Source organism: Antechinus flavipes, chromosome 2, assembly GCF_016432865.1.
Source record: "Antechinus flavipes isolate AdamAnt ecotype Samford, QLD, Australia chromosome 2, AdamAnt_v2, whole genome shotgun sequence".
Lineage (NCBI taxonomy): Eukaryota > Metazoa > Chordata > Mammalia > Dasyuromorphia > Dasyuridae > Antechinus > Antechinus flavipes.
The window spans coordinates 184,901,210-185,045,388 of record NC_067399.1 but is presented as its reverse complement, the minus strand read 5'-3'; positions in this window follow the sequence as shown (position 1 = coordinate 185,045,388).

The window sequence follows — 144,179 nt, the reverse complement described above, 5'->3', positions numbered from 1 at the left end:
CTAGACACATCTCAGTAACATTATGAATATATTCTTTTGTAGGTGATCAATATCTGGATCTAAAAACACATATGCCAGTGTTCTTTATATGAAAGATGACAGCTTGGATAGCAATCTGTATCTGTATATGGAACTATAACTGTGAGGACTGATTACACATCATCTGTCTTTGCAAAACTGACTACATGCAAACTGATAAATCATCCCTTGGTTTATGACTGCGGCTAGTTGCAGAACAGAAAGCTGTGTACAGTTCTTTCTCTTTTGATTCATAGATAGCCTTATTGTGTCACTTCATACCAGGCTCTGCTGTATCCCAGGCACCCTGGGCTATCTGTTAATGTTTCCTATTAGGATACATCAGAAGATGTAATACATGAGGGTATATTAGTGCCAATTCAAATAGGAGATGATTGTTAAAATTATGTGAGCATTTACAATTCAAAAATCCTAAATGCTACCAATTAAGGCTTAATTTATGTGTTGACTGTTTTACCTTAAGAAGTGATGAAGAAAATATGAATAATGTAAAATTAAACTTTCATGTGTCACATGTATAACTTTTTGGAGGAAGAGAGGTAGACCGTAGACAATATTTAACACAATTCTAGAGTTATTCTTTGAAATATATAGTTAGCAGTTAAAAAGTTAGCAGGGCTTTGAGCTTCACAGAATATTTAGACATAGCATCTCATTTGAACCTCACAATAAGTCTAGGAGTTAGGTGCTTTTACTGTATCAATTTAATGATGAAGAAATGAAAACTCAGAGAAGTTAAATGACTAATAAGAATCTGATGCAAAGATTTCAACTTATCTTCCTAATTCTAAGAATTCACTAACACAATCACCTAGCTAACATGTTAAAGTTTCAGGCTGCTATTAATCTGAAGTCTCAGCAACCACTTGCTGTAAGTAGGAGTGATTAAGGCTGGTGTTGTGGTTCATCCTCTGTTTTCAAAGGATCAATGACATCACAATGTGATGTCTTGATTTGTGTGTGAATTGGATTTAAATAAGGTAGAATTGAACAATATCATCAGCCTCAGTCTATCAGACTCATTGAAGTCCAATGGCAAGATAAAAATCAAGATAAGTGACAATGGGCTGGGATGCAGTGGATGCCAGCAGTATCTGATGTCTTACCAGCTCTAACAGTTACACAACATCTGCTTTAGCCATCTTTGTAGATGTTGGAACAAATTGTTCTTAACATTCCACCTAGGGAAGTCTTCACAATGTTTGAAACGGACATTCGTCTCACCCAACTTATTAAATGATTTGAAATCTACTAGCTTGTGGAGATGTTTTCACCATTGTCTAGCCTCTATGAATTCTATATCTATTTCAAGCCCCAGATGAAAGCACAGTGAAAGGTGGACACCAAAGAAGAATAAGCAGCTTTAAAAAGGGGTGGGTAACTGGCATGAGGTGCTTCCCTGAACACTCCCACACAGCTCTAAGGCTGATCAAACAATATTAGAAATATTTCAGCTTGTGGAGCCTTTTGAAATGTAATGACATTGTATTGAAAATATTTTGCAGTCTGGCAAGTATAAATGTTTTCTGACAGTTTGTTGGCTCTTTAAGATTCCTATTTATGGAGATTCTTTCATATTAATTTGTTAAGGACCATGCCTAAGCTAAGGGGCAAATCAGTTCTCTGAGAGCCTCTGCAGCTGTGGATCATAAAACTGGAAGAAGTAGCAAAGCAGCCTTTTCTGATGCAGGTATTCCTTGTGGATTGAGAATGAAATAAATTACAGACAACAGGGAAGAGGAGAGAGGTCAGAGAACACAATTGTCTCTCATTCTTCTTGTGTCATCATCATCCTCTCACATGAAGAGATCCATTCCATAGGTCTGAGTTAGACCTTCAGCAGCCACTGGCAGGTGGCTCCCATATCAACACATTAATTTAACATTTCTGTTGAATAGTCAGGTTTTTTTCTTTATGGCCTATAATTTTATTTCCATTTTCAATTTTTCTCATTCTATTACTTATTTAAATCACATAGGTTGAAACTGTTAGAGCTTCATGCAGAATTTTGGTCCAATAATCTAAATTTTTTCCCAATTTGATATTATGATTTTTTTTCTTTAATCACTTCATGATGACTCTCTACAAGTAGTTGATTTAAAAATGACTCATGCACCAACCCAGTCATTTACTGACTGTTAAAATATGGCCAATGCCAATTTTTTAGGACACTTTTCTCTTCTAATGAAACTTTCATGATATATAGTTTCTGAGTAATTTGTGTACCTTTGATCTCTTTGATCTTTTAGACATAGATAATTTTTCCAGCATATTTAGGCCTCCCTTTTGTTCATTTACCATGACAATGAAAAGTTTTAATTCAAGTTGATTTGGTTTGGAGTGTTTTTTCTTTATTAGAAATTCAGTAGAACTCTGCTCTTTCTGTCAACAGACATTTCCACATAAGTATTATTTATTTAGCAAATATCTTCTTTAAATTCACCCTCATGGTTACAGGATATGATGAAGGAAAGAGATAACTACTTGAGTCTCCTGGGAAGTTTGCTATGATATTTTTTTCCCTTAAAAGACATGAAAATTGTCCTTGCAATTGGCTTAGGAGCTATATCTCAGGTTACTCAACTTCGGTTTCTAAATGATTAAATATAAAAAGCTAGTCCTTAAGACTTTGAATGAAAGCATAACCAAAACTTTTAACTTACCCAATGTATTGTTTTCATGGAATTTCTTCATTTATTACTATTATTACTGTGTAATAACTAAGTTCCCATTTATTAACAGCTAAAAGTACAGTGATCATCTTTTGTTCTCATCTCTAGTTTAAACTATTTAGAGTTGGGCTTTCCTAAAATTATGAACAATTATCCCATGATGTTATTTTTCATTTTTCCTTTGGGTAAAAAAAAAAATAAACCAACATACCCATATCTTTATTGGCCTCAACAAGGAAAACCTACAAGTTATTTTTCTAGGTAGAGGAAGTAGAAAAATTTGTTAAAAAATACAAATAACAAGAATTTAGTTTTTCTCCAATATTGTAAAATTTACAATTGCAAAATTTGCAATTGAAGGAATAAAGAATTCAAATATATGCAAAATGGCAGAAATATTAAACATTTCTTTTGGAAAACATCATGTAATATTTAATAAGTAATAAAAGAAAGTATGAAGATAAAGTAATATCAATGTACCAGAAAAAGTAAGATTTGATTTGAAGCATAAGAAACTAATGCATGAACATCTGTTAGGTAATTATTGCAATAGTTTGGTTAAGGGATAATGAGGACTTGAAATAAAGTATTGGTGGTGACAATAAATAAAGGAGGATCAGCAAAATATATATATATATACATATTATATATATATATTTATATTTCAGAAGAATCGACAAGGCATGACAACTGATTGAATATGAGAGGTATGTGAAAGAAAAGAACAGTGTGAAACCACTAACTTTTATATATTAGATATTCAATAAATAATTATGGTTTGAGAGAAAGAAATAAGGACAAAGGCAATACTAATAATTACCATTTATGTATTCCTTTATAGTTTACAAAGTGTTTTATATATGTGTTCTTATTTAGTTTTTAGAACTTTGAAAGATGAATGCTATTATTATTACCATTATGTAGATGAAAAACCTGAAAAGTGACATGACTCTCCAGGGATCAACCAGCTAGTAAATGTCTCTGATAATATTGAAATCAATTGCTTCATTTTAAAAGCTTTTTATATTGAAAACAGATGCATGAATAATTTTCCAACATTAACCCTTGCAAAAACTTGTTTTCTTATTTTCCCCCTTCTACCCACCCTCTCCCTTATATGGCAACTAATCCAATATATGTTAACTATGGTAAAAAAACATATGCTAAATCCAATATATCAATACATATTTATACAATTATCTTGCTGCACAAGAAAAATCAACTCAAAAAGAAAAAAAATGAAAGAGAAAATAAAAAGCAAGCAAACATCAATAAAAAGAATGAAAATACTATGTTGTGATCCATACTCAGTTTCCACAGTCCTCTCTTTGAGTGTAGATGGCTCTCTTCATCTCAAGAGCAGTACATTGGAACTGGATTGAATCATTGCATTGTTGAAAAGAGCCATGTCCATCAGAATTGATCATCATATAATTTTGTTGTTGCTATGTACAATGATCTCCTGGTTCTGCTCATTTCACTTAGCATCAGTTCATGTAAGTCTCTCCAAGCTTCTCTGAAATCATACTGCGGATTGTTGCTTATAGAACAATAGTATTCTATAACATTGATATACCATAATCGATTCAGTCATTCTCCAACTGATGGGCATCTACTCAATTTTCAGTTTCTTGCCATTACAAAAGAAAGGGCTGCCACCAACATTTTTGCACATGTGGGTCCCTTTCCTTTCTTTAAGATCTCTGTGGGATATAAGTCCAGTAGAAACACTGATGAATCAAAGGGTATGCACATTTTGATTGCTCTTTGGGCATAATTCCAAATTGAAGTAGATAATAAAGTGGATTAAAAGTCAGAACCCTAAAATTTGTTGTTTACAGGAAAAACATTTCAAGCAGTAAGATATCCACAAAATAAAGGTAATAAGCTAAAGAAGAATATATCATGCTTTAGTTGAAGGGAAAAAAAATAGAGGGAGAAATCCTGACATCAGATCAAGCAAAAGCAAAAATAGGTTTAATTAAAGGAGATAAGTAAGGAAATTGCATCATGCTAATGGCTATAGCATCTTGTATAGCATCCAAATTCCTAAAAGTTAAGGGATTTCCAGGAAGAAAATGGAAAACTATAAGAGGGGGGAATCGCAACCTCCCCCTCTCAGAGTAGGTGTATTCGACCATACACACACACACATACACACACACACGCACACACACACACATATAAAACAAGAAAGAAATTAAGGAGATAAATAGAATTTTATAATAGTTATGATAGACATAGAAAAACTTTATGGGAATAGAAAAGAATTTACATTTCTCTATACATACACAGAAAAAGACCACATATTAGGGCATAACAACTACACAATCAAATACAGAAATTCTTGCTATCAGGATCATATTGCAATAAAAAATTGTGTAATAAAGTGTCATGGAAAAATAGATAAAAAATTAATAGGAAATTAAATAACCTAGAAATAAAGGATGAGTGAATCAAATAAGTCACACAAACAAGTGACAATTTCATTCAAGAGAATGTCAATAATGAGACAATATACCAAAATTTATGGGATGTAACCAAAGCAGTACCTAGGAGAAATTTATATCTCTAGATTTTTACATGTATAAACACAGAAAAAGGAGATCTTTCAATTGAGCATGCAATTAAAACAGTTAGAATTCCTCATTTAAATACCAAATTAGAAATTCAGAAAATCAAAGAATAGATAAAAATTGAAAGTAAGAAAACTATAGAACCAATAAATAAAAGTAACTGTTGCTTTCATGGGAAAAAAAACACAATTAAATGAAAAAAACCTTTGTTTAATTACATTAAAAATTTAAAGAAACAAATTATCAGTATCAAAAAGGAAAAGAGTAAATTCACCACCAAAAAAAGAAATTAAAACAATAATTAGGAGTTTTCTTGCCCAATTATATGTCAGTAATTCTGACAATTGAATTGAAATAGATGATTATTTACGAAACTATAAAATTGGCAGATTAGGGAATAAAGTACTTAAATAATCCCACTTTAGAAAAAAAAAATGAACAAGTCATCAACGAACTCCCTAAGAAAATCATCTCTAAGACCAGATGTATTTAAAGAGAAATTTTATAAAACATTTAAGGAAAAATTAATTCCATTGCTACATAAAATATTTGGAAAGATAGGTGAAGGACTCTTACCAAATTCTTTTTGTGCCATAAATATGCATCTGACACCTAAACCAGGAAGAGCCAAAACAAAGAAAGAAAATTATAGACCAATTTATTTTATTGTATCTTTTTCTTAATAAAAGCTTTTTAGTTTCAAAATATATGTACGGTTAATTTTCAACATTCACCCTGGCAAAACCTTGTGTTCCAAATTTTGGTGACTATAAAATAAATTCCCATAAATAATCATCATTTCTATATATTATCAACAAAGAATAGCAGCAAGAGACAGAGAAAACCCATTTTAAAAGGACTATAAAGTATAAAATATGGGGAATCTACCTGCCAATAGAAGTCTAGTGACTATATATTTTCTAGAACTAGAAAAAATGACAACAAAATACACTCAGAGGCACAAAATGACAAGAATATCAAGGGAAATAATGAAAAAAAATCAAACAAGGTAGCTTAGTTGTACCAGACATGAAACTGTTATTAAAAATTAGAAATCAGAACCATTTGATCCTGGCTAAGAAATAAAGTGGTTGATCAGTACAATAGGTTAGGTACATCAGACAAAATAATTAATGACTCTAGTAATCTAATGTTTGCTAAAGGTAAATATTCCGGCTTCTGGGATAAGAATTCATTATCCAACAAAAAAACTAGGAAAACTAGGATGATTAAAACTTTACTTGCTTCAGAATTGATGAGGTAGTGCCTCAGAGTTGTTGTTGTTGTTATTGTTTTCACATTTTTCTAACAAATAGTGATTTAGAATATTTTATTTATAAATTAAATACAAATTAAATAAAGAAAACATTGTCATGTTCACAATTGAAAAAAAAAAGAAGAGAAGAGGGTGAGAGAATAGGATAAAAAGTAGAAGGGTGTGTAGATTTATGAAAATGGGATAAAGAGGACAAGAAGAAAAGATAGGGAGAGAAGATATGAGAGGGAGAATTTGGAATTTTCTGACTGAGTTATTCCATAATCTTCCCAGAATACTCTCCTAGAATATATATATATATTTAAATAATCACTGATAGCTTTGATTTTTCTTTTGAAAAGTTTATATCTTGTAACCATTTATCAATTGTGGAATCGTTATTATTTTTATAAATTTGACTTAGTCCCCTGTATTTTTGGAAATGAAGTTCTTTTTTATAGCTTTTTATTGACAACATATGCATGGGTAATTTTTCAACATTGACCCTGGCAAAAGCTTCTGTTCCAACTTTTCCCCTCCTTCCCTCCACCTCCTCCCCTAGATGGCAGGTAGTCAGTCCAATACATATTAAATATGTTAAAGTATATGTTATACACAATATATGTATACAGTTCTCTTGCTGCACAAGAAAAATTGGATTTAGAAAAAAAGTAAAAATAATCTGAGAAGAAAAACAAAAATGCAAGCAAACAATAACAGAAAGAGTGCAAATGCTACGTTGTGGTCCACACTCATTTCCCAGTGTTCTTACACTAGGTATAGCTGGTTCTGTTCGTTACTGATCAATTGGAACTGATTTGGATCCTCTCATTGTTGAAGATAACCACTTCAATCAGAATTGATCAGCATATAGTATTGCTGTTGAAGTGTATAATGATCTTCTTGTTCTGCTCATTTCAGTTATCATCAATTCTGCTCATTTCAGTTATCATCAGTTCATGCAATTCTCTCTAATACTCTCTGTATTCATCCTGTTGGTCATTTCTTACAGAACAATAATATTCCATAACATTCATATACCACAACTTATTCAGTCATTCTCCAATTGATGGGCATCCATTCAATTTCCAGTTTCTAGCCACTATGAAAAAGGCTGCCACAAACGTTTTTGTACATACAGGTCCCTTTCCCTCCTTTAGGATCTCTTTGGGATATAAACCCAGTAGTAACACTGTTGGATCAAAGTATATGCACAATTTGATAACTTTTTGAGAACAATTCCAAATTGTTCTCCAGAATGAGTGGATCCATTCACAACTCCACCAACAATGTATCAATGTCCCAGTATTCCTACATCCCTTTCAACATTCATAATTACCTTTACCTGTCAGCCAATCTGAGAGGCTTGTAATGGTATCTCAGAGCAGTCTTAATTTGCATTTCTCTAATCAATAATAATTTGGAACACTTTTTCATATGAGTAGAAATAGTTTCAATTAAAAGAAGGTTTTTATTCGAGAAAATCTCTCCCTCCTTCACCCTCTTCTCTCTCTCTCTCTCTCTTTCTCTGTATACACACACACACACACACACACACACACACATATATATATGTCTTTCTGATTATAACTTTGCATTATGACTTGTTTTTGCTTTGTCACAATTGCTAATCATGCCCTTTTTTAAACTTCAGCTGAAGCATAATATATTGTTATTAGCAGTTTATTTTAACTCACTCTGTGTGCTTCTGTTTCAAATGTGTGTCTTGTAAAAACATATTGTGAAATTATTCAAGACAATCCAATAGACTTGATCAATTCTATGTTTAAGATTTTCTTCTAATTATGTTTTTCATTATCAGTCAGCCTAGTTTATGTTTAAGATTTTAGTTTCATCAGTTTTGTATATGTATGTGTGTCCTTTCCTGAGTTTTTAATACCTTTCTCTATATTCTCTTCCCAATTTACTGCTACTTGATTTTAGAATTTCATTTAGTCTCATGGCCTGAGGCTAATTCTTATTTCTCTGCATATAGGCTTTGGATATAGAAGCTTTCATTTTGTAATCTTCTGAATGTGTGTTTTGACCTTCTTTGTCATCATAGTAACTTTCTGTAGTCAGAATTCTTTTCTATTGTTTGCTCATTTCCCCAGCATACCACTTGACTTTTAACTCTGTTATAGTAGGACTTTGCTTCCAAGTAAGAGAATTTATAGTACCAAGCTTCAGAAGTTTTATTCCCTTATTTTCAGAGATACTTTTATAGACCTTTAAGTTTTCAGCTCTTCCAAGAAGGTATACTCTATGAAGAGGTATGGTTAATTCTCTCTTGTCCTGTTTTCTGGTCTGTGAGTGACCACAAAGCAGTCTTTTCTTTTTTGGAACTATGTGTTCCACAGTGTGCTATTGCTTTTTTTCATCATAGGACTCCGATCCAGGACTGCAAACTCAATCCAAATATGGTCAAACAAATAGAATCCTATTTTAGTGTTAAGAAAGAGAGCCCTGTAATCTCTTTCTGATCAGTTTTTCAACTGCCTTTATCATATGTGGCCTGATGCTTTTGGACACAGCCATTAGTTTTGCTGATTCTGTGGTTCCTAAGGACTGCTGGTTTGCTGGGACTAGGCTTTGCTGTCACAGCATGCACTTAACTGTGTATCACTCTCAGTGCAAAGCCATTTTCTTCCAATCTTCAAATTGTTTTGAACTGGAAAAAATTTTAATCTATCTTTTTGGGGGTTCTGCCACTCTAGGTTTTTTGTTCAGAGTCGTTATTTAAAGTTATTTGGAGGAGTTTAGAGGGATAGACCAAGTGAGTCTCTGTCTTTATTCCATATTTTTGGTTCTGCCTCTAAATATTTGCTTTCTGATTAGTTAAAGTATTTTTGCATTGAACTGGGACTTTGGAATTTGTTATAATATTATTGGGATTGTGTGTTTTCATATCTCTTTTATAAGGTGCTAGGTAGAGTCTTTCAATTTTTATTTTCTCCTCTGGATCTGAGATAAAGGGGCAGTTTTCCTTTCTAATTACTTGAAATATGATCTTTTGATCATGTCTTTTAGAGTATTTAATAATTTTAAATCTGTTTTTGATCTATTTTCCAGGGTTTTTTTTCCCATCAGTGAGATATTTCAGCTATTCTTATATTTTTTTTATTCCTTTGACTTTAGTTTTGTGTTTCTTAATATAAAGTCATTAGGCATTTCCAATTCTAATTTTAAGTAGTTATTTTCTTTCACTTTATTTTTATGCCTCTTTGACATTAGGTCAAATTTAGGGTGTTATTTTCTTTAGTATTTTTGTGCCTTTTTTTTTTCGACCAAAGTGTTAATTCTCTTTTCACAATTTTCTTATATTGCTCTCATTTCTTCTCCTATTTTTTATGTACCTCTCTTTTCGCTTTTGCTGTTCCCAGAATTCTTGTTGGGATTCAATCCATTTAGTATTTTTCATTGAAGCTTTACTTGGAGCTCTTTTCTATACTCTTGTCTTCTTTTCAGTTTCTTGGCATACTCTGCCAGAGCTGTAGTTTTTTGGTCAAGTTCTTTAATGTTATTTAGTAATTTTCCAGTTTTTTTTTTTTAATTTAAGCTTTTTATTTTAAAAACATATGCACAGATAATTTTCAACATTCATCCTTCCAAAACCTTGTGTCCCAAACTTTTCCCATCCCTTTCCTCTGTCCCTTCCCCTAGACAGTAAGTAATTCAATATATGTTAAATAGGTACAATTTTTCTATACATATTTCAACAATTATCATGCTGTGCAAGAAAAATCATATCAAAATGCAAAAAAAAAATGGAGAAAGAAAACACAATGTAAGCAAACAACAACAAAAAGAGTGAAAATACTATGTTGTAATCCATACTCAGTGCCTACAGTCCTCTCTTGGTATAGATAGCTCTTTTCATCACAAGACCAGTGGAACTTGTCGGAACCATCTCATTGTTGAAAAGAGCTATAGCCATCAGAATTCTTTGTATAATCTTGCTGTCATGTACAATGATCTCTTGTTTCTGTTCATTTCACTTAGCATTAGTTCGTGTAAATCTCTCCAGGCCTTTCAGTTATTTTTTTTTTTTTTTAACTTTTTTTTGAGAGGCACTTGGGGTTAAATGACTTTCCCAGGATCACACAACTAGAAAGTGTCAAGTGTCTTAGACTAGATTTGAACTCAGGTCCTCCTTACTCCAGGATTAGTGCTCTATCTACTGGCCACCTAGCTGCCCCTCTCTAGGCCTCTCTGAAATCATGCTACTGATAACTTCTTAAAGAACAATAATATTCCATAATATTTATATACCATAACTTATTCAGCCATTCTCTAACTGATGGAATCCATTCAGTTTCCAGTTTCATGTCCTACAAAATGGGCTGCCCAAATATTTTTGTACATGTGGGTCCCTTCCCCTCCTTTATGACCTCTTTGGGATAGGGGTCCAGTAGAGATACTGCTGCATCAAAAGGTATGCACAATTTGATAGACCTTTGGATATAGTTGCAAATTGCTTTCCAGAATGGTTGAATCAGTTCACAACTCTACCAGCAATGTATTGAGTACCCCAGCTTTCGCAAATCCCTTCCAATTCATCATCTTTTCCTGTCATCTTAGTCAGAGGTGTTTAGTCATCCTATTTTTTTTTTTTAATTTTGAATTTTATGTACATTCGGCTCTGCTCACTTGGTATTAGGGAGGAACTATCTTAAGCTTTTTTTTTTTTTGTGCTGCTATTTTGTTAACAATTTTCTGGAAGTCCACATGTTTTCATGTTTCTAAGATGGTGTAATCTGGGGACAGTTTTGCTCACTGTTTTCTTGGATTGTCCTGAGGTGTTTTGCTAAGGAAAGGGTTCATATCCCTGCAGCTTCAAATGCTAGTTCTTCTCTGTGATCTGCAACTATGACCAGGTTTTCTGCTCTTCTTCAGCCATGTGTAGCACAGCTCCTCTGCCTTGAAACTGTAACCAGCTTGCCTATACTATTGTGACTGATAAGAAATATTCATTTCTGCCCTACTACTGAAACCAATAATGCTAATGAACAAATATCCCCCAATATACTGGCTGCATCCAGCCATAGAAAATGATCGCCTCTAATCTTTTCTCACAAGTTTTCTGATAACCCTTTACTGTCATTGAGCTGAGAGCTTCTATGGCTCCTACTGCTGCCATTGCTGCTGTAGCCACCTCCCAGGCCCACCACAAGTGCCATTTCTGGCTGAATCCTAGTCTGTTTTCACAGACCTCTCCTGCTGATTTTCCTCAGTTCTCTTAATCTGGAAAATTTTCTCACTTTGACCTGTTGTTGTCTCTGATGCTTCAAATTTTTATTTGAGTTGCTATTTTAAAATTGTTTGGAGGAAATAATCAGCTGTACTCCACTATACTGATTCCACCCAGTTAAGATATATTAATTGTTTACTGTATGCTAAGTACCACAATAAGTGCTAAGGATATAAAGAAATACAAAAATAGTCCTGACTTACAAGACAGTTACATTCTAATAAGGGGAGACAAAATGCAAACAACAATGCACATAAAATATCTCTACAGGATAAATAGGAGTTTATCTTTCAGGGAAAGTGATAGCATTAAGTTAGGATAAGAGAAGTAAGTGATGATGGAATTTTAGCTGAACATTAAAGGCTCAGTAGGAGGAAGTAAAAAGGGAAATTAATCCAAGCATGGAAGACATTGATGAAATACATGAAATCAACAAATGGATTGTATTGCGCAAGGAACAGTAAAGAAGCAAGGCAACTGGTTTATAGAGTACATGGAAGGAAGTAATTAAAAAGAACCCAGCAAAGGTAAGAAGGTGTTATATATAAAATTAAAAGTTTAATAGAAAACATATTTTTTTCAGGCAGCAATAGGAGACCATTGAAATTTATGAGTAGAGAATTTACATGGCTTCACAGGTATTTTATGAAGGAGAATGTCCTGGAATAAAGAAAAATTTGAAACAGGAAGATGGATTGAAAGGCTATCTTAAATAAATACTTGTATCAGAGTGGCAGCTATATTATAATAGAGAGAATATATTTCTACTGTGTATATATTCTCTACATAGTAGAAAAATATATATTCTCTATGTAATAGAGAAAAATATACAAAAGGAATGGAAAGTGGAAAGGACTTGACATTAGATTAATTAGAAACTTGGAGTGGGAATGGGGAGTTGATAAAACAAAAGATTAATATGAGTTCCTGGGAGGATTCAGTTTCCTTTACAAATAAAATAAAAATTGGAAGAAGAGTTTAGGTGAGTCGTGATTTAGGCTTTGGACATTTGTTTAATAAAATATCATACAAATATCTAAATAAAACAAAAAGAGTGCACCATAATGCAGTGGGCATACAATAAAAGATTTCTCAATAAATAAAAGAGGAAATCAAGGGTGCTCATTTTCTTAATTGTTATGTGATATAATTCTGGAAATGTGGGAAGTATTAATAATAGAATTATATAATCATATAGATGGACAAAAGAAATAAAATTATTATTATTTGATGATGAAATAGTGGTTTAATTTTAAAAATCCAAGAATTTATTTATAAAAATATAGTTACATTGCAGTGCGATCTACCTAAACATATATACACATACGCAACACATATATATATACAATGCAAACCACATTTATACATGTGTGTAACACATGGCAATGTACAATATACAATCTGTACATGCACAATGAATATATATGCAAATAAACACATAAATATACACATGGAAAAAAGAATATGACCTTTTCTGTGAGGATCCTCAATTTTTCCAGTGAAATATAAGATGAGGTTCCTTAGCCAAGAGGGTGGAGGTTGGGGGAGCCACCAGAAATTTTGGGATGATGGAAAAGTTTTGAAAGGGTACTGCCTTGAATATTATAGAAAATCAATTAGAGGGGTGTTAAAGGATTGCCTTGCCATAACGAGAGCATATTTGAGCTTATGAAATATAAATTATAGTGGCATCTCTATCTTCTAAACCTTACATCACATTTGAATGTCTACTCTCTGGTTACCTCACTGACAAAATAATTCTGACATATGAATCATTGTATTTTTTAACAAATTTAGTACTGGGGGGGAACCCTCAATCATGACCTAGTTCTCCCTTTCCATTCTTTTAACTATTAAACTTCCATATTGAGAAGAGAATTACTTGAAGCTATTTGAATAAAGTAACTAATTTGTAAATTTTCCTCAAAGGACAAAGGAGTGTAAAGAATGCTAAGTCTCTTGCAAAGTCACTGTCTTCTTGTTAGAATCTATGGCAATCCTCTGTCCATATCAGATCTTGATGTGGATTCTCTCCTTGCAGTTAGAGATTCTAGGAAAAGGTTCTTGACCCCACCATTACTTTCTTCTGCCATATTGATTTGTTTTCATCTCCAAAGTCCCACTTCATGAATTAATGAAGGAATGAAAAACATTTATTATGTATTTATTACATGCCATGCACAGTGTTAAACTCTCGAGATACAAATATAAAAAGATGACAGCCATTATTCTCAAGAAATTTTCATTCTAGTAGAGAAGGAAAAAACATGAGAAGAAAATAAAAAGGAAAGAAATTTACCTATGGGGGGACACAAGTATGGTGAATGAAGTTAGGAGGCAAATTAGTTAACATGACTTTTTCAGAAGTGAAGATAGCATTGATTTACTTAATATTCCTAGAGCAAAAAGTAAAAGGATGAACTTTTGTGTTAAACATCTGGAGAAGCAAAATGTATGCAAAGAAAAAAGTGGCAGGAAAGAAATTACCAAATGAATAGTTGGTGTATTGTGAAGGATGTTCTAAAATGTGCTAGCTATGGTAGTTTGTTTCTTTGTACTAGATGATGAAATAATAAGACCACATGGCCCCAGTAAATTATTTCCAAAGTTAAATGAATTGTCACTCAAGTTATGGACTTAGTAGATTTTGCAGTTCAGAGGGAATAGTGGCAAGATGGATAGCTAAAAGGTGACCAGAGAGTACACATTCAAATGTGATGTAAGGTTTAGAAGATAGAGATGCTATACACATAATTTCTTCTATTTTCTATTCTGAGAGTGTTTTAAAGATCCTGTTATCATCTGTGATAAGATACTCTCATAGTCTGCCTAGATGTCCTGTCCTTTATCTGAAACATCCTTGGGAAATTCAAAGGAATATGGAAATAACAAAGAAAAATCACACTCCTTAACCCCTTTCAGTATAAATAACATTTATTCTTAATAAGAAAAGATTTAATATATTTTTCCTTGCTGTTAGAATGATGCTACTTTGTCTTCCATAAAGACACCAAACTGGTCTTTTGATAGCAACAATTACATTTCTACTTATTAATATGTTAAAACATAAATTAAACCCATAACAATATTTCCATAAGTCATTGTCCTTTAAAACTATGAAGCAAAGCTATTACCATGTCATAAGATTGTTTCACCTTAATTCTCCTTGCCATAGATGGTGAACTTGGTAAGTGGGTGAAGACATTATTTGCATAGAGGTCAGGTTTTATACTCAATAAACAGTGACTTCAAACCACTTAGCAGCCATGAGACAGATGGCAGTTTTCCCAGAAGCACTTCTTTGGAATGAAGATTTCAGGAATAACCAACCACACAATATTTGAAATACAATATTTATTAAGCATCCATTTCTGTATTTAGAAATTCTGTACTTTCATATTATTAAAAGCAGTAAAACATGAAGTTGAAGGCTACAATGAGTGGGGTCTAATAATGAGAGGCTCTGTCATGTCCAGTATAGTCACTATCAGTGACTAACATTTCTGTGAGTTTACACATAGTTGGAGAAAGTAATTAAATAATTTATATTTGTATTGTTTATTTCTCTTTTCTCAAAAGTAAATCCATTATTCTTGCCTAGACAAAAACCCCACAATGTTGTATATGGTTTTTAATTAAAGAATTGAAAATATTATCTAGGAATATGGCCATAACAACAATCATAAAACATTTCTATGACAGTTTAATTTTTACAAAGTGCTTTTTACAAGCAACTTGAATAACAACCAAAATATTTTTAAGGGCCTACTGTGTGCATGATTGACATGATACAAAGTTAAAATAAAAAATTTTCTCTTGCCTACATGTAATCACAAAACTCAGAATTCAGTATTTCAAAACAAAATGACAAAAAAACCCAGAAAACTTAAAAACATGAAGTCAATTTGAAGAATCAATGTTTCCCTCAATCATTTTATTTGAAGGTACTCAACTTTTATAGCTGTTAATTGATTAGAAAAGCCCTGGATGAACTTGATTGACAAAGGAAAATATATTTTGTTGGACATTGTCAGTGTCATTTCACTTTACACACACACACACACACACACACACACACACACACACACACACAGAACATGGAACTGTTACCTTTTGGTGTTTTCAGTCACTTTATTTGATACATGTACATAAAATATGTATTTCTCTTTTCTAAGACAAGATAGTAAATTGAAGTTGAAGTTTTTATTGACCATTCCTAATTGCCACAACCTACTGTTTGGAGCTCAGTCAAGTCAGTAGAACTTCACCATGAATATTCACTCTTGAGAACTACAAACAAAACAATTCCAAACAGTGACTGAGGACAAGGCACTCAAATTAGCCCCAAGGGAAAATGAAAAAGAAGTTGCAAGACAGAACATAGCAAAGTTGAGGGAGGGCCAGACTAATTCATAACTTCCTTTAAAATGCCACACTATTCAAGAGAATTGAATCTGAAGTTAGGGGGAGGGGAAATGGCTAAGGATTGGATGCATGATTTCATGGATTTAGGAAATGTCTGGTTGAGCAAACTCCCTCTGTCAAGAAAAGTTGTTTCCTCTATAATTTAAAGTCTTAGAGGGTTCCTTAGAGCAAAAAAGTTAATGACCTGCTAAAAGTCACATATACATTGAATGACAGGGAGAATTTAAACTCAAATCTTCTAAAGCTAGTGCTCTATCCTGTGAACCATAATACTTCTCCATTGTCGTGAATAAAATTCAGTGGATTTGGGAGCTGACACTCGAGAGACAATATCCATTCTAGCTGCTTCCTTTGGTATCTGCTATCATGTAATTGGCCTTGTTACTTAACGAACTCTCCTAACAGGCTATGTGTCTGAAAATGTAATGTAAGTAGGAATAATAAATGATCTGTGGAGCTTGAGTACTTAACAGCCATTACCTAATGTTGTTACCATAAAGGCACTTTCATTTAGCTATCTGATTTTTGGATTTCCCAGAGGAATACATAACTGCCAGCATGCAGTTACATTCTGATGTGACTTGTGTTTCCAATGGAGAAACTTAATGTGGGAAGATAACCTTTCCTAAAAAATTGCCTTTACAAAACTACCAATTGGTCTCCCGTTCTTCTATTTTCAAGAATCTTAACATATGTGGCAATTTGTCATCCACATTGGGCAAATGGTAGCGAGAAATATATTTATAGATATGGGCATAATTCTTATCAATTTTTAATAGTGGAATTGAATGGGATAATCATTCACCAGACTTGGGACTGTATATGCTGTTGTTGAAAAGGGAAAAAAAATCTTTGCCTGTGCTTTGAACCCCTCCCCCTTTCTGATCTTTTAACTGTACTTTAAATTCCCAAATTAAGCAAACATCTCTTTGATATAAAACTTTGTTCCCCTCTATGTTGAATTTCTAACCTGATTCATTTGACACTTGGGATAACACATATCTCAGTTTTTCCACAAAATATTACATGTTGTCACTACCCTCAGTCAGTAATAACATTCCCCTAAAATCACATAGCATAGCACTTTGCTTTAGAATATATGCTAAAGCACTTGTCATGCAATATTGTATACTCTGACTATATAAATTGGGATTTTATTCCTGTACTGAATTATACATTCCATGTGGATAGGGACCATGCCTTATCTAATCACTTTGTGTTGCCCCTAGTACAAGTATTACAGAGTATCTAATAAATATTTAATGGATGAATATTGCAGAATGCAAGCACAAAAGTCCTCCATTCACATCATCCTATCATCTGGAAGGGTAATATTTATTAGATCAGTATTTCCTATTTATACTTTAGCTAGTCTTAATTTATTAAATTAACTAGCAGAGAGCAGATACTTGAGAGAATTCTACAAAGAACAGAAAGTTGGGAAAGGCCTGTTGGCTATACAGAATCATGAAGGAAGGGGCACTTAGAATGGGAAAAAGGACTATTAGAGTATGCAGAAAATTGCAAAAAAAAAAAAAGTTTCAAAGACAGCAAAAATACCCAAGACTTTGCAAATTTTGTCAACATAATAAGAATTTTCTTATTTACTGGGGAAAAACAATGAACAAGCAAACAAAATTAAATCACCTAAATGCTTTAAGATTTTTAGAAAGAGTTGGAGTGTCAGGAGAATGACTTTCTATAGTTTGAGAAGGATATTTTTGGATATTTGAATGAAGAGTGGGCTCATTTTGGATATTTGACATTTAACATGATAATGAGATATATAGTTCTAGATTTCTTATAGCCAGATAAGAGAGTCAAAACTGAAGGTCAGGATAAGGAATAAGGTTGAATAAAGTTCTGAAAATCATTAACATAGAGATTATAATTAAATACATGGGAGCTGATAAGATTACTTATGAAAATATTATAGAGTTGATAAAAGAGCCCAGGACAAAACCTTGAGAGACAGTCAGATTTGACTTTGACAAGAAATTGAGAAAGCATGCAGATATGTAGGAGGAGAACCCAGAAAGATTAGTGTCACAGTAACATAGAGAAAAGAGAAGATTAGCATGAGATACTGACTTCAGGAAAGTTGTACAACATAAGAAAGTCATTGGAGTTATCAACAGAAGCCTGTCTTCAGTTATAATACCACTGACTACTGTTACTGGGCTCCTTTTTGGCACAGAGGGTTCAGGCTTGACTTCTTAGAAGAGACTTGGGAAATGCACATAACCCTAATAAAAGGGATAGGACTATGGGACTTCAAAAGGAAATTTACTCTGAATTCCTTCTCAATTTATAACACATAATCACCTCCTCAGCAGGAATAGTAATCATTGATCTCAGACAAATTTAAAGGTGAAATGGATTTAATCAAAAGAGAAAAATAGGTAAACTACAATATAGGTCAACCATATTAATACTTTGTTAGACTATTTAATTTATTAAGTAGTTGGTAATGAGTTGGTAGATTTAGAAAAATCAGGAAAGATTTGGACTTAAGAAGGATGATGTTATCCACTTTCAGGGAAACTGAGGACATATGAGCATAATATCATTTTATATAGATGTATATGAATGTAGATGTACATATGTGCATATTATAGATATATATGTATATATATATGTGTGTGTATATATATATTATATATGGGTGGATGTGTGCTTAATTGTAGCCTTCTTGGAGGCACTGAGGAGGGGGGAAGGGAAAAAATAAAGTAAAAAGGGCACAGCAAAGAACAGGAAAAAACCTAAAAAGAAGCAAATTGGATAGCTCTGAACAAAATGGGTAGTATTTATTAAATAGACTGTCTTGAAATGGAAATTGTTTAATATTTTGAATCCTCTCATGTTATGCTGTATGGAATTTGTTTCCTTTTCCATGTTTTTTCTATTTAAGTTTTAAATAAACTAAGTTTTAATTTATTTATTTGTTTATTTTATTTATTTCAATTATAAATAAATAGCTAATCAAAAAAAAAAAAAGAAAAAAAAAAGAAAATTATCTCCTAAATTTGATCAACAAGATTTATTTGGGATCATTTTCCTGGAATTAGCTAAATTAGTAAGAGACACATTTTCTCATATATTTATCTACTTTCCTATTCCAAATAGATAAAAGATAATTATAAATTTAGTTATTATGGCTAATATCATCAAGGATTTCTAACCAGGAAGGTTTAAATATAAATCAATTGACAAGAATGTACTAAGGATTTTTAATAGTCTATCTAGATGGCACAGCAATTAGATCACCAGCCTGATAAGAAAGAGTTGAGTTGAAATCCAGCTGCAGACATTTATTAGTGATGTGACTTCAGGCAAGTCACTTAATCCTGTTATATCTCAGTTTCTTCATCATAAAGTAGGCTGAAGAAGGAAATAGCAAACTATACTACTATTTTTGCCTAGAAAACCCCAAAACATCTTGCAAAGAGTTGAACATGAGTATCACAACTGAACAACAATAGGAAAGTTCCCAGAACTCTACTGAAAATAAAAATAAAAAAAAATGATAGAATCTTTGTCCTAAAGAAGCTTCCATTTTATAGGCATAGACAACATGAACATAATTAAGTACAAGTTATTTATAGAATATAGGGAAGGTAACTTTAGAAGAGAGGATAGCAATTGTGAAAATAAAAAAGGGCCTCTTGAAGAAAGTAACATTTGAGCTGATTCTTGAAGGAAACCTAGGCATGTCATGAGTCAGAGTCAAACTTGGATAAGCAAAATTTGAGAAGGAAAATGAGACTCATGCTGACCAAGGAGAAAGATAAATTCCAAAAGTGAAATCCACACTATCATAGCAGAAGTAGAGAACATACTGATATCAACGGTCCAGGATAGAGTAGCAGTTGATCTCAACTGACAGCAAGAATTAATTTGCAGGATAATGTATATTTTGAATGGCTTTTGATGTTGTATTACTGCTGGTTCTTGAAAGGATGTTGATTGTTTTTTGCCAGTTTCTGAATATTTCAAAAAGTTCTACACTTTCTGTTGCTGCCCAGCAATATAAAACTAGATTGTTATTGCTACTTAAATAAACTCATTAGAAATAACCAAGAATATAAGATAATAAGATAGCAAGGCCCTGGAATGCCCCCAATACCACAGAAATTAATTATTTTTACCTGGGACAGTGTATATTTGAGAAAAGGGAGACCCCTGAAATCACAGGACTTGAGTTTGAATCTTGATTTGGTCATTAAATATTTCACCATAGGTAAATCACTAAATTCTGCAAACCTGTTATATCATCTATAAAATGGAAAGGTTAGAACAGATTATTTTCATAGTTCTTTCTGAATCCAAATAGTCCTAGGTAAAATAAATGATTTATACTAACAACTAAGAAAAATATATTAATTATGTCATGTGAGAAGAAGAATAGATTAGTAGGGAACTATCTGTTTGAATAGCAACTTAGCCTTTTATATTAACTGCATGACCTCGAGAATATTACTTCATAGTATGAAACTTAGTTTCCTCTTCTATATAGTATGTAATATGATAATATGTAAAGACTCTTCCCTTTCTAGTATTCTAAGAGCCTGTGAAGTCATTTCAAATGAAAAAGTGAAAAAAAAAGTAGTGAGTTGTTTAAGAATAAATCAAAATTGAATACTGGAAGATAAAGTAGTGACTGAGATATGGGAATAACTCTCCCCAAAGAAAACAAGATAATTCATTATACATATACAGAAATTTATCTAGGGGGTTCAGATAAAAACAGAACAAGAAGCAGTAAAAGAGAATTTCTTAACTTATATGGCTTCACAAATAAAGCTGAGAAGGAATCTCCCAGGAGTTGAGAAAAGACAAAATGCAACATTTTAAGAAACATCTTTTCCCTCTCCTCCCCTCCAGCTAAGAAAGAAGAATTCAGATCATAATATATAAAGGCTAGTGGGATTTGTGATGACTGACAAAAGACAACTTTGCACCAGAAATATATTATTTTCATATGCCAGTAATAGAGTCTGGTCTATCAGTCTAAGCAAATTCAGTATTATCTATAATAGATTCCCAATTACCCAGTACACACACACACACACACACACACACACACACACACGCACACACCAGAAACCTAACTTTGTAGAAAAATGTTTTATTATATTATTTCTTTTAAAAGAGAGCTCTAATAAAACATGCAAATATTATATGAGTTCTAAAGAATCACTTCATAGGCAACTTTTCCAGAACAAATTTATCAGGGAAAACAAAGAATTGTCAATGGAATAGCATTATACTTCTAATGATTTCAAGTATATACAACAGAATTACAATGATAAAATAAACCAAAAAAGACCTTTGAATAATAGAATAACTGTCATAAAAATACACATTTATTCCCTGTGAAAGGGTTCACTCAGAGTACTAGATTTGGCATTAGGGAAACCTGTGTACCAAATCTTGCCTTGGAAACTTTCCAGGTGTGTGACCATGGACAAATAATTTAGCTTGTCTGAAGTTAGCTTCATCAGTTTAATGAGCATTAAAATAGCCCTTATTTCACAATGTTGTGAGGAGCCAATGAGATTAAGTGCATGAAGTGCTTGTAAACCTTAAAATACTTATAAATCTTAGCTGGATGGTACAGTGGATAGAATGCTGGATTTGGACCCAGGGAAATCTGGGTTTTAATCCTTCCTTAGCCACTTCATTGAAGATAAACCAGAAGTATCCCAGAATACTGATGTTAGAGATTACACCACTATAGCATGGGAATTTTTTTTTCTTTCCCTGATTTTATAAAATAAGAATCCAGTTCCATGATCAATAAGCAAAGCCCCTTAACCCATTCCCTCTTTTTTTTATTTATTATAACTTTTTATTGACAGAACCCATGCCTGGGTAATTTTTTTTTACACCATTATCCCTTGTACTCACTTCTGTTCTGACTTTTCCTCTTCCTCCCTTCACCTCCTCCCCCAGATGGCAAGCAGTCCTATACATGTTGAATATGTCACCATATAGACTAGATACAATATATGTATGCAGAACCGAACAGTTCTCTACTTGCACAGGAAGAACTGGATTCAGAAGGTAAAAAATAACCTGGGATAAAAACAAAAATGGAAATGGTTTACAGTCATTTTGCAGTATTCTTTCTTGGGTGCAGCTGCTTCTGTCCATCCTTGATCAATTGAAACTGAGTTAGAGCTCTTTGTTGAAGAAATCCACTTCCATCAGAATATATCCTCATACAGTATCGTTGTTGAAGTAAATAATGATCTCCTGGTTCTGCTCATTTCACTTAGCATCAATTCATGTGAGTCTCTCCAAGCCTCTCTGTATTCATCCTGCTGGTCATTTCTTACAGAACAATATTCCATAACATTCATATATCACAATTAACCCAACCATTCTCCAATTGTTGGGCATCCATTCATTTTCCAGTTTCTATTCACTACAAACAGGGCTGCCACAAACATTTTGGGACACACAGGTCCCTTTCCCTTCTTTAGTATCTCTTTGGGACATAAGCCCAGTAGTAACACTGCTGGATCAAAGGGTATGTACAGTTTGCTAACTTTTTGAGCATAGGTTGGATGTATTCACAATTCCACCAACAATGTATTAGTGTCCCTGTTTTCCCACATCTCCTCCAACATTCCACATTACCTTTCCCTGTCATTCTAGCCAATCTAACAGCTGTGAAGTGGTATCTCAGAGTAGTCTTAATTTGTATTTCTCTGATTAATAATGACTTGGAGCATATTTTCATATGGCTAGAAATAGTTTCAATTTCTTTGTCTGAGAATTGTCTGTTCATATCCTTTGACCATTTATCAACTGGAGAATGGCTTGATTTCTTATAAATTAGAGTCAATTCTCTATATATTTTGGAAATTAGGCCTTTATCAGAAACTTTAACTGTAAAAATGTTTTCCCAGTTTATTGTTTCGCTTCTAATCTTGTCTGCATTAGCTTTGTTTGTACAAAAACTTTTCAATTTGATATAATCAAAATTTTCTATTTTGTAATCAATAATGATCTCTAGTTTTTCTTTGGTCATAAATTCCTTCCTCTTCCACAGGTCTGAGCGATAAACTATCCTATGCTCTTCCAATTTATTTATAATCTCATTCTTTATGCCTAGGTCATGAACCCATTTTGACCTTATCTTGGTGTATGGTGTTAAGTGTGGGTCAATGCCTAGTTTCTGCCATACTAATTTCCAATTTTCCCAGCAATTTTTGTTAAATGATGAGTTCTTATCGCAAAAACTGGGGTCTTTGGGTTTGTCAAACAATAGATTATTAAAGTTATTGGCTGTTTCATCCTTTGAACCTAACCTATTCCATTGATCAACTAGTCTATTTCTTAGGCAATACCAAATGGTTTTGGTAACTACTGCTTTATAATATAATTTTAGAACTGGTACAGCTAGGCCACCTTCATTTGATTTTTATTTCATTAATTCCCTTGAAATTCTTGACCTTTTGTTTTTCCATATGAACTTTGTTGTTATTTTTTCTAGGTCATTAAAATAGTTTTTTGGGAGTCTGATTGGTATAGCACTGAATAAATAGATTAATTTAGATAGTATTGTCATCTTTATTATATTTGCTCTCCAATCCAAGAGCATTTAATATTTTTCCAGTTGCTTAGATAAGACTTAATTTGTGTGGAAAGTGTTTTGTAGTTTTGCTCATAAAGTTTCTGATTTTTCCTTAGCAGATAGATTCCTAAATATTTTATATAATCAATAGTTACTTTAAATAAAATTTCTCTTTGTAACTTTAACTGATGGATTTTGTTAGTGATATATAAGAATGCTAATGACTTATGTGGGTTTATTTTGTATCCTGCAACTTTGCTAAAGGTGTGAATTGTTTCTAATAACTTTTTAATAGAATCTCTGGGGTTCTCTAAGTATACCATCATATCATCAGCAAAGAGTGATAATTTGGTTTCCTCATTGCCTATTCTTATTCCTTTAATCTCTTTCTCAACTCATTGCCAAAGCTAGCATTTCTAATACAATATTAAATAGCAACAATGATAGTGGGCAATCTTGTTTCATTTCTGATCTTATTGAGAATGGTTGCAGTTTGTCCCCATTATATATGATGCTTACTGATGGTTTTCAATAGATGCTACTGATTATTTTTAAGGAAAAGTCCATTTATTCCTATACTCTTAAGTGTTTTTAATAGGAATGGATGTTGGATTTTATCAAATCCTTTTTCTGCATCTATTGAGATGATCATATGGTTTTTGTTAATCTGGTTATTAATATGGCCAGTTTTACTGATAGTTTTTCTAATATTGAACCAGCCCTGCATTCCTGGTATAATCCTACTTGATCATGGTGTATTATCCTGGGGATGATTTTCTTTAGTCTTTTTGCTAATATCTAAGATTTTAAGATTTTAGCATCAATATTCATTAGGGAGATTGGTCTATAATTTTCTTTCTCTGTTTCTATCCTACCTGGTTTAGGTATCAGTACCATGTCTGTGTCATAAAAGGAAGTTGGTAGGACTCCTTCATTCCCTATTTTTTCAAATAGTTTATAAAGTATTGGGGCTAATTGTTCTTTGAAAGTTTGGTAGAATTCACATGTAAATCCATCTGGTCTCAGGGATTTTTTTTTTTAGGGAGTTGATTAATAGCTTGTTCTATTTATTTTTCTGAGATGGGATTATTTAATCAATTTACTTCCTCCTCTGTTAATCTGGGAAGTCTACATTTTTGGAGGTAGTCATCCGTTTCACTTAGGTTATCAAATTTACTGACATAAAGTTGATCAAAGTAACCCCTTATTATTTCTTTAATTTCCTCTTCATTGGTGGAAAGTTCCCTTTTCATTTTTAAGACTACTAGTTTGATTTTCCTCTCTCCTTTTTCTAATCAAATTTACCAAAGGTTTATCACTTTTATTGGTTTTTTCATAAAACCAACTCTTAGTTTTATTTATTAGTTCAATAGTTGTTTTTTTTTTACTTTCAATATTATTAATTTCTCCTTTTAATTTTAGAATTTCAAGTTTAGTAATTAATTGGGGGTTTTTAATTTGGTCTTTTTCTAGCTTTTTAAGTTGCAAGCCCAATTCATTGATCTTCTCTTTCTCTATTTTATTCAAGTAAGCCTCTAAGGATATAAAATTTCCCCTTATTACTGCTTTGGCTGCATCCCATATGTTTTGGTATGATGTCTCACCATTGTCATTATCTTGAGTGAAATTATTAATTGTGTCTATAATTTACTGTTTCACCCAATCATTCTTTAAGATGAGATTATTTAGTTTCCAATTACTTTTTGTCTATTTACACCTAACTTTTTGTTGAATGTAGTTTTTATTGCATCATGATCTGAAAAGAAAGTATTTACTATTTCTGCCTTCCTGCATTTAATTTTGAGGTCTTTATGTCCTAATGGTCATATTTTTGTGTAGGTTCCATGAACTGCTGAGAAGAAAGCATACTCCTTTCTGTCACCATTCAGTTTTCTCCAAAGATCTATCATACCTAATTTTTCTAGTATTCTATTTACATCTTTAATTTCTTTCTTATTTGTTTTGTGATTTGATTTATCTAATTCTGACAGTGCAAGATTGAGATCTTCCACTATTATAGTTTTGTTGTCTATTTCTTCTCGCAACTCTCTTAACTTCTCCTTTAGGAAATTGGATGCTATACCACTTGGTGCATACATGTTTAATATTGATATTGCTTCATTGTTTATTGAACTCTTTACCAGGATATAGTTTCCTTCCTTATCTCTTTTAATTAGATCAACTTTTGCTTTTGCTTTATCTGAGATAAGGATGGCTCCCCTGCTTTTTTTTTTACTTCACCTGAAGCATAATAGATTCTGCTCCAGCCTTTTACCTTTACTCTGTATGTTTCTCCCTGTTTTTAATGTGTTTCCTGTAAGCAACATATCGTAGAGTTCTGACTTTTGATCCAGTCTGCTATCCACCTCCTCTTTATGGGAGAGTTCATCCCATTCACATTTATGGTTAAAATGACTAATTCTGTATTTCCTGCCATTCTAATATCCCCAGATTATGCTTTTCTTTTTCTTGCTCTTCTTCCCCCCTTTCCCTAGTATTAAACGTATTGGTCCCCCTTGTGTCACACAGCTCCTCCCTTCTCCCTTTGAATCCCTTCCCCTTTCTTGTACCTTTCCTTTATTACTCTTTTTCCTTTTCCCCTCCCACTTTGTAATGAGGTGAGAGAAGATTCACTGTAATACAAATATGTTAATTATTTCCTTTTCCAGCCAACTCTGATGAGAGTAGGATTCACACAAAGTTCCTTCCCTTCTCTAAGTTCCCTCATATATGATAGGTTTCCTTTGCCTCATCGTCGCATGTAGTTTCCCTCTTTTTATCTCCTCTTTTCCCTTTTTCTGACACTATCCCCTTTCCATTTTTCCTTCCCTTTTTTATGTTATATCAGTAAAATCAAATTATACAGGTGGCTTTTATGTATATCCACAACAGAAATACAGTTCTCAAGAGTTCTCTTTATCTTTTTCTACTTCTCTTGAGTCCTGTAGTTGGAGATCAAATTTTTTGTTTGTTTGTTTTTTTTTTTTCCTTAGAAACAAATGGTATTCCTCTATTTCATTAAATGCCCATCTTCTTCCATGTAAAAAAAATGCTCAGCTTAGCTGGGTAATTTATTCTTGGCTGCATTCCAAATTCTTTTGCCTTTCAGAATATCAGATCCTTTGATCCTTTAATGTTGAGGCAGCCAGATCTTGAGTGACCTTTATTGTGGCACCTCAGTATTTGAATTTTTTTTTCCTGGCTGCTTGTAATATTTTTTCTTTAGTCTGAAAATTCTGAAATTTGGCCACAATATTCCTCGGAGTCTTTATTTTAGGGTCTTTTTCAGAAGGTGTTTGATGAATTCTTTCAATGTCTATTTTACCTTCCAGTTCTATTGCTTTGGGCAATTCTCTTTGATGATTTCCTGTAAAATAATATCTAGGCTCTTTTTTTCATCATAATTTTCGGGTAGTCCAATGATCCTCAGGTTATCTCTCCTAGATCTATTTTCTAGGTCTGTTGTTTTTCCAAGTAAATATTTGAAATTTTTTTCCAATCTTTCATTTTTTTGGTTTTGCTTGACTGATTCTTGATGTCTCAATGAATCAGTCACTTCTATTTGTTCAGTTCTGATTTTTAGTGAGTTATTTTCTTCATTAGTTTTTTTTTACTTTTTTTGTATATGTTCTATGGAGTTTTTTTTTTTTTTTTAGTGAGTTATTTTCTTATTCCATTCACAAATTCTGTGTCCCTGCACTTCTTGGAAGTTTTTTAACTTTTCCAATTCACATTTCAGAAAGTTGTTGCTCTCTTGCATAGCTTCTCCTTCCTTTCCCCATTTTTCTTCTAGTTCTCTTTTAAGGTTTTTAATAGTTTGTTCTAGGAGAGCCTTTTGTATTGTGGACCAACAATTGTCTGGAGACTGTCTGCTATTAGTCTCTTCAGGGTTGAAAAGCTGCTCTTTTTCTGTGTAGAGACTATCAATTGTCCTCTTTATTTATTTATTTATTTATTTATTTATTTATTTATTTATTTATTTATTTATTTATTTATTTATTTTTTACTCATTTTGTTAAAGCCTGTAGAGTCTGCTTTCAGAGCCAGGAGGTTACCAGCTTCCTCTGAAGAGCAGTGATAGGTGTATGGACAGGTAGCAAAAAGTAGCGAGGTACTGGAGTGCTCTGGGAAAGAGTTCCCCACCTGGAAGTAACTCAGGCCTGCAGGGTGGAGCTGGGAAAATGCCTTGCAAAGAATCCCTGCTGTGTGAGATAATGACTGCCCTGGGGCTAGACACTGACCAGTGAGAGTTTCACTACCCCAAGCCAAATCCCACCCTGGGGCTGTGGGTATTAGTAGCTGAGCAGTGAATGGCCCTGCAGGGATTGGAATTGTCTTTGCCCTGGGAAGCACAGTCCTGCTGGGGGAAGTTCTATTACCCCAGGCTGAGCCCCCCTCTGTGCAAATTAGAGGCTTCCCCAGGCTGTTTCTCCCTTGTCCTACAGATTTGTAACTGCCACCGCAAAAGCCCTGAACTGCAGGATGTGGCTGCAGAGCTGTGTTACAGCCTGCCTGAGTCACTTTCGGATTTGAGTGGTTACAAGCAGATCTTGTTAGGTTCTGCCATTTTTTAGCGTACCCTCTGTTTTAGACTTTAATTTCTCTGCCGGTGTACTGCTTTGTAGTCAAGGCAGAGCAGTTAGCCTATAGCAGAGTCGTCTCTATAACTTCTCTGGGCACAGAAATCACCCCCACCCCTGCTCTGCTCAGGACACTAGCCTCTTGCTGCCTGTGCTAGTCTGTTCCTGACCCCTCAGGACAAACCTTTCCTGGCGATCTTCCAGATTGACTTGGCTGGTAAGTTGTAGTGCTTCTAATCTTCATGAATTTTAGTAGTGATGATCTATTTTTGAGGCTGAATTAAATAGTTGGTTGAGGGGATGAGAGGAGCTTAGAAAGTCACATGTGCCTTCTTCGATACCTTGGCTCCGCCCTCTTGGGAATTCTTACATATTAAAGAGAGAGAGGACCTAGTAATAGTATTCTGGTGATCTTATTGTTGTTTAAGTTGCATAAAAGGCTGATCCAAGCTATCTCAGGCTTGGTTTTTTTGTTTGTTTGTTTGTTTTTGTTTTTTGTTTGTTTGTTTGTTTGTTTGTTTGTTTTTTAATTCTAGTCACTTATTCCCTTAGTTGAGATATCAAAAAAAAAAAAAAAAAAGAAAGAAAAGAAATAAAGAAATGCATGCTTTTCACCTAGTCCAATAATCCTTAGATTGTCTCTCCTAGATCATTTTTTTGGTTCTGCTTGACTGATTCACTTCATTTTGTTCAATTCTAATTTTTAGCGTATTATTTTCTTCAGTTACATTTTTTTTAGTTCCTTTTCCATTTGGCCTATTGAATTATTTTGTTGCATTTTTTTCAATTTCTCAAATTCTGTTTTTCAATGAATTAGTATCTTTTTCATATCTATTTTTGTAAGGAGTCATATTTTCCCCCATTTTATCAAATCTATTTTAAAGGCATTTTCTTCAGATAATTTCTGTTTTTCCTTTTCCATATCCTCTTGCAAAGATCCCATTTACTTTCTCCATTTTTCTTCTAACTCTCTTTTAAGATCCTTTTTGAGATCTTCCAAGAAAGCCTTATGTAATGAGGACCAGATCAAATCTTCCTTTGGGGCTTTATCTAGAGTTGATTTGCCTTTAGGAACCGCAGGGTTTGACATTTGTTCTCTTTCTCCATAAAAAAGTTTTCTATGATCAGAGTTCTTTTTGCTTCTTTGCTCATTTTTAAAGGGTTCAGATCTGCTCTTAAAATAAAAGGGTAACAAGCACTTTAATGTTACTCACTAACTTCCAGTGCTGGGTAATCATGGACAGGTTCTGCATTCTTCCTGACTCAGAGACTCTCAATTTGCCTTTTGTATTAGTTTTGGGTATTTTGCAGAAAATTTGCTAACCACCTGCTTGCAAACAGGACAGAGTAGCCTAAGAGTCTCATAGAAGTTTCCCTGGTGCATGGATGACACAACACTCTGGCTCCCTACCCCAGCTTCTTGCCCCAGGACTTCCTGCACTGCGGTTCCGGCTTGACCAATTGAAACAGACCTGTTCTGAAGTTCTTCCAAAGAATATTCTTCTGGAAATCTGTTATACTACAAATATTTGTGGTTTCTGTCACTCCCAAACCAGTTCAGAGGCTTAATCTACTATTGGTGTGAGAGGAGTTCACAGACATCTGTGTCTGCTTTCTGCCATCTTAGCTCTGCCCAATAACATAATTTTAAACTATTTTTTAAAACTCTTGCTTTATTTCTTCTTGGAATTTTAAAATCTTGTTTTCATACTGTGCTTTGTTTTGAGGCATTGTTTATGTTTTATATCAATTCTTCTTCTCTGGGTTTCTTTTGGAGGTGTCCTTGGAATCATAATCGTTTTTCTTTCCCCTATCTTTTCAGGTTCTATGCACCTATTGTGGTCTTGTATAACTATTTCTTTTCCTGTATGGATCTCTACTTTTGTGTTACTTGGTCATAGATATGTTCTTCAACGATCACAAGAAAGACATTAATCATGGAATTTCAAATTTCAATGGCTCCTATACAGTCAGGTCAGTATATGGTCTTATAATTTCTGTTCTGGACTTTCCAAGCTGCAGGCTCTAATTTGGATAAAAAGCACCATAGTTACAAACTTGCCTACTATTGGTGCTTCAGTGGATAGTACTGCCAGCTCCTGTCAGCTAGATGGATGACTCAGGAGGTTTAGAAAAATCATATTACTAACTTAATCCTGTTTTTAAGCTGGGGCTAATTCTTCAGAATACTCTTAGGATGCTGTTTGAATCATATTGCTCTGGGCCCAGAGAGCATTCCTTATTTTACACTGCAGATGGACAGATCTCCTGAGCCAGATTTGTTTTGGACTCATGTTTGAGTTCTGGGAAACTCTGCTTTTGTCAACAAAGATGTGACCTATAATACCTAAGTTTGAGGTTCTGATTGCCTTGGGGAGATCACTGTTCTGCTGGTCTGGACCTAATGCTGAATCCATGATGTGCTCTGGATTACTGCATACTGCAGATCTTATTAGGAACTCTATCCACTGACTCTATCTATCTATCCCCATTCCACGGTTTTTATCATGTTCAGTTTAGAGGTTTAATTACTGGTTTAATGCTAGAAAGATAAAATATTGTAGAGCACTGGTTTCAGAATTAGGGAGACTCATCTTTCTGTGTTTAAATCTGTGCTCAGACAATTACTAAGGTGTGACTCTTGGTAAATCGCTTTAACTCTATTCATCTGTTTATCATATGTAAAATGAATTAGAGATACCCAGCCAATCATATCCCAGATGGTTCATGCAGATTTGGACCTGACTAAGAAGATAAAGCAAGAAGTTCATCTTTCATTCTTAGATCTTTTTTGAAGTAGTTGTGGAGTGATCTGGGTTTGTAGAATGTAGTTAACTAGTTTATCTTTTTTTATTAACTATTTTAGCCATAATTTTGTCTGAGATCATCATTACTACTCTACCCTTTTTTTTTTTTTAACAACAGAGTGCTCTAGGACAGTATGAAGAAAGAAGTTTCTACTACAGTAAGAGATTCAGCAAAGAATTCTTAATGGAGGGGCTCAGGGGGAAAATGTCTGAATTGGTCAGCAATTTTAAAAATTTCCATATTTACTCCACAATCAGACAAAATATATCCACAAAATGAACTCAGATAGCAAAAGCAAATATATAAAGCAGTTTTCCTCTTAAGACAACTTGAAAAGACCACTAGGAAATACAGATTCTGCAGAGACTGAGGTTTGGTCTGAATGTGGAGATGAGGAGTAAATACCTCAAAGCCAATATGCTGAATCAGCAAACAACAGGGTGGGGAAGAAAAGGATGGGGGTTAGGAAAAGAGTAGAGGAGGGAAGCTGATTAGGATGTAAGCCATTTGAAGGAGGGGTTGTACAATTTTGATAATTTTATTATAAGCACTTAGTACTGTGCTGCACATATTAAGTGTTTTTGAATGAAATAATGTTATTGGATTACCTTTAATTTATTTTCACAGTATACTACAACAAAGGTTCTGTCTATATATCAATGCTGACCCTGATAGCTATAGGGAAGTAATGTTATTCTGGTTAGTTACCACTTAGTTATAGGATTAAAAAATTGGGCTGTCACTTACATATTCCAATTTTATCAATTGAACACTGCCAGTGATTAAGATCAATATATAAATGACATGTTAAAGCTAGAGAAAACAAAACTGTATAGAATAATAAATGCGCTGAATGATAGGGACAATAACTAGACAATTCTTTATCACAGAATGTTGAAATGATTAAAACTCTCTCCTACAGCAAACTATATCTGTATGGTCTTGCTTGCATGAAAAGTATAGAGAATACAATATCCAACAAGTTTATTATTTTTAAATTTATTTGGTACTGTAAAATGTCATCTTACAGTTGCTATCTCTAATAAATACCTCTCATGCTTATATAGACATTACTTGGGCATAGTTTTGTATTAATAGTAATAATTTTGTTTCATGATCTTCTGATTATTGATATCAAGGGAAGAATAAAGTAGGGAGACATATACTTACCAAATTCACATATTTCTGTCAAAGAGGATGTCTAATGAAAGGTGGATTCCATATAAATAGCTTGTTCTTCTAGATTGATGTTAATTTTGTCAAACCTTAGAACATTGTAGTGCCTTCTAATTGAGATATGTAATTCTTAAAAAAAGTCACAAGATCAGTGTGGTAATTTAAAGAGAAAAAAACCACTAGATGATGAATGCCTATTTTCCAGACTATCATATACAATTAGAAGAAGAATTTATGTTGTTGGGCAATCAGTACATCTACATTAGATAAACAATGGGTATGAACAATGAACAAGATTTAGAAATGATGGGGGTGGGAGATGAGCTGGTTGACTTTTGGGAAATTTTTAAATGCTTTTAATTATTTCAGGATATTCTCTTTTTTTATTTCTGTGATGTTATATGACTGTAAGTTAGTGAATACCACAATTTAAATAGAATGAAGATGTGGTTTACAGAAAAATCAAATGGATAAGTGAATGAGCTTTAATATTAGTTTAAAAAATAATTGCTCAGGAGAACTTGTATAAAGAGTACCCTCAGATGAATAAAACTACATGATTATCTCCAAATTATACCCAGTTGAAATCAAGCTTTTCTCTTTCCAGAGGTACTTAGAGATATTTCTCTGGGACCATCAGCTTTCAGTTGGAAGCAGGACACTGCAATTCCTAATCACCTCCTATACTATGTCCCTCCTACACCCTTAGGGAAATTAGAGTTTCTTCTCTGTGAAACTGGACTGTGGTTATTGATGCATTTCACCTTATTGTGTACAGTATTGAGTAAGTGCACAATGTCTTACTTCCTGGTTGTTTCCAGACCAACTCCAACTCATTCTTATTGTTTCCTCTTACCCCTGCTTTTTAACTTGAATTCCCCTTTGTATGTTATTTTTCCCAATTAGAATTTAAGTTCCTTAGGGCCATGAACTTTCTCCTTTGCTTATATTTGTATTCCCACCATGTAGCACAGGGCTTGGTACATAAAAATTATCCTTTCATTCATTAAATGGGTATTTAAACAAGGCATGTGCAGTGTTGGCCTTCTGGTTCTCTTATGAATGTTTGTATGACTTAACACTTGGACATTTAGGAGATGAAAAAATCCCTGAATAACATCTTATTGGCAGGCAGCAAGTAGAACCTCATCAACTTCTTCATCACTGTTGTAGGAGATAGATACTGACAATATAAGACTATCACACCCTTTCAGGATTACTCAGAAGACATAGATGAAACATCTAGCATGATAGTGTAGAGCCCAGAAGAAAAGCACAAGGTCTTATCAAAAAAATTGTAAACATCATGATAAATAAATGGTTTTAATCCTCAAATTCCTGACACATTGTAAGATTATTTAGCCCTACTACCACTTGTTAGTTTGCTTCTGGCAAATATACATTTGTGAATATTCTGTGTTTAGCATTTTTTCCTTAGCAAGGGAAACAAATACCTATATCATATCTAATTCATGTTGCACATTGAGTATTTTTTCTCTTCCATTTTTGAGATCTTGGGCATGGTTCAAAACCTCAGTTATAAGTTATCCCCAGGATATTGTAGTAAAGGTGTTGAAGAGTGTGAGAGTTGTGTGACATCTCTTCTAGATAGCCAGGCTTCCCAAGGACTAAAACTAATAGAGGGACCTTTTAGTGGAGAAGATAGAGCAATTAGTATCCCAATTCTTATGTGTAATAGCAGTACTTAATGTTAGAAATGTCCAGTAAAGTAGCTAAAGAAATCATTTAGCAAGAGGGAGGGATTGTCATTACAGGAAACTTCATGATCCAATGATATACAGTCAATTTCAACAGAGCTAGCAACAGCCATCTAACCCCTACGGAAAACCTCCTAGGAGAATTTGTGACACTATATGGACATGGCACAAGGAAGAGAAAGTGTGTAGGAGTCTGCATTTTAATAACTCTACTCTGGTGAAGTCCCCACCAAATGGTAAGATCTGAAAAATAACCCTAGATTGTGAATGTAAAGCAGTTTCATGACAGCTATCAAGAAATTCTAACAATTTTCTATTGTGTAAAAATAATAAAAAAATTTCCAGCCCAGAATGAAATACCAGATGTATAACTATTACTCTACATCTCATTCTTTTTTTTTTTTAATATATATATATATATATATATATTATATATATATATATATAAATATATATATATATATATATATATATATATATATATATATATATATATAAATTTTATTTTATTTAATAATAACTTCGCATTGACAGAATCCATGCCAGGATAATTTCTACACGACATTATCCCTTGCAATCACTTATGTTTCGTTTTTTTCCTCTCCCTCCCTCCTCCCCCTCCCCCCCCCCCCAGGATGGCAAGCAGTCCTATATATGCTAAACATGTTGCAGTATATCCTAGATACAATACATATTTGCAGAACCAAACAGTTCTCTTGTTGCACAGGGAGAATTGGATTCTACATCTCATTCATAAGACATCAAAAGGCAAAATCTGGAATAATATATATTCATCTTGGTATTTTGACTCAAACAGAGTAAAAGCCATTTATTTCTCATGGTATGGTAGTCTCCTGTAAAAACTTTCTTCATATTTGGTTAACAAGTAAAGGCTTACATTCTGGAGAGCAATTTGGAACTATGCTCAAAAAGTCATTACACTATACATACCCTTTGATCCTGTAGTGTTACTACTGGGTTTATATCCCAAAGAGATTTTTTAAAATATTTTATTTTATTTTATCATATAGTGACTTTATATTGACAGAATCCATGCCAGGGTAATGTTTTTTTACAACATTATCCCTTGCACTCACTTCTGTTCCGATTTTTCCCCTCCCTCCCTCCACTCCTCCCCTAGATGGCAAGCAGTCCTATATATGTTAGATATGTTGCAGTATATCCTAGATACAATATATGTTTGCAGAACCAAACAGTTCTCTTGTTTGCACAGGGAGAATTGGATTCAGAAGGTAAAACTAACCCAGGAAGAAAAACAAAAATGCAAATAGTTCACATTCCTTTTCCATTGTTCTTTCTTTGGATGTAGCTGCTTTTGTCTGTCATTTATCAATTGAAACTCAGTTAGGTCTCTTTGTCAAAGAAATCCACTTCCATCAGAATACATCCTCATACAATATCATTGTCGAAGTGTATAATGATCTCCTGGTTCTGCTCATTTCACTTAACATCAGTCATGTAAGTCTTTCCAAGCCTCTCTGTATTCATCCTGTTGGTCATTTCTTACAGAACAATAATATTCCATAATTCATATACCACAATTTACCCAGCCATTCTCCAATTGATGGGCATCCATTCGATTTCCAATTTCTAGCCACTACAAAGAGGTCTGCCACAAACATTTTGGCACATAGAGGTCCCTTTCCCTTCTTTAGTATTTCTTTGGGATATAAGCCAATAGAAACACTGCTGGATCAAAAGATATGCACAATTTGATAACTTTTTGAGCATAATTCCAGATTGCTCTCCAGAATGGTTGGATTCGTTCACAACTCCACCAACAATGCATTAGTGTCCCAGTTTTCCCGCATCCCCTGCAATATTCATCATTATTTTTTCTGGTCATCTTAGCCAATCTGACAGATGTGTAGTGGTATCTCAGAGTTGTCTTAATTTGCATTTCTCTCATCAATAATGATTTGGAACACTCTTTCAAATGAGTGGTAATAGTTTCAATTTCATCCTCTGAAAATTGTCTGTTCATATCCTTTGACCATTTATCAATTGGAGAATGGCTTGATTTCTTATAAATTTGAGTCAGTTCTCTATATATTTTGGAAATGAGGCCTTTATCAGAACCTTTAACTGTGAAGATGTTTTCCCAGTTTGTTGCTTCCCTTCTAATCTTGTTTGCATTAGTTTTGTTTGTACAAAGGCTTTTTAATTTGATATAATCAAATTTTTTTATTTTGTGATCAGTAATGGTCTCTAGACCTTTGTTCACAAATTTCTTTCTCCTCCACAAGTCTGAGAGATAAACTATCCTATGTTCCTCTAATTTATTTATAATCTCGTTCTTTATGCTTAGATCATGGACCCATTTTGATCTTATCATGGTATATGGTGTTAAGTGTGGGTCCATGCCTAATTTCTGCCATACTAATTTCCAGTTATCCCAGCAGTTTTTGTCAAATATTGAATTCTTATCCCAAAAATTAGGATCTTTGGGTTTGTCAAACACTAGATTGCTATAGTTGACTATTCTGTCTTGTGAACCTAACCTATTCCACTGATCAACTAATCTATTTCTTAGCCAATACCAAATGGTTTTGGTGACTGCTTCTTTATAATATAATTTTAGATCAGGTACAGCTAGGCCACCTTCATTTGATTTTTTTCATTAATTCCCTTGAGATTCTCGACTTTTTATTGTTCCATATCATTAAAATCATTAAATATCATTACTTGATATCAATACTTGAATTGGGTTTTTCTAGCTGCTTGAGTATTTTTTCCTTCGTCTGAGGGGTCTGGCATTTGGCCACTATATTTTTTGGTATTTTGATTTTAGGATCCCTTTCAGTAGATGATTGATGAATTCTTTCAATGTCTATTTAATCTTTGTTTCTATGACTTCTGGGCAGTTCTCTTTGATAATTTCCTGGAAAATAGTGTCCAGGCTCTTTTTTTCATCATACTTTTCTGGGAGTCCAATGATTCTCAGATTGTCTCTCCTGGATCTGTTTTCCAAGTCTGTTGTTTTCCCAAGAAGGTATTTCACATTCTTTTCCATTGTTTGATTTTTTTGGGTTTGCTTGACTGATTCTTCTTGTCTCCTTGAGTCATTCAATTCCATTTGTTAGAACCTGATTTTCAATGAAGTATTTTCTTCACTCACTTTTTAAAAATCTTTTTCTAATTGTCCAATTGAGTTCTTTTGTTCTATGGAATTTTTTTCCATTTTGCCAATTTTGTTTTTTAGAGAGCTGTTTTCTGTTTCCAGTTCACTAATCCTATTTTTCAAGGATTTTATTTCTTTATCCAGTCTCTCTTTAAATGAGTGGGATGACTTCTCCAGACTCTTGCCAGCCTTCCTCTCCTTTTCCCATTTTTCTTCTAGCTCCCTTGTGAGAGCCTTTTTAATTTCTTCTATGAAGTTCATCTGTGCTGAGGAAGGGATAATCTCCTCCTTTGGGGATTCACCTGGAGACAGTCTGTTTTTAGTTTCCTCAGGATTTAGAGTCTGTTCTCTATCTGTATAAAAGCTGTCAAGGGTTAAAGTCCTCTTCAATTTTTTTGCTCATTTTTTCAGAAAAGAATCAAAGACAAACTAGCAAAAAGAAAAAAAGAAAAAAACCCTACAAGGAGTCTGCTTTTTTTGGGGGGGAGGGGCTGGGTGGTGTTACTGAGCTTCCTCTACAGACTGTGGGAAGCAGCAGCGAGGCACTAGCAGGACTGTGCTGTGCCTGCGCTCTGAGACTCTGAGAATGTGCTGAGACACTGTGGGGGAGGGGTGGCCAGTTCCCGAGAGACTCCAACTGTTTGGGGTTGTAATCTTAACCCCCCTCCCCTCCTCCTCCCCCCCTCCAGTGTTTTTAGCTTTTTTGCTGGGCTGCTGACTTGCTGCCAGGGCAAAGTATCCAATCCTGTAGCAAAGCTCTCTCTGCAGAGACGGCTGCGATCACACCCCACCCTGCTCCGATCTGCTCGGCTGTGAGCTGCCTGCTGTGCTCTCAGCTGCCTCCCCGCACCCTGTGCCCGATCTAAAACCATCCCCACCCTTGCACAAAAACAGACCTTTCTTGGTGAGTTTTAAGGATGGCTTCTCTTGGTAACTATTTGTGTTTTTTTTTTTTCAATAAGCATTATTTTAGAGCCTTGTAATGAAATGGAGAGTAAGAGAAAACGCGGAGCTTACACAGCTATGTGCCTCCTCTCCGTCATCTTGGCTGGAAGTCCCCAAAGAGATCTTGAAAAAGGGAAAGGGACCTATATGTGCAAGAATGTTTGTGGCAGCCCTGTTTGTAGTGGCCAGAAACTGGAAACTGAGTGGATGCCCATCAACTGTGGTATATGAATAATATGGGATATTATTGTTCTGTAAGAAACAATCAGAAAGATGATTTCAGAAAGGCCTGGAGAAACTTACATGAACTGATGCTGAGTGAAATAAGCAGGACCAGGAGATCATTATATACTTCAACAACAATACTAGATGAGGATATAATCTGAAGAACGTGGCCCACTTCAACAATGAGATGAACCAAATCAGTTTCAATAGAGCAGTTATGAATTAAACCAGCTACACTCAGCAAAAGAACTCTAGTAATGATTATAAACCACTACATAGAATTCCCAATCCCTCTATTTTTGTCCGCTTATATTTTTGATTTCCTTCACAGGTTAATTGTACACTATTTCAAAGTCTGATTCTTTTTGTACAGCCAAATAACTATATGGACTGTATACATATATTGTATTTAAAATAAACTTTAACATATTTTACATGTATTGGTCAACCTGCTATCTGGGGGAGGGGGTGGGGAGCAGAAGGGGAAAAATTGGAACAATATGTTTTGCAATTGTCAATACTGAAAAATTACTCATGCATCTATCTTTTAAATAAAACGCTATAATAATAATAATAATAATAAAACATTCCACTACAAAAAAAACAAAAAACAAAAAACAAGGGCTTAGGCAATAGTTGGCAGAGAAGTATAGTAAATGAAGTTACAGACATCAAAGAGATTATGATGCATCAAACCTGCATCATATGGCTGCTACATATAAAACAGTGTAATATGTTTTGAGGGGGCCACTGGAAATTTTTAGAAGCCACTGAGTCCTCTTAAGTATTATGCAATCTTAGTTCACATTTGTTTTGCTCTTTTCCTTCTCTCCCTCACTTCCTTCTTCCCTTCTTTCCTCCCTCTATTATTTTCTTCCTCTCTTTCCTTCCTTGTTTCTTCTCTATCTTTCAAATCTAACACATCAGCAGTCTGGAACTCTTTCAGAAGGTGAGGAATCTCTTATGTCAATATTTAAAAAAAATGCCCATTTTGTTATTTATAATCTTAGTTGTCCAAGAATACTGAGCTGTTAAGTGTTTGTCTAATATTACACATCAAATATGCTTCAGATGCAGGGTTTAAACCCAGGTCTTCCTGCATTTGAGGCCAGAAATACCATCCCATCAATGCTTATATTGCACTTAAAAGTGTAAAAGTACTTTACACATGTAACATTGATGATTGAATTGGGCCTGTTCCTTCAGCCTCATGATAACAGAGGGATAACTAGCTTCTCTACAACATAATTCTTTACTGATTCCTGTGACTATAGGGCATATCAAAGAGAATTTGCAAACAAGTAAGGAAGATCCACCTACTGAACAAAGTATATGAAGGGAAGAGAAACAGTTTCCAATAACTTTTCAAGGTGAGCAAACAAATAGGCAAGGAACAACTCCTACTATTTCTATGTAGCGATGCCAACTCCCTGTGCATCAGAGTAAAAATATTTAATTTGTCTAGAACAATCTAAGATGGGATTTCAATTTCCTGCCTACTCTTTGTTTTGTGGTGTTGTTTTTTTTTTTTTTCCCTTAACACAAATATAGGGGCTTGAACAGTGATTCTGACATTATTTCTAATCTTAGGGGTTATTTCATGAGCATGAAAATTTGGGAGTTTTGGAGTCAGGTGCTGATTAATTGAATTGCTTTTCAGGGAACAAGAGCCATGCTATCAAAATAATTTTGCAGGCAAATGACAAAAGTCATGTCACATCTGAGGTTCAGTTCTTCCGTTGCAAAAGGAGGGGGTAAAGTGAGCTGATTTTAACTCAAAATTTCTATAATGCCATGATCCCTCCTAATTTTCTGCTCATCTGTTTCCTTTATCAAATGATCCTTTTATTGTTATTGCCTTACCCTTTCTAAAATTTATTATCATTTTCCTTTCCTGAACTATGTAGGCTAATTAATAGGCTACCTTTTAAACCTAATAACCCTCACAAAACTGGAGATACTAAGCAGCTCTAAGGAAATCCCTTAGTCATCTTCTTTAAATAGAATAAGCTCCTGCCTAGAACCATGGGTTTTCAAGACACAAAACTGAATTTGTGCCTGTTATAAGATAACCATCTCAGAAAATTGACTTTAATTCCATGATTTTTGTAGCTGAAATAATGACCTCATTACTCTTTGGTTTCTATTTTCCCCTATTTATTGCTTTCCACATAGGCCATGACAATCTACTTATTCAATATTTTAATTACTGAAGCTTTTGCTACCTCACTTGGGTATTGTGAAGTCTATTTGGTAATTTAAGTTTGCAATGTGATTTGCATTCCTGGGGGAGGACAGGTTATATAAGTTTCTCAAAATGGTAGTGTGAGAAAGGAAAAAAAAAATGACAGTGATAATATATACTTTTAAAATTGCTTCTCAGGAAATAATTTTTTATCCAAACTCTAGAACAAAGAAAATATTATATTTCTCAAATTAAAAAGATTTTTAACATGGATCTTTAAGATGCTGGATGTATTTCAAAGTGGCTGTACAAACACAAGGGGAAATCTGTTTCCTTTTATTCAGGGAGGGAAACAAAAATCTATAACTAATGAATAATACCAAATGTAGTTTGAATGTCTAGGATTCAGGGGAAGGGAAAAAGTATGTTCTAAAATGATTATACATGTGTTGGAAGAAAATAAAATTTAGAAAGAATCATGTTTTGAAAGAAAACAGCCAACTTTCACATATATAAAGCATTACCTTTCTTTGTTTGGGTAGTTTTTGCCCACTAATTTGAAAACTAGTTTGTTTTTCTTTCACAATACTTTATTTAACTTTATCTCTAAAATCTTGAATGATGATTCCTCCATAATATACTTTGAATTTGAGTCAGGGATTCCTCTAAATAGAATTTTCTGGTGAAGAGGAACAAATTATTAATTCATTCTGAATTGATTTCCACAAAGATCTACCTCCCTCAGTCATTAAAAACAAAGAACAATAACAAGAAATCAAGGAGGGAAATGACACCTTGAAAAATGCAGCTGTGTGGAAAATGTAAAGAAAGAAAGAAAAAATAATAACAGAAATCTCAGACTGTTCAGATAATGGAAACAAAAAAAAATGAATTTTATCCTAGAAATGAATGAAAGCAATGCTAAAAAAAGGAAATTGTGGGGAGAGATGTGAAAAAATATATGAAGACAATGTTATTCATGCAAGAAGGACAACACAAATACAAGTATGGATAATACTAAAAAGAAGTTAAGCTTCATTGTTTTAGAAGGAGACCTATATGACATATTTTGAAGAGGCTAATGGAGATCATACCTCTTTTAAATTCCATTGGAGCCACAGGCCTTCTTTAGAAGTAGTTCAAATGTTTCTGTGATAATCATTTTGTTCAGATAGCTGAAAATGTCAAGTCTTCTTTCCTTGCTGCCTGAAGGGACAGCTGTGCATTATGAGATATTCTAGATTCAAGTTAACTATAGTGATTAATGTTCTGTTTTTTGGTGAGATACTTTCTGCCTTTATGTCCTTTCCCAAAGTCTTCCCATCTCTGTAGCCCTCCATCACCTTTTGCTACCTTTTTAAAATAGCAGAGCTATATCTCAAAGTGGAACTTATCAATGAGTAGTTTCATGTACAACTTCCTATGTAGCTATGTTATGGTGAAATCCTGAATCAAAAAAAAAAAAAAGAAAGAAAGAAAGAAAGAAAGAAAGAAAGAAAGAAATGACCTATTCTGGGAACATAAAATTCTATTATTAAACTCAGTAATTCTTTTTCTATGGGATTTTAAAAGGCCCAGATTTATATACCTCCATGTTTAATATAAACCTCTTTTTGAGAAGATTGACTGATTTATCTACCTTGTCATGTCTCACAGAGTGAATTAAAATGTCATACATTTTTTTTAAAAGTTTAAAGAAGGGGGAAGTTTCATCAATGTGTAAGTTCTGTTACATATACAACATGGTGTCAGGCAAATTCATTGAACTTGAAATAGAAATATTAATTCTAGTCCTGGTTTTGCCAATAACTAATTATGTAACCTTGGCTAAGGGAATAACTTATCTTTTCCAGTCTTCAGTTTTTATAGTTTGTGGGAGTTTCTACCCAGCTCTAAAGTTCTATGATTCTATAAATAGGAGTATACTACTAGTAGAGGGAAAATGGAACTATGCTCCAAGGTAACCATATTTTCAGCAATAGTAGGATCATAGTTCTATAATTCCTCCTTGTATCAAGTGGCTGTCTATTCTTTAGAAACATAATATACAATTGTACCCTATGACACTCCTTGTGATAAATGTCTAGGAACCCCAATCTCATTTCAATATGAGAGAGCCTTGTGTCTTATACTTTTACCATAATCTATCAGACTACCTTCTGTACTTCTGTCCCAAACCTTCCCATTTTGTCAGTGCTTTATTGCTAATCATTGACTACTCAATGAAAATTCTTCCAGGCAAAATTCTGACTAGCTGTAACTCTGAAAAATAACAAAATTTAGAAAGTAAGAAGTTTGTTTTTTATTTCATTTAAAAAATTTAAGGTCATATCATCAATTAAGTTACCAACATTTATTATAAATTTTCCATGTGCAAGAGGAATAGAGAATTACCATAAATGAATGTGCTATATACTTGAAGAATTTCTAATTGATTTTTATTTATTTATTTTTTTAAAGAAATATTTTATTATTTCCATGCAGATCTGTCAACTTCATTCAACTATTCTTCAAAAGGCATCTCTTTCCATTACTTCCCTTTCTTATTTTATTTTTTATTAAATAACTTTTTATTGACAGAACCCATGGCAGGGTAATTTTTTACATTATACCTTGCACTCACTTCTGTTCTGATTTTTCCTCTCCCTCCCTCCACCCTCTCCCCCAGATGGCAAGCAGTTCTATAGATGTTAAATAGGTTACAGTATATCCTAGATACAGAAGGTAGAAATAACCCTGGAAGAAAAACAAAAATGCAAATGGTTTACATTCATTTAGAAGTGTTCTTTCTTTGGGTGTAGCTGCTTCTGTCCATCCTTGATCAATTGAAACTAAGTTAAATCTCTTTGTTAAAGAAATTCACTTCCATCAGAATACATCCTCATACAGTATCGTTGTTGAAGCATATATAATGGGTTTACAAAATAAACCCGCATAAATCATCATCATTCTTATATATCACTAACAAAATCCAACAGTCAGACTTACAAAGAGAAATTCCATTTAAAGTAACTACTGATTGTATAAAATATTTAGGAATCTATCTGCCAAGGGAAAATCAGAAATTTTATGAGCAAAAGTACAAAACACTTTCCACACAAATTAAGTCTGATCTAACCAACTGGAAAAATATTAAATTCTCTTGGATTGGTGAGCAAATATAATGAAGATGACAATATTATCTAAACTAATCTATTTATTCAGTGCTATACCAATCAGACTCCCAAAAAAAACTATTTTGATGACCTAGAAAAAATAACAACAAAGTTCATATGGAAAAACAAAAGGTCCAGAATTTCAAGGGAATTAATGAAAAAAAAAATCAAACGAAGGTGGCCTAGCTGTACCAGATCTAAAATTATATTATAAAGCAGCAGTTACTAAAACCATCTGGTATTGGCTAAGAAATAGACTAGTTGAGCAATGGAATAGGTTAGGTTCAAAGGACAAACCAGTGGAAAACTTTAATAATCTAGTGTTTGACAAACCCAAAGACCCTAGTTTTGGGGATAAGAATGCATTATTTGACAAAAATTGCTGGGAAAATTGCAAAGTAGTATGGCAGAAACTAGGCATTGACTCACACTTAACACCGTACACCAAAATAAGGTCAAAATGGGTTCATGACCTAGGCATAAAGAATGAGATTATAAATAAATTGGAAGAGCATAGGATAGTTTACCTCTCAGACCTGTGGAAGAGGAAGGAATTTATGACCAAAGAAGAATTAGAGATCACTATTGACCACAAAATAGAAAATTTTGATTATATCAAATTGAAAAAATTTTGTACAAACAAAACTAATGCAGACAAGATTAGAAGGGAAACAATAAGCTGGGAAAACGTTTTTACAGTCAAAGATTCTGATAAAAGCCTCATTTCCAAAATATATAGAGAATTGACTCTAATTTATAAGAAATCAAGCCATTCTCCAATTGATAAATGGTAAGGATATGACCAGACAATTCTCAATGAAGAAATTAAAACTGTTTCTAGCCATATGAAAATATGCTCCAAGTCATTGTTAATCAGAGAAATGCAAATTAAGACAACTCTGAGATACCACTACACACCTGTCAGATTGGCTAGAATGACAGGGAAAGATAATGCAGAATGTTGGAAGGGATGTGGGAAAACAGGGACACTGATACATTGTTGGTGGAATTGTGAACACATCCAGCCATTCTGGAGAGCAAAAAGTTATCAAACTATGCTTACCCTTTGATCCAGCAGTGTTTCTACTGGGCTTATACCCCAAAGAGATACTAAAGAAGGGAAAGGGACCTGTATGTGCCAAAATGTTTGTGGCAGACCTCTTTGTAGTGGCTAGAAGCTGGAAAATGAATGGATGCCCATCAATTAGAGAATGATTGAGTAAATTGTGGTATATGAGTGTTATGGAATATTACTGTTCTGTACGAAATGACCATCAGGATGAATACAGAGAGGACTGGCAAGACTTACATGAACTGATGCTAAGTGAAATGAGCAGAACCAGGAGATCATTATATACCTCAACAACGATACTGTATGAAGATATATTCTGATGGAAGTGAATTTCTTTAACAAAGAGAGCTAATTCAGGTTCAATTGATCAAGGATGGACAGAAGCAGCTACACCCAAAGAAAGAACACTGGGAAATGAATATAGCTTGCATTTTTGTTTTTCTTCCTGGGTTATTTATACCTTCTGAATCCAATTCTCCCTGTACAATAAGAGAACTGTTCAGTTCCATATACATATATTGTATCTAGGATATACTGTAACCTATTTAACATGTATAGGACTGCTTGCCATCTGGGGGAGGGGGTGGAGGAAGGGAGGGGAAAAATCGGAACAGAAGAGAGTGCAAGGGATAATGCTGTAAAAAATTACCCTGGCATGGGTTCTGTCAATAAAAAGTTATTTAATTAAAAAAAAATAAAAAAAAACACAAATTTCTTCCTCCTCAAGTCTGAGAGATAAACTATTCTATGTTCCTCTAATTTATTTATAATCTCATTCTTTATGCTTAAACCATGGACCCATTTTTATCTTATCTTGGTATATGATGTTAAGTGTGGGTCCATGGTGTTAAGTGTGGGTCCATGCCTAATTTCTGCCATACTAATTTCCAGTTATCCCAGCATTTTTTGTCAAATAATGAATTCTTATCCCAAAAGTTAGGATCTTTGGGTTTGTCATACACTAGATTGCTATAGTTGATTATTTTGTCTTGTTAACCTAATCTATTCCACTGATCAACTAATCTATTTCTTAGCCAATACCAAATGGTTTTAGTGACTGCTGCTTTATAATATAGTTTTAGATCAGGTACAGCTAGGCCACCTTCATTTGATTTTTTTTCATTAATTCCCTTGAGATTCTCGATTTTTTGTTTTTCCATATGAATTTTGTTGTTATTTTTTCTAGATCATTAAAGTATTTTTTTGGAAGTCTGATTGGTATAACACTAAATAAATAGATTAGTTTAGGGAGTATTGTCATCTTTATTATATTCTCTCAACCTATCCAAGAGCACTTAATATTTTTCCAATTATTTAAGTCTGACTTTATTAGTATGGAAAGATTTTTGTAATTTTGCTCATATAATTCCTGACTTTCCTTTGGTTCCAAATATTTTATGCTGTTGAGAGTTATTTTGAATAGAATTTCTCTTTGTATCTCTTACTGTTGGATTTTGTTGGTGATGTATAAAAATGCTGAGGATTTATTAGGATTTATTTTGTATCCTGCAACTTTGCTAAAGTTATGAATTATTTCTAATAGCTTTTTAGTAGAATATCTGGGGTTCTCTAAGTATACCATCATATCATCTGCAAGAGTGATAGTTTGGTTTCTTCATTGCCTACTCTAATTCCTTTAATCTCTTTCTCGACTCTTATTGTTGATGCTAGCATTTCTAATACAATATTGAATAATAATGGTGAGAGTGGGCAACCTTGCTTCAGTACAGATCTTACTGGGAAATGTTCCAGTTTTTCCCCATTACATATGATTCTTACTGATGGTTTTAAATATATGCTCCTCACTATTTTAAGGAAAAGTCCATTGATTCCTATACTCTCAAGTGTTTTTATGAGGAATAGATGTTGAATTTTATCAAATGCTTTTTCTGCATCTATTGAGATGATCATATGGTTTTTGTTAGTTTGAATATTGATATAGTCGATTATGCTAATTGTTTTCTTAATATTGAAGCAGCCCTGCATTCCTGGTATAAATCCTACTTGGTCATAGTGTATTATCCTGGGCATGATTTTCTGTAATTTTTTTGCTAATATTTTATTTAAGATTTTAACATCAATATTCATTAGAGAGATTTGTCTATAATTTTCTTTCTCTGTCTTCAACCTACCTGGTTTAGGTATCAGTACCATGTCTGTGCCATAAAAGGAGTTTGGTAGGACTCCTTCAATCCCTATTTTTTCAAATAGTTTATATAGCATTGGAGTTAATTGTTCTTTAAATGTTTGGTAGAATTCACATGTAAATCCATCTGGTCATGGGGATTTTTTCTTAGAGAGTTGGTTAATAGCTTTATTCTATTTCTTTTTCTAAAATGGGACTATTTAGGATATTTACTTCTTCCTCTGTTAATCTGGGCAAGCTATATTTTTGAAGGTATTCTTCTATTTCATTTAAGTTGTCGAATTTATTGGCATAAAGTTGGGCAAAGTAACTCCTAATTATTGCTCTAATATCCTCTTCATTAGTGGTGAGTTCTCCCTTTTCCTTTTTAAGACTAACAATTTGATTTTCCTCTTTCCTTTTTTAAATCAGATTTACTAAGGGTTCGTCTATTTTGTTGGTTTTTTCATAAAACCAACTCTTAGTTTTATTAATTCAATAGTTTTTTTACTTTAAATTTTATTGATCTCTCCTTTTATTTTTAGAATTTCAAGTTTAGTGTTTAACTGGGGGTTTTTAATTTGTTCCTTTTCTAGCATTTTTAGTTGCAAGCCCAATTCATTGACCTTCTCTTTCTCTATTTTATTCATGTAGGCCTCTAGAGATATGAATTTTCCCCTTATTAGCACTTTGGCTGCATCCTACACATTTTGGTATGACATCTCATTATTGTCATTTTCGTGGGTGAAGTTATTAATTATGTCTGTGATTTGCTATTTCACCCAATCATTCTTTAGTATGAGATTATTTAGTTTCCAATTATTTTTTGATCTATTTTCCCCTGGCTTTTTGTTGAATGTAATTTTCACTGCATTGTGGTCTGAAAAGGATGCATTTAGTATAAGAATTTCTAATTTAAAAATGAGATATCTTGTTTCCAGTTTTTCTCTTTTCCAATTCTTCGACAAAGGTGCCAATTTAATATTTTTATAACTGAATATTTTCTCACATCTAATTCATTTTTTGTACCTCTGGATTAGTTGAAAGATTGTGATACAACCTTGGTCCCTTCATCAGAGTGGGATTAGTGTAACAATTTTGAAGAAGAGGGACAGTTTGTATTTGGGTGAACACATATCATTCTAGGATTTCTCTAGCATTGAATCCAAACATTTGAGAAACAAAGAGAAATGAAGACTTTGGAAGCTACTGATGTAGGGCGAATCTGGGTCTTCAAATCATTTCTGGTTTCCGGTTTGTTTCTCTAGAAATTGGATAATTTTTTATTCATTATCAAAGCCTTTTTCTTGTTTCAACAACAATTTCCCCTTACTTCCATTTAAAGAGATCATTCACTTTGTATTTCAATCTTTTCGTATTCTGTTTGTTAATTTGCTAATTTTTCACTATCAATCAATCAATTAATATTTACCATTTCTAGTAGTCTTTTGTGTAATTATCATTTGGTTGAAAGGGCCAGTGGCTTGAGGCAAGCTTTCCCCTGCCCCTTACATACAACTAGGTAAGTAGACTTTTTTTTTTTAATAAATATAATGTATGGATACCATTAATGTTTAGGAGAGCAGATAGATATAATTCTATAATTCTACTTTTCCAAGATTTTGGAGAAAGATTACTTAAACTACTCTTGTTTCCATCAAAACAGAAATTAATCTCCCCCTTTTGTTATGGGGTGTGGGAAAGGGGCAAAATTCCACATAGATCTGAAAATGTTTCCCAAAAGTTGTCTTCAGACAACTTCAGACCCATATCTATTAGAACTTCAATAAGATCATTTTCATACTCAAGAAACTCTATGATTGCTATTGCTCCTAGGAAAAGTATATTTTTGGCACTTATGATCCTCCACAACTACCTCTTCAAATTTATTTCATATTATTTCCTCTCATGTAATTTTATTTCCTTCAAAGAGGTTTGGTAGCTTTTCCACATTCATGACATTTCATTTTACACTTCTGTGGGACAGGCATATGTGGCCCTTAATGTCTAGAAAGAACTCCTATTTCTTAGAATTATTGACTTTCTTCAAAGATCTCAACTCTTATTGTTTACACAAAACATTTCCTGATGTTGCTATAGTAGATAGTATTTTATCACCTATAATTGTGTAGACAATATGATGTAGTAGATAGTAAGCCTGAAGTTAGAAAGACCTGTATTCAAGATCCACCTTATATACAGAGAAGTGTTTTTGAGTCAAGAATATGTAATATAATCAAGGGGAAATGTCTTAACATGTAGAATTTCCCAAAGTTGGAATGGGCTGCCTCCAGATGTAGAGGCTACTCCTTCATTGTCCTACTAATGATTGTATAGAAATTATAGAGTAGTCAAAATATTCTAAGTTAAAAAAACAGGGTTATTGTTTAATTCTGCTTCTAACTTTAGGAAAAAAAACAATAATTGTTTTACTTGGGCCTCGGTTTCCCCAACTGTAAAATTAGGGAGACTTCAAGCTGAAGTGAGATGACCATTTATGAAGTATGTTATAATTGGTATTCCTTTTAGAAATGGTTTGAATAAATGGCTATTAAGTTTACTTCTAACAATAAAATTCGATGGTTACATGAATAAATAGATGATACTTTCACACATTTCCTGGAGAGCCAAAAGAGTAAAGCTTGAAGCTCACATATTAAGCAGAAAGATATGGATAGAAGCTTGAATTGTGAAGGTGGGAAAAATCTTAATTAGCTGCTTTATTTTTATTTTTCTTCTTTCAACTCACTTTTAAGGTCTTCTGCTTATGACTCCAATTTAGAAGGTAGAGCTAAATGGCTTACAATAAGTATGGAAATTTTTAAGTTTAGTCATTTATGTGATTTAAAATTATTTGTAGAATTGTGTTTTGTATCCTAGTAAAGATCTTTAAATTGTGGTGAGACTCTGAGCACTGACAAATCTTCTAGGTAAGAACTTCATCTTTGGGGCCAAGTTAATCCACACACTTCACTAGGTTTTCAAAGACAAAAATCAGTTATAGATCAGAGGCAGAAGGGAACTTAGAGATAATTTAAGCAATTCTTGTATTTTTATTTTTTTGCTGTGGAAACAAGCCCTGCAACTTAGGACTTTTTCACATAAGGCAAAAACAGTTCTAGAGGACATGGTGTTAGCAACACTGAGAATAGTCTAGTTGTAAGGATTATTCTGATACCTGGAAATGGGGTGTTACAATATTCCTGTGAAGACTCTAGCCCTCACTTTCATGAGGTCAGTGAGGGAAAGAATGTTTTAGTAATACTGTGGAGGCCTATAGAGATTACACCATGAAATACGTGTAAAGAGATGACAAGATAAGGTCTGCAAAAGTGGATTTCAATGAATAAAAACACAGATTGGCATTAGGGAGCAAAGTTCTATTCACCTTTTGCTTATTATAGTACTTCAGGAAAATGAAAGCCAGAGTGACTTCAGTCAGGAATGTACTGAAAGCATCCAAACCTTGCTTATTAGAGAAATTGTTCATAGTTCATTCAGCATGAGCATTTACATTTCAGAAATCAGCAAATGCTACAAGTCATGATTTGATTTTTTGTTATTGTTGATTTTCTTTACTTAAAAGGATGATGGAAAAATTTTAATAACAGATTAATTTTTAAATGTATTATGCAAGCACAGAGAACAAATTGTTAACATTTATCAGCTGGCTAAATGCTAAATTACAAAGCAGGTTTATTTTTCTTATCACTATAGAATGCTCTTGGTACTATAAAATACAGCCTTCTATTCTATTTCATAATCTTCTACATCTTCTACCCCACAATCAAATGAAGTTGTCAAATATTCATATGCTAATGTAACAGGTAGCAGTATACTAAGGAAAAAGTTGTCCTAGTGGCAGTGACTCATGAAAACAATATTGACTCAATGCCTTTAGAAAGGAAAAGTATTGAAGATGATGAAATGAGATGAGGAAACAGTGTAGAAATGCAATTTTGAGCAACTGGAAGCAGAAACCTGGGTTAATCACATGAAGGGATGAAGAGAAATAAGGTCCATGACACAGAAGCTGAGGAAGTTAATGAGCTCTCCTTGTCATATTAGATTGCTCTGGAGATGGGGGAGGCCAAGAGATGATAAGCAAGACAAGTGAAAACAAATCACTTTTGACAGACTGCTAATTATTTCATGGTTAAATATCTGAAAAGTGGCCAGCAGGTGGGTAGGTGGGGGAAAAGCTATTTACTTTTGTGCTTAATGGAAACTTCCTAAAAATGTGATTAATGGACACCTCTAAAGCAAGAAGAGAGAATTATAAAATGTTACACCTGGAAGGGATCTGAGAGATTACATAGTTCAACATTTTCATTTTATAGTTTAGGCAAGTGATATAATATGTGACAATATGATGAGATAGTTTGTTGAAGTTTGAGTCCTTACTCCTAATTGTGTGCCCTTTTATTTTACTGATGTGGAAATTTTTTATAGTTGCTAAACTAATGTGGACAATTCACTGACACTTGATCCTTATTTCATAGTACATAAGCTGGCTTCTTCATTTTACACTTTGGGAACCTGAAGCTTAAGGAAGGAAACTATTTTATTCAAAAATACAGAAATAGTTAAGGGAAAAAGCATAAACCTGGTTACTAGCTAAAAGTATTTTTTTAATTATGTAATGATTCTCTCTACAGCTAGTAGACCAGAAAAAGAAAGATAGAAGAAAAGAAAAATTTAAAAAAACATAAAATCTCTGCAACCCTTTAGATTCTTTAAGAAAACAGAATTTCTGCTTTATGACAGAAACTTTATAGCATGAACTTATGTTCATGGTCTTCCAATAGATATTGTATCTAGGGTAGATTTGGTGTGTGTGTGTGTGTGTGTGTGTGAGAGAGAGAGAGAGAGAGAGAGAGAGAGAGAGAGAGAGAGAGAGAGAGAAGGTAGAAAGGGAAAGGGAGGGAGGGAGAAAGGAGAGAAGGAGGGAGACAGAGACAGAGACACACAGAGACAGAGAAAGAAAGAGGGAGAAAAAGAGAGGGAGGAAAGGAGTAAGAGAAGGAGAGAGACAGGGGAGAAGAGAGAGGAGAGGGGAGGGAGAAAGCATTTCCTTTAAAGCAAGACATTGTGACAACTCAAAAGGAAGTTGGAGAAATCTTAATCTCTTCCTGGGTACCTGAGAAATAGATTATTAGTAGCAGAGCAATTCCAATAGAAATAGCAACCAAGGCAAATCATCTAACATTAAAAGAGTCTCTGACATAAAGACATCTGAGGAAAAGAAAAGTATTCTTGGTGTCAATCAGGGTGTATCCAGTGGAAGTGAATGTAAAAAAGCTAATGAGTAACACTACTTTAAATTTCCCAATGAGGCCACTCAACTGATGATGGTTCTTTATTGCTTACTATTCCTCCTTTTATGAGGGAATAAAGCTGCCTGCTCTATACCTGATATATATATATATATATATATGTATGTATGTATGTATTTTGAGTACCTTTTACTTTTTTTTTTTTTCATTTTTTTTCCCTCTGGAGAGAAATCTTAAATTGGAATAAAAAAACAGAACCATGCTGCAAGAACTTGTTGATGGGGGTAAGAACCAATGCAGAAGGAACTTAGTTCTCGTATAGAGAATCACATAACCCCAGGGCAATGAACTTAGGATGAATTGTGAAAATTTTAAAAAGTACAGTAATTGTCAAAGGTGTTCAGCCCCTGTGGCCTCAATGTGGCAATGTCTAGTAGCCACTATAATAAATAGTTATACAATAAAAGGTAGATTGAAAGAGGTTTCATGAATGCAGAGTTTGCTCAGTATATATATATATATATATATATATATATACACATACATACATACACACACACACGTGTGTGTGTGTATACATTTTATTTTCACAGATGAAAACTCCTTGAGAAGAGGTACATTTTATTTTTTGTCTTTATATCCATAAAAGTTGATACATTTACTTACATGGAGTAGATATGTAGTATATTATTATTTAATTAAATTCAATTGAATCAATAGCTCACAGTCAAAGATGTGATAGATTCTGAATTAGAATCTAATAGGAACATACATAAAATTCAAAATTAGAAGTGAGAAGAGACATGTATTAGGGATAAATATAAAAGGGTTACACAAATAGGCTGGTCTGGATGAAAGTAAAGCTATTATTGATCATTCTCTCTCTGTGGGGAACACTGCCTCTTTTTAAGAATCTTTAGTCTACCTGAACTGGACTGTGTATAGAGACCATGATCAAGGCCTAATTAAGAGATCATGGAGTCAGGATTTCTGGGATTCAGGTATCTCATGATCTTATCTAAGTCAGATGTTTGTTTGAGGAATGACTGTAGGTTTTATAAGGATATTTATTATCTATCAGTGTTAATAAAGCTCCTAGGAATAAGGAGATGATGGTCCTTTTTACTATGATCTTGTAATAACACATCACTAAGCCTGTTTTCAGTTAATTTGCATTTTAGAAAAAATAAAACATACAGAAGAGGTCAAACAAACTGTTTGTTGAAGAGTTTTAGGTTTTTACCCTGTGACGATTTTGAAAAAAAGAAGAGAGGTTTTTCCTAAAGAAGAAAATTTCAAGAGGGACATGATTGAAAATAACTATAAAGCTATCATATAGAAAAGGTCTCTGCATCTTTTGGATGGAGAGAGCAGAACAAGGAGGAAACAGTGAAAGTTACAGAGGCAAACACTGACTATTAAGAAGAAAAAAGCTCTTGCTGATAATTACAGCTGAAAATAGTAGACAAATTTTGACTCTATTTGGACAAATTTCTTAATAAGTATAGCTAAAAAAATGTAATGGGCCAATTTGTTACAGACAATCCCTTCTTTCTCTCTAGATATAGTCAAGCAAAGGCTGAGTGTTGATTTGTTGAGTTATTTTTAGTGGAGACTGTTTTTCAGATATGGATTTCATTAGCTATACACTGAGATACATTCTGACTCAGATTCTATAATTCATTTTGTTGCCTTCATTTTCAGCCTTGAGCTGAAAAGTCAACATTTTGCAATATTAATGTAACAGACAGAAGAGAATCACATTTAAGTTTAAATTTCTATTTGCATTCTTATCTAATTCTTCTCTTGATAATCTCTATATCAGTAAAACTGGAGGTGAGAGCCAGTCCAGTGAAGCTGAATCATAGGAAAAACATTTTGCTCTTGACCTGTTATTCATTTCCTGTCTTATATTATAAAAGCCTCTTGCAATCTAACTTCAAATTTTCAGTTTCCTTATTTCATAGATATATGTATCAAACTTTCTTTTTGCCCTAAGTTATTTAGAATAGTCAGTAACAGCTTTTCAACCAGATGACAGTATAACATCAGTCCAGTCCAAACCCAATTATCCCATCTTAAACAGAAGGAACAGCAGAAGATAGTCACAATCCAATGAGGTATGTTTTTTTTAAACCATGTTTTCATACTCTACTCAGCTCTTTATAAATGTTTTCTCTCCATGAAGTAGCCTGGCACTATTGTGCTTGTAAGTTCTTGTGTCATTTAAAAAAAAAATTCTATCAGTGAAGTATCATTGATCATTTCTAAATGCTAGAGGGATGCAAACTTCTAGCAGCTTTCATATATTTTGATTTTCTACTTTTAATTGCATATGAATTGAAGGAAAATGCACAAAATTGTAGCTATTCTGTGTAAAATAATAGGAAATAATATCTTCAAAAATAAGTTTGAGAGACAGCTACATGTAGTGGAAAGAATGTTGCATCTGAGAGTCAAGAATTGCTGAGTGCACATAGGATGCTTGCTGGGTGTGCAACCCATTCAACCTCTCAGGGCCTTATCTGTAAAATAAGTGATTAAATACAACCAATTCTAACGTCATTTTAAGTTCTAAATTTATGATTTGATGACACTGTGAAAATTTTTGCCTACACAGATGCTTTTTCTGTTCATTTCCTAGTTCAAGGATAACTTGTTTTAAATAACTTGAGCCTCCCATGTGAATACCAGGTAAGAGAGAAAAAAAATGTGATATTATTTTGGCTAATGTGAATTGTTATTAACACTCAACTACATAACATTTCATTTGTTTTATCATCTTTTGCAAGAGAGAAATGTTTACAAGGATTTATAAAAAACAAATTTAAGGCCTATCTCAACATTCATAATAATTGGTAACTTCTCTCCTTCATCAGGCCTTCTTAGTTCATGGATCAGCAAACACTTCTCCATCTGAGCTAACCCAATTATGACTGAGTTCTCTGACATCTCTCAACAGGAAATATTTTAAAAGACAGTTAAAAGTTGGGTGAAAGTGAACTTTAAGCTCTGTTCATTTCTAAACTTCAGGCAGTGCACAACAGGCAGACAAGTGACCCAGTGATATATAATCAAAAGTGGAATAGAAACTTAGCTGCTAAATCTACTAACCAACTTCAAACTCTGGCTTCAGTAATAAAAAAGAATTCCTTGGAAATGCTTCAAAACTGTGTTTTAATCAAACTGCAATGCATTTCTCTTTATACAATGAATTTAATTCATACTTTGTTAAGTAGAAAGATGCTAGAAATCAAAGATTTTAGTAAAGAAAGAAAAGACTTCAAAATAGTTTAACTGCTTCATTTTATAAGAGGGGAAACTGAGATACAGAGAAGTGAAATACTAAGGATTACATAGATAATTAAGAAGTAAAACCAAAATTCTTCCTAATTCAACTTTGTTACTTGATCAACTATACAAAATCTTCCTTCTAAAAACAATTATATACAATTCCCCCTTTATAATACAATTTCTTTAATTTTTAGCCTATTAACTCACCAGAATGTTCTTGAATGGATTCAATTACCTACTCTCCAGGTAAAATATTCTTAACAATTTATTTTTCAGAGGAGTAGAATGGATTATATGCTAAGTACAATTGATTAGCTCTTGCTTACCTCAAAAATGTTCTTGGTGTTTGAACATTCAGAACTTTCAACCTTCAAAACAATGGTGTAATTTTTGAATGACTCTTTTTTTTTTTTTTTTTTGGTTTTGTTTTGTTTTTTTATTATAGCTTTTTATTGTCAGAACATATGTATGGGTAATTTTTCAACATTGTCCCTTGCACTCACTTCTGTTCCAACTTATCCCTTCCCTCCCTCCAATCCCTCCCCTACATGGCAGGTAGTCTCATACATGTTAAACATATTAAAGTATATTATAAATGCAATATATGTGTACAAGTCCGTACACTTTGCTTGTTTAAAGAAAAATCAGATTCATAAAGGCAAAAATAACCTGGAAGAAAAACAAAAATGCAAGTAGTTCACATTCATTTCCCAGTGTTCTTTTTCTGGATTTAGCTGCTTCTGTCCATCATTGATCAATTAAAACTGAATTGGATCTTCTCATTGTCGAAGATATCCACTTCCATCATAATACATCCTCATATAGTATCGTTGTTGAAGTGTATAATGTTGTCCTGGTTCTGCTCATTTCACTTAGCATCAATTCATATAAATCTCTCCAAGCCTCTTTGTATTCGTCCTGCTAGCCATTTCTTACAGAACAATAATATTGCATAACATTCATATGCTACAGTTTACCCAACTATTCTCCAATTGATGGGCATCAATTCAATTTCTAGTTTCTAGCCAATACAAAAAGGACTGCCACAAACATTTTGGCACATACAGGTCCCTTTCCCTTCTTTAATATTTCTTTGGGATATAAGCCCAGTAGTAACAGTGCTGGATCAAAGAGTATGCACAGTTTGATAACTTTTTCAGAATAGATCCAAATTGTTCTCCAGAATGCTTGGAACCATTCACAACTCCACCAACAATGCATCAGTGTCCCACTTTCCCTGCATCCCCTCCAACATTCTTCATCATCTTTTCCTGTCATCTTAGCCAATCTGACAGTGTGTAGTGGTATCTCAGAGTTGTCTTAATTTTGTATTTCTCTGATCAATAGTGATTTGGAACACCCTTTCATATGAGTAGAAATAGTTTCAATTTCATAATCTGAAAATTGTCTTTTCATATCCTTTGACCATTTATCAATTGGAGAATGGCTTGATTATTTATAAATTAAAGTTGTTGGGTTTTAAACAGAACCAAAATCTTAGTTTTATTTGTTAATTCAACAGTTTTTTTCTTTCAATTTTATTAATCTCTCCTTATATTTTTAGAATTTCAAGTTTAGTGTTTGACTGGGGGGTTTTAATTTGCTCCTTTTCTAGCTTTTTAGTGCAAGCCCCATTCATTGACTTTCTCTTTCTCTATTTTATGCAAGTAGCCCTCCAGAGATAAAACACTTCTCCTTATTACCACTTTGGCTGCATTGTACACATTTTGCTATGATGTCTCTTTATTGTCATTTTCTTGTGTGAAATTATTATTTGTGTCTATGATTTGCTGTTTCACCCAATCATTCTTTAAGATGAGATTATTTAGTTTCCAATTACTTTTTGATCTATTATTCCCTGGCTTTTTATTGATCATAATTTTCATTGCATTGTGATCTGAAAAGGATGCATTTACTATTTCTGCCTTTCTGCATTTGAGTTTGAGGTTTTTATGTCCTAACAAATGGTCAATTGTTGTATAGATTCCATGAACTACTAAGAAGAAAGTGTATTCCTTTCTGTCTCCATTTAATTTTCTCCAAAGATGTATCATACCTAACTTTTCTAGTATGCCATTTAGTTCTTTGACTTCTTTCTTATTTATTTTGTGGTTTGATTTATCTAATTCTGAGAGTACAAGTTTGAGATCTCCCATTATTATAGTTTTGCTGTCTATTTCTTCTTGCAGCTCTCTTAACTTCTCTTTTAAGAATTTAGATGCTACACCACTTTGTGTATATATATTTAATATTGATATTGCTTTGTTATCTATGCTAACCTTTAGTAAGATATAATGCCCTTCCTTATGTCTTTTAATTAAATCAATTTTTGCTTTTGCTTGATCTGAGATCAGTATGGCTAAAGCATAGTAGATTCTGCTCCAGCCTTTTACCTTTACTCTATATGTATCACACTGCTTCAGGTGTTTCCTGTAAACAACATAATGTAGGATTCTGGCTTTTATTCCAGTCTGCTATCTACCTCTACTTTGTGGAGGAGTTTACCCCATTTACATTCATGATTAAAATTACTAATTGTGGTGAGCTTTTTCTTCTCAAAATACAGGCAGGTGATCAAAGTTCAGATCTTTTATTATCCCAATATAGCCCGGTTAACTTAGAGGCCTAACTCTCTGCTTGGTTCCAAGAGCTCTCTCCAAATGTCTTTAAATCCAAAGGTCTGGTCCTTCAGCCTCTGCCTCTGCTGTCTTCAGCCTCCAGCCAGTTCCAGTCTTCATGTCATTCCGGTGAAATCTCGACTTGTAGCGTCTTCCTCTCTCCAGAACACTTCTGCCACCAGCCAGCCAAGTGGAAAATATTCTGCCTTGCCTCGGAGAGAGGGCTTCTGGCGTAACTCTACTGAAATCTGACCGAGAGCTTCTGTCTGTTTCTTTTATCCAAGAGGGAGGAATTGTGGGATACGAGAGAGAGGGATTATGGGTTTTCTCCCATAGTGCTCTCTGGCCCAACGAGCTTCAAGGGAGGTGTGAACTCATTGAACTTAGTTCTACTTAGTACCTTGTTTCAGGTTCTGCCCAAAACATCTTCTTGTAAGATTAGATCAACTCTAATTAGTTAGCAGTTAGTAAGGATTCCAACATCTCCCCCTTTCTTTTGTTTTAAAACATAGGGGGTTTCTGAAGGGGTACACATAAATCCATCAATATGGGCCAGAACTTTGTAACAGATATACATGGTATACATAAATCCATCAATATGGGAGGCATTATACATAATTTACAAAAGCACACAGCAATATAACACAGGCTAGTGGTAATGTAACAAATAACATGAATCAACATGAAAATTTAACTACTGCAAAAGTCTCATCAACAATCTTTCATCTCAAGAAATCCAATGATTCTTGCAATTGCTTAAAATACATAAGCACATAGTAATATAACACAGGCTAGTAGTAATGTAACAACATAAATCGACCTGAAAATTTACAAATGTCCATAAGTCCTAGAAATAGTCCATAAGGAATCCATTGTCCATTAGTTCATGTGCCAGGAATCTAATAATTCCTGTAAGCTCTGAAGTACTGCAAAAGTCTCATCAACAATTTTTCATCTCAGGGAACCCAATGATTTCTGAAGATTTTAAGAGTCCTTTTGACAGTCTCATTGTCAGCCATCTGATTCTTTCTTCCACCTGTGGAAATATAAGCAGATCCTCTTCCCCAAGCAGTTAACCTATCTAATTCTCTTCTATTTACCACTTTTGGGATTTCTCCTCATCATCTGGTAATTACATTGGAGCTGTTTGCATTGGATATTGTCTTGTTGTCTTAAAAGGCCTGTATTCTTCCCAACTGTAATCCTGATTGCTTTTCTGTTGGTTGATGACATTAGAGTTCTGAATGATTCCAACAACTAATTCTATATTTCCTGCCTTCTTGTTAATCCCAGCTTATTCTTTTATCCTTTCCTTCTCCCTTATCCACCTCCCCAGTGTTAAACTTGTGAGCACAGCTTGCCTCACACAGCCCACCCTCTTTAGGATCCCTTCCTTCTTTCCCTCTAATACAATAGGTTTCCTTTGCCTCTTCCTGAGATGTTCTACCTCTACTTTACCCTTTTTCTGGAATATTTTCCTTTACATTTATAGTTCCTTTTTATATTATAACAGTAAAACCAAATTATACATGTATTCTTTATATATACTGCTAACAGAAATATAGTTTACAAGATTTCATTTTACCTTTTTATGTTTCTCTTGAGTCCTATATTTGGAGATCAAATTTTTTGTTTAGTTCTGTTTTTTTTTCTTCAGAATAGATGGAATTCACCTCTTTCACTGAATGTTCCTCTTCTTCTCTAGGAAAAAAAAAAGTGCTCATTTTGGCTGGGTAAGCTATTCTTGGATGCATACCAAGTTCCTTAGTCTTTCTGAATATCAGATTCCAAGCCCTTTGATCCTTTAATGTGGACACTACTAGATACTGAGTAATCCTTATTGTGGTTCCTCTGTATTTGAATTTTTTTTAGCTTCTTGTAGTATTTTTTTCTTGTTCTGATAGTTCTGGAATTTAGCCACAATATTTCTTGGAGTTTTGATTTTGGGATCTCTTTCAATAGGTGATTGATGAATTCTTTCAATGTCTATTTTATCTTCTGGTTCTATTACATCTGGACAGTACTCTGATGATTTCCTTAAAAAAATACTGTCTATCCCCAGTAATAAAACTTTATAAGCCTTCATAGATCAGTATCAGGCACATAGGATCAAAATTAATGGAGCAAAAGATAAAAACAACTTCTCTTACTGCTTAATGTTCCTCTTTGTGTTTTAGCCATCCTATCTACAAAATAATATTTTGTTTATTATTCAAATTACTGAGGAAAAATGGTACATTTGATATGTCCTATAGTTTTAAAGGCTATCCTCCCTCTCTCTCTCCCCCCGCCCCCCCCTCCCCAGCCCAGATTCATTCACTGAAGGTACATTTCTTTCTTCATTTGATATTATTTCTATATGAATACCTTTTTTTTTTTTTTTTTTTTACATTGGATGTTGACCTTACCAATGTGTTTTGAGGACATTCTAAAGATACTTCCTCTCTTAATTACAAGCTGCAAATGGCCTTAATTTTCCACTTTCAGTTTAAGGTAAAGAAAAAGACCTGAAATACTGAAAAAATAACAAGAAAGAACACAAGGGAATTGGATACCAGATGATCATACTAATTTATATTGAAAAAAAAGTTAAGACAAATAAGGATTCAGATGAAATGCAAGGATTAGTCTTAGTTTTCAATGTTCAAACATATTTTTTCACCAAAACTGTGTAGAATTTTGCATTTAAGGTCTATACAATTATTTTATTTAATTGCTTCTTTGTTCATTTGCTATAAAGTAAGATTGTGTGTGTGTGTGAAACAGAGACAAGCAGATACAAGAAGATAAATTTGGAGGAAGAGAGAGGAAAGGAAGCAGGACAGAAATAGAGAATGATGGAGACAGAAGGATATTACAGGGAACTAACCCATTAAAAATCATTGTATTTTAAAAGGGGATTGGAATTTAGATTATTTCTGTGCCTCCTTTTCCAGGAAAGTGCTTGAGTTTATAATGAATTTTAAATATAATGCCTACAGTTCAATATATTTCATAATACTTTTTACTAAGCCTTTTACATAAAGCTTGTAGCCATTAGATGTACCTTAGATGGAAAGAGAAGGTTTTTCTTTTCCTTAGTTAAAAAACAAAAATAAATATTCTTTGGCAATTTAAAAAAAATAGTGTCTAGGCTCTTTTTTTTTTTTTTCATCATAATTTTCAGGAAGTCCAATAATTCTCAGATTATCTCTCCTATATCTATTTTCTAGGTCTGTTGTTTTCCCAAATAGATATTTAACATTTTTAAATTTTTTTTTTTTTTTGGTTTTGCTTGACTGATTCTTGGTGTCTCCTTGAGTCATTCATTTCCATTTGTTCATGTCTGATTTTTAATGAATTTTTCTTTGTTTACTTTTGTATTTCTTTTTGTAATTTTCCAATTGAGTTTTTAAGTGAGTTGTTTTGTTCTATAGAATTTTTTTTTCATTTCATCAATTTTATTTTTTAGAGAGCTATTTTCTTTTTCAAATTCTCTAATTCTGTTTTTCAGGGTTTTGATTTCTTTACTCATTCTATCTTTAAATGAGTGGGATGATTTATCCAGACCCTCTTGCCAATCTTCCCTTTCCTTTCCCCATTTTTCTTCTAGCTCTCTTGTAAGAGTGTTTTTAATTTCTTTTATGAGAGCCTTGTGTGGTGGGGACCATATCATATTCAACTTTGGAGTTTCATCTAGAGACAATTTGTTTTTAGTCTCTTCAGGGTTTGCAGTCTACTCTCTATAAGTATAGAAGCTATCTATAATTAGAGCTCACATTAATTTTTACTCATTTTGACAAAAAAGAAACAAAGAAAACAAAAACAAACAAACAAACAAAAAACAACTGCAGTCTGCTTTTTGGGCAGTATGGTATTACCAAGCTTCATCTACAGACAACAGAAAGTAGCAGTGAAACAGCAATGGGACAGCAATGGCTGCATCTGCACAGTGGTTGTGCTCTAACAGCCTGCTAAGTCACTCCAGGTGCTGGGTAGGTGTGGCCAGGTCCCAAGAAACTCTATCTAGCCTTTGGGAATACAGTCTTTACCCCTTGTGTTTATAGCTTCTCTGTTGATATCCTGGCTTGCTGCCAGAGCAAAGCAGCTCACACTTTGGTAAATTTTTCCTTGCAAGTTGGCTGAGTCCACACCTCAGGTCTTTTCACTATGAGCTGTCTTCAGTGCTCTCACTGTCAACTTGCCTGAAGCTGCACATGGTCAACCTGTCTCTGCCCCTGAGCAAAAACAAACCTTTTCTGGTGAATTTTGAGAATATCTTCTGTAGGTAATGTGTTGTATTCCCAATATCCGGTTTTTTTTTTCAATCAACCACTAATTATGAGTCTGTTTCATGAAAGAAGTAGTATGAGGGTAAGGAAGAGTTTATATATGTGTGTATGCTTTGTATCCTGAATGACTCTTGATATTCTCAGAAGGGCAAATAGTGGGACTGATCACAGGAAATCTAAATTTTAAAAAAATAATTTAATTGATTATTTAGAAATCAGACTTATTCATAGTAGATTATTTAAAAATTGCAGTTTATCATTCTACCTCATAGAGTCAGATAAACTGCTTGCAGATGTCTTCCTGGAGTATCCAACTGTGAGAATATTTGAAAGATGTAGTTTATGAAGAATTCTCTTTTTCATTAACCTCAAAAAAATCTAAAAATTTTATTGATTGTCTCATATTATCAGCAATTTTTATTATCTTTTATTTTTTCTTCAGAATGGTCTTGCCTGACCACTGGTAAATTTTTTTTTATATTACTTATATCATAATCCAACAAGGGAAATAGGAAAATCCCTAAAATTTAGACAGAAACATCAACCAGATTGGATGAATGATACATTAAATATAATTTGTGCTGGTGGCAAAAAGGGAAGGTGTTAATTTAGAAGATACTTAAAGAGTAGGAAATGCTATAAGACAAGGAAGCTAAATTACTGACCTTATTCTGCTATAGCAATAACTACAACTACCACTAGTAACCACCAAGGAGATTGTAACAATATCAAGAAGGATTTTCAAAGCATACTTCAAATTGCAGAAATATTCTCTATAAAGATGGAGTTCCTCCTGATGCCCCTACTTGTTGGTAATTGTCTGATTTCATTAACCTAGGGGTTCTCAAACTTTTTAAATAGGGGGCCAATTCACTGTCCGTCAGACTGTTGGAGGGCTGGACTATAGTAAAAACAAAAACTATGAACAAATTCCTATGCATGCTGCATATATCTTATTTTGAAGTGAAGAAACAACGGGAACAAATACAATATTTAAAATGAAGTAAAGTTAAATCAACAAATTTACCAGTATTTCAGTGGGAACTATGGGCCTGCTTTTGGCTAATGAGATGGTCAATGTCTGGTTCCATATTTGTCACTGTTAGTCTTAACAAATAATGCAAGTATGCATCTGTTAGTCTTGATCTAGTTGGAGATTTCAAATGCTTCATTCTAGAAAAAGTCTGTTCACAGACCTAAGTGCTGCCAAAGATGGTCGCCATTTTGAGTGCATGGTTCCTGAGATGAGGATATGTCTTAGAGAGGAGAGATGCATAGAAGTTATGAAGACTGCTTGACTTCAATGCATCTTTCAGAGAGTCACAATTCTGCAGTTCAGCTAGTTCCATTTGGTAAATTGTATCCACATTTTCAATGTAAATAGAAAATGGGTTATGGAAAAGCTGTATGTCCTGTTCATGGAGATGAAGTTCTTTAAATTTAAATTGGAACTCCTTTTGCAATTTTTCCAGTGAATCCATATATGTTTTGTTTGGGAATGTAATCAGTGGTTTTTCCACTAACAGATTTTGAGTTGTGGGGAGATGGCAGAAGTTTTCCTCTTTCACTTGTTTGATGAGGAGGCCTAATTTTACTTCAAATGCTTTGACATGTGATTGCATATCACAGATGAACTTCCCCTTTCCTTGAAGCTGCATATTGAAATTGCTGAGTAGCTCTGTTACATCTGTCAGAAAGGCAAGGTGCCATTTCCATTCTGCATCATTGAGTTCTGGTACTTCTTTGTTTTTTGAAAGCAGAAAAGTTGTAATTTGTGGAAGTGAGTCATAGAAACATTTCAAAACTCTCCCTCAATTCAGCCAATGGACTTCATCTTCATACTCAACATTTAGCTCAGACAGAAATTCCTGAAATTGTCTGTGATTTAGTGCATTAGCTCTAATGAAGTTAACACAAGATACCACAATTTTCATAACAGAGTCCCACTTCAGTGATTTACTACACAGCACTTGTTGGTGGATGAGACAGTGTATGGCTATTGGATGAGAATAGTTGTTTGTCTATCTCTTGGTTAATGTGAGCAATTACTCCCTTCTTAGATCCCCCCATGCTAGGAGTACCATCAGTTGTCACACTGGCTAGTTTAACCCAGTCCAGCTCCAAACCATTCATGATTTGGCAAACTTTTTCATAGATATCCTCTCCTGTAATTGTTCTTTTGATGCTTTGCAGTGCAGCAAGCTCTTCTATGACTTCAAAATAATCATTATTCCCACGAATAAAAATTAGAAGTTGTGCAGAATCACGAACATCATTGTTTTCATTGAGTGCTAAGGAAAAATATGAAATTTTTTAATGGAGTTTTGCAAATGCTGATGCAGATTCTCTCCCATTTCTTCAATCCTCCTTGTAATTGTAGGTCTTGAAAGACTCACTGTACTAAATAAATTGGCCTTCTCTGGACACATCTCTTTGGCAACAGAAAGAAGGCATTCTTTAACAAATTTACCCTCCATGAATGCCAGTGTGTGGTATTAGCTTGGCAACTTGAAAACTTGCTTGCAGTGATGAAATTTTAGCTGCTCTTGCTTCACAAAAGTATTTTCTGAGTTGTCAATGTTTTTTTCAGTTTTAATATTTTATCTTTTCTCACTTCTCCAACCAAACAATCTTATTTATATTTATGTTGAGTTTCATTGTGTCAACGCAAATTATATTCTTTGAACACAGAATATAGTGTCTGGCATATCAGACATACAGCTCTTTCCTTGTACTGCATGAAAAAGTAACCATAAATCTACTATTCTTTGAATATCTTACACTCTAAGTCAATTTTTCTTTTTCTTGACATCATTATTTCCTAGGGATTCCAAATTGCTATTAGTAAAATATTAATATATAAATATATCAATATATATATATCAATATATATACCTCTCTCTCTCTCTCTCTCCCCAAATTGCTATTAGTAAAATATTAATATATAAATATATCAATATATATATATCAATATATATGCCTCTCTCTCTCTCTCTCTCTCTCTCTCTCTCTCTGTATATATATATACACAGTGCTACAAAAACAATATACCAGCAATAACTTTGCCCACACAGAGACATACAGACTGTAATGCCCAACTTCCTCCAAGCTGCCTCTGTGCTGTGATGCCTCTGTTTCCCACACTCTCTCTCCAACTATTCGCGCTCCTGCTTCCAATCTTCACTGCTGCAGTGAATTCCCCCTGCAGTGGCCATGACATGCACAGCATGCACTGTATATCCCCCACGCCTGTCTGTTGTGGTGGCTGCCGCTACTGTACAAAGCTGCAGGCCATCAGTTCTCCATCTTCTGCATCTCTCTCCCTTCCCCACACCACACACTCCGGCCTGAGAACTCACCTCACCTCGCTATCTCCTCACACTCTGTCTCTGCTGCCTCAGCCCAGTGCCTGAAGTGTGCATTGCTAATGGGAGTTTAGGTCGAACATCACTTCCAGTCTGATTTTGCCATAACCCAGCAGACCGCATAAATGTCTTCAGCAGGCCATAGTGTAAAGACCCCTGCATTAACCCAACAAAACTGGAAAGTGGCCTACGTGAAATTCTTCATCTCTAGAAGAGTGTGACTTCAAAATACATTAAGAAAAGTCAAATGAAGAGTGAAAACTCTACAGATTATGAGATACATTAAGATTAATAATTCATAAATTGAAACTATTTCTACTCATATGAAAAAGTGTTTCAAATCATCATTGATCAGAGAAATGCAAATAAAGACAACTCTGAGATATCACTACACACCTCTCAGATTGGCTAAAATGACAGGAAAAACTAATGATGAATGTCAGAGGAGATGTGGGAAAACTGGGACACTGATGCATTGTTGGTGGAGTGGATCCAACCATTCTGGAGAACAAATTGAAACTATGTTCAAAAAGTTATAAACTGTGCATAGCGCTTGATATAGCAGTGTCACTATTGGGCTTATATCTCAAAGAGATCTTAAAGAAGGGAAAGGGACCCACATGTATAAAAATGTTTGTGGCAACCCTTTTCATAATGGCTAGAAATTGGAAATTGGAAGGATGCCCATCAAGTGGAGAATGGCTGAGCAAATTGTGATATATATGTGTGTGTGTATATGTATATATATACAAAGAGAGATCTATATCTATATCTATCTTATCTATCTATCTATCTATCTATCTATTATGGAATATCATTGTTCTGTAAGAAATGACCAGCAGGATGAATACAGAGAGTCTTGGAGAGACTGACATGAACTAATGCTGAGTGAAATGAGCAGAACCAGGAGATCATTATACACTTCAACAACAATACTATATGAGGATCAATTCTGATGGCCACTTCAGCCAATTCTGATGGCAATTCCAATGGCCACTTTGGCTCTCTTCAACAATGAGAGGATCTAAATCAGTTCCAATTGATCAGTAATGAACAGAACCAGCTACATCCAGTGAAATAACACTGGGAAATGATGTGGACCACAACATAGCATTTACATTCTTTCTGTTATTGTTTGCTTGCATTTTTGCTTTTCTTCCCAGGTTATTTTTACCTTCTTTTTAATGTGATTTTCCTTGTGCAACAAGATAACTGTATAAATATGTATACACATATTGTATTTAAAATATACTTTAACATATTTTTTAAAAGATTAAGAATTCATAGATCATACACATTAGTATATGTATTTTGGAAATATACTGAGCATGTATAATGAAATAATCATGTCATAGAGGAAAAGGCAGAAAATACACTGGATTATTATTTTTTTATTTTGTGTAATTCATATAATAAATTCTTCCTGAAACAAAGGCTCAATTTTTAAATGCAGTATCTTTCATTTATATTGTCTAATATTGAGTCCTGGACATTGAGGTAACCAAGGAACTGAAACTGAGCATCAATTGAATTGGAACAAAAATAGTCATGGTAGAAATTTGGTTATAAAGATGTACAAATGTGAGATTTCACAGAATTATTGCTTAGAATATAATCAGATAACTATATGACAGTCACAAACATGGATTAATCATGCATCGAGAATTTGGAATAACCAAAAGAAGGCTGAATTCCCCACTAGTACTTAATGAATACTAGGAGCAATTAAAAGAGGAACCTGCCTAGTATATTGTGGTGACTTCTTATAATAGATTTACAGATAATTGTGGTCGTTAATCACAAAAGGTAGATAGCCATGCACAAATTCAGATCAGTGTCTTTGAAAGAAATAACTTCAATGAGATTACAAATCTACTAATATATTGGGATTATTTTTAAAGCAGAATTTCATTGTCCCTTTGGGGATTTTCTTCAAATATTTGAGTATATATTTTAGGGAAAAGATATAAAATAAATTAGGTTTCACAGGAATATTTCTGGAATATTTCTCTTCCATGAACAAATAATTTTATCAGGCACAGCATCTATTTTTGATTACCAAATAATATATATTTTTGATTATTCTATTTCTATTGCTCATTTTTGTGACTTCCACTATGTAGAGAATTAGCCTGATGCAAAAATTTACTGTAGGTTCTAATGGAAATTTATTTTTAATCCATAATTTCGTATTTTTGTGTGAAGCAACAAGAGTTTAAGGCCCATAACTATGGTTAAACAGTACATTTACAACATAAGAGCTGAATCTAGATATTTCTAAGTCCAAGATAGGCCTTTTATCCAGTATAATATTTCATTCTCCATTTATTAAGAAATCATTTCTAAATGAAATAGAATAGATATATATCCTTTTGTAAAAAAAATAATTTTGACACATTATTTTATGAGTCATATTTGACACATTATTTTATGAATCATTTTGGGAGAGAAAAATCAAAGAAAAAGGGGAAATCTATGGGACAGATAAAAACATAGAAAAAAAGAAGTGAACATAGCACATGCTGATTTACATTTAGCCTCCTTACTTCTTTATCTGATTCAGATAACATTTTCTAACCAAAGTCTATAGGGATTGCTTTGAATCACTGAACCACTGAGAAGAACCAAATCTTTCATAGTTGATCATTGCACATTCTTGCTGTTAATGTGTCCTGGTTCTGTTTGTTTCACTGAGCATCAATTCATGTTAATCTTTTCAGGCCTTTCTAAAATCAGGTTGTTCATCATTTTCTTATAGAATGATTATATTCTGTTATTTTCATATACCACAATTTGTTAAACAATTCCTTAATTGATGGGCATATTTCCCATTCTTTTTTTCAATTCTTTGTTACTACAAAAAGCTGCTATAAACATTTTTGCACATAAGGCCCTTTTTCTCTACTTTATGATTTTCTTGGCAATGCTGGGTCAAAGGGTATACACAGTTTGATAGCCATTTGGGCACAGTTTCAGATTGCTCTGAAGAATGATTGGATCATTTCATAACTCCATCAACAATACATTAGTGCCTTAGTTTTCCCACATCTCCTCCTGTGATGACTGCGTATTTTAAAATCAGCTGGAGTAAGGAATTCAGGTTAAGGGAAAATCTTCAATCTTTATTCTCAGGAGAGGTGAAGAAGGATCGGAGGTGAAGGGGGATGGAGCTAGAAATGTGTGCAGCTGCTACAAGAAGCCAGCCAGCAGTCCCTCCCTGCCTCTCAGCCTCCACCCACCAAAATCATCATTTCCTATACAACACATCAGGGCTTGAACCAAAGAGTGGGCAGGGGCCATTCTTTCTCCAAGCATATATATTAATAGAGTATGATCCAATCACTATTTAACCTCACGTGCTTGGGACCTCAGTGCATCAACTCGAGCTTCAGCCCATTACATCCTCCAACATTGATCATTATATTTTCCTGTCATCTTAGCTAATCTGAAAGGTGTGAGATGGTATTTCAGAGTTGTTTTAACTTGCATTTCTCTCATCAATAGTGATTTAGAACACTTTTTAAATTATTGTAAATGGCCTTAATTTCATCATCTGAAAATTGTCTTCTCTTATACTTTGAACATTTATTAACTGGGGAATGAATTGCATTCTTATAAATTTGACAGTTCTTGATTTATTTCAGAAATGAGACCTTTATCAGAAATACTGTCTATAAAGATTTTCCCCCAGCTTTATACTTCTCTTTTTAATACTGTTTTTGTTGGTTTTGTTTGTGCAAAATCTTTTTTAGTTTAACATAATCAAAGCTGTCCATTATACCTTTCAAATGTTCTTTAGTTCTTCCTTGGTCATAAATTATTTCCTTCTCCAAAGATATAATAGTTAAATTATCCCTTGTTCTCCTAATTTGTTTAGGGTATCACCCTTTATGCCCAAATCATGTACCCATTTTGATCTGACTTTGGTATGGGATGTGGGATATAGGTCTCTGCTGAGTTTCTGACATAATATTTTCCAGTTTTCCCAGCAAATTTTGGCAAGTAGTGAATTCTTATTCCAAAAACTGGAGTAAGGAGATTAATCAAATATTAGATTGCTATAAGCCTTGATTATTGTGCTATGTATATCTAATCTATTCCACTGATCCAATACCAAATGTTTTAAATGACTGCTGCTTTATAATACAGTTTTAGATTTCTTACTAAGCCATCATCCTTAATCCCCTTAATATTCTTGACATTTTGTTCTTCCAGATAAATTTTGTTGTTATTTTTTCTAATTCTATAAAATAATGTTTTGGCAATTTGATTGATATGACATTGAACAAGTTGAACAATTTAGCCAAAGTTGTCATTTTTATATTAGTTCTGCCATTTTTCCAATTATGTAGATCTGATTTTATTTGTATGAGAAGTGTTTTGTAATTGTGCTCATATAGTTCTTGGGTTTGCTTGGCAGGTAATTCCCAAAGTATTTTATTTTTGTCTACAGTAATTTTAAATGGAATCTCTGTATCTCTTGTTGATGGGCTTTCTTAGTAGAAACAGATCATTTGTGTGTGTTTATTTTATATCCTGCAATTTTGCTAAAGATATTTCAGGTAGGTTTTTGGATGATTTTCTCAGATTCTATAAGTATATCATCATATCATCTATATGTGATAGCATCATCTCTTCATTGCCTATTCTAATTCCTTTAACTTCTTTTTCTTTTCTTATTGCTAAACCAGCATTTCTATTATAATGTTGAATAACAATATTGATAATAGGCATTTTTCTTTCACCCCTGATCTTATTGGTAATGTGTCCATCTTCTCTCCATTATAAATAATGATTGCTGGCGTTTTTAGATAAATACTGCTTAATATTTTAAGGAAAGCTCTCTTTATCCCTGTGCTCTTTAGTGTTTTTAATAGGAATGGGGCTGTATTTTGTGAAAAGTTTTTTTTCTTGCATCTATTGAGATTATCATATTATTTTTTGTTGATTTTGGATAGCTATACTTCTGAGCAAGATATCTCACATATAATGTTTAAATATTTGACTATATTTTAAAGATAGTTTAAAAGGAATGGTTACACTTTATAGGCAGATATTTTACTTAGCCTGTTTTCAAGTCATTTATCCTTTATTTGTTGGGGAAATATTAACAACTGGAAACTCTTACACAATGGAAATTTTAATTTACTCAATATGCAAACTTCTTGAGGGCTTGAAATGTTTTAACTTTTTTTTTGTCTTTATATTCTCAGTGCCCTAATTTAGTATCTCACACATTTTAGATTTTAATATAGTTCCTGTTCAATTGAATCAAATTTATAGAGGTGGCAGGATAGTCATGGATATATGACTATGGAGTGGATGAAATATGTGTGTGTGCATTAAACCTATATGTATATACATACATATATGTGTATATAATATTGTATAGGTCTGTACATATACATGTATAAATTTACACATATATGTAATATGTAACATAGAATCTTGTGTAATATACACAATATATAGTATATTGAACAATGAATACATATATATGCATGTTTCTATTTGAAACATACATACACATAATATTTTTGAAAACTTCATCTTCAATATCTTTACAAGAATCCTGTGAAACAAATAGTAAATTTATTAACCTCATTTTAATATGAGGAAATTGATGCATAGGTGGATTAAATTATTTGCTCAGGATAATAGCTAGCAGAGCAACAAGTTTCCTTTCCTAATTCTCTGATGATAATTTCAATGTTCTTTTCAGCCTGCCTATTATGATGAAGGCACTGTTGGATAGTCAAAAACACAAAAGAACAGGCAGAAACAGAATGCATGATATAAGACAAGTCACAATGAGATTTAGTCAGATATTCTTATGTGCCACACATTTTGCTAAATTCTGGACATATAAATACAAGCAAAGAGAAAGGGAGTACCTGCCCTTAAGTAGCTTAAATAATAACAGGAAAGACAACACACAAAGGCAAGCTGAACTGGGGAAGAAGATGATACCTGGCCTATGAGAATGATTGTAAAGTCAAAAGAAGTGTAGTCTGGTGAGAAATGAAGAAATGCTTAGCTTGTGTGCTATTCTTAAATAGATATTCTAGGAAGAATGTCTCCACCCTTTTTTAAAGAGAGATTTTAGCATTTAGGAAATCCTTTGGTTTCCTACCAATCAAGATTCCTTGTGAAACTTAGTTAATGAAAGACATTGTGCTCTGAATGGAATCCCATAGCAATGGTTTTTCTTTGATGGGAAGCCCGTTGTATAATACCATTTTGTGTCTTTAAGGGATCATTCCATTTTCTTCTGGGGACTAGATATTTTTTAATCAATATGTTATCAAGTTAAATTATCTTTGTCCATTTAGAAGTAGGTTCTTTTGAAAAAATGAAGTTAAGTTTAATTACACAATTATTTTTCATTCTCAAAGAGTCCTCTTCATCCTATGTATATGAGTTCCACTTAAAGTAGTGGGGATTGTGCTGTTTTGTTTCTTTCAGGAGTTCAGGATGCTGTAGATGCCTGATCATTGTTCTCAGACAGAGGTCTCTCAGTATTTTATCTCCTATAGAGTTTGTTTTTGCCTAAAAATGAAGGAGCTAGACTGTGATTAGGAGGTCCCTTCCAGGAAGCAGAGGATTCCCCAGAAGCTGAGCCACAGGAGCAAAAGGAATGAAAGCACAGCTGAAGAAGGTATAAAATTGAAAAATTATGCTAAAGCACAGGAGCTAGGGACAGAACCATGAAACTGTTCTGGTTACACTCCTATGATTCAACTACCTGTAATACTATTATAGGAAGTTTTGGCACAATGAATAAAACACTGGACCTGAAGTTGATTCAAATCTGACCTCACAAGCTTTGGGACCCTGGTAAAGTCACCTCACTAATGTCTGCCACAGTTTCTTATATATATATATATAGTCAAAGCTATGATTCCTTATTTCTGTCTTTTTTTAGACTTTCTAGCTTTTCTTGATAATTCCATCTGGATTACAGAGGTCTTTTTTTTCTATTTCTTAAAATTTTGTTGCTTTTATTTTACCTTGTCCCTTAAGCTAGTAAGTGTGATGAACCCCATTAACTGTTGTGCTAATCTGTGCATCATTGCTAAATGCAGTGGAAAGGGAATCACTGGGAGAAATTAAATCCTGAGAGAGAGACAGGGCATTTTTAAAGAGTGTGTATATTTGCCAGCAAACTTCTTTTGGGGAGTTTAGGATTGAAGGACTTATTTGTTTTTACTGTTTCTCTGCACACACACATGCACACACACACACACACACACACAAACTTAAAATCTTTCCCTTTTTATATTAAAAAAATGACTGGGAATGTTTGCCTTTCTTCCCTCCCTTCCCCCTAGGGGCTCTGTTGGATAATAGTCAGTTATGTTTAACTGAAAAATCAAGGGAGAAGCTGAAGAAATAGTCCTCCTCCACAGAGTGGAGGGCAAGCAAAAGGGAGTTATAACATCCACTCTGTGGCACAGCATAATATCAAATTTCTGTGAGGGTGGAACAATTTTAGTGAATTTTGCTTGACATGGAATGCAGCCAACTGCATAGAGTTAAGTATGTAGAATCAATAAACATCTTTTATTTTTTAAGTAAGATAACTCATCTCCCAGGCTAAAAAGTCTGAATTCAATTTAACTGAATATCTATTTAATCTGAATTTATCAAATAAGTGGGCAACATTCTTTTTATCCATTAAAAACATGGAACTATTCTTCAATACCACAAGAAATATAAAAGAAATAATCCCCTGGGAATTTTTAGCTTTTAATCTTAGGTAACTAGAAAGGGTACTCAATAATTAGAATAGTTAGGAACAAGAGGTGGTTTAAGGGAAAGCCATAAGTGTGGATTTCAATAGGTACTAAAGCTTTATACAAGCTGAGGGTCATGGTGGAACATCTGAATTATATGAATAGTTAATGAGGAAGACATGGTTTTGTAGCCTAAGTGGAAGGTAAGAAATGAATCTACACAGCTAGAACATTTTCATAGAAGTGATGCTTGAAATTTTGAGAACAGTTGAGATTTTTAAGGACAGAATTGACACTTAGCTTTGGAAAAACCATAGAATCTAAGTATTGAAGGGGGAATTAAATTAAATTCCCCTTGCATCATCCCTTTGATTGGTTTAATTTAAGTCTTTGCTTGAACACTTCTGGTAACAGAGAACTCACTTCTCTACATGACATAAGCATTCTGTTTTTGAATGTTTCTAATTTGCAGATATTCATTCTTCTACTAAACTAAAATCCTTGTGTTCTCCCAATTAAAGAGTAATTAAAAACTCAGAAAGAGCATTAAAGACTACACATACTGGTGTTCAGTATCAGATTTGGAAGCTGGCATAATTTATATCCTGTTATTATTATAATTTATGTCCTGATAAGATCTAATATAATCATAGTCAAACTCTTTAAAGACTGATCCTTAATCTCTCTTTTAGAGTCCTAGTCTCAAAAATATTAAAATTATTTGCAATTCTATTAAATTATGATGCTTGAAAAACTTGTTATTTTTTGTTCTGCTTCTTTTGCCATCATTGTGATAATTTAGATGTCAACTTTTAATCTTTATAATGTTCTGTTTTCCTTTAGGTTCTGATGATGATGCTTCCTACTGATTTGAGGGTAAAGCAACCTCAATTGTATATGTGAATGAAAAGATGACATATAATAAAAAAGAGTTAATCAATCAGTATGGATTGAATAAATGCCTGTTATGTGACAGGCATTTTTCACAAAGTACTGGAGAATACAGAGAGAACAACAAAAAAACTTTGGGCTTAAGAATATTGCATTCAAACATGCAGAAAACATATATGTACTTATAAAACATGGAAAAACAAATACACATTATTAATAGGGGGAAAGGCACTAGAGTTAAGAGGACAAGGAATGACCTCATATATAATATGCTGTTTGAATTTCCAGTAGGTGTATTTGAGATGATAATTCACTTTTAGAATGAACAACTTGCAGTATGAAAGCACAGAGATGAAAAAATAGAGTGTTCTGTTCAAGGAATATAGAGAAAGCCAAGTGTGTTGAACAAAAGCATACAAGAAGGGATGATGATGTATAAGAATTCTAGAAAATAAAATTTTTTATTTAATTCTATAGATTAAAAAAAGAAACTACTACAACTTTGGGGGAAAGTAAACCTTAGGAAAATGATGGCTATTGAAAGTAAATGGGGCAGAGAAGAGAGAACTTTGAGAAAGAAAAATTGAATTAGAACAGTCTAGGACAGAGATGAAGTAAACTAGGGTGAAAGTTTTATGAGCAGAGACAAATGGACACAAAGGAAGGAGAAATGATGGAAAGAAAAACAATAATACATCAAACCATATTTGTAAATATGTGAGATAAGTGAAAATGAGAACTCAAGATTAATACCAAGATTCTGAACCCAGATTACAGGAAGATCAAAAATTTATAAAAAAAGAAAATTAATTCTCTTTTAAATTATTGAGCATGAGATATCAATAATACACATGACTTAAAATGACCCAAAATAACTTATTATATGGAACTAGAACTCAAGAAAGAGACTTGGATTAGATTTATAGATCTAGGAGTCTTTGGAATAGAGAACTGATAATTAGGAAGAGCTGCTAGATGCAGGATGAAAAATTTATATCTGTTTCATCTATATCTAAACTTATCCCTTTGAAATCACAATTTTTTTTTATCATAGGTTCATTACAAAACAGGTTGACATGAGAAATTTTATTTTATTTTTGTTTTTTTCATATTTTTATTTACAAAGCATATGCATGGGTAATTTTTCCTACACTGACCCTTGCAAATCCTTCTGCTCCAAATTTTCCCCTCCTTCCCCTTACCCCCCCTCTTCTAGCTGGAAGGTAGTCTAATAAATGTTAAATATGTTGAAATACATGTTAAATCCAATATATATATATATATATAGCTATATAGCTATATAGCTATATCTCTATCTCTATATCTATATCTATCTATCTATCTATCTATCTATCTATCTATCTATCTATCTATATATATATATATATATATATAGAGAGAGAGAGAGAGAGAGAGAGAGAGAGTTATCTTGCACAAGAAAAATCAGATCAAGAAGGAAGGAAAAGAAAAACTGAGAAAGAAAACAAATGCAAGTAAATAACAAAAGAGAGAGTGAGAATGCTATGTTGTAATCCACACTGTGTTTCCAAGGTTCTCTCTCTGGGTGTAGATGGCTCTCTTATTCAATGAACAAGTGCAACTAATTCGAATCCTCTCATTGTTGAAGAATTGATTGTTATATAGTCTTGTTGATGAGTACAATGATCTCCTAATTCTGCTCATTTCACTTAGCATCAGTTCATGTAAGTCTCTCCAGGCCTCTCTGAAATCATCCTGCTGGTCGTTTCTTATAGAACAATAGTATTTCATAGCATTCATATACCATAACTTATTCAGCCATTTTCCAATTGATCGGCATCCATTCAGTTTCCTGCAAACATTTTGGCACAAACAGGTCCCTTTCCCTCCTTTAAGATCTCTTTGGGATATAAACCCAGTAGAAACACTGTAGGATCAAAGGGTATGCACAGTTTGATAAATTTTTGAGCATAGTTCCAAATTGTTCTCCAGAATGGTTGGATCTGTTCACAATTCCACCAACAATGCATCAGTGTCCCAGTTTTCCCACATCCCCTCTAACATTTGCTTTTATCTTCTCCTGTCATCTTAGCCAGGCTGACAGGTATATATTGGTATCACACAGTTGCCTTAATTTGAAATTCTCTCATCAATAGTTATTTGGAACAACTTTTCATGTGATTACAAATAATTCCAATTTTTTTATTTGAAAACTGTCTTTATATTCTTTGACCATTTATTTACTGGAGAATGGCTTGAACAATTACCCGTGTTTCCCTGATAATAAGACACTGTCTTATTATTTTTTTGGACAGAAAAACACCAGAGGGCTTATTTTCAGGGGAGGGCTTATTTTAATGAACATTTACAGCAATTTTAATAAACAGGTATACGTGAACAAAAAAAAAAGTACTTTTATTCAATAATTATCATGTCATCTTCTTCAACAAACATCGTCATAAGTGTCCATACCCTGAATTCCATCCTGGATGTCTTGCGTCTCTATTTCCTTCAGAAGAAGTGGACCCGATCTGTCATGTCCAGCAATATAGCTCTCTTTAAATGAACATGTCTTGTCCAGGTAACCTGCTCATAGTGCCTTGGTGACACAGCTGTCAGTAATTTTATCCCATGACTTCTTCACCCAAGTCACGACTTCTTGCAGACAGGGCTTCACAAAGTTTCCACGCTGATTTCTTTCCATTCTATTTTCAATGTAGTCATTGACTTCCATGCCCTAATGGTCCTTGAATGGCTTGTTTATTGCAATATCAAGGGTCTGGAGATAGGCAGTCATTCCTGCAGGAATCATTACTTGATCTATTCTTCTCTCTGCAAGGAAGTTCTTCATTTCTTTAGCGCGGTGAGTGCTGGCTGAGTTCTTCTTTTATTCTCCATCATGCCCCCTTAGTTCTTCTTTTATCCTCCATCATGCCCCCTTACTCCCACTTACATACTGGGTTTTTATGTTGTCCTGCCTCAGCTCTCCTCTGCGGCACTGCTCTCAATGGCGCAAGCAAGCAAATCACTGGGGAAGAATAGGATGACGCACTCACTGCTGCAGCTCTGATTGGATGCAGCTCAGAGAGTGGCATGCATTTCACCCGGGGGTGGGGGAGGGAACAGTGCATACAGAGAGTACTGCAATGTAGTGTGTAGCGCAGGGGGTCACCTTCACTACAGTAGCAATCTCAATAGGGCTTATTTTTGGGGGAGGGCTTATTATCGGGGAAACACAGTATAAACTGGATTCAATGTTCTATATATTTTTGAAATGAGGCCTTTATCAGAACCTTTGACTGTAAAAATGTTTTCCCAGTTCATTGCTTCCCTTCTAATCTTTTCTGCATTAGTTTTGTTTGTACAAAAACTTTTAAACTTGATATAATCAAAATTATCTATTTTATAATCAATAATGATCTCTAGTTCTTCTTTGGTCACAAATTCCTTCCTCCTCCACAAATCTGAGAGGCAAACTATATTATGTTCTTCTAATTTGTATATAGTATCATTCTTTATGTCTAGATAATGAAACCATTTCGACTTCTCTGGATATAGGATGCTAGATGTGAGTCTATGCCTACTTTCTAAATACTAGTTTCCAATTTTTCCAGCAGTTTTTGTCAAATAGTGAATTCTTATCTCCAAAGCTGGAGACTTTAGGTTTGTGAAATACTAGATTATTAAAGTTATTGGCTGTTTTGTTCTGCAAATGTAATCTATTCCACTGATCAACTTCTCTATTTCCTAGCCAGTACCAAATGATTTTGATAACTGTTGCTTTATAATATAGTTTTAGATCTGGTGCAGCTGGGCCACATGCATTTTCATTTTTCTTCATTTATTCCTTTGAAATTCTTGACTTTTTGTTCTTCCAGATGAATTATGTTGTTATTTTTTCTAGGTCAGTAAAATAGTTTCTTGGGAGTTTGATTGGTATACCACTAAATAAATAGATTAGTTTAGGGAGAATTGTTATCTTTATTATATTTGCTTGACCTATCCAAGAGCACTTGATATTTTTCTAATTGCTTAGATTTAATTTTTTTTGTGTGGAAAGTGTTTTGTAGTTTTGCTCATATAGTTCTTGACTTTCCCTTGGCAGATAGATTTTATACTATTGACAGTTATTTGAAATGGAATTTCTCTTTGCATCTCTTACTGTTGGATTTTATTAGTGATATAAAATAATGCTGATTTATGTGAATTTATTTTATATCCTGAAATTTTGTTGAAGTTGTGCATTATTTCTAATAGTTTTTTTTTTTTTTTTTTTTTTTTTAGTTTCTAATAGTTCTAATAGTTTCTAATAGTTCTAGGGTTCTCTAGGTATACCATCATATCATCTGCAAAGAGTGATAATTTGGTTTCCTCAGTAACTACTCTAATTCCTTTAATCTATTTTTTTTCTTCTCTTATTGCCAAAGCTGGTATATCTAATGCAATATTGAATAGTAATGATGAGAGTGGGCAACCTTGTTCCACCCCTGATCTTATTGGCAATGCTTCCAGTTTATCCCCATTACAACTGATGCTTGCTGATGGTTTTAAATAGATATGACTGACTGTTTTAATGAAAAGTCCATTTATCCCTGTACTCTCTAGTGTTTTTAGTAGGAATGGATTTTAGATTTAGATCAAATGCTTTTTCTGCATCTATTAAGATAATCATATGATTTTTGTTAATTTGGTTATTGATATAGTCAATTATGTTAATAGTTTTCCTAGCATTGAACCAGCTCCACATTCCTGGTATAAATTCTACTTTGTGGTGGTGTTTTATTCTGAGGCTGATTTTCTGTAATCTCTTTGCTAATATTTTATTTAAGATGTTTGCATCAATATTCATGAGGGAGAGTGGTCTATAATTTTCTTTCTCTGTTTTCATCCTACCTGGTTTAGGTATTAGTACCATATCTGTTTCATAAAAGGAATTTGATAGGAGTCCTATATTCCCTATTTTTTCAAATTGTTTATATAGTATTGGAGTTTATTATTCTTTAAATGTTTGGTAGAATTCACAGGTAAATCCATCTAGTCCTGGGTTTTTTTTTTTTTTTTCTTAGGGAGTTGATTAATTGCTTGTTCTATTTCTTTTTCCAAAATGAGACTATTTAATTTACTTCCTCTTTTGTTAATCTGGGCAATTTATATTTTCGTAGGTGTTCTCCCATTTCACTTAGGTTATGAAATGTATTGGTATAAAGTTGGGCAAAATAACTTAATTATTGCTTTAATTTCCTCTTCTTTGATGGAAAATTCTCCCTTTTCATTTTTAAAATTTTGATTTTCCTCTTTCTCTTTTTTAATCAAATTACCTAAAGGTTTACTATTTTGTTGTTTTTTTCATAAAACCAACTCTTAGTTTTATTTATTAATTCAATTTTTTTTTGTTTCAATTTTATTCTCCTTTTGTTTTTAGAATTTCAATTTTGGCATTTGATTGGGGTTTTTAATTTGCGCTTTTTCTAGCTTTTTTAGTTTCAAGCACAATTCATTGATATTTTCTTTCTCTATTTTATGCAAGTAAGCATCTAGAGATATAAAATTCCTCCTTATAAATGCTTTGACTCTATCCCACATTGTTATTATCTTGGATGAAAATATGGCATTATTGATTGTATCTATGATTCACTGTTTCACTCATTCATGATGAGATTATCTAGTTTCCAATTACTTTTTTGATCTATTTTCTACTGGGCTTTTATTGAATGTAATTTTTATTGCATCATGATATAAAAAATGCATTAACTATATCCTTCTTTTTGAATTTGATTTTGAGGTCCTTTAAAATGTGGTCAAAATTTTTAATAGGTTTCATGAACTGCCAAGAAGAAAATGTATTCCTTTCTGTCTCCATTCAATTTTCTCCAAAGATCTATCATATCTAGTTGTTCTACTATTCTATTTACCTCTTTAATTTCTTTTTTTTTTTTTATTTAGTTTGTGATTTGATTTATCTAGTTCTGAGAGAGTAAGGTTGAGATCTCTCACTATTATAGTTTTGCTATTTATTTCTTCTTGCAACTCTCTTAACTTTTCCTTTAGGAATTTAGATGCTAGGCTACTTGGTGCCTTTATATTTAATATTGATATTGCTTTATTATCTATGGTACCCTTTAGCAAGATATAGTTTCCTTCCTTACCTTTTTTAATTAAATCATGTTTTGCTTTTGCTTGATCTGATATCAAGATGGCTACTCCTGCTTTTATTTACTTCACCTGAAGCATAATAGATTCTGCTTCAGCCTTTTGCCTTTATTCTGTATGTATTGTTCCACTTTAAATGTGTTTCTGGTAAACAATATATTGTAGGATTCTGACTTTTGATCCAGTCTACTATCTGTTTATGTTTTATGGGAAAGTTCACTCCATCCACATTTAAAGCTACAAATTCTGTATTTCCTTCCTTCTTATTAACCCCAAAATATACTTTTTATTTCCTTTTCCCCTTTTCCTGCTCCCCATTGTTTTACTTATTAGCACTACTTGCCTCAAGCAGTCCTCCCCTTTTAAAGACCCTTCCCTTTTCTTATATATTTGCCCTACTATTTCTGTTTTCTCTTCTATTTAGCCTACGCCTTCCCTTTTTGTCTTTCCCCTCCCACTTTTCTTTGAGGTAAGAGAAGTTTCTTCGTGAAACCAAATATATTTAATATTCTTTTTTGAGCCAAATCTGATGAAAGTAAGATTTACACAACATTCATTACCTTCCCTTATTTCCCTCAATTATAATATGTTTTCTTTGTCTCTTCCTGAAATGTAATTTCCCTCATTTTACCTCTACTTTCCCCTTTTTTCTGTTACAATCCCCTTTCCACCTTTAGTTTCTTTTTTATATTATATCAGTAAAATCAGATTATACATGTATTCTCTACATATAGCCATAACAGAAATAGTTCTTACCTTTTTATGCTTCTTTTGAGTCCTATATTTGGAGGTAAAATTTTTTGTTTAGCTCTGGTCTTTTCATCAAAAATAAATGCAATTCATCAATTTCATTGCATGTCCATCTTCTTATCTGAAAGAAAATGCTCAGTTTAGCAGGATGATTTATTCTTGGCTGCATTCCAAGTTCCTTTGCCTTTCAGAATATCAGATTCCAGACCCTTTGATTCTTAAATGTGGAAGCTGCTAGCTCCTGAGTAACCCTTATTGTGGTACCTTGGTATTTGAATTATTTCTTTCTGGATGATTGTAATATTTTTCCTTTGGTCCGATAGTTCTGAAATTTAGCCACAATATTCCTTGGGGTTTTTGTTTGGGGGCATCTTTCAGAAGGTATCCAGTGAATTCTTTCAATGGTCATTTTACCTTCTGATTCTATGACATCTAGGCAGTTATCTCTGATGATTTCCTGAAAATTAGTGTCTAGGCTCTTTTTTCATCATGAATTTCAGGTAGTCCAATGATCATTAGATTGTCTCTCCTAGATCTATTTTGCAGGTTGGTTGTTTTTACAAGTAGGTATTTTACATTTTTTTCTATGTTTTCATTTTTTGGTTTTACTTGACTAATTATTGTTGTCTCATTGAGTCATTCATTTGCATTTGTTCCCTTCTGAATTTTAGTGAATTATTTTCTTCATTTACTTTCTTCTAACTTCTTTTTCTTTTCTTCTACCACTCTTTTAAGATCCTTTTTAATTTCTTCTAGGAGAGCCTTGTTTGATGGGGACTAGATGATATCAACTTTTGGGATTTCATCTGGAGTCATTCTGCCTTTAGTCTTCTCAGGGTTTGATATCTGTTCTTCTCTTTCACCATACAACCTGTCTATTGTTAGAGTTCTCTTTACTTTTGTACTCATTTAAAAAAAATGTTAAGGTCTGCTTTTAGGGTAGCGGTGGTTTTCCAAGCTTCCTCTACAAGCAGCAGCTTTTTCTAGAAATGGCAGTGGCTGCTCTGGGTCAGTGCTGATACATTCCCAGGAATGGGTGAGCGTGGCAAGGTCTCATGAGATTCTGGTATTTTGGGATTTATTATTTACGTTTGTGTTTGTGTTGGATGTTTTATACCTTCTTTGCTGATCTACTGGCTTGCCGCCAAGGCAGAGTAGCCTACATTGCTGTTGTAGATTCCTCCCTGTAGATTCTCCACCATGCAAATCAACACCTCCTTGGGACTCTGCTCTGTCTGCCCTGGTGTTTGTGCACAGCTAGTTGTACTAGTCACCTCCCTCCCATTTTCAATTGAAACAGACCTTTTTTGATGATCTAAATTATCTTCTGCTGGTAATTTGTTGCACTCTCAATATTTGTGGGTTCTGCTGGCTCAGAGCTAATTCAGAGGCTGGATTTGCCTTTGTATGAGATTTATAAAAGAAGATCAGAAAGAAATGTGTGTCTCCTGTTCCATCTTGTCTCCACCCCGAGATGTCCCCAGCAAGAGAAATTAATGGGAAATTTTTTGAGAGTTTTATGAAAGCTACAAATGACACACAAAAGTCAAAAGATTAAAAAAAACAAAAACAAAAAAAAAAAACTTTAGGAACTCCAAAATGTATAAGATAATTTATCATTTGTATAATATCAAAATAATTTTATCTTTTAATACCATAATAATTCAGACTTCTGTGATATGAAGGGAAGGACAAAAACTTTTATGTTTATTTTATAGATCACAGATGTACCATGCTCCAAACCCTCATGATGTAAAGAGGATAACTGTATATAATCTACATCTATATCTATATTTTTCTCAATTCCTATCTTTTTATTAAAGGACTTCAGCATACATATTGATTTTGCTTCAAATGCCATACTCAATCTCTTCAACTCTAATATACTATTCCTCTACCCAACTTTAATCATACACAAAACTGAACATACCCTGCATCATGTAATTTATGTCTTTCTAGCCCTCTCTAAATTCATCTTGCTGGTCATTTCTTATAGAACAATAATACTCCTTAACATTCATATACCATAACTTATTCAGCCATTCTCTGACTGATGGACATCCACTCAGTTTCCAGTTTTCTGCCACTACAAAGAGGGCTGCCACAAACATTTTTGCACATGTTGGTCCCTTTCCCTCCTTTAAGATCTCTTTGGAAAATAAGCCCAGTAGAAACACTGCTGGGTCAAAGGGTATGCACATTTTGAAAGCCTTTGGGCATAGTTCTAAATTGCTCTCCAGAATAATTGGATCAGTTTACAACTCTACCATCAATGCATGTGCCCCAGTTCTCCCATATCCTCTCCAATATTTGTCATTATCTTTTACTGTCATCTGAATCAATCTGAGACGTGTGTTGTGGTACTTCAGACTTGTCTTAATTTGCATTTCTTTCATCAATAGTGATTTAGAGCACCTTTTCATATGCCTAGAAATGGTTTTAATTTCTTCATCTGAAAATTGTCTGTTTGTATCCTCTGACCATTTATCAACTGGAGAATGGTTTAAATTCTTATAAATTTAAGTCAATTCCCTATATATTTTAGAAATGAGGACTTTATCAGAATCCTAGAATGGAAAAATGTTTTCCCAATTTATTGCTTCCCTTCTTATCTTGTCTGCATTAGTTTTCTTTGTACAAAATCTTTTTAATTGAATATAATCAAAACTATGAATTTTGTGTTCAATAATGAACTCCATTGTTTCTTCGGTCACACATTCCTTCCTTCTCCACAGATTGGAGAGGTAAACTATCCTTAGTTATGTCTAAATCATAAACACATTTCAACCTTATCATGGTATATGGTGTTGTTGTGAGTCAATGCCTAGTTTCTGCCATACTACTTCTCAATTTTCCTAGCAGTTTTTGTTGAATACTGAATTCTTTTTTTATTATTATTTAATAAATTTTTATTGACAGAACCCATGTCAGGGTAATTTTTTTACAACATTATCCCTTGCACTCACTTTTGTTCCAATTTTTCCCCTCCCTCCCTCCACCCCCTCCCCCAGATGGCAAGCAGTCCTATACATGTTAAATAGGTTACAGTATATCCTAGACACAATATATGTGTGCAGAACTGAACAGTTCTCTTGTTACACAGGGAGAATTGGATTCAGAAGGTATAAATAACTCGGGAAGAAAAACAAGAATGCAAGCAGTTTACATTCATTTCCCAGTGTTCTTTCTTTGGGTGTAGCTGTTTCTGTCCATCCTTGATCAATTGAATCTGAGTTAGATCTTTTTGTCGAAGAAATCCACTTCCATCAGAATACATCCTCATACAGTATCATTGTTGAGGTATATAATGATCTCCTGGTTCTGCTCATTTCACTTAGCATCATCAGTTCATGTAAGTCTCACCAATCCTCTCTGGAATACTGAGTTCTTATGCCACAAGTTGGGGTATTTGGATTTGTCAAATATTAGATTACTCTAGTCTTTGTCTATTTTATCTGGTGAGCCTAACCTATTCCACTGATCAACTGTCTTATTTCTTAGCCAATACCAAAAAATTTTAATGGCAATGCTTTGTAATACAGTTTTAGGTTTGGCACAGCTAGACTATTATCAGTTGCATTTTTTTTCTTTAATTCCCTTTAAATTCTTGACCTTTTGCTCTTTCATATAAAGTTTGTCATTATTTTTTCTAGCTCTGTGAAATAATTTCTTGGGAGTTTGCCATGGCACTAAATAAGTAGATTAATTTAGGTGGCAATGTAATTTTTATTATATTCACTTGGCCTACCCATGTACACTTGATATTTTTTCCCAATTCATTAGATTTGACTTTTGTTCAAAAAATATTTTGTAATTGTGTTCATATAGATTCTGACTTTCCTTTTATATTATTATTGACAATTGTTTTAAATGAAATTTCTCTATATTTTTGGCTGCTGGACTTTGTTGATAATATATAAAAATGATGATTTATGGATTTATATTGTATCCTGCAACTTTGCTAAAGTTGTGAATTGTTTCTAGTAAGTTTTTTGTTGGAATTCACAGGAGAACTGCTGGAATACATGGGAATGACCTGACAATGGCTGCTGGAGATCCAACCCAGAATGAATCTCCTCTTGTGAGAGAATAATACAAAGAGACTGAGAGATAGTCTCTGGTCTCTGACCTCTCTGACTGAGAGGCCATTGCATTGCCTGATCCTTCTCCTTTTCTTCTGCCTCCTATTTATCTCATTACCAGTCTGCAACACCAGTGTCAGCAAAGGCTGCCCTGCAACTCCTTCAGATGCTATGATTCACAACTATGGAGACTCTCAGAGAATTGACCTGTCCCTTAACAGTTTTTAGTTAATTCTCTAGGGTTCTCTAAGTATACCATCATGTCTGCAAAAAGTGATAATTTGGCTTCCTCATTACCTATTCTAATTCCTTTAATGCCTTTTTTCTTTTTTTATTGACAAAGCTAACATTTCTAATACAATACTGAGCAGTAATAGTGATAGTGGGCAACCTTATTTCACCCTAATCTTATTGGGAAAGGTTCTAGTTTGTCCCCATTACATATGATGCTTGCTGATGATTTTAAATAGACACTATTGATCATTTTAAGGAAAATTCCATTTATTCCTATACTCTCTAGTATTTTTAATAGAAATGGGTGCTGGATTTTATCAAAAGCTTTTTCTGCTCTATTGAAATAATCATTTGATTTTTATGAGTTTAATTATTGATTAGTCAATTATGCTAATAAATTTCCTGATATTGAACCAGCCCTGCATTCCTGCTATAAATCCTACTTGGTCATAGTGTATTATCCTGGTGATGACTTTCTGTAATCTCTTTGCTAACATTTTATTTCAGATTTTTGCAGCAATACTCTATAGGAAAATTGCTATATAATTTTCATTCTCTGTTTTCACCCTACCTGTTTTAGATATTAGTGCCTTATCTGTGTCATAAAAGTATTTGGTAGTAGTCCTTCTTTCCCTAATTTTTTCAAATAGTTTGCATAGTAATTGAAATGATTTTTCTTTAAATGTTTGGTAGAATTCACATGTAAATCTATCTAGCACTGGAGATTTTTTCTTAGGGAGTTGATATCTTGTTCTGTTTCTTTCCCTAACATGGGACTATTTAAATAATTTATTTCCTCTTCTGTTAACTGGGCAATCTATCTTTTTATAAACATTCCTACATTTCCCTTAAATTATAAAATTTATTGACATATAGTTGGGCAAAATAACTCCTAATTATTGCTTTAATTTTCTCTTCATTGATGGAAAATTGTGCCTTTTCATTTTTGATATTAACACTTTGATTTTTTTCTTTTCTTTTTCTAATCAAATTAAGTAAAGGTTTAATTATTTTGTTGATTTTTTCAAATAAACAACTCAGTTTTATTTATTATTTCAATAGTTTTCTTATTTTCAGTTTTATTAATCTCCCCTTTTATTTTCAGAATTTCAAATTTGCTATTTAATTGGGTTTAATTTGTCCTTTTTCTAACTTTTTAATTTCATTGATCTTCTCTTTTCTCTAATTTTTTTTTTGCAAGTAATTATCTAGATATATAAAACTTCTCCTAAGAACTGCTTTGGCTTCATCCCACAGATTTTGTTATGTTGTCTCATTATTTTCATTCTCTTGGATAAAATTATTGATTGTGTTTATGATTTGTTGCTTTGCCCACCCACTCTTTAGAATTAGATTATTTAGTTTCCAATTGATTTTTAGTCTGTTTTCCCCTGGTCTTTTATTCCATTAAATTTTCATTGCATGAAGATAGGGAAAAAAATTCATTTATTATTTTTGCCTTTCTGCGTGTGATTTTGAGATTTTTAATCCTCTTAATATATAGTCAGTTTTTGTATAGGTTCTATGTACTGCCAAGAAAAACATATATTCCTTTCTGTCTCCATTCCACTTTCCCCAAAGATCTGTGATCCCTAACTTTTCTTATTTCTCTTCTTAACTTCTTTCTTACTTATTTTGTAGTTCAATTGACCTAATTCTGAGAGAGCAAGATTGAGTTCCTCCACTAATAGAATTTTGTTGTCTAATTCTTCTTGCAGTTCTCTTATTTTCCATTCTAGGAACTTGGATATTATACCACTTTTGATCCCTTCCCTTCTTTCCCTCAATTTTAATAAATCATTTTTGCCTCTTCATGAGATATAATTTACCCCATTTGACTCCATTTTCCTTTTCTTCCAGTAGAGTCACCTTTTTCCCTCTAGTTTCTTTTTATATCATGGCAATAAAATCAAATTGTATCTGCACCCTCTAAGTATACCCATAACAGAGATACAGATCTCAAGATTTAAACATATCATCTTCCCATATAGAGATAGAAGCTTTACAAAAAGTTATACTTTTTTTTCCCCTTTTTATCTTTTTATGTTTCTCTTGGGTTCTGTATTTAAAGATTGAATTTTCTATTCATCTCTTATCTTTTCATGAGAAAAAGATGAAATTCATCTTTCATTGAATGTTCATCTTTTTCCCTGAAAGATGATGCTCAATTGTACTAGATAGTTTATTCTTGGTTGCAATCGAAGCTCCTTGGCCTTTCAGAAAATCAGATTCCATGCTCTTTAATCTTTTAATGTGGAAGCTACTTGCTCCTGAGTAATCCTGATTGTAGCTCCTTGATATTTGAATTATTTCCTTCTGACTGCTTGCAATATTTTCTCCTTGATTTGATAATTCTAAAATTTAACTAAAATATTCCTTGCAGTTTTCATTTAGGGGTCTCTTTCAGGAAGTTATTGGTGAATTCTTTCAATGGCTATTTTCCTTTCTGGTTCTAGAACATCAGGGCAGTTTTCCTCAATAAGTTCCTGAAAGAGGTCATAAAAAAATATGATGAAGGCTCTTTTTTTATCATGGTTTTCAGTAAGTCCAATAATTCTTAAATTTTCTCTGCTTGATCTATTTTCCAGGTCAGTTGTTTTTTTAAAATGAGGTACTTTACATTTTCTTTTACTTTTTTCCCCATTTTTTTGTTTTGTTTTACTGTATTTTGAGTTTTCATTAAGTCATACCCTTCTGTTTGTTCAGTTCTAATTTTAAGTGAATCATTTTCTTCAGTTAGCTTTTTTTTTAATCTCTTTTTACATTTGGCCAATTGAACTTTTAAATGAGGTGTTTTGTCCATTACTTTTTTCCATTTCATAGATTTTTTTCAATGACTTGTTGCTTTTTCCATATCTATTTTATAAGGAGTTATGTGATTTTTCCATTTCAATAAATCTATTTTTAAGGTGTTTTCTTTGGATAATTTTTGTTTTTCCTTTTCTATATCCTCTTATAAAGATCTCATTTTCCCCATTTTTTCTCTCTTTTAATATCCTTTTTGAATTCTTCCGAGAGAGTCTTATGAAATGGGGACCAACTCAAATCAACCTTTGGGACTTTATTTGGAACTGATTTGTCTTTAGGATCCTCATAATTTGAGTTTTGTTTTTCTCTTTCTCTATAAAAGCTGTCTATGGCCAGAGTTATTTTTTGCTTTTTTCTCATTTTTTAAAGGTTGAGATCTGCTCTTACATTAGAAGGGTGACAGCCAGTTTAGTTTGCCCGTGGGGCAATGCTACTGACTAACTTCTAGTGCTCCGTAGGTGTGGCCAAGTTCTGCAATTTTCTGGGATACACAGAGACTATTTGCCCTTTATATTTACTTTGGATGTTTCAGAGAAAATCTGCTGAACCACTGACTTGTAACCAAGACAAAATAGCCTAAGAGCCTCCAGGTAGATTCCCCAGTGCATGGGTGCACCCTGGCTCCCCACCCCAGCTCTTTGTTCCATTCTCCCTGTGTTGCACTATGGGATTGGCAGCCTCTCCCTCTGCTCAACTGAAACAGACCTTTTCTGAAGTTCTTCCAAAGTTTCTTCTTTTGGAAATTTGTTGTACTCCAAATATTTCTGGGTTCTGTTATTCCAAGTTTAGAGGCTTTATCTGGTGTTGACATTAGGGAAGGTTGGAGGAGCTTGGATAGAGGCCTGTCTGCTCTCCTCCATCTTGGCCTTCCCCCCATACAGTAGATTTTTAAAGGGTATTTGTTAACTTTCTTTGATCAATCAATTAGTCAATATTGACCAAAAGCCTGGTATATACCAGATATTGTGCTATATGTTTCAGATACAAGTACATTTTTTTGTTCATTATTGTCCTTTGTAATTGAGGAGGATGAAAGTGACATCACCAAGTTGAGTTCAATTAAAAGTATGTCAATTTGATTCTGACCAATGCAATATAAGAAGGCTGTACCACAGGTTAAACACAAGTGATTCATATTATTATTTGGAGTGAAGATGTTCCTAAATTTGTTCATCTAATTTTATAAAAGTACTACAATTCTGCTTTGCTCATAGAGCAAAACACTTCTTTGACATGGGCAAGCCATGCCAGACAGTTTTGTGCTACCATCTTCTATCTCTCACAATCTGTATTAAAGTTCCCCAGAGAGATTTTGAGAGTGTCTTATGTTACTTCTTCTAGCTTCTGTGTGAGTACTTGTAAATTAAACTTCAGCATTTGAACAAGAAGGTCAGCTTATTGGAGCTGTGCTCTCTACAGTGGTTTGAATGCTGGGCAGTTTAACTTGAAAAATTACCACAATGTCTGATACTTTATCTTACCAAATGATCTTTATTATCTTTCTAAAACACTTAAAATGGAAACTCCGTTTTCTGGCATGATCCTTATGTATTGTACAGGTTTCAGAGGCATACAACAATGAGGTCATCACAGACTTTTAGTCTGGTAAGTAGTCTACTACTTCTTTTCCCTCCCCCACATGTTCTTTTGGAGCCTCTCAAATACTAGACTAGCTCTAGCACTATATGCATCAATTTCTTCATCTATATGTCCAAATGGAAATTATGGGGCAAAATAAGTGATCTTATTCACAACATTCAAAATTTCTCAATTAGCTATAACTGTTGGGTCATATATGGATGGTGTAGTGCTGGCCTGTATTTTCTTGGCATTGTCAGGCCACAATTAGCAGAAGCATCAGAGAATTGATGCTAACTTTGTTGCATCTGAGCCACAGAGGATGAATTCAGTGCACAAGCATCTAAAAATATGAAGCTATTCATTAACTCTTCCTCTACTTTAGTCTTAGTTTTTGTAGCTTTTTCAGGTTAAATAATTTACCATCCATGGAGGATATGGCCTTGATGCCAGCTTCATCCTTGTTGGCACATCTGATAATATCAGTGAAAACATTATGCTAAAAAACATGGCACCAGGCACACAAGCTTGTTTCACACAATTGGTGGGAAAGTGCAAGAGCATCATCCAGATGCCTTTCAATCATGCTTTTATGAAACTTATGTTTAATACTGATGAATTTCTCTAGGCAGCCAAATTGCACCATGATTTTCCACAGTCCTTTATGTGTGACTGATAGTATCAAAGCCCTTGATTAAAATAATAAACACTAATTACAGGCTTCTGTTTTCCTCCTGATATTTCTCCTGGAGTTGCAGGAAACATCATTTCGAACTTTTTTTGACCCTTTCTGAAGCCTCTGTTGGTTTTGGGGTAGACGACTACCTTCCAGGGAAAAGATTGACCTATTAAGGAGTACTCTGGCAAGTATCTGCTCATCAATCACTAAGAGGGAGATATCCTCCCCGCTTTATCCATGATTGTCATAGGATAAGCTGTGATACAAGTAAATAACACAACCCCTAATTACAATGAACTTATATTCAGTATAGGGGAAATATCTATCTATTTTTACATATATAGATAGAGATATATATGTGCACATACATAAATTTATATATACATACATGCCTATACATATATGAACACACATCTATATATACATAACACACATAAATATATAGATTATAACACTAATATGTAAAAAGAAATTAAATATAAAGTGCTTTGTGAAGAATGGTATTTGAAGGATCATAGTTTTCTTAATACCATAATAATAGTAATAGCATTTGTATAGTGGACTTTTTGAATAGTCATTTCATCTCAAATTGAAAACTGGATCTCTGCTTTTACGATGCTTGGAAAAATCTCTAATTAAAATGTCACTCTACTTCCTAACATAGAAATCAAGAAAATTGGAATAGGACATTTTCCAAAGCCTACAGGGACTTACAGGGGGAATAACTAGTAAAGCCTCTATAATACATTTATTCTTGTCATTAACAATGGGAAAAAAAAAACAAAACAACAAAGTAAAACAAAACTACAATTGTTAAAAATGACTTTTTTGAAAGAAATTCATTGGTATGAGCTAAAAGATCTTTATTGAAGATCTATGTAAAGACAAAGAACAGAAATTATGAGAATATTTTCTGACTCTCCAATTCTTTCTCCTATCACTCTTATTTTCTAGCATAGGGAAAACAGTAGAAAAGAGAACAGGGGATGTAGACATTTTTTTTCTGTCCTATGAAAGGTGCTAATGGTAAAATAATATACTGACGCATTTTAAAAATGTACCAATAAGTTTGTTTGGCTATGTAAATGCATTTTTCCATGGCAAAATTTTATAGCAAAGTGGCTCAAGAGAGTTTAACTGAGATTGGCTAGAAAAGCCAATCTACTAATAGGACTCAAAGGCCTACTATAAAAGAAATAGTAGAGCACAAAACAAGGATTTCAAATAGCATTTTTCAGACCCACAATTCTATTTTTGTCATTGATGAGCTTTCTTCTGGTGACCCACTGCTGTGTCAATTTCTTCTGTTTTCAGTTTCATTAGAGTATGTGCTAGGACATTATGTATAAAATGAAATTAGTTATTTTTTCTAGTACTTAGAACTAAAAGAAAATTGAGAGATTATGTGGTCATTCTGGTCATTTCACAGATAAGGACACAGGTCTGTGGGAGAATAAATAATTTATTAAATTGTAGTACTATTTATACAGTGTTGATATAATGGGGTTTATTAGTAGCATTTCCTAGGGAGGCTGAACTGAAAGAAATAATAAATTTAAAGTATTTGTCTTTCAATAAAAGTATCATGCTACTATCACCACAAAGCAAGTCAAATTTCATAGGAATGGAGACCCTTCTTTCGCCACTTCCCCTGCTTTCTTTTTATATTTTATCCCTAAGATTACAGGTACTGGGATTTAGTCATTTCTCAGTCTGTTATTATTTCATATTTCAATAACCACATAAGTAGTGACTGTATACTTTATACTTCACAGAGGGTTGTTGGAAAAAGACTGGGCTGAGGATTGCGAAACCTGGGGTCACATCCAGACTCTGCCTTTTACTAGTTATATGGTCTTAGGCAAGCCACTTCTTTTTGCTGGGATCAGAAAATCATAGATTTAGAGCTGAGGGATCTTAGAGAAAATATATTCTAGTGCCTTCATTTTACAGAAGAGTAACTTGAGTGCCCAATAATTTAAATAGCTTGCCCAAAGTCATACAGGTAATAACCAACAAAGCTGTGATTTGAACCCAAATCCTTGAACCCCCAATCCAGCATTGTTTTCATAATTCCGTGTTGCCTCATTCTTAGTGTCTTGAACTAAATAATTTTAACATTAATTTTAGTTCTTATCTTCTATAATAATTAATATGATACATTGTAATGTAATATAATATAAATAATATTGGGCAATATAAGTAGTTTTAAAAAAAGACTTTTGTATATATTAAAGTTTCCAAAAGACCTTTTATTTAGGTTTAAAGACATAGAAATTTTGGTTACTTGCCATATAATCATAGACATAGAAATTTTGGTTACTTGCCATATAATCATAGTCCTTTTTTTTTTTTTCTCACATTTCTGAGGCTGTTTCTTTTAAAGCAGAAATAAAGCTATTTGTGCCAAGAGTCCTTATCTGTTATATAGAAGAACTCCTTTGGCAATCTAGTAAAGTTTGAATCCCTCCTCAGAATGATATTTGAAATTCCAGAATTGCATGGGAATTCAAGGAAAAGTGAAGGTTAATGAAAATAAAAATATAATTTTCTCCCATTTAATTTCACAGGTCCATCGAAATGTAGCCTCAGGTATTCATTGATCTCAATTTAAGAAGCCCTAATCTGGGCTATATAAAATATAGTTGCTATCAGAAGGTTGCTTTGTAAAGCATGTAATCTTATTACTTTTAGTATAAAACATAAACTATAAAAATGTGACATTTTTATTGTCATATCAACTTAGATGTTTCCAACCTGTAAATTGATATCCATTGTTAGAACTTCAAAGCCTTGCTTCAGAAATCTACAAATAACTTGTCATAGTTCCCTTCTGTAGTTTACTTGGATTCCAAACCCTTGCTATGACTGGATGAGAAACTTTATGTCAGTGTTTTTCTTTTTTCATTCCCATACCCATAAACATTCAGAATTGAAAACTTGAAAAAATCCTTCTCTAAAGGGATGTGATCCCTGCTCTGGCCATCATATTCATTGGACAGAATAAAAGCTTCCAACAACAAACACACTGATCATAATCATAACCACAACTACAATCACAATCACAAAATGTTGAGCAGACAATAAAAGAGAAAGAAGCTTGGAGAATAAAGTATTTAATCAAGAATTAAATGAACATTCTCATGTTGCCTAGACAAAGTTCTGACTTAGGAGAACATAATCACCTTTATATCTGTCACTTATTCCTTGTACTTCTGGGTCAGCTTTCAAGTAAAGGCTTGTTAAACCCTTTTCAAAATACTACATTACTTTTTAAAGTTTAAATACACATCTGCTATGAATTATTTATAATAGTCTCATTCTTTTATCGGTCACTATTTTCCTTTACACTCCCTTTGAGATGTGTATGTGTGTGTGCGCATGTGTGTGTAAGAGAGAGAGAAATTATTTTAATTTACCATTGAGACTTTTGTAGTAAATTATAAAAAGACAGAATAACTGCATCTACAACCCTTTTAATAGCTCACAATGCTTCAAACTGATGCTTAACTAAAGACAGTGAAATTAATTTCTCACATTTAAGTCTTATAAAGTCTTAAATATAGAAAATATTGATTACTCACCTGTCCTTGTGATACCAAACACACACACACACACACACACACACACACACACACTATACATAGAGTTTTGCCATTGTTTTTACTCTACAAGATGCTCAAGATTATTCAGAGAAAATGCTTTTTTTCAGTTTTGAGCCACTGCTTTATTTGTTTACACTTATTTAGAAAAAGATAACTTTAATTTAAATCTATCCAATTGAACAAATATTTAATAAACACTCTTATAATAAAAATTTTATTGAAATACTGAAAGAAATGCTCCAGTGCGCTGTGTTCCTTCTCTATGGAAAAATATAGAAAATATAATTTTATAGGAGTAGAAGTCATGATCACGATGTACCTAGGATGAGGGTGTGTGTATATATATATGTTGTGATCTTCATTTAGTATGTGTTGATTTTACATATCATTGAGATTGTGGATCTCTTAACATGTACAAAAGTACTGAGCACTTGTTAAGGGACAGGTCAATTCTCTGAGAGCCTCCACATCTGTGGATCATAACTTTTGAAGGAGATGCAAGGCAGCCTTTGCTGACATAGGTGTTGTGGACTGGGAATAAGATAAATTGGAGGCAGAGGGAAGAGGAGAGAGGTCAGACAACACAACGGCCTCTCAGTCAGAGAGGTCAGACAACAGCAACTGCCTCTCAGTCTTCTTGTTATCATCCTGTCATATGAGGAGCTTCATTCTGGGTTGGATCTCCAGCAGCCACTGTCAGGTGACTCCTGTGTATTCCAACAGTTCTCCCATGTATTTCAATATACTGAGTAAGATACAGAGAAATAAGATATAGCTTCTATTTTTAAAAGCAGAGAAACTAGGTAGAAAGGTAAGACATTCACATGTAGATATTAATATAGTAGAAATTTATAACTAGACACATGCATATACATATATATTCACATATATGCACATACATTTACTAAATGACAAATATTGTCAAGTATATTTTCAAGTACATATGCGTTTAGATACACTTTACCTAAAAACAAACTTTTGTGATTCCCAGGTAGAACTGTTATGATTTGTTTGTGTTTCATTAATATTTTTGTAGTGGTGGTATGGCTTTCTTTGCCAGTATAAAAAAAAAAAAGGCAAAGATAAATTTGCAAATCAACCAGCATCGTGTTTCCTTTATGAATTAATTTTAAAAAGCTTACATAACAGAGAAATGAAGACTTAATTTTAACCATAAAAGACTTATGCTAATATAAAACACATTAAAGCATATTTTATTCAGATAAAGATATAATTTCATTAAATTTTAGAAAATACTGTTGATACATCACTTTTGATTTAGCCATTAAAAATAGGTGGTCCAAATCTAGTGGCACACATGCAACATGTGTGTGTGTGTGTGTGTGTGTGTGTGTGTGAAATTGGAAGACACAAATTTTACCTAGAATATTTTTTTAAAAGGAGGGTTTTAGTTGATTAATATATCACTGATCATAATCCTATTACCTGTAGAGTATTTGCTCCAGCATTAGTCTGAAAGTTGACCTAAGAGGATAGCATGTAATGAAGTGTGCTTTGTACATACTTAGAGGAATCTTTTTCAAGAAGTCTCTATGTGCCTCTGTTGGAAATGAGTAGAAGGATATATGTATCTTGTATGTTGAGGCTATACTTGGGCCTGTTCAGCAGGGTATCTATTTGCTATAAAAATGAATCTGCAATGACACAGCAATTTCAATTAACCTACTTTTAAAGTTGGTGAAATCAGGTTTAAGCTGTAACTCCTGTCTGAGATTCTCTTTGGGAATTCCAGATTTTGTACATTCTGAAGAACTAAAATTTAACTGTGGAGAACTGAAAAGCTAAAATTGAAAAACAAAAGCAATAAAATGTTATCTAGCTTAAATGGAGAAAAAATATAATGAATATACTAACAAAACAAATCTATAGCAAGATAAATTAATCTCTATTACAATAAATATTTTTCCCTAGTCTTCAGTTTGGGAGGGCAGAGAGATTTTGATAGCTTAGGATAATTTATTACATTGTAAGGTTCCTGAAAACTAAATTTGTATCACAGATGCTGGTAATAGCAATAGCATACATGCAACCTTGGCATTGAGTGTCAATAAAGCATTTATGAGTGATGCATTTGGTCTTGACAACAAGTACTGAGCCAAGTTTTCACAGGTGTCCATTCTAACTGGCACTGCAACAAACAATAACCGGGGGTTTGAAGCTTTATAGCAGCCTCACTTGGTGTTTTAGATTATAATGGCACACAGGATTATTAGACCTAGAGATTAATCTATAGCTATGAATTTGGCTGGTAAAGTATTCTTCATCACATTTTGAATGGCTTCAAATTTTATGACAGATAATATAATGGACAAAATTAAATTTTGCAAATATAATAAAATGATAATAATTTTTTTTAAATTAGAAAACCATTTCTTCACATTCATTAAGCTTTCAAACTTCTTATCTCTTGTTACAAAGTAGGCTAATTAGACTTGGGATTTAAGAAAATAAAGGCATAGCTTTATTATTCAATTGTTGTAATTGAAGATGGAGTTGTATGCTAGTGTAAATAATTATAAAACCAAGAACTACAGGAGATGCCCACCAACCATCAGCACATACTGATAGGTTTCATCAGTGGAATTCTTATTCATTCAAGCATATAAGACACTGTTACTTAACTGCCATGCTAAGTTACAACTCACAATTTATCCCATAAAATAAAATCACATGTAATTAAAAACAGGCAACTGATTCTGTCTATATTATATACACTGTTTATAAATGGCACACACATGCTAGGAGGCTATGTAGTTTTATAGTGAGGCAGCCAAAAGGAGTATGAGCTAATTTCTAGTAAGCATGTCCTAGGTACCTTTGAATATATCAGTTATAAATAAATCAGATAAACATATGGATTGGAAGAATTCTTTGATCAGAAATTACACTCATTAATATTAATCAATCACTCGAGATTGATTCCTGAGAACAGTCCCAGATTTACTAAGCTATTGTATGGTACAACTATGGAGGTTTCTTTGAGATATATTATAGTTGTTTTAATCTACCTATCCCCACAAACGAGCAGAAATGCATGTTAAGAACATTAACAAAATCTGCAGTAAAAACTTATTCTGAAGGTATAAATAGAAATCAGTGTCTTCAGTCTTTAGTACAATAGTGTGTGAGTAAAGGATTCCCAACAGGAGGAAGAGTCCAAAGTTGTTTTCAGTCTTCTGAATGGTTGGGACTCTCAGTTTCTGTCACTGGCTAAAGAAACTACTTCTATTGCTTTTTGTTTTTGTTTTTCACTTTAATAAATAATAGCCTTTTAAATGAATTTTGTTATAAAAATACACATCAGACAATGAGATTTTTATTTAATATTTTCTCCATTACACTCAAAACAATTTTTTCACTTGTCTTTAAGACTTTAATTGTAGGTTCTCTCTCTTATCCCCACTCATAGTTAAGAAACCATATGTGAAGTTATATAAAATATTGCCATAAAAGTCAAGTTGTGAAAGAAAACATAGATCTCCCACCTGAATGAAAATAAAACCTTCAAGAAAAAAAATAATTAAAAATAAAGAGGAGGATAGAGAATGCTTTGATTTGTAATTGGACTCAATCAGTTCCTTCTCTGAGTATCGATAGAATTTTTCATCATAAGTCCTTCAGAGTAGTGGTGGATGATTTTACTGTTGAGAATAACAAAGCAATTTATAGTCTGTCATGCCAGAACATTGGTATTGTGTACAGCATATTTCACTTTATCCATGGAGGACTTTACAAGTTTCTTTTTTTTTTCCTGAATCTCTTGTTCATCATTTACCAGAGAACATTAATATTCCATCAAAGAAACTTGCTTTGAAATATTTTACAATAGCTATTTCTAATTGTTATTTTCCCACATTTATTCTCTCTTCTTTTACCCTGTCCCTCCTTGAAAGTGTTTTGCTACTGACCACTCCTTTCCCCAATATGTCCTCTCTTTTATCACCATCCCCCCTTCTTAAATCACATTCCCCTCTTATTTTCCTGCAAAGTAAGATAGATTTCCCTTATTGACATATATGTTATATACTATTTGAGCTAACTCTGATGAGAATAAGATTCACTCACTCCCCTTCCCCTCCACTGTAAAAGTTCTTTTTTCTTTCTTTTTTTTCCTCTCCACTGTAAAAAAGCAGATAACAGTGCATACCTGGCAAAATTGTTGTGATGATTAAATGACATTTTAAAAAATGGTCTAAAAAAAAGAAAAAAAACTGCTTTGGCTACTGCCTGGTATGTAGTATGATAATATCCAGTTTACTTGATTTTTCTTTTATAAAAAAAATGTTTCTTAAATTGGCAATATGGAAATTGCTTCATTTTTCGTTTAATTTCAAAGCCCTGAAGAAAGTATAAACTATGGCATTTTTGTCAGAACATTGACATGTTAATTTTAACTTTTTTTTCCCCCTGAGGTAATTGAGGTTAGGTGACTTGTCCAAGGTCACACAGCTAGGAAGTGTAAAGTGTCTGAGGCCAGATTGGAGCTCAGGTCCTCCTGACTTCAGGGCTGGTACTCTATCCACTGCATCAACTAGGTGCCCTAATTTTAACTTTTTTATTGTGTTAATTTATTTTAGAATTCATTTATATTTTTGATCACATGTTACTGGCTGTTTTTAACCTAAGTTCCTTAAGATTTCTGTTTCCAGGGCCTACATTTTATTTACTGCACTACCAGGTACTTCTTGAGTAATATAATAAAGTAATCTTTTAGGCTCTAAATTAATCAGATAAGAGAAACTTACTAAAATTTCTAAACTGGTAAGGATAATAGAACTGAGGAGTATTTAAGAAAGCTTTCTCTTATCATTGGCAACTTTTCCTGAGACAGAGCCAGGGGAGATTCAAATCAGAGTGAAAGAGAAAAACCCAGAGACGGTCAAGAAAGAGAATCAAGAAAACCCAGATATGGAAAATATAATAGCAATGAAACAGAAATGCCTGGGTTAGCAATAAGTGTGATTGAGAGAGAGTAAACAAAAGTCAAAAGCAAGAAATTAAACATTTAGGCAGCCTTATACAATCACGTAGGACAGGAAAGGGTCAATTATATCACAATAGAGTGTACTGACACCTTTGGTATACAAAGATACTTCTCTATAGAGATCTATGAGAAATGAATAACCAATCAATTAACAAGTGTTCATTCACTGCCCATTATATTTTAGTGGAGTAGATAATAACTTTAGACAAAAGTATGTGTAGAATAGTTATAATATGAACAAATACAAATAAAATGATGTAGTTAATGATAAGGTAGTTTGAGGGGAGGGCACTACCATTTAAAAAATGAGAAAGGGCCTCAAGCTGAATATGGCAGTTGAGCTACATCTTGAACGAAACACAGGTTTGTCTGAGAAAGGGATTCAATTTCACCAGGCATGGTGAAAGCTATTGCACAGCACTTGTAATGAAAATCAATCAAACCTTTACAAACAAAGTTTTATTTAAAGTGAATCACTCAAAATTATTTTTGCCCCAAGAATCACATTTGATTTACACTGGCATCAAACACTAAACAGTCCTTTGGGGATAATACAACTGCAAATAATATATACATATAAATACAAGACTAAAAACATTAGTAGAGGAATTACTAAAAAATCAATTTTTTGGTTTTTAAAACTCAAGACTAAAAGCAAGATTTTTTTTTTTGATGCTTTAATTTTAGCCCAGTGATGAATGATTCGTGTATGAAAAATACCTTTTGTTTCTCTTATTGCCATCCCTATGACTTTAGAATTTAAAATAAGGATAATAAATATGAATGATGTAATCTGAGAAGTAAACCAATTTTTTTTAGGAGAATTGAATTGTTATTATGAAATATGGCCTATCTAACAGCTAGGTTTATATGTTTTATAGAAACCTTTCTGTATACCTATTGAATTGTGTAGTGGCGGTAATTTATATTAGTACTTGCTTATATTGTATTAGTTATAATGCACAATCAATTTAATAAGATTCTTTCCTCCAGTTTTTGTTTGCTGGAACATAATAAATTAAAGAGAATTTTTCTTTACATGGGAACTTCTATATAATGGTTCATGTGAGTGTTTCAAGTCAAAAAGCATTATAAAGAGGTAATATACATATGAAGATAGGTACATATGAAAAGTTATTCAAACAACAGTAGCTTAATTTTTTTTTCAAGCAAAATGAATTTTGCTCATGGAAATGTATAATATCTCACATTAAAAGAATTGCTTGTGTCAGAGAAGTGGCCTGGGATAGCCTAGAGGAGTCATAATATAACCAGGCAATCAGTGAAGCTACTGTGGCTTAGAGGGAAGCAGGTGTTTTGTCCAGGCTGCCATGGGGCTGGGCCACTGGGCCACAGAACATCAGTAAACATTGGTTTACTTTTATATCATGGTCATTGTGATCAACTGAAGTCAAATAATATTTAGAAAAAGAGCATATTTCCATGAAAATAGGTATAGATTTCATAATCCATGGACACTAATTAGCATTAGATATTAGTGGGAGGATCTGAACATTGATATCTTGAAAGACAAGATATGCAAGGTGTGTGTGTGTGAGAGGGAGAGAGAGAGAAAGAGAGAGAGATGGAGAGAGATAGAGAGAGAGAGAAAGACAGAGACAGAGATACAGAGACATAGAGACACAGAGACACAGAGAAGAGACAGAGAGAAACAGAAATAGTGTGTGTGTGTGTGTGTGTGTGAGGGGGGGGGAGGAAGAGAGAGAGACAAGAGTGGGGCAGAGAGACAGAGACAGAGACAAAGAGAGGGAGGGAAAGAGAAGGAGAGACAGAGACAGAGAAGAAGGGAGAGGGGAGAGAGAGGGAGAGAGAGAGAAGAAGAGAGAGAAGAGAGAGAGAGAGGGAGGGAGGGAGGGAGGGAGGGAGGACAGAGAGAGAAATATATAGAGAGAGACAGAGAGAGAGAGAGAAAGAGAGAAAGAAAGAAAGAGAGAGAGAGAGGGAAGGAGGGAGGACAGAGAGAGAAATATATAGAGAGAGACAGAGAGAGAGAGAGGAAGGAAAGAGGAGAGAGAGAGAGGGAGGGAAGAAGGGAAGAGAGAGAGAGAGAAAGAGAGAAAGAAAGAAAGAGAGAGAGAGAGGGAAGGAGGGAGGACAGAGAGAGAAATATATAGAGAGAGACAGAGAGAGAGAGAGAGAGAGAGAGAGAGAGAGAGAGAGAGAGAGAGAGAGAGAAAGAGGGAGTATAGGGAGGGATGGAGACAGGCAGACGGACAGACAGAGTTTGTATGAAGACATATCCATGCGTAGGGCTCTAAATTTTTTTTCCTCATAATTCTCTCAGAATCCAACATTACTTTTCTTTTTATATAAATTATGTTTATACTTTCATTGCTGTTCAGGCTAACCAATAAAGGTACTCAATGCATGTACATATAGAGGCATGCTTTCCAGAAAAGTTTATTAGCTTGTATTTGTCCATATGAAAAGGGGAGGAAATCAGAAGGACTTATCCTTCAAAAGGTTAAATCACAGAGACTGTGATGATGACTGCAATATAGGAAATGTCATGAAACAAAATCTTAGTTATTATGAGATGCTTTTTCATTTCCTTTCCAGATCTAAATAATGACATCGTATGGGACATATTTACTTGACTGTAGAGAACAGTCAATCAATAAGCGTGGTGTCTGGATGCCAGGCACTGTGGGATACAAAGCAGTAGGAGATAAAAAGCAGTAGGGATACAAAGAAAGGCAAAAGATAATTCCTACCCTTAAGGAACTCACAATCTAATGGGTGAAAATAATACATGAAAGAAGCTGAAAAGGGATGGGAAAGAGTACTGCCTGTGGAGGCGTGATGAAATCCAAAAAAATACAGCTAGATGATAAATGAAAAAGTAGTTACATGGACATTCTGCTTAATTGAGAAAACTAGAAAGAATCTCCATTCTCTCCAGAAAAAGGGAGAGTCCCTAAGTTTAACAATACTGACTAGGTATAAATACAAAAACTGAGATTGTAAATTCACATGGAACCTATTTTGAGAAACTAAGAAAAATATAACATTTAAAAATGTTCATTAAAATGTGGAATGGTGGGGCAGCTAGGTGGCTCAGTGGACAGAGCACCAGCCCTGAAGTCAAGAGAACCTAAGTCCAAATCTGGCTTCAGACACTTAACACTTCCTAGCTGTGTGACCCTGGGCAAGTCACTCAACCCCAGTTGTCTCAGCAAAATAATAATAATAATAATAATAATAATAATAATAATAATAAATCAACAAAAATAAAAATGTGTAATGGTCAAAATTTTCACATTCTCTGCATTGTGGTGGATAAAAAAGTTGTCAGAAAGATTGAGGTTTAAGTTTAGCTTTTGAGAAGTAAGTAGGAAATAATCTATGAGACCATTTAACTGTTGCATTCTCTTTTCTTCTCCAAGAAGACCATGATGTCAGATTGATGGAATTCTGATTATTGCTACTAGCCTACCTTAGCCCACCCCAAACCTGATCCTAGACCTAAGCACCTACATTAATCATGAGTCTCACTGGAACAATGAGCTGACCAGCATATTCAATATTTAACCACATCACTAGGTTACCACATTAAGGTTACCACAAAACATCACATCGATATCAGCCAATAAGAAAGTAGCACCAACAAGATGCAGAAAAAAACATTGGACTTCAAACTTAATAAATCTTTTCTCCCAACATGATATCTACACAGTTCTCTGTCTTTGCTGTCTTTGGGTGAACTTGTGCTAGTTATAATATCATTGCCACGCATTAATAATCCCCTAAGTGGACTTTTCTGTATATAATCTGGCTAATTGCATGCACAGTTCCATCAAGGCTTTGGGATCTTCCTATGTTAGCAAACTCTTCCTATAACCTCAAAATTTACATTCTTTTGATGGGTACTTTTTACTCTATAAAAAACTTATTTTTCTGGGCTGCCAGTGCTTTTTGAGAGCTTGGCCCACCCACTGAGTGTGTAAATCTTATTAAAATGCCTTTGCTTGTGTTGGAGACTGTCTGAGGCAGAATTCTTTCAGAGGTGACACCAGGATTTATTTGATATTTCAATGAGAGGTGATATGACATGCAAGTGAATGGAATTTAAGTGACAGAAAGCTATGCAAAATTATGAGTCTCATTTTTTTCTTTGGCGTCATCTGAATCCAGTGGTAAGATACAGATCAGGAGAACTGGAGATGGCTCTCGATGCACCTTTGCATTTTTAAACTAAGGTCTTTAGCAGGTCTCAGTTAAACTGAGGCAATGCTCAATCAATGATTAAGGATAAGTAAGAAATGAAGCAGAGAATGCCCACTTTTACCTAGTCAAAATCTATCTATCTATCTATCTATCTATCTATCTATCTATCTATCTATCTATCTGTCTGTCTGTTTGTCTGTCTATCTATCTATCTATCTATCTATCTATCTGTCTGTTGGTCTGTCTATTTCAAAGGAAGAAAAGAAGACCCCCAGGTTTTTTAGCCAAATAGAAACAATTTGTTTACATTCACTCTGAGCCAATCAAGGCCCAAGCAATGGCTTTGGTGGTGGGGGCGGGGTAATGGGGCAATGGCCAGTGAACTACTGTTGGCCAATCAAAGAGAGCCAGAATAATTTGATTTTAAGGCAGAGTCCCAGCCCAGAAGCCCCATGATATCTTTCAAAGTTTCATCAATCAAATTTACATTCCTTTGAACAGAGTGGCCACAGGTATGGGTATGATACCCTATATAGCCAAAAGAATGGGAAGGGAAAAAAGAAAGAAAAATAAAAGAAATAAAAGTGAATGAAACAAAAATGAATGAGCTGTTGACCAACTGGCCAGTTTCTTTTTATTTTTCAAAACATATGTGTGGACAATTCTTCAACATTAACCCTTGCAAAACCCTGTGTTCTACTTTCCCCCCCTTCCTCCATGCCCTCCCCTAGATGGCAAGTAGTCCAATATATGTTAAACATGTTAGAAATATATGTTAAATCCAATATATGCATATATATTTATATAATTATTGTGCAGCACAAAAACAAAAGAGAAGTAAAATAATATGTAAGCAAACATCAATACAAAGAGTGAAAATGCTATGTTATGAACTCACTCAGTTCCCACAGTCCTCTCTCTGGGTGTAGATGGCTTTCTTCATCACTGAACAATTGAAACTGGTTTGAATAATGTCATTGCTGAAAAGAGCTACGTCCACCAGAATTCATGAAAATATAGTTTTGTTGTTGTCATGTACAATGATCTCCTGGTTCCGCTCATTTCACTTAGCATCAGTTCATGTAAGTCTCTCCAGCCCTCTCTGAAATCATCTAGCAGATAGTTTCTTATACAACAATAATATTACATAACATTCATATACCATAGCTTATTCAGCCATTCTCCAGTTGATGGGCATCCATTCAGTTTTCAGTTTCTTGCCTCTACAAACAGGGCTGTCACAAACATTCTTGCACATACAGGTCTCTTTCCTTCCTTTAGGATCTCTTTGGGATATAAGCCCAGTAGAAACACTTCTGAATCAAAGGATATGCAGTTTGATAACTTTTTGAGCATCAACTGGCCAGTTTCAATTGAGTTCCCAGTGGGAACTCCTACTCCTACTCACAGAAGTTGTTGTGTGTCATTCATTCTCAAAGAGGACCATGACATCAGGAAGGGGATGGGATGACACACAAGTAAATTGGATTTAAAAAAGGGAGAACTACACAAAGTCATCAGTGTCACTTTCTCCTCAAGAGCCATCAGGGTCTAATAGAAAGATAAAGATCAGGATTAATGATAATGATTCACCCAACCTCATATTAAGTAACTTGCAATATAATCTGATAACTCATAGGGAGATAATGGTATGAAATGGATAATAAGGGCTTTATGTGTCAACTTTTCAATTCAATTCCATTGAGTATGGCAAATGGGATTGCACAATGCAAAGCTTATTGGATCTTAAATTAAAGTAAATTGGTTTAAATCCCACTTCTATTACTACCTGTGCATCCTTGACTTACATGAAACTTAATTTTATATTAGAAGGTTTCTAAGGTCCCTTAGGTTTTCCTTTCAATTAAAAAGATTTATTCAATGTTTATTTTATTCAGGGATCTGCATTCTAAATGGCAATGATAAAATAAATAAATAGGACACAAGGCCTGCCTCAAAGAGGTACAATTTAATGAAATTAAGAATATAAAACATGAGAATATATGGTGAATCTGAGCATAGGCAAGTATGATATCATGAATGTCATAGCATTTGAATTGGCCTTTGAAATAATCACAAAAATAAGAGTTGACATTAATATAGTCCTTTAATAATTGCAAAGTGTTTGATTAATTTGATTCCCTAAACAATCTTCTAAAATAAATTCTTCAATTTTTGAGATGTGAAGCAGAGATAAGTTTTTTTATTATTATTATAGCTTTTTATTTACAATTTATATGCATGGGTAATTTTACAGCATTGACAATTGCCAAACCTTTTCTTCCAATTTTCCCTTCCTTCCCTCCACCCCTTCCCCAGATGGCAAGTTGACCAATACATGTTAAATATGTTAAAGTATAAATTAAATACAATATATGTATACATGTCCAAACAGTTATTTTGCTGTTCAAAACGAATCGGGCTTTGAAATAGTGTACTATTAGCCTGTGAAGGAAATCAAAAATGCAGGCAGACCAAGGTAGAGGGATTGGGAATTCTATGTAGTGATTCATAGTCATCTCCCAAAGTTCTTTTGCTGGGTGTAGCTGGTTCAATTCATTACTGCTCTATTGGAGCTGATTTGGTTCATCTCATTGTTGGAGAGGGCCACGTCTATCAGAACTTATCATCATATAGTATTGTTGTTGAAGTATATAATGATCTCCTGGTTCTGCTCATTTCACTCAGTATCAGTTCGTGTAAGTCTCTCCAGACCTCTCTGACATCATCCTGTTGGTAATTTCTTATAGAACAATAATATTCCATAACATTCATATGCCACAATTTACCCAGCCATTCTCCAATTGATGGGCATCCATTCAGTTTCCAGTTTCTAGCCACTACAAACAGGGCTGCTACAAACATTTTGGCACATACAGGTCCCTTTCCCTTCTTTAGCACCTCTTTGGGATGTAAGCCCAATAGAAACATTGCTGGATCAAAGGGTATGCACAGTTTGATAACTTTTTGGGCATAATTCCAGATTGCTCTCCAGAATGGTTGGATTCGTAGAAACATTTCTGAATTAAAGGGTATGCACAGTTTGATAACTTTTTGAGCATCAACTGGCCAGTTTCAATTGAGTTCCCAGTGGGAACTCCTACTCCTACTCACAGAAGTTGTTGTTTGTCATTCATTCTCAAAGAGGACCATGACATCAGGAAGGGGATGGGATGACACACAAGTAAATTGGATTTAAAAAAGGGAGAACTACACAAAGTCATCAGTGTCACTTTCTCCTCAAGAGCCATCAGGGTCTAATAGAAAGATAAAGATCAGGATTAATGATAATGATTCACCCAACCTCATATTAAGTAACTTGCAATATAATCTGATAACTCATAGGGAGATAATGGTATGAAATGGATAATAAGGGCTTTATGTGTCAACTTTTCAATTCAATTCCATTGAGTATGGCAAATGGGATTGCACAATGCAAAGCTTATTGGATCTTAAATTAAAGTAAATTGGTTTAAATCCCACTTCTATTACTACCTGTGCATCCTTGACTTACATGAAACTTAATTTTATATTAGAAGGTTTCTAAGGTCCCTTAGGTTTTCCTTTCAATTAAAAAGATTTATTCAATGTTTATTTTATTCAGGGATCTGCATTCTAAATGGCAATGATAAAATAAATAAATAGGACACAAGGCCTGCCTCAAAGAGGTACAATTTAATGAAATTAAGAATATAAAACATGAGAATATATGATGAATCTGAGGATAGGCAAGTATGATATCATGAATGTCATAGCATTTGAATTGGCCTTTGAAATAATCACAAAAATAAGAGTTGACATTAATATAGTCCTTTAATAATTGCAAAGTGTTTGATTAATTTGATTCCCTAAACAATCTTCTAAAATAAATTCTTCAATTTTTGAGATGTGAAGCAGAGATAAGTTTTTTTTTTATTATTATAGCTTTTTATTTACAATTTATATGCATGGGTAATTTTACAGCATTGACAATTGCCAAACCTTTTCTTCCAATTTTCCCTTCCTTCCCTCCACCCCTTCCCCCAGATGGCAAGTTGACCAATACATGTTAAATATGTTAAAGTATAAATTAAATACAATATATGTATACATGTCCAAACAGTTATTTTGCTGTTCAAAACGAATCGGGCTTTGAAATAGTGTACTATTAGCCTGTGAAGGAAATCAAAAATGCAGGCAGACCAAGGTAGAGGGATTGGGAATTCTATGTAGTGGTTCATAGTCATCTCCCAAAGTTCTTTTGCTGGGTGTAGCTGGTTCAATTCATTACTGTTCTATTGGAGCTGATTTGGTTCATCTCATTGTTGGAGAGGGCCACGTCCATCAGAACTTATCATCATATAGTATTGTTGTTGAAGTATATAATGATCTCCTGGTTCTGCTCATTTCACTCAGTATCAGTTCGTGTAAGTCTCTCCAGACCTCTCTGCATCATCCTGTTGGTCATTTCTTATAGAACAATAATATTCCATAATATTCATATACCACAATTTACTCAACCATTCTCCAATTGATGGGCATCCACTCAGTTTCCAGTTTCTGGCCACTACAAACAGGGCTGCCACAAACATTTTGGCACATACAGGTCCCTTTCCCTTCTTTAAAATCTCTTTGGGGTATAAGCCCAGTAGTAACACTGCTGGATCAAAGGGTATGCGCAGTTTGATAACTTTTTGAGCATAGTTCCAAATTGCTCTCCAGAATGGCTGGATGTATTCACAATTCCACCAACAATGTATCAGTGTCTTTGTTTTCCCACATATCCTCTAACATTGTGCATTATCTTTCCCTGTCATTCTAGCCAATCTGTCAGGTGTGTATATGTGTGTATATATACATATACATATACATATACATATACATATACATATACATATACATATACATATACATATATATGTTTGTGTGCATATATCTACAAATGTATATATAAATATATATTTTTAAACTATAGCTTGTTGGGAGACAGAGGTGGTGAAAGGGACACAAGAATAAAATTATAAAAAAGATATACAGCAGAGATAAAAGAACAATTGAAAAAGAAGTAAAGAAAAGGGGACACTCATGAATATAATTTCTTTTACTAATATCTATACTTTCTTGAACTGGTAATTTGTTGTTATATATTTTGAATTCTCCCTGATGTTCTGCTGGACACATGGAAATGTTTTCTTTTGCTTTGTTTTATATTCCTTTTCTGTTTTCTTTTTTCTGTTTTCTTATTGTTTTTCTATATAAGATTATAAAAAAATAATTTGAAATGAATGATTGTATGGAGAATAGATTAGAGAACAGAGACTGGGGAAAAAGAAATAAGTTCAAGACAATGGAAATAATTTACATGAGAAGAGATGAGGCATTGAAGTAAAACTGTTAAGGTATAATATCTTTCCACAAATGATTGACTTATGGCCCAAAGTTTCAAGCTCCTTGAACAATAGCAAGATAATAATAATTATATGTATATATAGAGATATTTCTGAGACAATTGGGGTTAAGGGACTTGCCCACAGATACACAGCTAGGCAGTGTTAAGTGTCTAAGACCAGATTTGAACTCAGGTCCTCCTGACTTCAGGGCTGGTGCTCTATCGACTGTGCCACCTAGCTGCCCCAGTAGCAATGTATTTTTGAACAGATTTTTTGACATTCCATGTATGCCTTCATGGAAATGGATCCTTTTATTCTGTAGGCTTCAGCTCTCCCTTCCATTTAACATTAGAAATAAATTGTCTTCAGTCTATGCTGCCAGTTGAAGCATTGGGTTTGAAATATGTATTGACACCTTGCCCCTCTATAACTCCTTCTTTAAAATAAGAAGAATAGAGCATAATTTTACAAAGCTAAATTTCTGTATTGCCAAAATGTCTTTGTATCTTCTTAAAACATGAGTTTAGGCAATTTAATAATTTCTCCAAAACAATTCTCTGAGGATCACCTAAACAGGGTGTGTCAATGGCATACTAATGTAGAGTTGCTATAAAATGGGATATGTACTTAAATTATTGTCTAGAAATTGTGGCAAAGTGGAATGACTTGGAGTCAGAAGACTTCTGTTGTTTACTAGCAGTTGTCCTTTAGCAAATACTTTTGTCTCTCTAAGGCGCAGTTTTCTTGTCTATAAAGTTAGGAAGTAGAATAAGACAACCTCTAAAGTCCTCTAGGTGATAACATTCTATATATCTACAATTCTGACTTATGCTGATTCATCTATTGCCTCACTAGTGATCCCTCATGGCCAAGAGCAGACATTTAAAAGAGAATTGGCCAGTGGCCATGACTGCCAGGTCTTCTCTCAACAAAGCTAACAGGCTCACATGGGCATTGAACATGCGATGTTGATCCCTTGACTGCTTACTTAGCAGTCTCTGACTAACTGCTTATACTTGGCTGAAACTAGTGTGGGGGGAGTCTGCTTTTGAATCTGATTTTAACAGATACTTTTCACAACTTAGTGAAGTGAATTGTTTAAATTTTATGTCAGAAGAAACCAGAAATTTCATATTTCTTTTTTATTTATTTTGATAGAACTTTTCAAACATTATATATTTATTCTATTCAAAATCAACCTTAAAAATACCTTTTTAGAGCCAGCTGAATTAAAACAATATTAACCACTTTGTATATTCTATGCCGTGTGCATGGTGCTGGAGATATGAAGACAAAATGAAAAAAAAATTCATTCCCTGCTTTCACAAAGTTTATATTCATCGGGGAACTAAAATGTGATTATCAAATAATAATAAAAATAATTATAATACAAGACCAATTAAAGAGGGAAGGATTATTAACATATAGGTAGATTAGCAAAGGCTTCCTACAATAGGTGGTACCTCTGCTAAATTTGAAGGAAATTAAAGATTCTATGACTTGAGAATTTTCTTGGTTACTTTTCTTACATTAATGGTCTCAAAACTGCAATATATTCAAACTTAGATACACAATTGAAGACTCAACTAGGTCTTGGATGATGTGTTTTTTCCTTTGTCCTTTTTAGTGCTGCTTACCATTTTCATATTTTTTTTTTGTGTCTAACATATGTATAAAAGTACCTTGGACCAATCACATTCAGTAGTAAATGCCAAAAAAAAAAAAAAAAAAAAAAAAAAAGTAAAGCCAGCAATGTAATTTTCATTATCTGACATTCTAATAATAGAAGTATTGATGTTATATCTAATGTATATCAGAGTATTCCTGAGTTATTTCAGTATACTGAAATCATACTCAATTTGTGGAAGAGAGACTAAAATATGATCATTTAGTATGAATGAATTCAAGGTAAATAATTACAAACAACATTTCAAGAGTATACTATATGCAAAACTCTGTGCTTATTTCTGAGTTTGTGGATCAGAGGATTGTGGAATTTTGAGTTGGAAGGGACTGTAATAATCATATTGTCTACCAGTACCTGAAAAAAAGACTAACTATTAAAATGTACCTGGTAAGCATCATGCAGCCTCCAAATGTAGTAAGCTCCAATGAGTAAGAACCCATTATCTTCCAAAACAGCCCGTTTCATTTATGGAAAGCTCTCATTATTTGCAAGATTTTCCCCTAGAAATGATTTATTATTCTATAAATAAATAGCATGCTTTGTGTATACTATATTTGCTTGTATGTTGCTTCCCTTATTAGATTGTTAGCTCTTTGAAGTCAGGGAGTATCTTTTGCTCTTTTGGTATCCCCAGGTTTAGCATAATGCCTGGCCCATAGTAGATGCTTATTATATGTTTATTGATTGTTTTTTTCTATCTTTAACTTTCATATGTAGCTCATAGTTCTATATTCTGAGATTAAACAGAGTAAGTCTAATCCTTTTTTCTACGTGGCAATACTTTAAATAACTTGAAGACAGAAATAGTTCAGCTCCCCTCTCTACTTCTACTCCTGAGTCCTTTCTTTTTCAAGTTAAACATGCTTTTTATCTTCAGGAGATTTTCATATGACATATACTAGAAGCCTTTCATCATACTGATCATCTTTTTCTAGATGTTCTCCAGCTTATTTTGAATATCTCCAGATGTTAAAAAAATGTGGTATTTAGAAGAAAACTTAGTATTCTACATGTGATGTTTCTAGAATTGAGTAGCAAGACTATAATTTCTTATTTTACCAGGAGCTATGGTTCTCATGCAACCCAATATCCAATTAGCATTTAAAAAAATAACATTTATCTAGTGCTTTAAGGTTAGCAAAGGACAAGTTTATATACACATATACACATATTCACTTGATCCTCATAATAACTCCAATGAAATAGATAGATGCCACTATTATTTTTCATTTTACTGATGAAGAAACTGAGATCTTTCAAGTTTATGATTTGCCCAAAGTTATATAACTGGAAAGGGAGGTTGTAGTCCTCATTTGTTATTGACTCCAAGTCCAGCACTTTATTTACTATGCTCCTTCTCCATCATCTTACAAGCTCTCTTCAAATTGAACTCAGAGTCTATTATAACTGCCACATCTTTCTCAATTGTTATTGTACTTGTGAAGTCATTTTTTGCAACATCATTTTGCATCTTTGCAGGTTTATTTTTCAATTTTCCATGCAATCTGTACTAAATTTAGCAGCAGGATTTAAAAATATTTGTCATTATATTATTTTAATACTATTCTCATTATGAGAAATAAAAAATTATCTTAACTATAGTACCCAGTAAATCATTATTCCTTATTTTTTTTAAAAAGGGGTAGGACAAAAAAATAAAAAAAAAAAAAAACGAACAACATACCAATCAAATGACTAAATGTGGAAGGCAGGAAAAGAGATACCAAATGCTGAAGTTGTTTCTGGAACTAAACTGCCAAACATTCCAACTTGTCTGCAAAGGGCGCAGCTCTGTTGGGCTGGCCACATTGTTCTAATGACAAATGCATGCTTGTCAAAAAAAAAAATTACAGAGAATCAAGAGAATCGATTATATGACATAGGATACTCTGGCACAGGATCACCCAGCACAGTGTACCTTGATAAGAGAAAGTATGGTGTTCTATGAGCAAAACAGAAATGAATTATCCCAGAAGTGAGATGCGCAAAATAGAGAAGCCATCCCAAATGTTCATGTGGACTATTCATATCTGAACTCTAGCAGAACATTCTGAACTCATATTGGTCTGATCAGCCCATCTGGACATAACGTAACTGGATTCTAACAAAGTGATATCATTTTGGTCCTTTTCTAGAATGAAGGACAACAACTGCAAACCCATGGTCTCACAACTCTGAAAAAAGGGAGGGTTCATGTGAAAAGTTGTAGTTCATGTGATTCTAGTTTACCTCTTTCCAAATCCTTTGAAATATACTACCCTATGCACATATATATAGTACATATACAAACATTTACCTTTTCATCTTTATCAAAAACTGTATTTGGGACTGGTCACTTACCTTCAAGTTTCCCCATCAATTCCATTCAGTCCCTGCTTTTCTTTCTGGTTGCTCTGACAATTGAAAGACTCATTTACCATAAAAGCAAGTAAAGAAATGTTTAGCATCCTTGCTCTTAGCATTGATGAAGATATTTAATAAATCTCTGTATAGCTGAAATATTTAACCATTGCTTTATCATGCTTCTCTGCTAACTTCTTTTATTTGCTAAACTTGATATCTATTTTCTTTATAAATTCTAGTGATGTGTAGTATTTTCTAATAATAAAGTTGCATTTTCCAACTTTATTTGGTTTTCACCCAGTTACTGGTTATTTTCCCCCCTGAGGCTTTCAGATTTTCTTATATGAGTTTACTTCCTTAAGATAATATTTAAAATAGCAGCAACAACAATGATAATACCTAGAAAATATATGATGTGTTAAGATTCACAAAACACTATCACATTTGTTATCTTGTTGTCCCTCACAACAATCCTGGGAGATAGAGAATTATCATCACTAATTCACAGATGAAGAAAATGGGACTAAGAAAAACTAAGTGTTTTTTCCGGGATCATATAGTACCTAAGGCCAGATCTGAACTTAATCTTTCTGACTCACAATCCAGGATTATTACACTCCCTAGCCACAGTTCCCCTTTTTTGTTTGTTTGTTTTTATTCTATTTTTACATCCATTCATTGATTTGATTTTTTAAACAAAAGTATATTCTTCTGAAACAACATTCCAGTCATAGGTTTCAACCTTTCATATCATTTTGTGATCCCTTGTAAGAGAACCCTTAATAAATGTTATCAAAATGTTTACAATAATAATAATGATAATGATTGACAACATTTACATAAATCTTTGAGATTTTTAAAAATTTCATTATTTTCTTATTTTATATTAAAGCAATTTTGAATATGTTTATTATTATTAATGATAGGAAAGTTCCATGGACAAGTTTTCATCTTAATTGAGTTTTGAAAGAAGATGGACATAAAAAAAAGATGAAAGTTATAGAAAGGGAGAAATTCATTCCAGAGAGTGGGAAAGTAATGTGCACAAAGTTATTGAGACAGGAAAGGGCAGGTTAAGAATGAATCATGAAAAATAGAACAGTTTAACTACATGGAAGTTTATGAAAGGAAGTGGTATAAAACAAAGCTGAACATGTAAGTTAGAGCCAGAATAGGAAGGGCTTTTAATGCCACTCAGTGGTTACTCTGCCCCAAGTAATCAATAGGAAGTTAATGAATCTTTTAGATGAGTAATATAAATATAGTAGTGAACTAAGAGATTTGCTAAGGCTTAGGCTTGGGCAAAGAAATAGACTGTAATTAATAAGACTTCTAAGGAGACATTTTAATAATAATAATGACAATGATAGAAAACTTTTCCATAATTCTTTGTAATAGCTCAAAAGAAATGTGAGATTTGCAAATTTGAAGACTTGCCCATTTCAAAATTTCATTTTAGGCTCATGTTGATCTGATTGCTATAGTCAGATAGATGTACCTTGACCCTGATATGTGATATCATTTTGGTCTTCTTCAAGGAGAAAGGATAACAACAAACAAACCATTAAATAAGATGCTATTATTGTCTTTATTTCACAAATAAAATTGAGGAACAGAGAGGTAAGTGACTTGCCCAGAGTTAGTAAGTAGCTGAGACTGAATTTATATTCTGATATTTCTCTATTTAGGTTTAGCCTTCTATTTGTATCTTAGAACTGTGGAGAAAAATAGATGGCAGCTTTAATGGGCTAATTATTATGGGAGTAAATATATTTTATCTTATGTATTGAATTTTTAAAATTTGACAATATATGTATGACTTTTATGTAAGTATAAAGTAATAAGATTGCTTTCTTTCACTTTTTTTCTAATCCTAGATCTTCTTAATAGTATTTTTTTTTCCAATTACATGTAAAGATAATTTTAACATTCATTTCTTTAAACTTGTTTTGAGATCTAAATTTTTTCTCCCTCTCACCTTCTTTCTTCCTAAAATGGTAAGCATGTTGATATAGGTTTTATATGTGTAATCATATAAAACATGTATTAGTCATGTGAAAGAAGAAACAGAACAAAAATACACATGAAAAGTAATAAAGTGAAAACAGTATACTTTTCTCTGCATTCAGACTCCATTTTTTCTTTGGATATAAATAGTATTATTCATCCTAAATCCTTTGAAATTGTCTTGGATCATTTTATTCTGAGAATATCTAAGTCATTCATAGTTAAATATCAAACAATGTTGTTGTGCACAATGTTTTCTTCATTCTGCTCATTTTATTTTTCATCAATTCATGCAAACCTTTACAGATTTTTCTGAAATCATCCTTTTCCCCATTTCTTTCTGCTTTTTTTATTTTCAAAACATATGCATGAATAATTTTTCAACATTAATCCTTGCAAAAGTTTGTGTTCCAATTTTACTGTCCCTTCCCCACACTCTACCCTAGATGGCAAATAATCCAATATATGTTAAACATAGTAGAAATATATCTTAAATCTAATATATGCATATGTATTTATATAATTATCTTGCTGCACAAGAAAAATCCAATTAAAACAGAAAAAAATGAGAAAGAAAATAAAATGCAAGTAAATAAAAACAAAAAGAGTGAAAATGCTATGTTGTAAATTACACTCATTTTCTATAGTCCTTCATCAGAAGGATGATTCTCTTTATCACAAGATCATTGGTCTGAATTATCTCATTGTTGAAGAGAGCCTTGTTTCCCATTTCTTTTAGTACAGTAACATTCTATTACATTTATATATTATAGAACTTCTTCAGTATTTTCCCAATTGATTGGCTTCCCCTCAATTTCTAATTCTTTGCCACCACAGAAAGAGTTGCTATAAATATTTTTTTTTCTCTAAGTAGATCAATCACCAAGTGTGAAGACCGAGTTAGCACCCTGGATGCCTTAGAATCAGCCAGAGTCAGGATAAGCAAAAGTCCTTGGTCTTTATTCTTGGTCTTTAGAGGGAAAAGTGAAGGGAATGGACACAAGCTCTCTTCAACCTCTATCTCTTCGTCCACTGCAAAAGTAACCCTGGCTTGTCTTATTCCACCTCCTAATCCCTCCTACAATTATCTGTATACACCAAAAGATCGAGCCAGCACAGAATAGTGGGAAGGGCAATTTTCCAAGCATATGCTAATAGAGTATTGTCCAATGGGTAATTAACCTTAAGTGCTCAGTTGTCTTATTCCAGTGCACCTACTCAGAGTTTCAGCCCTTTACAACTAACAATCTTTTCCCCTTTTAATTCTTTTGGGATATGGACTAGTAGTCATATTTCTGCATAACAGATTGTACAACGTTTGATTGTTCATTGGAAAGAATTCTAAATTGTATTCCAGGATGGTTGAATAAGTTCACAACTCCAGCAACAATGTATTACTTCTCAAATTTTCCCACATCCTCTGCAACATTTATCAGTTTCCTTTATGTCATATTAGCCAATATGAGAAGTGTGAAGTGGTTCCTTTAATTTCTATTTCTCTAATCAAGTGATTTAAAGCTTTTTTTTATAAGAATATAAATAGCCTTTATTTCTTTTTTTCTGAAAACTGCCTGTTTATATCCTTTGACCCCTTATCAATTAAAGAGTGACTTGTATTCTTATGAATTTGATTTAATTCTCTGTACATTTAAGATACAAGGCTCTTTGCAGAGATATTTGTCATTAAATCTGTTTCCCAACTTACTGCTTTGCTTCTGATCTTAGTTTTATGCAATGAAAATTATCCATTTAACATCTTGTAATGCTCTCTATCTCTTCTTTGTTATTACTATTCCTTAAAGGGAAAAAGAGGATACCAAATAATCCTTCCTAGGTTTCGTTTCCTTCTCACCAGATATTAATTCCACAATGAATACAAGAATTTATGCCAGGCAATATGAAATAATTCAGCTCAAACAAAGGAAAATGAGAGTCATACATCCTACTTAAAGGGGAAATTCTTTGAAGTTTGTGGTGTAATAAGACAAGAAAAACAGCATGATAAAGACTATTCACCTCCCTAACTCTTTCCTTCTCCCTAGACTTTCTCTCCTTTCACTGATCTGAAAGGAAACTTTATTTATATACCTTCTCTCTTAAAGATAGAAGTCAGAAGAGCCCTGTTTTCTCCCTTATTTCTCAACAACCCTGTTCACCTCTGGCAGAAATATGGGACAGTTGATCTTTCCCGATGAGGAAGGAGTCCCATGGAATTTCAGCGAAAGGTTATATTATTATTGTGTGTGTAGGGAGAGGAGGTAATATGAAGAATTTTTCAAGGATGCTTTGAACATTTATTCAAATATAAACTAACATGCCTCCTACTCATTCCATACTAAAAAGGGTAAACAAATTAATAGAAGTCATCAATGTTTTTACTTAGAGTATATAATGATAGCAGATATTGTGACTGGTTAGTGAAGGATATTTCTTTATTTCTCAAATCTTTGTATACATATTACTTTTTTTCTCTAGAACATGTAAAGTCAGAACTAATAAAATATACATACACACAGATATACTGCTGCCTTTAATAAACAAAAGCAATCTGTCTTAGCTGAATTACCTAATTAATTTGTTTTCATTGTTGATTTTCAGTATCAAAGAGAAGAAAAACCACTGGAAGAACATCTTTCTTATTGTTGAAAATATAAGCATCTTTAAGGAATGGAAGTAAAAGGGTACTTCTTTAAAATCTTAAAATACTTTAATAAGTGCTAAACTTGTTATGCTATTCCTTTGATGGGCATTATACTTCCAATTCTTTGCTACCACAAAAAGAGCTGTTATAAATATTTTTGGACCTATAAGTTTTTTTCCCCATATCTTTCATATTTTTAAGGTACAGGGCTAGTAGTAGTATTGCTGGATCAAAGAATAAGCATAGTTTTATAGTGCTTTGGGTATAGCTCCAAATTTCTCTCTAGAGCATGGTAAAAAACATGATTGGATTAGTTCACAACTTCACCAGCAATGTACTAGTATCCCAGTTTTCCCACATTCCTTTAAACATTTTAGTATTTTTTCTGTCATATTAGTAATTGATTTTAGTATTTATATTACTAAGATTAATTTTTTCACAATTCTTCTTCAAGCAATATTTTATTACTATGCATAACATTTCTTGGTTCTGCTCATTTTACTTTTTCTTTTTATTTTATTCAAGTTTTTCTATGTTTTTCTAAAATCAATCAGCTTGAATAGAAAATTTGATTTTCAAATACAAACCTCAAGAGAAGAATAAAAGAAAGTAATCAGGAAAAGGAAACAATAAGGGAATTAATAATGTTAAATTATTTACATTTCTACATGGGAGGATGTTTCTTTGTAACTCATAAGAACTTTCTCATTATTGGGGCAGTCAGAAGAAAATTATATAGATAGAGGGCACAGGTATTAGTTGAATGTGAAAGGATGTTATCATAAAAAATAAAATTAATAGATGAGAGGAATGTACTGAGAGAGAGAAAGGGTAAGGTTAAATGGGATAAATTAACTCACATAAAAGAGGCAAAAAAAAGCTTTTATAGTTGAGAGGTAAAAGAAGTTAAAGAGGTAGTGAATGAACCTTAATTTCAAGAGATTTGACTGAAAGAGGGAATAACATATATACTCTATTGGGTATAGAAATCTATCTTTCTTCACAGGAAAGTAGGAAGGGAAGGGTATAAAAGAAAGGGGGATGATAGAAAGGAGAGCACATTGGCATAAGGACTGGTCAGAAACAAAACATTTTGAGGAGGGTGAAAAAAGAGAGGTAATAGAATAAACAGAGGGAAATATAATTAGCAAGAGTAATTATGAAAAAAAATTAACTAAATTTCTCTGAGAAAAGTCTCATTTCTCAAGCACATGGGGAACTGAGTCAAATTGATAAAAAAATAAGAGCCATTGTTAAATGGATAAATGATCAAAAGATATAAAACAGTTTTAAAATGAAATAACCAAAGCTATCTGTAACCATATTAAAAATGCTCTAATTCATTATTGATTGAAGAAATGTAAAATCACTCAGCTTATCATCTTTAGTATTCTATCACAAACATATATACGATCACATATGATGTACTATCACATGTATGGTAGTCTATCACATCATATACCACAACTTGTTCAGCTGTTCCCTAATTAATGAGCATCCCCTCAACTTCCACTTCTTTGCCATTACAAGGAGAGTTAATATAAATATTTTAGAACATATAAATTTTTTCCCCCTTTTCCCCTGATCACCTTGGGAAATATATTGGATAATTGGGTTGCTTAGTGAAGTGGTATACACAGTTTTATAATTCTTTGGCCCCTCTGTCTTGTAATTGAGATAAAGGTTTCTATTCCCTGTGAGTTACCACAAATATACCACCGTGCCCTAGAACCATCATTCTAGCCCTTGTTTTCCTATGGTGACAAGTGCTGTTGTTCCTTTTGGACCTGGGACTGGGAGCAAGAAGTGCTTCTGAGGTCTTCTCCTGGTGCTGTGGCAAGATCTGTGCTTTGGGGCCTGTGCTGCACTCCAGGCCTCACCACTATGCTAGTGAAACAGACCTTTTCTGTTGAACTCATACAAGTTGTTTTTACAAAGTTTTTTCACCCAGACTTTTATTGCCTCTGACATTTCAGAATTCAATTTGGGGCATTCTTTTAGGATTGTTTAGAGGGGAATTTGGATGAACTCAAGTAAATACTTCTCTACTACAACATTTTGGCTTTGCCCATTTTTTTTTCTTTGCTAAGGAAGAAGGCTATAAAGAGAAGAAAGAAAGAAGAAAGTATCTTTGTGCATGAAAATTTATAATCATACTCTTTCATAGTGGCAAAGAATAGGAAATTAAGAGGTGACTACCAACTAAAAATAGCTGAAACATTATGGTAAGTTAATTTTAAGAATAATACAACAGAACTTAGAGAAAAGATAATTTTAGGAAAATCAAAAAAGACTTGCATGAACTGATGCAGCTTAAAGTGAATAGAACCAGAAGAACAATATATACAATAACAGTTGTAAAGACAGTTTTCAAAGTTTTGAGAACTTTGTCTAATGACTAATCACAATTCCAGTGAATATGACAAATCAGCATTCTACTCATTTCTTTTTTGTTTGTTAAAAAAGAATTTTTTCTTTCTTTTACTCCCCCCATTGCAAAAGAAAAAAAAAAGACTAAAGAAAGGAAAAAAAAAAAAAAACTTTGTAACAAAAATGCGCAAACAATAGAAATTATCATATTGTCCAAATCCAAAAAAATGAATGCCTTATTTTGCACCTTAAGTCCATTACCTCTCTGTCAGGAAGTTGGTACCATGCTATATGAATATATATAAAATGAGTTTTATTTTTCCCCAAAATATGTGCAAAGATGTGAGAGTAAGAAAATAGATTTTTAATTTAAAAAATAACCTTGCTCAATGTTTGTGGCAGCTCTCTTTGTAGTGGCCAGAAACTGGAAACTGAGTGGATGTCCATCAATTGGAGAATGGCTGAATAAATTGTGGTATATGAATATTATGAAATATTATTGTTCAGTAAGAAATGACCAACAGGAGGATTTCAGAAAGGCCTGAGAGACTTACACGAACTGATGCTGAGTGAAATGAGCAAGACCAGGAGATCATTATACACTTCAACAACAATACTATATGATGACCAATTATGATGGACGTGGCCCTCTTCAGCAATGAGATGAACCAAATCAGCTCCAATAGAGCAGTAATGAATTGAACCAGCTACACCCAGTGAAAGAACTCTGGGAGATGACTATGAACCACTACATAGAATTCCCAATCCCTCTACGTTGGTCTGCCTGCATTTTTGATTTCCTTCACAGGCTAATGGTACATTATTTCAAAGTCTGATTCTTTTTGAACAGCAAAATAACTGTTTGGAGATGTATACATATATTGTATTTAATTTATAATTTAACATATTTAACATGTATTGGTCAACCTGCCATCTGGGAGAGGGTGTGTGGGGAAGGAGGGGAAAAATTGGAATAAAAGGTTTGGCAGTTGTCAATGCTGTAAAATTACCCATGCATATAACGTGTAAATAAAATATACATACATACATACATACATACATATATATATATATAAAGTCAACCAATAAAAAATAACCTTGCTCTTAAAAGAGAGTGCTCATTGAGGCAGAGAGATTTAAAGATAAGTGAACGTTTTTAAAAAGGCAAAAATAAAGCTTGAAAACAAGGAAATAATAAATCATATCCCAAGAATCTGCCTGTTGATAGAGGAAAAATTAAGAGTAATGATTTTAAAAATACAAATATCATTGACATTTATTTTTAAAGCATTTCATGATTTCCAGAAAACAATATATTAATACTATATTTCTACATTATTTTGTAAAAATGAACCATTTTATCACATAATTTATTGAATTATTTAAAATCTTTATTTTCTTGCACTACAATAAGGTTTCACATGCACTTTTCAAAGAAGAAAGGAATCCAGAGTTCCAATATTTTACATATCCATCCTATAATTACATCAATCACTGAAATTTGCTTGAAGTAGTGAAAGAAGAGACAAAATAAATTGATTCTTGTTGAATAATAAACAACAAAGGGGTTTTATAATGTCATCTGAAGTAATTTTAAAAACTGCAACTTAGAGAAAGGTTGACAATAAGTCTATAATTACTATGACAATGTCAAGAAAGAAGTCATAAACTGTCAAGATAATGTTGAAAGATATGTATTGTAATTGATTGCATCAACAACGTATGTTTTGGTAACAGGTTATTAACTTGTTCATAGGCCTGAGATGAAGAATTTTGTGTTGATTTAAGGGAGGCAATGGAACAATGACCCTGACAGATAAATAGGAAGATTATTCTTCTTGAGCATAATTTCACTGAATTCAGGATTTTACAAAAAGGGATGCATTTTTTATTCATTCTGGCTGCCATTTTTTTAATTGAGGATATTCTGTGTGCTTAGAAATTAATTTTCTTTCAAAGATTCATTCATTCGTAGAAAATAATTTTCATATCAGAATCAAGACATGCCAAATTTTCACAAAATTCTAGGATGGACCTTGGTTATTTTTTTAATAATATTTTATAGTATTTATAATTTTTATAGTATTTTATATTTTATAGTAAATATTTTTAGTAGACTTTTTTTTGGTAAACACAATTAATAATTTTTTTGAGATCATTGTCTAATCCCAGAAACCAAACTATACTAAATACAACTAGAGGTAATAATGTTTATGGCTATCAACAAATTTAATATAAGCTTTTAAAGAATTTCATTTGGCATTATGAAGAAATGTTTTCCTGAATGAGCAGGATCAGATCATTATATACTTCAACAACAATACTATATGATGATCAATTCTGATGGACCTGACCATCTTCAGCAATGAGATAAACCAAATAAGTTCTAATGGAGCACTAATGAACTGAACCAGTAACACCCAACAAAAGAACTCTGGGAGATGACTATGAACCATTACATAGAATTCCCAATTCCTATATTTTTGTCCGCCTGCATTTTTGATATCCTTCACAGGCTAATTATACACTATTTCAGAGTCTGGTTCTTTTTGTACAGCAAAATAACTGTTTGGACATGTATACTTATTTTGTATTTAACTTATACTTTAACATACTTAATATATATTGGTCAACCTGCCAGCTGGGAGGAAGGAGGAAGGAGGGAAAAAAATCGGAACAAAAGGTTTGGCAATTGGCAATGTTGTAAAATTACCTATGCATATAACTTGTAAATAAAAAGCTATCATAAAAAAATTTTAAAAAAGATGAAAAGAAAAAAAATGTTTTCCTGGTAATACAGTATTAACAGATGAAGGTTGAAAATATAGGAAAGTGATATAATTTAGTTGACAAGTAATGTTTAAAAAAACTAATTTTGAGACTCTCAGGAGCCTTGAAGAGGTTTTAGGAGCCTTTTAAAGCAATCTATAAATTCAATAAGATTATGTGACAATCAACTGTGATGGATTTGACTGTTTTCAACAATGAGCCGATTCAAGGCAATCCCAATAGATTTGTAATAGAAAGAGCTATTTGCATCCAGAGAGAGAACTATGGAGACTGAATGTGAATCAAAGCATAGTATTTTCGTTTTTTTGGTTGTTATTTGTTTGTGTGTTTGTTTTTCTCCTCCCCTTATCTCATTTTTTTCTTGCATAGCATGACAAATATGGAACATGTTTAACCTATATTAAATTGCTTGCTGTTTATATAAGGTTGGACTGGGGAGAGAGGAAGAAAAATTTGGAACACAAAATTTTACAAAGGTGAATGTTGAAAATTATCTTTGCATGTTTTTGGAAAAATAAAATAGTATTTTAAAAATAAATAAAACAACCTATAGTAAACAAGAATTCTATTCTGACATACCCAAAGAGTCAAGGGATTGTGTCAGTCTCCAATGAGTTCATTTCCATTATTTCCCAGCACAATCCATTCCAATTTTGGAAAGCTGTAGTAATTAGGAAATTTTTAGGAATTTGGGAAGTTACTTCAGTTTTAAGTTTATCACTTTGCAATGCCCACCAACTTTTCTTTGATTATTCACATTTCTGATTCCTGCTGATTCTTTATGACCCCAAAGACTAACTGTTCATGGAGTTTTCTTGACAAATATACTAGAGTACCTTGCCATTTTTTTTGATGCCCACCAATTTCTTGTACTTCTATCATAAAACATTGAGTGGAAACCCCTATAACTTTATTCACTACTACCTTCTTTTTGTGTGATGATTCAAAGTTCTGGATGTTATTTTAGCCAAGCATCCATTGTAGAAGCTTCAATGAGGTTGACATGATTTTGAGTCCGGGTTCAGCAATGACTTTTTAAAAGAGCCACCTAGTTCAGTTGAGAGCAACTCATAATTATAAGTATGATTACTATATCAAATAATTTATATATTTATATATTTATTTTTGATCAGAACAACTCTTGAAGACCATCATCTAAGATATAAAGAGATTTTCATCATCTTTAATGAAAACACTATAACTGATAGAGAAAATTTTAGATCTTGAAATATTAAAAGTATAATAGCTTATTTTTATATTGTTTTAAAAACATAAATCTAAACATAAAAGAAAATATAAATACTGATAGTCCTAATATATATTCTCTCTTTTTCTCTCTCCTCCTCCTCCTCCCAACATGGTATATACATATATAAATATACACAATATAATAAAATAGATAATTGCACATGAAAATGCAATTTACTATTCACATCTTTATATTTCTTTCAAATATACAATAGAATTAATTACCATGTAAATGTTTTTCTTTTTCTTTCTTTGCTTCCCTTCCTTCCTTCCCCCAAGATGACTACTATCAGAAAAGAAAAATATGTGTGGGTATATATAAAAATATTCCATATATACCTCTTTTTATCAGTTTTCTCTTTGAATGCAGATAAACTTTCTTCATATGTTCTTTATAGTTAATTGGGTATTTATAGTAGTCAATATAATCGTTTTATAGTAGTATGAATATTTTAATCCTCATTTTACCAGTGAGAAAAAAATGAGACCAAAAGAAATTAAATGAGTGGACAAATACTATAGAGCTACCTGAAGTACATGAATGTTAAATGACATACAAAGACTTACCATGAATTATAGGGGTGATTGGAAGCTGGTTTTTTTTTTTTGCTCCATAGTCAGTATTCTATTGCCTAAAATAAAACACTTTTGCATAAAATTTAATTAGGTAATTAACAGAAAGTATACTAAGATTATAATTTATAAGCTATAATCTGCTCTATCTCCTTTATTTTACAGAAACTGAGGTCCCAAAGGGGGGAATGACTTGGTAATTTTCACAGTGATAATGCATTTTTGAAGATTATAACAAAGATAATGGATGTTCCTCAATTATATGTGTATGCACACTCTATTGAGAACAAAAAGATACTTAGGATCCTTTTTTTTAAGGGAAAAAAAAAACACCAAATACATTATTATGTATTTCATTGGGTAAAAGATTACCGAATTATGATAAATTGAACACTCTGAATTGAATCTTTTTCTATATAATTGATTTTTAAAATAAATTATTTCAAAGTCTAAGGACAGTTATGATCTTAAAAAAAAATCCATCAAAGTCAGATTTTCTTTTTAATTTTTCTTTTATATTTGTTCTGACATGTTGTCCTGTTCTATCTCATGACTATACCACTGACAAGAAAAATTGAGTATATGTTGCCTATGTAGTGTCAAAATTTCTTATTTTAAGATGAAAATGAATAACTTATGGGAAGACTTTGGAAATCCTGAAAAGCTCTTATGATGTTTTCACCTAGATATTGCAATGTAATTGGAGTTTTCAATATACTTGCAATGTATTTCCATTTTGTGATAATGAAAAGTTTCCATTTTGGACTTGTTGGATTTAAAATTATTATTATTTGAGAAGCTTATACTTGTGCATGTAAAATGCATGTGGTAATTGTTCAGCCAGATAAGGAAATTTGAAGGTAGACATATAATTCATAAAAAAAAAATTATATTTTTTTTTGTGTTTTTATTTTATTTTTTATAACATTTTTCAAGGGGTGGAGCTAAGATGGCAGAGAGTAGACAAGTTTTTATTTGAGCTCCTCCTGTTATCCCTTAGATAAATACCAGATCAATTCTTTCAACTAGTTTTAGAGTGACAGAATCTACAAATATTTGGATAACAACAAATTTCCAGCAAAAGATATTTTGGAAGAACTTCAGAAAATGTTGGTTTCAATTTGACAGGGGGGAGGTAGCCAAGCATAGGTGCCATGCAGGGAGCCAGAGCAGTCCTTGCTGGAGAATCTACTGGGAAGCTTTTAGGCAAAATATAGCTGCACTGGTTACTCTGATTACAAGCCAGTAGATGAGCAGATTAGTTATGAGACATATAATGCAACTACAAAAGGCAAATACTCTCTGAACTCCAAAATAACACTGGACCAGCCACACCTACTCAGCACCAGAAGTCAATCAGCAACACCAGCCCCAGGGTAGACTAACATGGTTGTTACCTGTATAGGAAGCTTGGGACAATCTTCCTTTTAGTGTAAGAGCAGACCTCAATCTTTTAAAAAATGAACAAAAAAGCAAAAAAAAAAATCCCCTAATCATAGTTTTTATAGAGAAAGTGAAAAACAGACCTCAAGCCCTGAGGATCCTAAAGGCAAATCATCTCCAGATGAAACCCCAAAGGACAATATGAGTTAGTCCCCATCTCGCAAGGCTCTCTTGGAAGAATTCAAAAAGGATCTTTAAAAAAGTTTTTCTAATAATATTTTATTTTTCAAATTCACATAAAGATAGTTTTCAACATGTGTGTGTTTTTTTTTTTTTTTTTTGGTAAGACTTTGCATTCCAAATGTTTCTCCCTCCCTACTTCCCTCACTCCCCAAAAAAGCAAGTAATCTGATATAGGTTAAATATTTGCAATTCTTTTAAACATATTTCCATATTTGTCATAGTGTACAAGAAAAATCAGATCAAAAGGTGTGGGGGGGAAATATGAGGAAGAAAACAAACAAGCAAATTAAAGATGAAAATACCATCTTTCAATCCATATTCAGTCTCCACACTTCTCTCTCTGTATGTAGATGGCTTATTCCACTCCAAGCCTATTGGAATTGCCTTGAATCACTGCTTTTTGAGGAGAACCAAGTCTATCACATCTGATCATCATATAATCTTCTTGTTATTGTGTACAATATTTTCTTGGTCCTGCTCTCTTCACTAAACATCAGTTCACATAAATTTTTCCAGGCTTTTCTGAAATCAGCCTGCCCATCATTTCTTATGGAACAATAGTATTCCATTACACTCTTATACTATCACTTATTCAGTCATTTCCCAATTGATGGGAATGCATTCAATATCCATTTCCTTGCCACTATAAAAAGTGCTGCAATAAACATTTTTGCACATGTGGATTCAGGTTATATTTTAAGAATAAATAATGAATAGGATTGATGACAAAATAGACTTGTGGGAATCTTGGTTATAATCTTATTAAAGCTTTTTCCAAATATAGAAACTACTTTTTATTTCCATCATTCAGAAATACCATTTATTAGATAAATTAAAATTGAATCAATTCAATTGTGTCAAAATTCATATTCAAGATTTTTTTCGGGGGGGGATTCATGGTTGAAATTCAGTGCTTTGTTTTTGTGAAGATCTCTCAATGTGCAAACTATAGAGGGCTACTAAAGATAATGTAATCTGAGTGAGTAGTGTCAGTGGTAACTATATAATTACATATTCAATTGTCTCTAATGTTTTATATTCCTATTACTGTAAATGAGTGTAAGGGGTTCTTTTTATGAAGCCAATATCATTGCAAAATGAAACTTTTTATCTCTGATTTAGCTTTGGACTGAATACATCTTTGAGTTTCATGGCTGTCAGACACCCACTCTCTACTTCCCTATAGTCTGCAAATATCTGACCTCCAAAACTCACCAGCTCAGAAAAGATTATGTAGGTATTAAAAGATTTGTTGGCTCCTTTTAAAAGGTCTATTTCTTCTCCCTACTACATCTATCAGACTTTTAAATAAGGATTTTATAGCTTCTGCAACTTTCTGACCTATACCCTTTTCTTCTGCCCCCATAATTGGGGAAGGGGTATGAATTGGTCCCATCACATAGAAAAACTACCACAGGAACTGGACCAAGAAGGTCAGCTGCCTGTCCTTTTATCCTAAACTTATTTTGCTGTATCAGTTGTAGTTAAATTCCATTGCAGTAAATCTTGGATTAAACTACTGTGAGAATTAATAGGTTGCACTTTATATTGAGGGGAAAAGTCAGTCTGGGACCAGAATGTTTGGAATACTGCTGATAAAATGAAAAAGCCACACACTGAGTAAGATGAGTGTCTAAAGTTATAATTTGTCCTGTACATTCTTTGTTTTCATGAAAATTTCATAGCAACCATTAGAATGAGTATTTTAAACACTGTTTCCTATGTTCCAAAGAATAAAAAAAATCAAAATCTCAGAAAGTCAGTGATTTTTTCTATTTAGAAAGAATGAATAAATATAAATAAATATTTGTTTAAGTAAATATAAACTGAAATTCATATAATGAACCTAATGAATTGCCCTGCTTCTCATCAAAAATACAGATGATTCACTTTAGTACAGATACAGAGATAGAAGGGTAAGAGAATGAGTAGCTTACTTGTGTAACTCAGCAAAAGATTTAATAGCTAAAAAGTCTTTTGGACTCCAAATACTACTTCATTAATTTTTAAATTAGTACATACTCTATGAAGCATCATGATAAATAATTGAGATTAAGCTATATTTTCAAATCAGATAAAGAATAAATGTCAATTTTACTATGCTGCTTTCCAAAAGGCACATCGAAGAATGCTAGAAACTTTCAAATAAAGTCAAGGTCAACTACCTGAGAACTATAAGGAAAAAAAATACTTTAATTGAGGAAGACTAGTGTGGTATGACCAATGCCCCTCTCAAAAAAATAGTGCATATAGTCAATGAACATGTACTTTATGAACACAAATATCACCAAAGTTTGGAGTCAAAATTTACTAGTGTCATAAAAGGTTACAGCATGCTGGGAATCTTTTCCACCTAAAATATCATATTGGTTAATTTTATTTAACAATGAATATGATAATAGAGTCTATGCCATGTGGGAATCAAAATCAGATGGAAGAAGATGGCCTGTTATCTGGAAAAAGGAAGAATGAGGGGAGGAGTAAAATAGTCATCCATCAGTATTTGAGGGACTGACATGTGGAAGAGGTGTTCAAATTTTTCTCTCTGAGAAGAAACAGAAGAAATGAGTAGAAGTTATAAAGAAATAAATCTATGTTTGGTGAAAGGAGTGAGACACTAAAAAGCTAATATTGAGAACACTCCAAAAGTATAATGGATTGCATAAGTAGTGGATTTCTTCTCCCTAAAGGACTTCAAAGAAAGGCTTGCTTACTTGACCACTTCTCAGATGTATTATAAAAAACAAACTTTTCTAGGTGTGGGTTAAGTCAGGTGATTTATGAGATTCTTTTCAACTCCACAACTGCTTATGTATAGTTTGAATTATACTACATTATTATGCTCACAATAATATTCTTTAACTATTTCATTTGATTGCTTTGTCAGTCCAAATGGATGTTCTTCAAGTCTCTCTAGTCACTTCCATAATCTCTAAGACACTGTTGTATATTCCATCTTTTTTTGTCAAAAGAAAGAAGAAAAAGGGAAAAGAAGCGAAGAAATATAGAAAAAATCAAAAGAGGGAATAAGAAAGATGGAGAGAAGAAAAAGGGAAGAAAGGAAAAAAGAAGGAAAAAGCATTTATATAGTACTGTGCTTTGGGCTTTTTGGAAAATCTCATTTGCAAGAAAAAAGAAAGGAAGGAAGGGAAGAAATAAAATATGTAGGGAATGAAGAAAAGGAAGGATGGGAGAAAGAGAGAGGGGGAAAATTTAGGAAATTAAGGAGTAGAAGAATGGAAAGAGGAAGAGAATAAAGGAAAGGAAAAATCATGGAGGGAAAGAAGGATGGAAAAGGAAAAGATAGAAAGAGGAGGAAATAGAATGAAGGAAAGAAAAAAGAAAGCTAATTGATTCTGAAGTTATAATTAATTTTTAAAGAGATATTTGAGTATTTTTATACATGACATTTACAATTGTATAAAGGCACCCAAATAATGTCCTGGGCTTGTATTTATGAAGACCTGTGTTTGAATGTCCTTGGCCCAATTCTTATTAGTTATATGACCCTGATTAAGTCATTAATCGCTATGTACTTCAGATAATTTTTTTTAACACTTCTAGGAAATTCAAAGACTCTGTGATATATTTTAGTGAATAATGTTCTCACTTAGGAAGTTTTCCACACTGATGAAATATCATATCTTTCACATAGTTTCATATTACAAGACTAGACAACAATATTGAATAATTCTATTGTAATCACAAGTAAACTGGAATGGATTTTGAAAGCAAAAAGAGATCATGTATGGGTTTATGATACTGAAACATAGGCTATATGTCTCTGATGTGTTACCTAATTTTTTAAAAGTCCATTTCTATTTCTTTCTATTAGTGATTGAAAAGGTCATTGGCTAGTTAGATTTGGTATACTGATGAAACATGTTTCTTTAAAGATTAAGAGAATATCATAAAAAAAATTGAGTCCTAAAGAAAGGAAAGGGACCTGTATGTGCCAAAATGCTTGTGGCAGCCCTGTTTGTAGTGGCTAGAAGCTGGAAAATGAAAGGATGCCCATCAATTGGAGAATGGTTGAGTAAATTGTGGTATATGAATGTTATGGAATATTATTGTTCTGTAAGGAATGACCAGCAGGATGAATACAGAGAGGACGGGCGAGACTTACATGAACTGATGCTAAGTGAAACGAGCAGAACCAGGAGATCATTATATACCTCAACAACGATACTGTTTGAGGATATATTCTGATGGAAGTGGATCTCTTCGATAAAGAGAGTTAATTCAGATCAAAGATGGACAGAAGCAGCTACACCCAAAGAAAGAACACTGGGAAATGAATATAAACTGCTTGCATTTTTGTTTTTCTTCCTGGGTTATTTCTACCTTCTGAATTCAATTCTCCCTGTGCAACAAGAAAACTGTTCAGTTCTGCACACATATATCGTATCTAGCATATACTGTAACCTATTCAACATGTAAAGGACTGCTTGCCATCTAGGGGAGGAGGTGGAGAGAGGAAGGGGAAAAATCGGAACAGAAGTGAATGCAAGGGATAATGCTGCAAAAAAAAAAAAAAAATTACCCTAGCATGGGTTCTATCAATAAAAAGTTATTTAAAATAAACAAACAAACAAACAAATAAATAAATAATTAAAAAAAAATTTGAGTCCATAAGTCATTTTGAGATAAGAAATAAAGACCTCAATAGCAGCTCTAATTAATATCCATAATGGGCCTTATTTTGTTAGACTTACTTTATTAATGATAATTAAATTGAGACCATAATTTTAACATGGTTATTATCAATGTTGTGAAATGGATTTGAGGTGGGAAGTCAAGGTAGATGTTTTTATACATGAAATTAAGTGATTCACCTTTCATTCTCAGGGACTGTCAGCACAGAGGTGCTTATTCTAAAAACTGAATGGGGGAGGAAACATTCTTTAGCAATGGAAAGATCTGCAAAATCATTCTATTGTGAGATCATTCTCTGCCTCAATATTATTTCAGGAGGAGACTTTATTTTCTAGTTAAGAAAGTGTTTGATTTATTTTGGCAGAGAGGAAATGTTTTTATAATATACTATGAATTAGAAGAACTTTTTTCCAGGGAAGGCTATTCGAATAACTAACTATGTGACCATGGACTTCAATGTTCATCTCTCTTTTCCACCTCCAACAACACTGTTTTTTTCCCTAGGATGATATAGAGCAAAAACTTTTGTAATGTCATTATTTTTCAGAAGACTTAGAATTTCACATGACTCAAAGAGTACTATAATTATCATGATGGGTGTAAAGAGAATAAAAGATATTACCTTATATCAACAATGTGACTTAGAAGATAACACTGATGACTTGTATGACTGGAAAATGAGGTGGGCTTGTCATGAAGGGAATAGAAAATGGAAAAAAAAATATAGCTATACATGTAACATTAAAATAAATGGGAAGAATGGGAAGATCCAATGCTTTCTTAGGTTCTCTAGGGAAATTTAGGAGAGTAAAAGGTGAATGAAAAAAGATGATACAGAATGGTTAGATTTTAATGAACACTGGTAGATGAAATGGACAAAATTGAAGATAAAACGTGGAATGGAAGCTGCCATTTAATATATGGAGAAACTGACCTTCAATTAAATGTCAGATTAGAAATTCTGAAAATCAAAAGAAAGATTATTAAAGTTGAAAGTAAAAAGACTAATAAATCAGAAAAGAAGAAAACCAAATTACCAATATCAAAAATAAAAAAGATTAAACATACTAATAAAGAAAAAATTAAAGCAACATTTCAGAGTTTTTTGCCCAATTGTGTGAATATAGAGAGTCAGAACTCTGGAGAAGTATACTGGAAACAAGGTGTTAACTCAGAGACAATGGTTATCTAGTTTACATATATACTTAGTAATTAGCATGGTGATATAATGCTTCTCTAAGTTCACACATAATCAGTATGCTGTGATGATGTAATTACAATAAAGTATATAAGAACCAAAAAGGACTGGAAGAGAGACATTCCATCTCCCACCATCCTGGTGGCTCTCCTCTCACCTGCATTTCTCCACAAGACCAAGGCCCCTCTGAATGTCCCCCAGAAAGCTAGCCCAGCCCTAGGAAAAGGGAGACAGACAATGAAGGAGATAATAAAGACTTTGGACTTTGTTCCTGATTATTCTTGTGGTGATTATTCTGCTGAAACCAAGGCCCATTTGGAGGACCTCCAGAGAGCTAGCCAGAACATTACATGTGACAATAAATCTGACAATCTAATTGAAATGGAAAAATGCCTACAAAAATATAAATTTCAGATTAAGAGTATATGAGGAAATAAAACATTTAAATACATATGAGAAAATCATGGCTGATAGATAATAAGTGTCTTGCCGGAGTCCAACAGAGAAATGAATACTGGACTAGCTGGTGTTTAGATATTCTCTTAGACTCTGGTGTTTTTAGTTCCTCGAAAGAAATTTTTATTTGAGTCTCAACATTGATATTAACTACATCATTTTGGGGGAATTCATTTCCCAGTTTCACTCAGCAATGTTCTCATATTAAAATTCACGAAATGAAGATACTAAATGATATTAAAAGTTTCTTCTAGAATTCTGTAAAATTACTCTCTAGATGCCTTTTACACTAATTATAAAGGTGGGATGAATAATGAAAATGGTGGGTCAGTCAGTGCTCACAGAGGAACCTATTTAAAAAAAAACTCAATTTCATCTTTAAAATGAAAAATTAAAAATTGTACTTAATTCATATGGTTGTTTTGAAAATCAAGGAGATGATATACATGTTTGCAAAAAGACAAACTTTATTAATCATAAATACTTAAATTAATTGCATTTCATTGAAAAACAATTACTATTTTGTTAACATTTTTGAAGTCAACCAAAATTTTCCATGAACTATATCCAATCCCCAAGATATTTCCACTTTATTCTGATTCATCATATGCAACTATTTAATGAAGAGTACTCATCAAGTTTTCTATCCTCTGCCCAATAACATTTTTTAAATTTAAATTTGGAGGATCATTTGAATTTGTAATCAGGACACACAAGAAAATTTCCATCCATTTTTTTTTTTTAACTTCTGGGATTTGTTATAAAAATCTTTTTTTTTTAAATTTTATTTTATTTAATAATAACTTTGCATTGACAGAATCCATGCCAGGATAATTTTTATACAACATTATCCCTTGCAATCGCTTATGTTTCGTTTTTTCCCCTCCCTCCCTCCACCCCCCCCCCAAGATGGCAAGCAGTCCTATATATGTTAAATATGTTGCAGTATATCCTAGATACAATACATATTTGCAGAACCAAACAGTTCTCCCACTGCACAGGGAGAACTGGATTCAGAAGGTAAAAATAACTAGGGAAGAAAATCAAAAATGCAAATAGTTCACATTCATTTCCCAGTATTCCTTCTTTGGGTGTAGCTGTTTCTGTCCATCATTTATCCATTGAAACTCAGTTAAGTCTCTTTGTCATAGAAATCCACTTCCATCAGAATACATCCTCATACAATATCGTTGTCGAAGTGTATAATGATCTCCTGGTTCTGCTCATCTCACTTAGCATCAGTCCATGTAGGTCTCTCCAAGCCTCTCTGCATTCATCCTGCTGGTCATTCCTTACAGAGCAATAATATTCCATAACATTCATATACCACAATGAAAATTTCCATCCATAAACAAAATCATATAACACTACAATAAAAATTCTTGATGATAGCATTATTATTGAAATTCATTTCCTAGCCTTGTTACATTTTAATAGACTTTTATATATGGATAATATGTTTCAGGAGATTTGATTTTACTGATCTTGCATATGAAATAATATAAAAGCAAAAATGATAATTAAAATATCTGTTAATGACTTTAGAATTTAAGTTCTTTGAAGTAAGGAACTGTGATTTCTTTAGTATCTATATTTTTCCCAACTCAAAAGTAATGCTTTAGACATTGTGCAGACTATGATTGGAGAGTAGTAGGGAATTTCTAGTGATTAAATTCCCTCTACTAATGCTACTGTGTAATTAGTTCTTCTATAATTTATAATCTCAAATTACTTGGAATAGTGAGTGTTTAAATTATTGGTCTGCATAGGGCCAAACAGCCAATGAAATGTCAGAGTCAGGTCTTAAACTTCTTAAATCTAAGATTTTTTATTTTACACATAGTAGGCCCTTAATGGATATGTGTTGGACAAATGAATGAAAATGAGTTTTTACTCAATTAATTGCTTTTTAATATAAACCAGGTCCAATGAATAATTTATAAAGCTCTCCAGTTAGTATAGAAATGTTTCAAAATATCTGTGGGGATCCATGATTATAATGTGCATTTTTAGTGATAAAGAATTAAGACTGTGTTGGGAATTTGAATTTGAGGAGTTCATTCCAAAGAAGATTAGTGAGAAATAAAAGCACCAAGACCTAGGAATAAAATGAATAAATGGTCATTTTGCTTCATCAGTAAAGGAACTGGGCTAAGATGTTGATAATGACTATAGTGTAATTAGAGAAAGAACTACAGACAGAGAATCACAGAGAAAATAAAATTGAAGGACTCAAATTATTTAACTTAATTTTAGATTTTATGGGAAATTTTGCCTATGTGTGAACTTGGTTCCTAATCATAGAGGAATGTATTTGCCTTCTTATTGCTCAGGAGTCTTTAACACAATGAGGGTCAATGTGGTTTGAAAAATATTTAGACACGAGGCCACCCCTAAAATTTCCTCAGTTATCACACCATCAATTTGAGGTTAAATATTATTCTTTTAGAATTCCCCTAATAAAATGTAAAATGCACATAATAATATTTTGGAATTCAATAAGAAGAATCCAGCATAAGAGGCAGAATAATATAGTTGATGGAGTGTTAAATTTGAAACCTAGATTCCAATCCAACTTGTAACATTAATTGTATGACGAGCTAGTCACAACTTTTGTCACATAATTTTTCAAACCTTTGCTATTAAGTAAAGGAGTGGGATGAAATCTAAATTTACTTCCGGATCTAGATCTATGATTATATGTAACAAATATTTAATTTATCACATTAGTTCCCTTCAGGGTTTGATATATAATAATAATAAAACATACATTTTAATGGGACAAGAGAGGGAGGAAGGGAGGAAGGGAAGGACGATATAGAGCCTCTGAGAGAGAGAGAGAGAGAGAGAGAGAGAGAGAGAGAGAGTTGATTCATGTTGGCCAGTGCAATGAGGGATATCAAATGGCTAAAGGGATTACAAGAGAGCATTGAATACCTGGATCAAGAGAAGCAAAATAAGAACCGGAACTGGAAGGAGCAGAAGTGTTGTCAATACTGACATTTCCTTATTAATTATCAAAGAAAAACAGAATTGATAGAGGCTCTGAGAATTTGTCTTGTCTATCTTCTGAAAGTTTACAGTCTTATGACAGTATTAGAACTAAAAATAGGAAATTTTGGAATGTAGAGAGTGCAAGCAGTGGTTTAGACAACAGTCTATCCCAAGAGTAGATATTCTGCTGAAATAATGAAGGCAGAGGGGATACCTTTATCTTCAGAGACATACTTAGGTTCAAGTTTCTCCATTGACAACCAGTTACCTACTAAATTCTTTATAAATATCATATGATTTGATGAAAGACAAAGGTTTTTGTTTCGTTTTGTTTTACAAGTGAAGAAGCTGAGACAGGCAGAGATTAAATGACTTTTGCCCAAGATCAAAAATCTAGTATCTGAGTAAATTTTGAATTAAGGTTTTCCTGATTCTAGACATAACCTCTGCTTTAGAACAGAGCTCAGATGAAGACATTTCATTTCTCATGTGACTACTAGAATTTGGGATTTCTCTTATTTTCTTGCCATACCCTTAGGAAGATCATTAAAGAAAACCTCATCATCCTATAAGATCCCAACAGTCTCAGTACTCTATCTCCTCACCACTTTCTGCCCATCTGATTAAAGGGGAACCATGAACTTTAAAGTCTCCATTTCAAGTGGGAACTCGGCACAGAATTGCTCCTAGTTTTTCACCTGACTACACTACTATGGGATATCCCTGATTTCTCTACCATGCCTATTGATGAGGTACCTCCTCCACTTCTCAGCTTTTCAGCTTCCTTCTGTATGGTTTCTTTGCTTTTTCTTTTTTCTTTTTAAATGTATTTATTTCTTTAAAAGTAGGAAAAAGCAGAAAAAGAAAAAGAACATTGCCATGTGCATAACAGAACATGAGAGAGGATTCAAAATATCCATTTCAAAAAAGCACATAGAATACTATATATTGTCTTCAGATGTGACTATTCTTTCTTTGCTTTCTTGTTCTCTGCTGTGTAGTTTTTATTTTATTCTTTTCCTCCCTTTCTTCCTCCCCCAATTTCTCCAAGCAAGCAAGGTACAGCAAGGTGTGTGTGACATACACATACAAGCAAGGTGTGTGTGACACATACACATGTATATATGTATACACACACAACACAAACATATACGTATGTACATACATACACTCATATGCATGTGTACATGTATACATTCTACCCATACATACACATAGATGGTTATAATCATACAATATACATATATATGAATGCACATATACACATACACATATACATAAATATCCATAATTGTATATGTATATACATGTATACATTAATAAACATCTATGTAATGTTGTGCCATTTTTGTTTGTCTTCTGTTTCTCTGAAGGTAGAAACCTGTGATTTTTAGATCCCAGTCTTTCTATATTTTTCAAAATTCACCATTTCATTATTTCCTACACCATAGCAGTATTCCAATCTTATATTATAAAATTGCATTAAATAATTTAAAACAATATTGATTAATGTGGCTGACATAATGTAGTTTCCTTATTTTTCTCTTTTGATTGGATCTTTTTAAAATTTAACTTTGAAATTAATGATAACTACTCCTGCTTTATTTTTTAATAAGTTCTACTCTTGATCATTATTATGTTTATGTGTATCTCATTTACTATTCCTGCTGACTCCTCTAATTCAATCTACTATCTTGCCTTGCCATTCCTTAACCTAACCCCGCAAAAGATCTCTCCCTTATCTGCTGCACCAATACTTTTGAACCTCTTTTCCCCTCTCTTTATCTCATTCCCATTAATGTATATATTTTACATTCTTCCCATTAATCTATGGGCCTTTTTGTACCTTCTTTATCTTATTCCCTCTATTTCTTATTTCATAATAAATTTAGAAGACTTTTATATCTTTCCATAAATAGATATTTATAGATAGAAAGATAGATAGATAGAATTATTATTATTCCCTCTTTAACCCATTCTTAATGTGAGTAGGATTACATGGTTTTGCTTTTTAGCATCACATTATACTTGGTTCTTCTCCAATCTTTCTTTCTTGGCTAATGACAATCTTAGAGACAAGGTCTACATTTCCATATATAAAACATAAGCAAATTGTCCTTACTGAGTCCCTTGAAATCAATCTTTGACTTGATCTCTGACATTTTTCTTGACTCATATGTGTCAATTTTCTATTACGTTCAGGTCTTTTTGCAACAAAATCCTGATAGTTTGCTTATTCATTCAATGTCTATTTTTGCCATTCAGGATTTGCTTAACTTTTCTGGATATGATATTTTCAGACAGAACACTAGTTCTTTTGCTTTCTGATATATAGTGATATAAGAACTATGGTCTTTTTTTTTATTAAAGCTTTTTATTTTTTTTTAAAACATATGCATAGATAATTTTGCAACATTAACCCTTTGTAAAACCTTATGTTTTAGTTTTCTCCCCCATCTCCCACCCCCTTCCCCTAGATGGCAAGTAGTCCAATATATGTTAAATATAGTAGAAATATATGTTAAATACAATATATACATATCTATTTATACTATTATCTTGCTGTACAAGAAAAATCAAATCTAACCAGAAAAGAAAATGAATGCAAGCAAACAAGAAAAAGAGATAGAATGCTATATTGTGGACCATATTCAGTCCCACAGTCCTCTCTCTGGGTGGAGATGACTTTTTTGATCACAAGACCATTGGGACTGGTCTCAATCATCTCATTGTTGAAGAGAGCCACATACATTAGAATAGATCATTGTATAGCCTTGTTATTGCCATATATAATGATCTCCTGGTCCTGCTCATTTCACTCAGCATCAGTTCATGTAAGTCTCTCCAGGCCTTTCTGAAATAATCCTGCTTATTGTTTCTTATAGAAAAATAATATTCCATAACATTCATATACAATAACTTATTCAACCATTCTCCAACTGATGGACATTCACTCAGTTTCCAGTTTCTTTCCACTACAAAAAGGGCTGCCGCAAACATATAGGTCCTTTTCCCTTCTTTAAGATCTCTTTGGGGTATAAACCCAGTAGAAACACTGCTGGATCGAAGGGTATGCACAGTTTGATAACTCTATTGGCAGTTCAAAATTGCTTTCCAGAATGAATGGATAGCAATGGTCTTCTAGTGTAGACACTGCCAAATATTTTATGATTCTAATTGTGTGTCTCTAGTATTTGAATTATTATTATTATTTGTTGTTGTTGTTGTTGTTGTTGTTGTTGCTTGCAATATTTTCATCTGAACCTAAGGATTTTGGAATTTGCCTGTGATATTTCTGTGAGTGTTTCTCATAGGATCTCTTTCAGTTGGCGATCAAATGCTTTCTGTTTCTACTTTCTACGCATATTCTAACGCTTCAGGACAATTTTCTTTAATTAATTCTTGTATTATTATATCAAGATTCCTTTTTTTGATTGAAGCTTCCAGGTATTCTAATTATTCATTATGTTTTTTTTTCCTTTATTTGTTCTCAAGATTTGTTATTTTTCATATGTTTCACATCATATTCTACTTTTTCATCTTTCATATTATTTTGTATTTTCTTTATCTCTTATAACTTCATTGACTTCTCCTTGTTCAATTCTAATTTTCAAAGAATCATTTACTTCTCTAAAACTTCATATAGGGGCAGCTAGGTTGCAGTGTATAGAGTACCAGCCCTGAAATTAGGAAGATCTGAGTTCAAATCTGATCTTAGACACTTAACATTTTCTAGCTGTGTGACCCTAGGCAGATTCTATAACATATATCTTAATGCCAATTGCCTTAGCAAAAAAAAAAAAAAAATCTCACACACACACACACACACACACACACACACACATATATATGTGTGTATATATATATATATATACATATATATATATATGTGTGTATATATATATATATATATGTATATTTTTCTGGAGAGCAATTTGGAACTATGTTCAAAAAGTTATTAAACTATGCATTCTCTTTGATCCAGCAGTGTTACTACTGGACTTATATCCCAAAGAAATCATAAAGAAGGGAAAGGGACCTGTATGTGCATGGATATTTGTGGCAGCACTTTTTGTAGTGTCAAGAAACTGGAAACTAAGTGGATGCCCATCAGTTGAAGAATGGCTGAATAAGTTATGATATATGAATGTTATGAAATATTATTGTTCTATAAGAAACTATCAGGAGGATGATTTTAGAGAGGCCTGGAGAGAGTTACATGAACTAATGCTAAGAGAAATGAGCAGAACCAAGAGACCATGGTACACAATATTAGTATTATAGGACAATCAACTCTGATGTAAGTGACTTTTTTGCAACAATGAGATGATTGATACTAGTTCCAATGATCTTTTGAGGAAGAGAACCATCTTTACCCAGAGAGAGGACTGTGGGAACTGAAAGTGGATCACAACATAACATTCTCGCTCCTTTTGATGCTGTTTGCTTGCATTTTGTTTTCTTACTCATTTTCTTTTTTTTTATCTGATTTTTTGATGCAACAAGAGACTTGTATAAATATGTTTACACATATTGAAAAAAAATACTTCATATCTCCCTTTCTAGTGGGTAATATTTTTAATAATCTTCTTGTTTTTCTTGGAAGATATTTATTGGACTTCCGGCCAAGATGGCAGAGAGGAAATACACTTCTGTGTAATCTCCGTGTTTTTCTCTCACTATTCATTTCATTTCATGCCTCTGAATTAATGCTCGACTGAAAAAAAACCATACAATTACTTACCAAGAGAAACCATCCTTGAGACTCGTCAAGAAAGGTCTGTTTTTGCGCGAGGGCGGGGACGGTATTTGGAAGCAGTCTGCGGGCAGCAGCGGCAACCAGAGCACAGATAGCAGCTCAGAACCGGGTGGAGCGGAGAGGGGGTAGGACGCGATCGCAGCCGTCTCTGCGGTGAGAGCTTTGCTATAGGAGCAAGTCAGCAGCCCAGCAGAGAAGCTAAAAACACCGGGGGTGAAGAATACAATCCCAAACAGCTGGAGTTTCTCGGGACCTGGCCACCCCTCCCCCACAGTGTCTTAGCCCGCTCGGATCTCAGAGCGCTCGGATCTCAGTGCGCAGGCGCCATAGCACAGTAGGACCTGTGCCTCACGAATACCCTGCCCCTCCCCCAAAGAAAGCAGCCTCCATTCGAGGGGTTTTTTTTCCTTCTGTTTCTTTGATAATTTGTCTTTGATAAATAGACAGAATGAGCAAGAAACTGAAAAAGAATTTAACCCTGGACAGCTTTTATACAGATAAAGAGCAGACTCCAAACCCTGAGGAGACTAAAAACAAACAGTCCCCAGGTGAATCCCCGAAGGAAGAGACCTTATGTCCCTCAGCACAGATGAATCTCATGGAGGAAATTAAAAAGGCTCTCACAAGGGAGCTAGAAGAAAAATGGGAAAAGGAGAGGGAGGCTCTGCAAAAGGAGAGGGAGGCTTGGCAAAAGAGCCTGGAGAAGTCAGTTAAAGAGAGAGTGGATAAAGAAACCAAATCCTTGAAAAATAGGATTAGTGAACTGGAAACAGAAAACAGCTCTCTAAAAAACAAAATTGGCGAAATGGAAAAAAATTCCACAGAACAAAAGAACTCAATTGGACAATTAGAAAAAGATCTTAAAAAAGTGAGTGAAGAAAATACCTCACTGAAAATCAGGGTCGAACAATTGGAATTGAATGACTCGAGGAGACAAGAAGAATCAGTCAAGCAAATCCAAAAAAATCAAACAATGGAAAAGGATGTGAAATACCTTCTGGGGAAGACAACAGACCTGGAAAACAGATCCAGGAGAGACAACCTGAGAATCATCGGACTTCCAGAAAAGTATGATGAAAAAAAAAGCCTGAACACTATCTTCCAGGAAATTATCAAAGAGAACTGCCCAGAAGTCATAGAAACAGAAGGTAAAATAGACATTGAAAGAATTCATCGATCCCCTACTGAAAGGGATCCTAAAATCAAAACACCAAGGAATATAGTGGCCAAATGCCAGAACCCTCAGGCAAAGGAAAAAATACTGCAAGCGGCTAGAAAAACCCAATTCAAATATCAAGGAGCCACAATAAGGATCACCCAGGATCTGGCAGCATCCACATTAAAGGATCGAAGGGCCTGGAATATGATATTCCGAAAGGCTAAGGAACTTGGTATGCAACCAAAAATAACTTACCCAGCGAGATTGAGCATCTTTTTCCAGGGAAGAAGATGGACATTCAACGAAATAAGCGAATTTCATCTATTTCTGATGAAAAAGCCAGAACTTAACAAAAAATTTGATCTACAAGCACAGAACTCAAGAGAAATCTAAAAAGGTAAAGATTAATCTTGGGAACTATATTTCGGCTGTAAAGATGTATAAAGAATACATGTATACCTTGTTCTAGAAACTAGTTGTGGAAAGGACATTGTACTAGAAAAAAGGGAAAGTGGGGGTACTACATTTCATGAAGAGGCAAAGAAAACCTAGTAAATCTGAGAGAAAGAATGGAGAGGAATGAAAATAGTGAGTATTTTACTGCTTTCAGAATTGGCAGTAAGAGAAGAATTTTAGACATATTCAATCTATGGTGAAACTTCTCCCACCTCATCGAAAAGTGAGAAGGGAAAAGTGAAAAAGGAAGGAATAAGCTAAGTGGAAGGGAATACGGTAACTGGGAGGGAAAGGGGTAAGTTGGGGGGGGGGAACTCTAAGGGGGGGGAGGGATACTGAAAAAGGGAGGGCTGTGAGAAGCAAGGGGAGCTCACAAGCTTAATACTGGGAAGGGGGGTAAGGGAGGGGGTAAGGGAGTAAGAAGGGAGAAAAGCATAAACCGGGGTTAACAAGATGGCAAGTAATACAGAATTGGTCATTTTAACCATAAATGTGAACGGGATAAACTCCTCTATAAAGAGGAAGCGGTTAGCAGAATGGATTAAAAGCCAGAATCCTACAATATGTTGTATACAGGAAACACACCTGAAGCGGGGTGATACATGCAGGTTAAAGGTAAAAGGTTGGAGCAAAATCTACTATGCTTCAGGTGAAGCCACAAAAGCAGGGGTAGCCATCCTGATCTCAGATCAAGCTAAAGCAAAAATTGATCTAATCAAAAGAGATAAGGAAGGGCACTATATCTTGCTAAAGGGTAGAATGAATAATGAAGAAGTATCTATATTAAATATATATGCACCAAGTAGTGTAGCATCTAAATTCCTAAAAGAGAAATTAAGAGAGCTGCAAGAAGAAATAGACAGTAAAACTATAATAGTGGGAGATCTCAACCTTGCACTCTCAGAATTAGATAAATCAAACCACAAAATAAATAAGAAAGAAGTCAAAGAGATAAATAGAATACTAGAAAAATTAGATATGATAGATCTCTGGAGAAAATGTAATGGGGACAGAAAGGAGTACACCTTCTTTTCAGCAGTTCATGGAACTTATACAAAAATTGATCATATATTAGGACATAAAAACCTCAAACTCAAATGCAGTAAGGCAGAAATAGTGAATGCATCCTTTTCAGACCATGATGCACTGAAAATTACATTCAATAAAAAGCCACAGGAAAGTAGACCAAAAAATAATTGGAAACTAAATAATCTCATACTAAAAAATGATTGGGTGAAACAGCAAATTATAGACATAATTAATAACTTCATCCAAGAAAATGATAATAATGAGACATCATACCAAAATGTATGGGATGCAGCCAAAGCAGTAATAAGGGGAAATCTCATTTCTCTAGAGGCCTATTTGTATAAAATAGAGAAAGAGAAGGTCAATGAATTGGGCTTGCAACTAAAAATGCTAGAAAAGGAACAAATTAAAAACCCCCAATCAAACACTAAACTTGAAATTCAAAAAATAAAAGGAGAGATCAATAAAATTGAAAGTAAAAAAACTATTGAATTGATTAATAAAACTAAGAGTTGGTTCTATGAAAAAACCAACAAAATAGACAAACCCTTAGTAAATCTGATTAAAAAAAGGAAAGAGGAAAATCAAATTGTTAGTCTTAAAAATGAAAAGGGAGAACTCACCACTAACGAAGAGGAAATTAGAGCAATAATTAGGAGTTACTTTGCCCAACTTTACGCCAATAAATTCGACAACTTAAATGAAATAGAAGAATACCTCCAAAAATATAGCTTACCTAAACTAACAGAGGAAGAAGTAAATATCCTAAACACTCCTATCTCAGAAAAAGAAATAGAACAAACTATCAATCAACTCCCTAAGAAAAAAACCCCAGGACCAGATGGATTTACATCTGAATTCTATCAAACATTTAAAGATCAATTAACTCCAATGCTAAATAAACTATTTGAAGAAGTAGGGATTGAAGGAGTCCTACCAAACTCCTTTTATGACACAGATATGGTACTGATACCTAAACCAGGTAGGCTGAAAACAGAGAAAGAAAATTATAGACCAATCTCCCTAATGAATATTGATGCTAAAATCTTAAATAAAATATTAGCAAAAAGATTACAGAAAATCATCCCAGGATAATACACTATGACCAAGTAGGATTTATACCAGGAATGCAGGGCTGGTTCAATATTAGGAAAACTATTAACATAATTGACTATATCAACAACCAACCAAACAAAAACCATATGATCATTTCAATAGATGCAGAAAAAGCATTTGATAAAATCCAACAGCCATTCCTAATAAAAACACTTGAGAGCATAGGAATAAAAGGACTTTTCCTTAAAATAGTTAGGAGCATATATTTTAAACCTTCAGTAAGCATCATATGCAATGGGGAAAAACTGGAACCTTTCCC